Source organism: Musa acuminata, chromosome BXJ1-8 (genome assembly GCF_036884655.1).
Source record: "Musa acuminata AAA Group cultivar baxijiao chromosome BXJ1-8, Cavendish_Baxijiao_AAA, whole genome shotgun sequence".
Classification (NCBI taxonomy): domain Eukaryota; kingdom Viridiplantae; phylum Streptophyta; class Magnoliopsida; order Zingiberales; family Musaceae; genus Musa; species Musa acuminata.
This window is the reverse complement of record NC_088334.1, coordinates 13297410-13430462: the sequence shown is the minus strand read 5'-3', so window position 1 is coordinate 13430462 and position 133053 is coordinate 13297410. Positions and strand designations below refer to the sequence as shown.

The 133053-nt window shown below is 40.1% G+C and overlaps 8 protein-coding genes and 1 long non-coding RNA gene across 17 annotated transcripts; 2 read left to right on the top strand and 7 right to left on the bottom strand.

Moving 5' to 3' along the window:
• Positions 1-11821: 11821 nt before the first annotated feature.
• LOC135587598 (GATA transcription factor 26-like) lies at positions 11822-19341 on the bottom strand. Of its 3 annotated transcripts, XM_065079186.1 has the most exons (9): positions 18694-19341; positions 16234-16599; positions 13827-14135; positions 13718-13742; positions 13530-13602; positions 13318-13421; positions 13042-13228; positions 12803-12923; positions 11822-12511 (listed from the first exon to the last, which is right to left on the bottom strand). In XM_065079186.1, the coding sequence occupies exons 1-9, from the start codon at positions 18731-18733 to the stop codon at positions 12135-12137; spliced, it is 1602 nt and encodes a 533-aa protein (XP_064935258.1). In that variant the 5' UTR covers positions 18734-19341; the 3' UTR covers positions 11822-12134. The 3 variants fall into 3 exon arrangements, with proteins under 3 accessions (XP_064935258.1, XP_064935257.1, XP_064935255.1); XM_065079185.1 differs by having other exon boundaries at positions 13718-14135; positions 16285-16599; XM_065079183.1 differs by having other exon boundaries at positions 13718-14135; positions 18694-19340.
• A 16364-nt stretch (positions 19342-35705) lies between these two features.
• LOC135587597 (nucleoside diphosphate kinase 1-like) lies at positions 35706-37762 on the top strand. Of its 2 annotated transcripts, XM_065079181.1 has the most exons (5): positions 35706-35850; positions 35947-36073; positions 36160-36208; positions 36314-36545; positions 37456-37762. In XM_065079181.1, exons 2-5 carry the CDS (start codon positions 36023-36025, stop codon positions 37568-37570), a joined length of 447 nt encoding a protein of 148 aa, XP_064935253.1. In that variant the 5' UTR covers positions 35706-35850; positions 35947-36022; the 3' UTR covers positions 37571-37762. The 2 variants fall into 2 exon arrangements, with proteins under 2 accessions (XP_064935253.1, XP_064935254.1); XM_065079182.1 differs by lacking the exon at positions 35706-35850 and having other exon boundaries at positions 35879-36073.
• Positions 37763-38560: 798 nt separating this feature from the next.
• On the bottom strand, positions 38561-41239 carry LOC135587595 (large ribosomal subunit protein bL19c-like). Its single transcript, XM_065079180.1, has 4 exons — positions 40852-41239; positions 40642-40728; positions 40427-40560; positions 38561-38902 (listed from the first exon to the last, which is right to left on the bottom strand). The coding sequence occupies exons 1-4, from the start codon at positions 41200-41202 to the stop codon at positions 38794-38796; spliced, it is 681 nt and encodes a 226-aa protein (XP_064935252.1). The 5' UTR covers positions 41203-41239; the 3' UTR covers positions 38561-38793.
• A 2712-nt stretch (positions 41240-43951) lies between these two features.
• On the top strand, positions 43952-53601 carry LOC135583720 (GTP-binding protein YPTM2-like). Its single transcript, XM_065079179.1, has 8 exons — positions 43952-44193; positions 51371-51443; positions 52073-52120; positions 52206-52253; positions 52690-52761; positions 52845-53000; positions 53130-53233; positions 53316-53601. Exons 1-8 carry the CDS (start codon positions 44180-44182, stop codon positions 53410-53412), a joined length of 612 nt encoding a protein of 203 aa, XP_064935251.1. The 5' UTR covers positions 43952-44179; the 3' UTR covers positions 53413-53601.
• Positions 53602-54008: 407 nt separating this feature from the next.
• Positions 54009-56615, bottom strand: LOC108953537 (uncharacterized). 2 transcript variants are annotated; one of them, XR_010475923.1, is made up of 4 exons: positions 56347-56615; positions 55506-56248; positions 55345-55430; positions 54009-54342 (listed from the first exon to the last, which is right to left on the bottom strand). It is a non-coding gene; the product is annotated as an uncharacterized LOC108953537 (long non-coding RNA). The 2 variants fall into 2 exon arrangements; XR_001979323.2 differs by having other exon boundaries at positions 55506-56242.
• Positions 56616-56866: 251 nt separating this feature from the next.
• LOC103994610 (uncharacterized) lies at positions 56867-60560 on the bottom strand. 2 transcript variants are annotated; one of them, XM_009415003.3, is made up of 6 exons: positions 60417-60560; positions 60271-60330; positions 60136-60193; positions 59905-60027; positions 57800-57967; positions 56867-57648 (listed from the first exon to the last, which is right to left on the bottom strand). In XM_009415003.3, the coding sequence occupies exons 1-6, from the start codon at positions 60479-60481 to the stop codon at positions 57550-57552; spliced, it is 573 nt and encodes a 190-aa protein (XP_009413278.2). In that variant the 5' UTR covers positions 60482-60560; the 3' UTR covers positions 56867-57549. The 2 variants fall into 2 exon arrangements, with proteins under 2 accessions (XP_009413278.2, XP_064935250.1); XM_065079178.1 differs by having other exon boundaries at positions 56867-57967.
• Positions 60561-60928: 368 nt separating this feature from the next.
• Positions 60929-61351, bottom strand: LOC135680297 (egg cell-secreted protein 1.4-like). The gene has a single exon (XM_065194180.1). The coding sequence runs from the start codon at positions 61349-61351 to the stop codon at positions 60929-60931; it is 423 nt and encodes a 140-aa protein (XP_065050252.1).
• Positions 61352-61614: 263 nt separating this feature from the next.
• Positions 61615-64935, bottom strand: LOC135587594 (transcription factor WRKY5-like). 4 transcript variants are annotated; one of them, XM_065079176.1, is made up of 7 exons: positions 64806-64935; positions 64444-64657; positions 64193-64270; positions 63879-64040; positions 62954-63286; positions 62700-62813; positions 61615-62552 (listed from the first exon to the last, which is right to left on the bottom strand). In XM_065079176.1, exons 2-7 carry the CDS (start codon positions 64645-64647, stop codon positions 61953-61955), a joined length of 1491 nt encoding a protein of 496 aa, XP_064935248.1. In that variant the 5' UTR covers positions 64648-64657; positions 64806-64935; the 3' UTR covers positions 61615-61952. The 4 variants fall into 4 exon arrangements, with proteins under 4 accessions (XP_064935248.1, XP_064935246.1, XP_064935249.1 ...); XM_065079174.1 differs by lacking the exon at positions 64806-64935 and having other exon boundaries at positions 64444-64799; XM_065079177.1 differs by lacking the exon at positions 64806-64935 and having other exon boundaries at positions 62981-63286; positions 64444-64799.
• A 7131-nt stretch (positions 64936-72066) lies between these two features.
• On the bottom strand, positions 72067-74320 carry LOC135587593 (H/ACA ribonucleoprotein complex subunit 4-like). The gene has a single exon (XM_065079172.1). The coding sequence runs from the start codon at positions 74223-74225 to the stop codon at positions 72360-72362; it is 1866 nt and encodes a 621-aa protein (XP_064935244.1). The 5' UTR covers positions 74226-74320; the 3' UTR covers positions 72067-72359.
• Positions 74321-133053: the final 58733 nt, after the last annotated feature.

Genomic DNA, 133053 nt, shown 5'->3' with positions numbered 1-133053 from the left:
ATATCCAATAAGACAAGGGCTCCGTCGGATATCTCATATCCGAACCTCTACTCATCGCAATGCCTACCATATGTGTGTGACCCTCTAGGCCCAATATCGAGCTGGCCGTGAGTCATACCTGTCAGAACTCCTTCTAACTCAGTGAATTATTATCTCTGTAATAATTCACTTGACTCATCGACTACGGAAGTACTAGGCCTCTACGCCGTAGTCCCCAGACGATACAGGGGAATCCAATCCATTGGACTTGTCTGTCCTCAGTTACCGTGTACCTATACTCCCTCATTCATCTAATATCCCAGAGACCGTATATTGAGCATGGTGCTATCAGACCCATACGGTTTCTACTCGAGTCTCGCTCTAATCGGATTCTCCCGGAGAACTCTTTCTCTCTCAACCCGAATGACCCTGGCCAGGGATTTGTCTGAGCAAGAACACATGGGATATTCCTCTCATGACGCCGAGAGTGGATGATCCTCTATCGACACTCAATAGCCCTCGTAAGGTCGACTACCACTCCCAATGACCAGTTGTACTAGATCTGGGACAGCCAAACCTATAAGTCTGGTATCAAAGAGTGGAGCACTCATACAGGACATCCTTGGTGTCTCAAGTCTAAGTACCAGATACACCACTAGGACTACGGAATCACTGTCTGACAATAAGGCATCATCAACCATCCATCATTCCGTAAGCGGATCAATCAGTGAACTCATTCTCCAATGAGCACCTGTACTGTATCCCTAGTGTCCCTACACGAGCAGCTATGAGACCAGCTGCATCCATCATATGGACGGGTATACAGCACACCAGTCTATCCGGTTATCACGATATCCCTCTCGAGTAACCTATGACCGGGATTATTTAGGATATGTATTTAAAGGTGAATCGATCTCATTATCGTGATCTCATCACGATCCGATTCCCATTGCACAAATCCAAGGACATCACAATATATATATATATATATATATATATATATATATATATATATATATATATATATATATATATATATATACATACATACATTTATGCAATAATTATAAAGTGATATACGCCAAAATATAATAAGCAAAAAGATTCTGTATTAAGTCACACGTGCCATCACTCACGTGATTGGCTTGCCGGGCACCTATGACTAGCAGTCTCTACTTAAAACAGAGTTTATATATGCTACAGATGACTGAATATATATTTATACTCTCATATCTTGATAAATTTGATTCCTTATGGATTTGGAGAATATAGATGCGAAAATTGATGACGAGGATAAGGCCCTGTTACTTTTGTGTTCTCTTCCCCAATCCTTTAGGTATTTCCGTGATACTATGATTTATGAAAAAGAAATAATTTCGTATCAGAAAATTAAATCTGCACTAAAATCTAAGGAGCAGATAGACAGAGATATCACTAGGGAAAGTAGAGGGAATTAGGTTGAGGGTCTAGTTGTCAAGGGTAGAACAGATAAAAGGAAATTTGACAGTAGTAGATCTAAATCTAGATATAGAAATTTGGAGTGTAGATATTGTCATAAAATGAGGCACATTAAGGCTGATTGCTTTAAATTAAAAAATAAATTAAAGTAAAAGGAAAAAATTATTGAAAAAACTACTGAGTCCGCTGAAGCTAGTATAACAGCTGATGAGAATGCTGAAAATATTTTCTTTGCTACTGATGATAGGACGAGGTCTAAAAATGAATAAATTTTAGATTCGGATTGTTCTTATCACATGTGTCCCAATAGAGATTTGTTTTCCACATATGAATCTTGTAATGGTGAAATTATTTTGATAGTCAATAATGTCGCGTGTGATATTGTTGGTAGAGGCACAATCCGAATTAAAATGCATGATGGTATTATGAGAACGCTCACTGATGTTAAACATGTTCCTAATTTAAAAAAGAATTTTATTTCTTTAGGCATCCTAGAGGCTCTTGGGTGTAAATACACAACTGAATGTGGAGTTATGAAAGTTTCTAGAAGTGCCCTTGTTGTTATGAAAGCTTGTATATTTTGTAGGGAACTACTATCATAGGCTTGGTTGCAGTCTCGTCATCATCATCATTGTCTAATTCTAACATCACCAAATTATGACATATGTGTTTGGGTCATATGAGCGAAAAAAAGTTTGAGCATATTGAGCAAAAGGGGTCTTCTTTGTGGACAGAGTACTGGGCCACTGAATTTCTGTGAACACTGCATTTTTGAAAAGCAGAAAAGAGTCAGCTTCAACTCTCCGACAGTTCACAAAACGAAAGGTACTCTTGACTATATTCATTCAGACATTTGGGGTCTAGCTCGTGTTTAGTCTAAGGGTGGTGCTATGTATATGTTGACTTTCATTGACGATTATTCCAGAAAAGTTTAGGTTTATTTACTGAAGCATAAAAATGATATTTTTTCTAACCTTTAAACAATGGAAGGCTTTGATTGAGAAGCAAACAGGTAAACAGATTAAGTGGCTTCGAACATTCGAACAGATAATGGCATGAAATTTTATGAAGGTGACTTTGATGAATTTTGTAAAAAATGAATGAATTGTTCGGCATCGCACTGTTAGGATGAAGCCTTAGCAAAATGGTGTGGCAAACATATGAACAGAATACTCTTGGAGAGAGCAAGGTGTATGATCTCAAATATAGGGTTGATAAAGGACTTTTAGGCAGAGGCGATTAATATGGCCTGTTACGTTGTCAAACGTGCAGCACTTAATTTTAAAACTCCGGAGGAAGTTTGGTCAAGTACTCTTGTTGATTACTCTGATTTAAAAATTTTTAGGTGTCTAGTATACATGTATGTAAATAAAAGAAAATTAGAGCCTCAAGCTAAAAGGTGCATTTTCCTTGGGTATGCTTCTGGGGTGAAAGGATACATATTATGGTGTTCTAATCTCAAAACCTCAAAATTTGTAATCAGTAGAGATGTTACTTTTGATGAATTCTCTATGTTATCTTCCAAAGAGAAACCTACTAGTTATACAAATAATAGTGCGTAGAAGCAGGTAGAGCTTGAGATTGATAGTTCTGATTATTTTCAGTTGAACTCTTCTACTCAAAGAATGCCAGTAGATAGTCCCGAGTCTACTGACGCAGATGATCCAGAGGAAGAGCAATATTCTATAGCCAAGGATAGACCACAGAGAGATATTCGACCACCACAAAGATATGCAAATTTGGTTATATATTCTTTGTCTGTTGTAGAAGAAACAAGTGAAGTCGGTGAGCCTACTACCTACTCAGATGTAGTTTCTTGTAATAATTTCGCTGTTGGGAAATCATAGGGGGGGCGACATCATATGCGCAGCGGAAGAACAAGAAAACAAAAATCCCCGATTCCCAAAAAGATGTTCATCGTCGTGCGAAGATTGGTGCGCAAAATCCGCAAAAACACAAAACTGCGTATAGAGATTGTGTTACCTAGGGAGATCGTATATCCCTGTTTCCTTGCAGATCCTTAGGAGAGGGTGAAGGAGGTCAAGCGTCCTCCTCTCTAGCGGTGATCCACACAGCAGGGTTGCGACGACGCTCCTCAAAACTCCAGGCCTACTCTGAGGTGGAGAGGGAGAGGAGAATAGGAAGGGAAAGCAAAGACTCTAGCCTATGAGGCTGTGAATCCCTCCTATTTATAGAGATCCCGTGTCAAAACCCTAATGGGTCCTTTCCCTAGTGGGTATTGGATCTGCATCCAATAAGACAAGGGCTCCGTCAGATATCTCATATCCGAACCTCTACTCATCGCAATGCCTACCATATGTGTGTGACCCTCTAGGCCCAATATCGAGCTGGCCGTGAGTCATACCTGTCAGAACTCCTTCTAACTAAGTGAATTATTATCTCTGTAATAATTCACTCGACTCATCGACTACGGAAGTACTAGGCCACTACGCCGTAGTCCCCAGACGATACAGGGGAATCCAATCCATTGGACCTGTCTGTCCTCAGTTACCATGTACCTATAGTCCCTCATCCATCTAATATCCCAGAGACCGTATATCGAGCATGGTGCTGTCAGACCCATACGGTTTCTACTCGAGTCTCGCTCTAATCGGATTCTCCCGGAGAACTCTTTCTCTCTCAACCCGAATGACCCTGGCTAGGGATTTGTCTGAGCAAGAACACATGGGATATTCCTCTCATGATACCGAGAGTGGATGATCCTCTATCGACACTCAATAGCCCTCGTAAGGTCGACTACCACTCCCAATGACCAGCTGTACTAGATCTGGGAACAGCCAAACCTATAAGTCTGGTATCAAAGAGTGGAGCACTCATACAGGACATCCTTGGTGTCTCAAGTCTAAGAACCAGATACACCACTAGGACTACGGAATCGTTGTCTGACAATAAGGCATCATCAACCATCCAGCATTCCGTAAGCGGATCAATCAGTGAACTCATTCTCCAATGAGCACCTGTACTGTATCCCTAGTGTCCCTACACGAGCAGTTATGAGACCAGCTGCATCCATCATATGGACGGGTATACAGCACACCAGTCTATCCGGTTATCACGATGTCCCTCTCGAGTAACCTATGACCGGGATTATTTAGGATATGTGTTTAAAGGTGAATCGATCTCATTATCGTGATCTCATCACGATCCGATTCCCATTGCACAAATCCAAGGACATCACAATACATATGCATTTATGCAATAGTTATAAAGTGATATACGCCAAAATATAATAAGCAAAAAGATTCTGTATCAAGTCACACGTGCCATCACTCACGTGATTGGCTTGCTGGGCACTTATGACTAGCATTCGCTAAGTGGTTGATTGTGATGAATGAAGAAATTGAATCTCTCCATCAGAATAGAACTTGGGATCTTGTGAAGCTGCCTTCGGGTAAGAAAATTATTGGATTCAAATGGGTCTTCAAAAGGAATGAAGGTATTCCAGGGGTTAAAGATGCAAGGTACAAAGCACGATTGGTTGCAAAGGGTTATAATCAGGTACATGGTGTTGTTTTTAATGACATTTTCACTTGTTGTTAAATATAGCTCTATTCATGTTTTGCTTGCTTTAGTTGCTATGTATGATTTGGAATTGGAGCAACTTGATGTCAAGACAACTTTCTTACATGGTGAACTTGAAGAACAAATTTACCTGGAGCAACCTCACGGATTTGAAGTTGACGGTAAGGAAGATCATGTTTTCTTGTTAAAGAAATCTTTGTACGGATTGAAGTAGTCTCCAAGACAGTGGACTAAGAGGTTTGATTCTTTTATGTTGGGTCATGGTTACACGAAGAGCATGTATGATAGCTGTGTCTACTTCCGGAAGTTAACTGATGGCTCTTTTATGTATTTATTGCTTTATGTTGCTGACATGCATATTGCAGCTAAGAATTTATTAGAAATTCACACTTTGAAAATGCAGTTGAGTAGTGAATTTGAAATGAAAGATTTGGGAGCAGCTAAGAAAATTCTTGACATGGAGATCAAAAGAGAACAAGGAGTTGAAAAATTATTTCTGACCTAGAAAAATTACATCGAGAAAGTCTTAGAGAGGTTTAGCATGAAAAATGCTAAGCTAATAAGTACTCCTCTTGCTAGCCATTTTCGGTTATCTACTGCTCAGTCACCACAGTCACTTAAAGAGAAAGAATATATGGTGCAAGTTCCATATTCCAGTGCCATCGACAGTATTATGTATGCAATAGTTTGTACTCGTCCAGATATTTCATAAGCAGTCAGTGTGGTTAGCAGATATATGTCTCACCCGGGTAAAACACATTGGCAGGCTGTGAAGTGGATTCTCAGATACTTGCAAGGGACTTCAGATGCTTGTTTGCAGTTTAGGAAAAATCGTGACACTTTGGTTGGTTTCGTCGACTTTGATTATGCGACGGATCTTGATAAACGAAAATCTTTGACAGGCTATGTTTTTTGCGTTGGTGGTTGTGCAATTAGTTAGAAAGCTTTCTTACAACCTGTCGTGGCTTTATCTACTACAGAGGTAGAATATATGACAGTGACAGAGGCGATCAAAGAAGTTTTATGGTTAAGAGGTTTGCTCGGAGAATTATGTCTACATCAAGGTGTTACTACAATTTACTGTGATAGTTAATGTGCTATTCATTTGACTAAAGACCAAATGTATCATGAGAGGACGAAACACATCGATGTGAAGTTTTATTTTATTCGGGATATCATTGCTAAGGGAAAGGTCCTTGTTCAGAAAATTCATACGAAGGACAATCCAACTGATATGCTTACGAAGCCTCTTCCAATTTACAAGTTCAAGCAGTGCTTGGACTTGGTTGGTGTTCATTGTTGGTGATTGCTCGTTGGGGCTTTTGTGAAGAAGGTGGAGCAAGTTTTATTAATTGTCAATGTTGAGACATGTCAAGGTGGAGATTTGTTAGTTTGGTAAGTCCCACATAGTCCCATATTGGGAAAATCAAGCTTGTTATCTCCTATTACAACTATAAATAAGGGTCTGAGCTTTAAAGTCATATGCACCACAAGAAAACCTAATTGTTTGCTTTAGATGTTTCTTATTTAGTAGTTTCAAGTGTTTTATAGCCTAGGAACATCTTCCTAAGGTTGATTTGCTCCTCCTTCATCCGTGAATGTAGGTCAATTGACTGAACCACGTAAATCTGGTGTTCTTGTCTCTTTTATTTTTTCTGTTTTATTATCTTTATTGGGTTATCAAATTATCCTTTGGTAAATTTTTTTAGGCCAGCTCTAACATTATCAATGAGAAAACTATAAGAAGCAAGATCTATTAATGAATTGAGAGAAAGGTTTTGAGAATTACCCTTGTAGTGATCTCTTGAAGAGTTGAGATTGATCTTTAGATTTGCAAAGGATAAGGGTTTTCTTGAGTTTCTAGAGGGATAGTAAGAGGAATAGGGGGTATGGAGAGGTTTAGAGGGGTGTAGAGACAGTTGGGGGTAGTTCTATCATCGGCCCTAAAAGAGATTTTATAGGGGAGAGTTACGGGTAGTGGTACCGCTAGCTGGGTGGTGCTATTGCTTAAGGGCAATGTGCTCTAGCGATGACATCGCCAATCCATCCAGCAGTGCTATTGCTAGTGCACTCCCTTCTATCTTCGAGCTGTAACTTTTTACCATTGACAACCTAGCAGCCATTTTTAGCATTCTACATGTGCTAATCATTCAAGTCAATATCCAAATATATTCAAGCTAATGTTTACTAATCCTAAATTTAGCATTCAAGTCATCACTTTTTTTTATTATTGAAAATACAAGCTTCACAGCACTTTTAAGATGAGCAGGCTAACACTTTTCGATCCATGTGCATTAATGATTCAACCATACAAATTATAAATATAAGAAATTTTATAATACAATTCAGGTCACAAACATCAAGAAATGATATATCATGGTTTATTCGTATAACTCGTTTCCTTGGTTGATGGAGGGCAGAATCATGGGAGAAGAGTTTTGTGAAGAGCTTAAAAAGAAATAAGGTGAAAGAATCAAGATTTGTATTGAAGAATATCTTTAAAAAATAAGAAGATTATTTTATGTAGGGTACATCTCAAGTTGTAAATAGCGACATATCATCTCAACAAATCCAAAGTTATCATCACCCCCTCCTTTTGAAAAACCTAATGGTAGCAATGTAGATAATTTCCTATAAGATTAAGGATAGCTAAGTATGCTCTAGTATTTCATAAAAAAATCATGCATCATTATTTAATACCGAAAGACACTACATAAACCATTTTTAATTGAAGGGTTTATCAAAAACTCAAGTATCAAATATCAAAATGTCAAGATCATGATTAGGATAAAACTTATTTAAATTCAAATCTTTAAATCATCGAAGTCACTTTCAAGAGATTCAAAGTGGCATAAATAGATTCACTGAAAATTTGATAAGATTTTAGGAATATAGACATTTTCAAGAATAATGCATTCTCCTTTTTTTGTGTTTCAATTTATGTGATTTATTTTATACGAGCATGCCTTTATCTTTTATGCAAAATAAAACATGTATTATCGTTTAAAAATTGAAAACAAAAAAAAATCTTCAAGATCAAATGTGTAGCACATAATTTCAAAACATAGGATTTTAAATTATATCGTTAAATCATTATGCATGATTTCAATGAATATAAAGCATCTTTATTTAAAATTATTTTGTTACCGATAGTTCTAATTCTAATGATATTTCCTTTATTATTTTGGCTAAAGAGCTTTATGAAGTATTTTGGATCTTCAGTGATAAGCTTGAGCATCCACTATCAAAATATCATTTTTGCTCCTAGCTTGTGATTGTAAACATATCTACAAGAAATTAGGTTTTCTTTTAGGTACTCATTTAACCTTGGGTTCCTCATAAATAGATCTACCAAACTTATCATTTTGCATTAGGTCATTTAAGGTTCCTTTAGGAACCCAAATTAACTTATGTAAACTATATCTCTTAAATGGATATTTATAAACAATATGTCTGAGTTTGTAACAAAAGTTACATTTGATGCGGGGTGATACATGCAAGGTAAGGTCTTTAACAAAAGTGATTGGATTTTGGTAAGTGCTACTCACAAATCCGATTCTACCTCTTTTATGAACGTGACCCTTAGTGGTAAGGATCATGTTCAAAAACTTGCTACCAATCTTAAACTTTTCTAGAGTTTCTTTGAGTAATAAGTTTTCCTTCTCAAGTGCCTCTAAGTGTTCACATTTAATGTGTAGAGGTAACGAAGGATTATCATGCTTAAGTTTTTCAAATTTATTATGTAAAAGGACATGCTCATTTTTTAAAGAATTATACTTTTTGCTCATTATTCTACATTCATCGAACAAATCATGAAAAATACTTAAAAGCTCATTGAAAGATAAATTTGCATCTAATGAACCACTTACCTCATCTTTGATAGCCATTATTGCGTAGTTGATGATTTCCTTGTTACTTTGTTCTTCGTCTTCGGAATCGCTCGAATCATCCCACATTGCTTTGAGCGTCTTCTTCTTCTTTGGTTGTTTCTTCTTCACTTGGGGATATTCGTTTTTGAAATGTCCCAGCTTCTTGCATTCGTAGTATATAACTTATTCTTTTTTTAGTTTAATTTTATTTTTAGTATCATTTTTAGATTTTTTTATGTTTATAAATTTTTTAAACTTTCTTGTCAATAGTGCTAAATCATTATCATAATTCTCATCACTTGAACTTCCTTTTAAGTAGTCTTAATGAATTCTTAGTATCATATCCTTCCTATTTTTTTGGAAGGTTATTCTCAAGCTCTTCATGAGCATTACAAGTCATCTCATAAGTTATTAACGACCCGATAAGTTCTTCGAGAGGAAAATTATTCAATTCTTTGACCTCTTGAATGATCGTTACTTTAGGGTCCCAACTTTTTAGAATGTATCTCAATATTTTATTAACGAGTTCAAAGTTAGAAAATCTTTTACCAAGTGCCTTTAGACCATTGACGACATCCGAAAATCGGGTGTACATGTCTCCAATGGTCTCACTTGGTTTCATTCGGAACAATTTATAAGTATAGACTAAAAGATTTATTTTGGAATCCTTTACTCTACTAGTGCCTTCGTGAGTGATTTCGAGTGTGTATCAAATATTGAAAGTCGTTTCACAAATAAACACTCGATCGAACTCATTTTTATCTAAACCATAAAATAAGGCATTCATAGCCTTGGCATTTAAAAAGAATGTCTTCTTCTCCAACTCATTCCAATTGTTCATTGGAAGATAAGACTTTTGAAAGTCGTTTTTCATAATATTCCATAATTCGAAATCCATAGAAATTAGAAAAAATCCTCATTCTAGTTTTCCAATAAATGTAATCTGTTCCATTGAATATGAGTGGACGTGTGATTGAGTTACCCTCGTGGTTGCTGGCAAACTCCATCTCTCTTAGGTTTCAAACCAAAATGAGAGTGATCTCACTCTAATACCAATTATTATGATCAAGAACGACACTAAGAGTGAGGAGTGAATTAGTGCAGTAGATAAAATAATAAATTTAAATAATTTTGAAAAACTTCATGCGATGAAACTCTTAGTTCGATGAAAACCATTTTGAAAAGACATTTGACTCGAATAAGTTTGTAAGTGAGTAGAGATGAGGGGATTGGACAGTTTGGAATAAAGTAAAGTAGAATATAGCAAAAATAAAGTACGCACCAAGAAGAGAACATGTCAATTTTATAGTGGTTCGGTCGTCCGACCTATAACCACTACCGACACCTCCTCCAATGAGGTCACTGATTTCCACTATTAATCTTTCTTGAAGGGCAAAGATCAATCATCCCTTTATAGAACTTTCACATATGGCTCACTCTCCTTTTATATACTTTCACACTTAGAAACGATGGAGATGAACTCTCAACCTTTGTAAGCTATTTCACTATTATTTTGGGTCAATTCTTATCACTTCTTTGTGCTTTACCAACTGAGAAGTAAGGGGTATTTATAGTTCTCAATTGGCTTTAAAATTAAAGTCAAAAAGTGTCACGTTCCCGGTTTTTTGGTACTGGCGATACCACCGTCATTATTGGACGGTACCACCGCCCAATCTAGCGGTACTATCGCATGACAAAGTCTCAAGACTGGGCTCTGGCGGTACCACCGCCCAATCTAGCAGTACTACTACATGACAAAGTCTCGAGACTGGGCTTTAGCGGTACCACCGCCTGGCAACATTAACTACTAGTGATATCACCACCCAAACCTCCTGAGAGGCTGAGCCTCAAGCGGTTCCACTGCCCACCCTAGGCAGTGCCACTGCTTGGCAATGCTCTAAGTGGCCAAGTGGGCTTTCTATCCGACCCAACTTAGCCATGTTTTAGGCCCAATTGGCCCCTAACTGAGTTAGTAGGATTACCTCTCAATCCTAACCCTAATTATGTGCTAACTTTGATTTTTAAGGCATACACTGAACAAAGCAAGTCCGGTAAGTCTAGGTTTCTTCCCGTGATCTTCCAGCGGACTTCCGACGATCTCTCGACAATCTTCCAACGGAGTCTCGGCAAGCTCTTGGACTCCATGATAATCTTTTTGGCGAGTTCCAATAAGCTTCTTTGGCAAGCTCCTTTACTTCTCGACCAATTCCGACGACACTTCCGACGAACTCTCGAACTCCCAACAAATTTTCGATCTTGACTCCGACACTTCGTTTTGTTTTATGCCTTGATTGCTATCGTAGCTAATCCTATACACTTTTCTCATCATATAGATTAGATCAAATAATTTACCAATTGATTTCATCATCAAAATCTAAGATTCAACACCTCGACCGATGAGGACTCCACTAGAGAAAAAAGACAAAGTGAATGATTAGGGTTAATAACGTCCGAGTCACTTAAGTCGAAAAAACTTGACCCGCACTAGAAGACCCACTACGATAGAGGCCCAAACCAAATTACACCCAAGACGCATAAGTCGAAAAAACTCGATCCGTGCTAGAAGACCAACTACAGCGAAAGGTCAAGGCGAATGACACCCGAGACACGTGAGTCAACAAAACTCAACCTACGCTAGAGGACCCACTACGACGTTGAATCAAGGCGAATGACACTCGAGGCACTAGTCAAGAAAACTCAACCTGTGCTAGAGGACCCGCTACGATGGAGGATCAGGATGAATGATTCTCAAGGTGCCTGAGTCAAAAAAAAACACTCGACCCATACTAAAAGACGCGCTACTACATAGGCACAAGAGAAAACGTTATCTTGTAAACAACAAAGAACGAAACCACCTGTGTACATACACCAACCAATCTCAACCGCTTCAAGAAACATTGGAAGAGTAGATCGCACAAGCCAACGCTACTGACTTTGTGTGCATCCAACAGCCGCAAAGCACAGTGCATTCCTGAATTTTAATGGCAATACATATAAATTCTGCAACTCCACCCCTTTACTGTTTGTACATGTTCCTCCTTTACTCTCGAGTTATGTTACAACCATCTTGCCAAGCTATACAAGAAAGAAACAAGGCCAAGCCAGCACAAAAGTCAATCAATTGCCAGTTCTCAGCATACTCCAAAACATAGACTTCAGTAATACCCAAAGGGGGAAAGAGCAAGACTGTTACACTCATCATTCAGGCACCGGTCCTTCAGTTATATCCAAAGGGAAGTAAGCAAGTTGGCTACACATTACTCTGTTATCAGTGCCTTTTCAAGACTATTTATTGGCGAAACTCGAAGATGGGAGAACAGAAGCTTCCACTCCACTCATTGTTGGCGAACCAATTTGGCTTGTTTTCTGTTCCCATGGATCGTACAAGAGTTCTGCTTCAGGAAATGATACACCAGAAGGCACATCCAGAAGCACATCACCTTCAGAACTGTCAGCAATGAACTGCATGGAGCTCCTATCGGGAGGGGATGCAAAAATTCTTCTCGGGCTGAAGCATGCACCTTCATGGTCGACAAAGTCCCCCATGTCACCAGCTTCTCTGGTAATTAAACTAGAATTTGGCCGACTAAAACATCTTGAAGGAGGATTTGTGCACCCTGATCTGCACACTCTTTTAGGGCTTCTCATGGTGCTTTTCATCTCTGAAATTGAGAGGACAACCATCAATTATACTGAGAGAGACAAGTTCATTGTTTAGTTCACCATGACCCTTTTTTTATACATATATGCCTCGAACTAGTCTTAGCAAAGAACTGTAATTTGTCCAGCGGTTTGATAAACTAAAGCTTTTTTAAGAGAGTTAATCATGTAAGTGAAAATTTCCAAGTACAAACAGAAGATACTCCAGGTATGAGACTAAAATGCATAAGCAAAATGATGTTCACCATTCCAACATGGTTTTTCTTTTCAGCAAAAACATCAAAGAACCAAACCTGAACAGCTCTGATTTTGCCTGTCATGATGCCTTTTTAGGGATGCTGAAATGGAAAGACCAGGAAGTCTCTGTCTGCTTGATATTCCATTTCCTCCTTTTATCTTCTTAGAGGGTGCATCCTACAGCAATTAAGGTGAAATATCAGTCAGAACAAACCATGTCAGTCTTTAAGACTCAAATATTTGAGTCATACTAAATTCTCAGCAGCTTTGTACTCATATGGATAATTTGTTTTACCTTTACTTTCTGATACTGGTCTAACCACTGAAACTTTGTACAATTTAGTGACACAAGCCTATTTAAAGTCCTACGCTGTTCAGCATCTGCTCCGGACATGGAGAGATCAAAAGTTCCTTCTTGAAGCAGTTGCTGGAAGTAAGATAATGTCTCCAAGAACTGGGGACTGGTAAACATGCTTTTGAGGCTGCCACGTCAATAACAAGATGGTATGAAAACTGAAGAGCAACTTTACCTCACTAAAATAATAAAGCCATAAGCATGAATTCAACAGACCTTTCAGGAGGTTTGACATTGTCTATAGATGGTAGATATTTCATCAACAATTGCTGTTCGTCATGTGTCAGATATTTCATGAAACTCTCAAAGTTAATGATAACCTACAAAGGTAAAATGGTCCAATCAGATCTCAGCAGTGTAGAATGTCACAAGAGACATAACATCCTCTGAGGCACCCCATTAAAAGACATAAAGAACCACATTCTTACATTCAAGTCTGCAGAACTTAGGGAAGAAACTCTATCTTGCAGGATATTTAACTTTTCAGTCGAAATTTTAACCCTGGCAAAGACAGACAAAGCATGAAATTTCAAAATCCAGTTAATTCAAGCCTAAAATGCATTGTTCAGAGATAAGCATATATCATTGTCTTGTTGTTCTGCAAGCAAGAAAGTACCTTTTGGCACTGTCTTGGGCAATTTCTGTTGTAGATTTCATTGTGTCAGTACCAGAATTTAGAAGACTTGTGCCTTTGCTTTCAATATTTACACGAAAGTATGACAAACCTGAATAACCTTCATTCATAATGTATGATTTATCTACTGGAAATGAGCTAGCTTCTGATTCCTCGTCTACTGATTCTGAATTTGGATGTTTAATGAGTACACCTCCATACCCGATCTCAAAAGATCCAAGTGCAGTTCCACTTTCATAAAGTAGATCATCTTCTGAGGATCTGGACAGATTAGAAGCTTGTTCTTCATGCAAAATGGAATATAGGTCCTTTGTGAGCTTTTCTACAGAAAGTTTAGGACGAGTCATAAATATCTTCTTAGATGGTGCTATTGAATCACATACATTTGACTGCACTGAACCTGAAAAACAAACAGAAAAATTACTGAATGACAATGCATGGTGAGTGAGTGCCTAATATAGCATCAACAAGTAAGAGGCTCGCAACGGTGGAAACTGAAAGTTAAATTTGATCCTTTGTTGTTGTCAATCAATTTGAATGTTCCCAAATTCTCATGTGACTAAAGCAATTCAGTGTCCACATATATCTCACCACACATTATATAAAAATGATGGGAGCAATTACAGTAACACAGACAAAACTAGTATAAAAAATCAAGCTTGGAATAAGATGCATACCGTGAACTTATGATAGTCAAAACTTGAACTTTAGCTTCCAAACCAAGTACGTTCACTTCAAGAAGGAATGTGCAAGGAAGCTAGCTATTATAAGAAACTCAGCAAAATTTACAAAAAAAAAACTTTGACAAATTTCACTAGAAGGTTTGAACAGCAATATTACCCAATCATTCACTTCGTCCTAATGTTTCTTTGCCTTATTTCTAGATGGTCTTTTATTGAAGGACAGCCAATGCCACCACAAGGTGTTGGACTTGACCACCTCAGTCATCTTGAATGAAAGTTGACTCACTACATAACATAAAGACGGATGTGATCTAACCATATCAAGAGGTGAAAGAAATAAAGACAAGAAAATGTCAGTCTCAGGCCCTCATCTAAGGAATCAACTTTCGGTTCTACAGGCCTATGGGGAGGTTCAAATCGATACTTACTAGTCCAACCAAGGACCCGTATTGGACCATATAGGTTGGCACCAGTCGATATATATTTTTTATTATTTTTTTCTCAACCAGACTTGATAAATTGGTATAACTGTCACGGTAGAGTAGAATTATACTGGTCCAACTGGTTGCCAAAGTTGGTAGCGGTCTGAGATTTAAATTGTTGACCTCACCAATTAATATACTTGAGATCCCTGCCCACAGTAGATCAACCATGTCTGCTGCGTTATATATTCACCGGTAAACGAAAACTGGGTTAAATCATAGCTGATCCAAAATTTTATCATTTATTAGCTGTAAAATGGCTGAACCACCATATTATGATCACTCAGATCTACAAATGAACAATATTTTCATGTTTATCAGCAAGTTTGCAATTAGTCACTCGAATGTCAAAAGTATACAGGCATAATATCCTCAACACATAATAGCATTAGAAGAAAGATAAAACATTTCAAAAATTCATAACCCAGTGTAGTTGAACTTGGAGCATCCAAGTTCATCTTCGTGTACCACTTGAATATGTGAGTCTATTTCCTTAAAATATCAAATATGCTTAATAACTTAAACCTAGCATTATAAATGCAGAAGGGAGAAGGATGCACTTTATAAATCGACATACTGAATCAGTAACTGACTCCAAAGTTAAAAGCGCCCACTGGTTCTGACCAGTTTATTTTCATTCAATGCTAATTGATTGTTCTAATTTGGTTAAGCAGCTAATCTGCAGCTAATATAAGAGGTGACTCATTTCCAAGGAATTAAATGGACAACTTGATGATCAAAAAAGGACTATCATAATGTAATTAGATCACTTCTTGAGATTTGTAAAGGAAAAAAAAATCAGAGTAGAAATAATTAATATTGTAAAAACACTTTAATTCTCAAGATAAAAAATATTTTCTTAGCCACACAACCATCTGAAAGGGATTTATGATGCCAAAATATGATACAAAGAAAAAAAAAGACAACTCTTTGTCATGGAATGCAATGCATCAGAGATGACATGAATTAGGTGACTGATTAGTCAATACATAAATACATACACACACACACACACACACACACTGTTTTGTCACTATATAGATGGTACATTCAGAACAATAAATGTCATATCAACTAAAACTCATCTACATATAGTTGACACCTCTGATGAACCTCAAGTTTAGCTATAAAAAAGGGTATTATACGTGATTGTAAATAAAATATTAGTAAAAGTGATGTCTAAAATTCTGACTTTGAATATCTCAAGGTCAATAGAACAACATCACTCTTTCCAAAATTCTCTACCAATGTAATCTGACATTCAAATAATAAGGTGTTTCTGAGATCTCCTCAAACAAGTCTAAGGTGTCTGATAAACAAAAACAATAATAACCTGTTAGGTCACTTGCATCATTGGTGCCAAAATGTAAACAGCTGTCTGAACCTGAAATGGCTGACCCAGAGCTGGATCGATTGCTTATATCTCCCTCTACAATCTTGTGGAAGTTCTGGTCACAATACTGCATTTCACATTCACTTTCCAATTTATGATTGCCTTGTTGTATCTTTTGCAACTTCTCATTTTTGGGTTTGACGGGGACACTTTTGATTTTTGGAACTTTTAACTCATCCGAATCAAAAACTTCACGAGCATGCAGTGGTACATAGTTTGTCAATGAACCCTTGGTTCTCCACCTGGAACCACATGCATTGCATAAAACTGGCTTTTCAGGTGGTCCATTCCGCCAGAGAGGGGTACCTATTCAACATTTAGCTTCAGATACCATATGATTGCATAGAAAACACAGGTCTTGTAGTTTATATATGTCAAATAGAATAGTGGCACACAAATGTAATTCCTTAACTGAAACAATTATAGCCTTTTAAATGAGCAAAAGAGAAAACAAGAAAGAAAAATGTAATAAGCTTATGAATGAAAATGTGTAAAATTATTGTGTTACTAAATGAACAAAAACCAAGTCTTTTTCATGTCCACAAAAGGACATAGGAAACTTCAAGAGTAACAAAAGTAGGAACTTTTGAATCATGTTGCATCCTGTCTTTTCAAAAGCCAAACTCTTGTGCAAGCAGCATAATGTACTATATACCTAAGCAGTTTGATCAGAATTAGAACACAATGATACAATAAAACCATAACCAATGTGATAAACCCTTTTTAAATGATGACCTCCTCAGCCTAATCTATAGGTACCATCTAAGCCCATCTCCTTTGGATTGTCTCCAGATTCCCATTTTTTATTGTCTCTTTTTTGGATAATGCTTAAACAATAATTAAGAACAGATATTTTTGTTAACCAATGAGTATCTTTTATAACTTATATGGAATGTCTCTTATAATCCATATTCCATATGGACCAACATGGCACGACTTGATTATCTGACACAAAACCAAGACTTATTAAAGAAGAAGCATAACAAAAACCACATAGATAATACCAATTGACACATCACTATCGACCTGAAATTCTAAAAACAACTCCTGATGATGGGTGCTCTAGAGAAAGGTAAAGATCACAAGAGAATGGAACAATGAATATGATTTGCTACTGGAAATAAGCAAATGCTTGTAAGTCACGAATGAAACTTTTATAAGCGACCAGTGAAAATATAGTATGGCTGGGAGCATCAAAGAATATTCTAACAATGGAATAAGAATTAGTCCAAGTAAAAAAGCTTTGAGGTCAAGAAAACTGGCGTTCCAAGAGGTAAAAACTACATGAGACAAAATCATTGGAGATGAGTGTGGAATGTAAATGTAAACCTAGAAATACACCAGCTCTCCCAAAAGATCCTTGCTAGTTTTTCTCCTTAAAATTACATTCTCTCGAAGTTGAGAATTAATGGAAATATGTAATTCAAATTTCGTTTTAGGATACATCCGAAATTAGAATGTACATGAGGAATGAGTCCTATAAGAAAGCAGCAGGCCCCAATAGCATGATATTGAATCTCCCAATAATAGTCAGCGATTAAACACTTCATTATGAAGAGGAATCTCCCAATAATAGTCAGCTATTAAACACTTCATTGTGAAGCCTACATGATCAACAGAAAAGGAAACCAATTTCAACAGATCAAACATAACACAAACATTCTATCGTTCTAAGTTCAAATTTTCCATGGATTCCCAATCTAGGGACAGGTGGATCTCCAAAGAAAATCACTCCAAACAAGTGGATGTCGATTTCTCTTTTTACTGACTACCGAGACAGGCAGAAGGAAAATCAAGGCCTCTGCAAATTTTTTATTCTTGTTGCGGATCACTGGAATTTCTCTAAAATGTCTCACAGTCACTGCTTCAACTCCTTTAATCCGGGACAAATATTTTGCAAGTGATAGCGAGACAACAGAAACTACAAAGATAAGCAGGTCTTATCTGAGGTTTTCAGATCATAAATATAAAGGCAAAATGAAATAGAATGAAGCACGGACTATAAGTAGATTCTGGTAATGTCACATACGACGAAGTCAATCTTTCCACCACCTAACTAAGCAAAGCACGGACCAAGAAGAACATGCAAACCGAACAAGAGAAGAGAAAAAAACACGCCAATAACCCATCGATTCAGAACGATAACAAGAAGCGTCTGCATCACAGAATGCCTTCAATATTTTTCCAGCCTGGGATCTGAAGGCAAGCAAATTAATGAGAACAATAACCAGAAGATAACAATCACGTAATTAGACTTCTGTCCTGGAACAAATTGTTAATTCTAAGAAATTAAAGCATGAAAAAAGAATAAACCAAAATAACGAAAGAGAGAAGGACGAAAGAAATCAGAGAGGCAAGGCAAAGATCCACAATAGCTCATGAACATGAACAAGTGCTCACTTGTAACTCCACAATGGTGGCAAGGTCCTTGCTTTCCCATTCGTAACCCTTCTTTCCCCTTCCCTTTAGATCCCAATAAAAATCAACACAGGAAAAAGAAAGAGAGGAGGGGGGAAAAAACTGTTCTTTATGTGAGAATTTATGCTAAATTAAAGAGAGTTCCATGGCATCTTCTTGCAGTCCCCAAACCAATATCACTGAGAGTCCTCAAAAGACTCCGGACATAGTAAAACCAAAGTACAACCCCCCCTTTTCAATAGCCACCACCAGCATAAAGTTCCAGAATTCTTCTATTCAGCCCAGAAGACCAAAGAAAGAGGAGATAAAGATAGAGAGACGTGGGGGGGGTGTTTTGGAGGAGGGGAAAGGGAGGAAAGGAGGAGGACAGAGGTGGAGAGTAAATGGAAGGTTGGAGAGGAAAAGGGGAAATTTTACAAGGTGGGATGGGTGTGTAGGTTGGAATCTGTACAATCCAATCGGAAGGAGGAGTCCATTGGGCAACCAAATTAATGGTGAGGGAAAAAGGAGCGGAGGTGAACAGGTGGGGAGGAAGGAGGCCTTCTTTTTCTTGCCTTGCCTTGCTCTTTTATTTGTCCACTGTGACCTCCCCCTCTATCCTCCTCCTCCTCTGCCTTTGGGTTTGGGGTGGTGTGTGTGTGTGTGTTTGTGTGTGTGGGTGCTTATTAAACATGTTTCCATTCCTAAAAATATACCACATATAGTATCTAAAACAAATATTTTTTAGCAGGTACAAACCTGTTGGGCATTGAGATGCTTTAGTGCGTAAAATGTTTTTTCCATCTCTTTTCTCTCTTGATGGCATCTTTTGCTAACAACATGAATGGATGGATGTGGAAAGAGAGAATCCCAAGCCATCTTTAACAGAAGCAATCGATGGACGTGTTTCCGGTCAGCAATTCGATCCGATCGGACCTTTGTATTGAGATTGGGTTCAGACAAATTGGACAGATCTCGGATCGATGCATCACAATAATATATATATATAAAGTTCAAGATTGATTATGCAGGGATCAAAATCTAGAAGGATAAAATGTATACATTTGCGGGAAGGAATCGCTCACATGGTCAAAAGATTAACTGTATCTAATGTCATGATCTTTTAGGTGCATTCAATTTCTTTTTATCAGACTATTATAATAACATATGAGTATTGAATATTAATATTATTTATCATATATATAATTCATTACGGATTCTGACAATACATAGGAGATTGACAAGAGACGATATAAACCGAAACAATGAAACAAAAATTACTATAATAACTATGGGCGATGTCACTCTACATCTATTCGGTGGAGTTAGTATTACATTATATGCATGTTATTTTATTTTTTTTATTATCAAAAATATTATTTTTATTTTATATTTAATATTTAATAAATATAAATTAATTTTTGAAAAATATTAAATTATAAGATTAGACACTGCTCCAATATGATATATTATAAATATTTATAATATATTCTGGACAAATTTATAAGGCAGGCATGTACGTGAGTTATATTAGGAATTCAGTAACAATTTTAGGGTTTTCTCCTGATATTTACTTGGCCATCACTTCAACTTCCACTCACCACTTTTTCTGATGCCAACACTTTTGCTGGTTGGGGTTATCTTATCTTACTTGCCAAATGAGCTCAAGATGGTGACAAGATATGTCTGTTGACTTTAAAGTCATACATTCGTAGATCAATGGATATATACATATACAGGCTTAAGCTTCGTTTTCTTCCTAATTGTACCGCAGGAGCAGCATCACAGGCTCATAACTAATAATACTATTATTCTCCTCTGCGAATTAAGATAGTGTTTAAGCTGATTCAACCCATCACCACTTGTGCTCCTAAAGAAAGATTTTGATTTGACAGCCAGACTTTGCGTTCTATTTATCTGTTTCTCTGTGCCCTATCGTTTGGAATCGGTCAAGTTCTGCTGGTCCAATTTGCTCATCGAATATCTCAAAGCATGAAGACAAGACAATGGGGAGTCCGTTTAAAGGCCAACCTCGAGTAGATGACAATCCTCGTTCTGAACCTGTCTGCCTGCTCGAAAACTTGTTTGGAATGAGTTAGGTTTAGATGAGTAAATGATGTTGAGTAAGGTTCAAGTTGATATGGCAAAAAATGGTAAACCCCGCCCCCGGCGACTTCCCCCGCACGTGGACAGGCGCGGCGCCCCAGGGAAAGCGACAAGGGCAACAGACTGCGTCCGGACGTTAGCCTCACGGAGCCCGCAGCCCCTTCAGTTGACCCAGCACAGTAGGACGAGACGGAAGTGGGTAGCGGTTGAAGCTCGCCCATACCCTGCGATCCCCCGCTCCCATACGCAACGTCTTCAGCGATATCAGACGCCATCAGAGATACGGCCCCGACCGACGGGATGGCGCAGCCGAGAATGCCGAGTTCCCCTATAAACGTCCTCAAGCCCGAAGGGAAAGGTAAGGCTGAATTCCCCCAAGAAAACCAACCGCCACTGCATCTCTCTAACTTGATCGTCGGAGGGGTCGGGTCGAGCGCACCCGACCATTGTGCAGGTATCAAGCCGAGGTCTCCCGATCGGGACGCGCCGGTGATCCCCGCTTGGGAAGAGTCGCCGCATCGCCCCGAGTCCGAGGCCGCACCCGACCATCCCGGTGGAGACGAGTACCGCCCCAGGGAGATCCCCGCCATTCGGACCCCCGAACGAGCCGAGACGACCTCCCGGGTCACGGCTAAGAAAAAGGGTGTTTACACTAAATAGAAAAAAAGGTGTTTACACTAACATAATGGCGCTAGAAGGAGGGCCGGTCCGAATGTCAAGCGATCCGCAGGCTCACTCCGACGAACCCCCAGCCATCCGGTCGCACACGACCGACGCGACGGAGGAACGCCCCCAACAGGAGGGAATTCGGGACGAGCGCCCCGCCGCGACCTCGGAGCGCTATTGGCGATTATTCAACGATCCGGGCCTATCGCCTCCCGTCGCCAATCCCGGTGGCCCGTCACCCGTGCCACCCGAAGCCCTCTACGACCTCACGCACCAGGTTCGGGCCCTTACGGGAGTAATGCAGACCATCATCCCGCTGGTCTCTCCCCCGGCGTCTTCACACTCAACCCTACCCCCACCGCGGCAACGGCCCGCCGGCGCTCAAAACGCCGCACCGCTCCCCGAGTCTCCCATTTCCCCTCCGCGCCGATCGACCCGACCCGGGAGCCGAGAAGCGGAGGAACCAGCGGCGCACCCGACGCCCGTAGCCCCACTTTCAGGCTCAGCGGAGGAACTGTGGGCCCAGCTACGCCTCGTAGGCCGCCGGCTGGACGAGGTGCAGCGCGAGGTTCGCCGGACCGGGGGAGACCCGGGGGCCGAACAACACCAGGGGTCCCCCTTCATCCCCGAGATTCAAGAGCAGGCCATTCCGCCGCATTTTCGGCTCCCGTCACTAGATGCTTATGAAGGTGCCACCGATCCGGCGGACCACGTGGCTGCTTTCCGCGCCCAAATGGCGCTATACGGGACGTCCGATGCCCTGATGTGCAGGGCGTTCCCGACGACCCTGCGGGGCCCAGCCCGAGCGTGGTACAGCAATCTGAAGACCGCGACCATCGCCTCTTTCGACCAGCTGGCCAGGGATTTCGAGCTTAACTTCCTGGCTCATGCCAAGCCGAAACCATCGGTGGCGATGCTCCTCGGGCTCAACCAGAGGGAGGACGAGCCCCTTTCTCACTTTGTGAACCGCTTCACCACACAAATCCGCGGCCTATCTGATGCTCACCCTTCTTTAATGATGCAGGCATTCATGATGGGCCTGCGCCCTACCCGGTTCTTTTGGTCTCTAGTGGAGCGACCCCCTACTTCGGTACCCGAAATGTTGCAGCGTGCGAACCAGTACATCGCTGCCGAGGCGTGGATGGTCGGCAAGCGTGACGAGCGCAAAAGGGTCAAGCCCGAGCAGTCCCAACAGCAACAGCCCGCCACCTCCCGGCGCAGGGCCGGTGGCCTCAACGATGCGGTGCCTGGGTCCCCTCTTCCGGGCCTGAACTCCTCTCGGACCGAGATATTTCTCCATATTAAGGAGAAAGGCCTTCTCAAAGAGCCCTACCCGATGAGGAGTCCGCGCGAGCTCGCGGACCGCTCCAAATACTGCCGTTTCCACCGACAGCCCGGTCACGACACCGAGGAGTGTCGGGAATTAAAAAGGCAAATTGAGGAGCTCATCCGCCGAGGACACCTCGGTTCGTACCTCCAACCAGACAAGGAGCTCTCGCCACGCCCGGAGGGCCCCATCGAGCGACACATAGATGTCATAACCGGCGGGCCGGCGTCCGGAGGGAATTCCGCGGTGGGTGGAAGGGCATACGCCAGGGCCTCCCGGGCTGAGGGCTCCAAACCCGAAAAAGGTCCCGAGGTCACCTTCCCGACCGAGGGATCTGAACTAGCCGAGCATGATGACGCACTGGTGATATCAGCCAGAATCGCCAACGCACAAGTAAGGAGAATCATGGTCGACACTGGAAGCTCGGCCGATATACTTTATTGGGACGCCTTCCAAAAGCTCAGCCTGGTAAAGGAGAACATGAAGCCGGTATGCTCAACACTCACGGGGTTCACCGGCGCCTCGATCTCGTCACTAGGGGTCATCACCCTGCCCCTAACTTTGGGAGCCTTCCCGAAGGCAAAAACGGTGATGACCTCCTTTCTGGTGGTCGACCTCCCCACGGCATACAACGCCATCCTAGGACGGCCGACCCTCAACAAGACCCGAGCCGTCATCTCAACTTACTATCAAACCATCAAGTTCCCGACCCACGATGGGGTCGGGGAAGTGGCAGGGAACTCCTGGGAGTCCAGGCGCTGCTACTTGACCGCTGTGTCGTTAAACAAGAGAGCAAGGATCCAATCCCCGCTGGAAGACCCCCGGGAGGGAAAAAAACCAACCCCCCGCCCCGAGCCGAAGGAATCCACCGTCGACTTGCCGCTGGTCGAAGGAAGGCCCGATCAAGCAGTCAAAATCGGGTCGGAACTCCCCGAAAAAGAACGACAGCAGCTCGTCGGCCTTCTGCGAGTCAACGCCGACATCTTCGCTTGGACGCCAGCCGACCTAACAGGAGTCCACCCGGAAGTCGCATTGCACCACCTGAACGTCTCGTCCGACGCCCGGCCGGTGAAACAGAGGCCCAGGCGGCAGGCCCCGGATCGGCAGCTGGCCATCCGAGAAGAAGTAAACCGGCTTCTGGCGGCCGGTTTCATAGAAGAGGCGAGGTACCCACAGTGGCTTTCCAACGTAGTCCTTGTCAAAAAACCTAATGGAAGCTGGCGAATGTGCGTTGACTACACCAGTCTCAACAATGCTTGCCCAAAAGATTGCTACCCCCTGCCAAAGATCGACCAGCTGGTCGACGCCACGGCCGGCCACGCCCGACTCTCGTTTATGGACGCCTTCTCCGGGTACAACCAGATCAGGATGGCACCCGAAGATCAAAAACATACAGCCTTCCTCACCGAGCAAGGAATATACTTTTACAGAGTTATGCCGTTCGGGTTAAAAAACGCCGGGGCAACCTACCAGAGGACGGTGAACAAGATGTTCGCCCACCAGATCGGACGAAACATGGAGGTATATGTCGACGACATGATCGTAAAGAGCCGAACGGCGGAGGCTCATCCCTCCGACCTGGCGGAGACATTCGACACTCTGCGGAGGTTCGGCCTGCGCCTCAACCCCACCAAGTGCGCCTTCGGTGTGACCTCGGGAAAATTCCTCGGATTCATCGTACACGAAAGAGGGATTGACGCCAACCCGGAAAAGATACAGGCCCTCATCGACATGCGGCCTCCACGGACGATCAGAGACCTGCAGCGCCTCAACGGGAGGCTAGTCGCTTTATCGCGCTTCCTCTCCCGATCAGGAGATCGATGCCACTCTTTTTTCCGGGCCCTGAAGGATCCGAAGAACTTCCAATGGACGGCGGAATGCGAGACGGCCTTCGAGCAGATGAAGCTACACCTGGCCAGCCTCCCTCGACTCGCTTCGGTCTCCCCAGGGGAGAAGCTGAGTCTCTACCTTGCCGTCTCTCGGCACTCGGTCAGCTCGGTTCTAGTCAAAGAAATTTCCGGCGACCAACTACCGGTCTACTACGTCAGCCACATGCTGAGCGGGCCAGAGGAACGCTACCCGCCAATCGAAAAGTTGGCGCTGGCGCTCGTCCTGTCGGCGCGGAAACTCCGCCCCTACTTCCAGGCCCACCCAATAGAGGTAATAACCGATCAGCCGCTTCGGCTTATCCTGTCCAAATTCGATGTTGCAGGGCGTCTCCTCAAATGGGCAGTGGAGCTCGGCGAGCACGACATACAATACATACCTCGGACCGCCATCAAAGCCCAAGCCGTGGCAGACTTCATTGCGGAGCTGACGCCGAATACCGGCGAAGAACTCGAGCCACTGCGCGATACCTGGACCCTCCACGTAGATGGCTCGGCCAACGTGAATGGCGCCGGCGCGGGTCTGGTTCTGACGACACCTGACGGCCGCTCGATCGAGCGCTCCTTCCGCTTCGGGTTCAAAGCCACCAACAACGAGGCAGAATACGAGGCTCTCCTGGCGGGGCTCCAGTTGGCACTGGAAATGCAGGTGACCGACATACGCGTCATCACCGACTCGCAGCTGGTGGCTAGGCAGCTCGATGGCGAGTACGAGGCCCGGGACCCGACTATGGCAAAATACCTAGCGCAGGTAAGAAGCCTGGCCGCCAAGTTTGCCCATTTTGAACTGTCGAATGTTCCCAGGAGCGAGAACCAGCGAGCCGACACCCTGGCTAAACTGGCGTCCGGCCCGTCCCCCTGGGCTCGACCCGAGACCGAAGAACTCCCCCGCCGAGCCATAGAGGTCGTCGCTACCGTCGCTCACGGCGCGCCGGCAACTTGGGTACAGGAGATCTTACGCTTCAAGCAGGACGGGACCCTGCCCGACGATACTACTACAGCTCGGCGCTTGCGTCGAACGCAGGCGTGGTACACCGAGGAAGGAGGACGGCTGTACAAACGGTCTTTCTCGCGCCCCCTGTTGCGCTGCCTAGAGCCGAGCGAAGCCAGGACGGTTCTGTCCGACATGCACGAAGGGGCTTGCGGGGAACACATAGGCGAGCGAGCCCTGGCGCACAAGGTACTCCGACAGGGGTACTACTGGCCGACCATGCGCCAGGACGCAAAAGCTCTCGTGCGGCGATGCAGCTCGTGCCAGGAGCATGCCCGTACCACCCGACGACCGGCGGTCCTGTTCACCCCCGTCGACTGTGCCTGGCCATTCGCGCAATGGGGACTGGACATACTCGGGCCTCTCCCGCCCGCCTCCGGCCAGCGGAAGTACATCATCGTGGGAGTGGACTACTTTACCAGATGGGTCGAAGCCGAGCCCCTAGCGACCATCACGGAGTCGCAAGTGAAAAGGTTCGTATGGAGAAACCTCATAACCCGTTTCGGCCTGCCCCAGTCCATCGTCGCCGACAATGGATCGCAGTTCGCCGGCAGGAAATTCCAAGAGTTTTGCGCCAAGCACAAAATTCAACTGAGGTTCAGCTCGGTGGCTTACCCCCAGGCGAATGGGCTAGCTGAAGTAACCAACCGGGCCATCGTCGACGGACTCAAGAGAAGGGTATCCGCTACCCGATCGGCTTGGATCGACGAGCTCCCGAGCGTCCTGTGGGCGCTTCGCACTACCCCCAAGACCCCGACCGGGGAGTCTCCCTATAGCCTCACGTTCGGGACCGAGGCCGTGTTACCACCCGAGTTAGCCGTCCCGACTCCGCGGACGGCAGACTACAGCGAAGAAGCCTCGGGCGAAGGGCTGCGATCAAACCTGGACCTGCTCGAGGAAAGACGGGCCGACGCACACCAGAAAGCCCTTTCTTACAAAAGAGCCGTAGCGAGGGTCTACAACCGGAACGTGCGACCCCGGTCGATAAAATTAGAGGACTTGGTCCTGCGCAAAGTCGAGGTCAGCCACCCCACCCAAGTAAGGGGGAAACTGGCCCCAAAGTGGGAGGGACCCTATCGGGTCATCGGAGTATCCCGACCGGGGACATTCAGGCTCGCCACAATGGATGGCGACCCCGTGCCCCGGACTTGGAACATACAGAACCTTAGGAAATATTTCGTCTGAAGAAACAGACAACACGCAAACACAGAAGATCGGAGGAAAAGTTCATCTTATTAAAAAAGGAGGGGATACAGAAGCCAAAACCCATGCACAAAACCCTCGCACCCTCGACCCGACGTACAAAAAACGACCCTCACTCCTCACCCGGAGTCTTCGGGCGGTCGTCAAACGGCACGTCCTCCGGCATATCCACCTCCAGGTCCACGGGGTGAGAGGCGAACGGATCCCTTTCCACCTCGGAGCCGGGAGGGCACGAACCGAAGCGACCCAGGGCGATCCTGTATCCATACTCGTAGGATACTCGCCCCATTCTGGTCAGTCCGAGCTCAAAGTTCTCGGACTTCTTGTAAGCTTCGATCGCCTCCTTGTCCTTCGACGGGCGGAGGCGAACCTCCTCAGCCAACGCCTCGGAAGCAGCGCGGGCTTCAGCCTCGGCCTTCTCCGCCCTCTTGGAGAGACCAAGCGCCTCTGACTTCGACTGGCGGAGCTCGGCCCGATCCAAACGAAGGGACTCCTGGAGCTCCTTGACCGAATCGCCCGACCGCTCGAGCTCTGCTCGTAAACGCGCCACTTCTTCCTCAGAACAGGTCGCGTGTTTTTCCGCAGCCGCCACCGCCTCGGGGCCAGACCCAGCGTGAATCTCCTCTAGCTGACGACACAACTCGGAGTTGCGCTCGCTGAGGTCCCAGATTATCTGGCCAGCGTCGCGCACTCAGTCCATCAGCGCCGTCGAATAATGGAGGCCCTGCCACAAGAAAATAAGGGTCAGCGCACAGTCACAGGGATACCCGGAGTTAGCAAAATGCTTACCAACGTCAGGAACCTCCCCGCCTTGCTGAGCATGGTCTCCGAGGGCAGAGTGTACAGGTCCCGAGCCAGGTCAGGGTGGAGCACGCCTCGAAGGAAGGCGGCCGAGGGATCTCCCCCGGCCCATACCCGGTCCCCTCGGGACAGCCCCTTCCATCGGGCGACCAGCGGGTCGGAAGCCTCCCCTGTCGGAAGCTCACCCATCACCGCTGCCCATAGGGGCTCGTCGGCTCCCGCGCGTAGCCCGCACAGATCATCCACCGTGGGCAGGTTTGCCCTTTTCCCGGCCGCCCCCTGGCTAGGCCCTTCAAATCGGGAAGGCCCCTCCTCCCGAGTGGTCCGCTTGGCACCCACAACTATTGGAGGAGCGGTCCCCGCCTTGGTTTTCCCCGGACCCGTCATCCTCGCCTTCTTGGACGGACGTCCCGCAGGGATCTCCAATGGGGCACCCGCCGAACCGGGCACCGGGTCGGCCGGGGAACGCGGGGGGGAAGCAGCGAACTGGCGCGGGGAAGAAGCCGACGAAGAGCGACTACCACGGAGGGACAGGAGCTTCATCCCTGCGAAAAAGACAAGCGAAACCGTCACAAACTGTAGAAACAAATAAAACGTGGAGAACACCCTCTATAAACATACCCCCGAAAGCCGGGCTAAGACCCGCCTCGGCTAGCCACTTCTCGGTCATAGCTCGGATGGCCTGAGAGCCGGGAAGGATTGCCCGAAGCCTCTTCAAATCCCGACACTCCTCGTCGTTCAAATCCGGGACGGTGTTATCTATCACCCTCACCGCCCACCGAACCCCGAAGCCCCAATCCCTCGGCCAGCTGATGTAAAAAAACCGCCCCTTCCACCCTTTATTACTCGAAGGGGCTCCCCCGACGCGAAAGCCAGCCCGGGCCGACACGAAATAGCCCCCCGGCCCCTTGAGAAGGCGGAAACATGAAAGAAAGAGGTTTCGGGTAGGGGTGATGTTAGCATAATAACACTCCCCCAAGAACGCTACCAGGTACCGCCATGAGTTAGGCGTCACCTGGGAAGGCGAAATCCGCCAGAGAGATAGGCAGGAAACAATGAGGGCATGAAGGGGAAGGCGCAACCCAGCCTCTAGGGCATCTTGGGTCAGCGCAAAACCTCGGGGAATCGGGTCGTACGACCGCTGCCCCGGATCAGGGGCAGCCAGGACGAACTCCTCCGGGATGTAATAACGCTCCCGGAGCTTTTCCAGCGACGACCCGCTCACCACCGAGTCGAGGTCGTGCGGCCACATTAGAGCCTCAAGGGCTCGCGCCGCCTCCTCGTCCGGGGAAGACGGAGGCATGCTCTCCCGGACTCTGTCAAGGGACGAAGGCGAAGAGACAGGTGAGAAGGACATTCCTTACCGGCTTTTGGAACGAACAAGAGAGACGACGAGGGAGCGACTGTGGGATGGTAGCGTGGGAGAGGGGAAGGAGCGATGGCAGAAAGAAACAACGAGGTCCAAGACTCAGCAGCAGAAGTCAAGAACGGACAGGATACGCCATTTATGCAAGGAAAAACCCGCCGGAAGAGACGTCCCTTCGTCTCCCCCTAGCGGCCGACAGCTCATCCGCACACCCGCTCGCATTAGGGAAGACCAACGGACACCCCATCATAAATGCGGACCCAAAGCCGCTGCAAGAAACGACGTGGAAAACGGCCACTACGACTTCTCAACGCCTAAAGAGAACGACGATCGTGTCTCACGTTTCCCGAGACCACCCCCTCGGCGCGGCCAGCCCGCCCGAGACGTGCTCCTCGGCCACATGTTTCCCGAGACCACCTCCTCGGCGCGGCCAGCCCGCCCGAGACGTGCTCCTCGGCCGCATGCCCCCGAGACCACCTCCTCGGCGCGGCTAGCCCGCCCGAGACGTGCTCCTCGGTCGCATGTTTCCCGAGACCACCTCCTCGGCGCGGCCAGCCCGCCCGAGACGTGCTCCTCGGCCACATGTTTCCCGAGACCACCTCCTCGGCGCGGCCAGCCCGCCCGAGACGTGCTCCTCGGCCGCATGCCCCCGAGACCACCTCCTCGGCGCGGCTAGCCCGCCCGAGACGTGCTCCTCGGCCACATGTTTCCCGAGACCACCTCCTCGGCGCGGCCAGCCCGCCCGAGACGTGCTCCTCGGCCGCATGTTTCCCGAGACCACCTCCTCGGCGCGGCCAGCCCGCCCGAGACGTGCTCCTCGGCCACATGTTTCCCGAGACCACCTCCTCGGCGCGGCCAGCCCGCCCGAGACGTGCTCCTCGGCCGCATGCCCCCGAGACCACCTCCTCGGCGCGGCTAGCCCGCCCGAGACGTGCTCCTCGGCCACATGTTTCCCGAGACCACCTCCTCGGCACGGCCAGCCCGCCCGAGACGTGCTCCTCGGCCGCATGCCCCCGAGACCACCTCCTCGGCGCGGCTAGCCCGCCCGAGACGTGCTCCTCGGCCACATGTTTCCCGAGACCACCTCCTCGGCGCGGCCAGCCCGCCCGAGACGTGCTCCTCGGCCGCATGTTTCCCGAGACCACCTCCTCGGCGCGGCCAGCCCGCCCGAGACGTGCTCCTCGGCCGCATGCCCCCGAGACCACCTCCTCGGCGCGGCTAGCCCACCCGAGACGTGCTCCTCGGCCACATGTTTCCCGAGACCACCTCCTCGGCGTGGCCAGCCCGCCCGAGACGTGCTCCTCGGCCGCATGTTTCCCGAGACCACCTCCTCGGCGCGGCCAGCCCGCCCGAGACGTGCTCCTCGGCCGCATGTTTCCCGAGACCACCTCCTCGGCGCGGCCAGCCCGCCCGAGACGTGCTCCTCGGCCACATGTTTCCCGAGACCACCTCCTCGGCGCGGCCAGCCCGCCCGAGACGTGCTCCTCGGCCGCATGCCCCCGAGACCACCTCCTCGGCGCGGCTAGCCCGCCCGAGACGTGCTCCTCGGCCGCATGTTTCCCGAGACCACCTCCTCGGCGCGGCCAGCCCGCCCGAGACGTGCTCCTCGGCCACATGTTTCCCGAGACCACCTCCTCGGCGCGGCCAGCCCGCCCGAGACGTGCTCCTCGGCCACATGTTTCCCGAGACCACCTCCTCGGCGCGGCCAGCCCGCCCGAGACGTGCTCCTCGGCCACATGCTTCCCGAGACCACTTACTCGGCGCGGCCAGCCCGCCCGAGACGTGCTCCTCGGCCACATGTTTCCCGAGACCACCTCCTCGGCGCGGCCAACCCGCCCGAGACGTGCTCCTCGGCCGCATGCCCCCGAGACCACCTCCTCGGCGCGGCTAGCCCGCCCGAGACGTGCTCCTCGGCCGCATGTTTCCCGAGACCACCTCCTCGGCGCGGCCAGCCCGCCCGAGACGTGCTCCTCGGCCACATGTTCCCGAGACCACCTCCTCGGCGCGGCCAGCCCGCCCGAGACGTGCTCCTCGGCCGCATGCTCCCCGAGACCACCTCCTCGGCGTGGCCAGCCCGCCCGAGACTTGCCCCTCGACCGCATGTCCCCCGAGACCACCTCCTCGGCGCGGCCAGCCCGCCGGAGACGTGCTCCCCGACCGAAGCACCTACGCAGCGCGGCCTGCTCGCCCCGAACATGAGTCCCAGTCGCGACCCACGAAAAGAACCGTCACTTACCGATCAAAAGCCATGCCTCGAATCCCCACCGTCCGATGCCGAGTCATGGCTTCCTTTGGGGGGGGGGATATGATATGGCAAAAAATGGTAAACCCCGCCCCCGGCGACTTCCCCCGCACGTGGACAGGCGCGGCGCCCCAGGGAAAGCGACAAGGGCAACAGACTGCGTCCGGACGTTAGCCTCACGGAGCCCGCAGCCCCTTCAGTTGACCCAGCACAGTAGGACGAGACGGAAGTGGGTAGCGGTTGAAGCTCGCCCATACCCTGCGATCCCCCGCTCCCATACGCAACGTCTTCAGCGATATCGGACGCCATCAGAGATACGGCCCCGACCGACGGGATGGCGCAGCCGAGAATGCCGGGTTCCCCTATAAACGTCCTCAAGCCCGAAGGGAAAGGTAAGGCTGAATTCCCCCAAGAAAACCAACCGCCACTGCATCTCTCTAACTTGATCGTCGGAGGGGTCGGGTCGAGCGCACCCGACCATTGTGCAGGTATCAAGCCGAGGTCTCCCGATCGGGACGCGCCGGTGATCCCCGCTTGGGAAGAGTCGCCGCATCGCCCCGAGTCCGAGGCCGCACCCGACCATCCCGGTGGAGACGAGTACCGCCCCAGGGAGATCCCCGCCATTCGGACCCCCGAACGAGCCGAGACGACCTCCCGGGTCACGGCTAAGAAAAAGGGTGTTTACACTAAATAGAAAAAAAGGTGTTTACACTAACACAAGTCATTTGAGATTCAGTCGAGATATAAATGAATGGAGTTGGAAGTTACCTCCCCACCTAACAAATCTAAGAAAAGTTAGTTCTTGTGATTATTTATATCGCATGAAATGGGGTGTGGCTTAACTTAATATTAGAATAGGTGGGTTTAGAGTAGTAGGAGAGAAGAAACCCTAATGATTAAAGAACATAATCAACCTACAAATTCTATGAAGCAAACTTCGAAGTTAACATAAGCAATCGTTTGTGTTTGTGTGTGTGTGTGTGTGTTTCTGAACATTAAATATACAGATAGTTTTATCTTATATGATCTACCGATCAGCTTTTGTAAACATACCTGATTCAAAAACACTTAGATGGGAAGAATGTTAGATATGAGACAGCTCCAACCGAATGGGCCCCGATTGACTTTTTAATTATCATCTCAGATTTATAAAAATAAATAAATTATCATCTTATTATTTATAATTTATATACTTTTTAATTTTTAAATTTAAATTTTTATTTTTATATAATTAAATATTTTTAATTAAAATTTATATCTTTTTGATAGAATCACAAGTGATGAAAAAAATCTTTTCCACAGGATAGTAGATCTATTAGGTTATCCTGAGAATAAATATAGGATAAAAATACATAAGTTTTTTTTTTTTTTTAGGGTGGGAATGTTTGAAAATCCATAAAATTAATTTTCAATACTAATAAAATATATATATATATATATATCAATAATTTAATATAAAATAAATAAGATATTAATTTACTATGAAACTCATGTACAAAAAAATAATAATAATTTTTATGTCGTAAATAAAGTCATAAATTAGTTATATGCGATACATCCCAAAAGCGAATAAAGATAACTCATTTCACACTGTCTTAATAACGAATAAAAAAATTGCTTAACCATATAATCTATTAATCCCTGAAGAGAATTGTCTTACTTGTTCTCAATAGATATACATAAACAATTATGATCATTCATTTACTTTCTTCCATTCATGCATGCATGCATTTAAGAAGTAGTATGATAAAATATTATAAAAGATCATGTTTAATATATGACCTATTAGATTATGTCCATCGATAGGTTTAATCTTATAGATCATGTTTAATATATGATAATATTTAAACATGACCTATTAGATCATGTTTAATATATGATAAAAGGTCACCTAACTCTTTTTACAAGTTGTATTTCCAATTTAATCTTAGTCACATACAATATGATAATAATCATATCCATATCATCAACTTAATATAATAAAAAATAAAAAATCATTAATCATTTTCAAATGATACAATTATATAAAACTTTTAAATTCATAAAATTATAAAGATATGAATCATAAAATCTCTTAATAGTCTTTAATAAATCAGAATCCTAATAGAAATAATCTAATTAACTTAACCAAGCTCAATTCAATTATAACATAACGAACCAACCTCAAATCCCTATAGAATCGATTTGGAATCATCTTATATTAGTCTAATTTAGTTTTGACTAATTAAGGAAAAAAAATTAGATTATATCATATAGTACTAGCGCATACAAAATCAAATTAAATTATATACCCATGTGAATTTTGGATGGGTCATATGCATTACATATGTTTATCTCAAATAATAGATTGGGCTAAGGTATAATAGTTTGGATAAAGAGGTATTGAATGACATGTGTAACGCCAATTGCATAAGCGGGCCCAACTTCAAGGGATAAACTAAGCCTCACTCAAAGTTGAGTGCTTGATGTATAGGTTGAATTATGCTTAGTCGTATATATGGGTTAGGTTATATCTAGTCACATTGGTAAGATTGTATTGGCCACTGAGCTGGTCTAACCGATCAACTTATCTCAAGATAGACATAATTTGACTCATCTTATTAAATTAAATATTAATATTTTTTTAAAAAATTTATAATAATTATAAAAATAATAATTAACCTCGATCTTTTTTATAAATTAAATAATTTAAATTACTGATTCTAAATTTAAAACTAATTAAATCATACATATATATATATGTATATATGTATATATATATATATAATTATTTGAAACATAAATGTGTCTAATTAAATAAATTAGAACTATTTATTAATATTAAATTAACTAATCTTTCTAACATCAAAATCCAATAATTACTATTCATTAATCATAAAACTTTAAAATTAAAATATTATTATACACCATACAAATTATAATAATTTTGATATCAAATATTTTAAAATATGAATAAAAGTAGATGATCCTATTTCTCGGGATCCTATTAAGGGAAGCCTCTTTATACGAGATGAGCTCTTCTTGAAAGATAAAAGATAATTTAATATTTATTTTAAATTTAAATTTATTTTATTTTTACATTAATTTATTTCTCATGGTTCATACATAAAAAATAAAATTTAAATTATTTACTTTCTAAAAATTATATCATTTATTAGAAAATAAATCAATAATAATTTAATTAATTGGTTAAGAAATTAATATATTAAGAAAACTAATTTTAATCATTTTCTTAATCATACTATATAAATAATAAAGTTAATAATTTAAATAAAAATAATATATTATTTATGATAATTTAATTTATATTAATAGAAAAAAATCTTCGGTGATTGCAGTAGCGAAGAACTCAAAGTTTTATAGTTTTACGACAAGTTTTAATCAAAGAGGTGAAGTTTTAGAGGTTATATGATTCCCACAGTGTATACGTTTCTCGAGGTAAATCTATATCAAGTTTAGCCGCACAAAAGGCTAAAGGTAAATAGAACTTGGCCTTTTGAACTTGTAAGTCTGGAACCCAATTGTGCCTCCCTCCGAGCAATTCTCGGTAAACATAGAAAGGAGAAAGAAGACGACCGAGGAGCAAGAAATCATGATTCATGCAATTACATCGAGGAGTAACAAATGCAATGCAGAGACTATGAAGTTGGACAAAGTCTTCAGGCTTAGAATTCAGCTATTCTTGATGCCTGCTTTAGAATGTGGCATAACCATGATATAGAACAACTTAAATATTCCAGGGAACTAATGCAGCGTAAAAGAAGTTCTCAAGCTCGATGAGTACAGTGAGATGGGTCGCCTATTTTCTCATCATTTAAGGTGAATAGTGGATGATCAATTTGCGGACAAAGCCTCCTGATTTTTAGCAGAAGTCTGTTGTCGTTGTTGGAGAGGAGTTCATCATCTCTTCCTTCCCTTGCATCCACCATTCCCTCTCTCTTGCTCTTTGATGCTGCTACCTTAGCGTCTCAAACTCACAGGCTTGACCATTACATATCGTCCTTCCTGACAAACCCTAATTCGTCTAATTCTCTACAAAGTACTCCTCATCGTGAAATAATGGTTGTTCCCGTGACACAAAGCAGCTGAGATACCTACCAACTCCATGATTCCTCCTCCAAGCTCTTGATCGGACCACAAACCAAAAACTTCTCTATTTCGTACAGCAATAATATAATAAAAAGAAAATTAAGAAACCCAACCCGACGCACTGACCGTGCTTACGTCATGCGGTTTTCTTTTGGGACCCACTTCGAAGATGTGCGAGACGCAAAGATATCTTTTTTGGGTCGAAAGAAAAAGGTGCCACCAATCTCGACCACGTTGGCTTTGCCGATTTGCAATGGACGCACCAATTTGAAGCCCGACGCGTGACCGCTGAGGTGTACGCATTGCAACGAAAGGCGACGAACATCCCGCGGAATATTCCATTTCTACATTGATATTTTAACGGCGGATTCCATTCCCACGATATTAAACCAACATCGATAATGGTGTGATTCTATTCCGCGGCGTGCGGGTCGTTTCTCTCTCGAGTCATTGGTTGAACCGATGTGCTTCTGGAGTTTTCTTGTAAAGATGCAAATGCTTCATGCCACATCTGTGGGTTGCGTTATTCATTATTTAGTTCGTCCTTTAATCTCCCGTTGCTCGCTCTCTATGCAATAGGTGTTTCTGGCTTAAACGATTAGGGTCCTTGTTTGCGGCGTCGAGGAGCGAGGAAGGAAACCAACGCGGCTCAGAGATGGAGCAGACCTTCATCATGATCAAGCCCGACGGCGTGCAACGAGGCCTTGTACATCTCTCTCTCTCTCTCTCTCTCTTAGTGTAATCCAATCGTAGATCGGTAAGTAATGACTTGTACTTCGGTTCCTACATCAGGTTGGGGAAATCATTAGCCGGTTCGAGAAGAAGGGTTTCTACTTGAAAGGTGAGGACTTTGGCTCTCCTGTGTTATTGGGCGGTACCTTGGAGTAGAAAAGATAGATTATTTTTTTTTTTTTGGGGGTGTGTTTCGGTGCTATGGATCAATCAGGATTGAAGATGATGAACGTGGATCGCTCCTTCGCCCAGACGCACTATGCTGACCTCTCCGCGAAGCCCTTCTTTCCTGGGCTGGTGGAGTACATCATCTCCGGCCCCGTGGTTGCCATGGTGTGGGAGGGGAAGAATGTGGTTGTCACTGGCCGCAAGATCATTGGTGCCACCAACCCGTCGGATTCCTCCCCCGGAACCATCCGTGGGGATTATGCGATTGTGATGGGCAGGTGATCTATCTGTCCTTTTTGTCTTTGTCGTCTGAAGCATAAATAGCTTTAATTGGGTTAATTTCCTTTGTTTATCAAGACCCAGTATCAAAGCCATAAGTCTAATGTTATGAAACAAGGAGAAGATGCCTCAGCTTTAGCAGCATCAAGTGCATTCTAGGATGCTGCCTATTTCTCTCCCTAATAAGTGATCAAATAAGAATTTGCAATCATTCTATTCTTTTGTTGACCATGTATGATTGGCTTCCTCCGGAAGAAATTTCTTAGAGCCAAGTGAAAGGGCAAGATTAACTAGATATGTTAAAAGTGGTGGCTCTGTGTTGTGATTGATGCCTTTGGAGGTCAGAATTCTACAAGTTTAAAGGGGTCAACCCCTCAAGATCATAGAGGATAGAAAGGCAGCCAAGATTTGCAAAATAGGGAAATGATGAGTTCATTAACGTGAAAAGACATATATGAAAGGCATCTATTGAATCCGACAAACGAAATTGTGTAGGCCTTCAATATATATGTTCAAACTTGTATTTTAAATGTGCTTAAGCTCCTTGTGTATGACATGCACGGTAAGATTCCAGTGCTTGTTATTTTCATATCATATCGGTGATGCCGTGTTGGTTGCTACCTGTTTCCTCTTGTGATTTAGAAAGAAAGTTATATAATTAGACTCTCATTCTCGGTTGCTGGATAGAAGTACATTAGTTAAAGGTATATTTTGTAAAAGCAAAAACGTCACTATGCTTTGAGAAGCTGTTTTGATGCTTCTCTTATCATATGTTTCTTCTTTTCCAGAAGAGGATATGTTGCAGTACTTTTTTTATTTGATCTAATGCTGTCAAGAAGCGAATGGCAATAGTTTTCTGACTTGTAAATTTAACATGTAAAAGTCACCTAACATTTTGCTTTTATTCAGGAATGTCATTCACGGGAGTGATTCGATTGAGAGTGCAAGGAAGGAGATCGCTTTGTGGTTTCCTGAAGGCATTGCTCAGTGGCAGAGCAACCTCCACCCTTGGATTTACGAGTAGAGATGATGTATTATTGCTTCTGAGTTTAAGTTTTGACTTTTCCCTAGTTAACCAAGTTGGTGAGTCAACTTGAGATTGTCATAATATGGTTGTGGATTCCCACTTCCAACACTTTTTTTGCTCGTTAGAGCTATTTGCTGTCTGCCTTTTCACTGCTACACATGCCTGGCATAATTATTACTTTGGTGCTCTCGATCGTAGACTGGAATTTTCTTTTCTGCAGCTTTATCACTATATGTTTCTTTGTGTTGGTGAAATTAGTCAGATCTGACCCAATTGCTAGCAGTGTTTTTACATGTCTGTTCTCCTTTGCAATCCGTGTGTTTCTGTACTCGAAGCATAGTTGTACCCCCTGAGATTGCTTGTACTGATCCTCCCCGTGATGAGAGTCTTACATAATGAGAAGATTTTTCTGGGTATTTTTGAGACATGTCAGGCTTTGCCACTTGCTTACGGGACATGTTTGTCATAATAGATCTAACCCAGTTTAAATTCTGCATGCGCACTGATTGTGAAAAGAGACTTATCGTGTTCTCCTTTCACATGACAACTAGTTTTGTTACACACGAATCAACCTTTGTTGCCCTTTTCTTGCTTTTTAGCTGTTCCTTCAAATGCAACACTTTTTAGCTGTTCCCTTGATGCAGCGGTGGTCGAAATTGTCGCCATTCATGGAATTAAAACGCATCACACAAAGATCTATAACAAAACATGTTTCTTGCGATTGAAGATAAAGATCCCAGCCGCACCACCAAGGATAAGAAAAAGAAGCGGCACAATTGTCACACTATGCAAGCAATGATATGTTGTATAAGATGTCATAGAAAAGATGAAGTGGAAAACCAGAGGAGACGTACCTAAAAAAGAAAACAAAAGTAACTTTTTCCAGAAAATCGTCCATGTAATATTGTCATAATTTCTATTGTCAAAAGAGATCAGAAACAGGATTTCACAACCAGCATAATAGTAATGATAAACAAGAGAAACGAATTGGAAATACAAGTGTATCAGTACGTCAGATTCTCCATTCTTTGGTGCTGAACATTAAAAGCCTAGAATGCAGCATCGGAGGACATGACAAAAATCAAGTTCCAAAGGAATTGAAGAAGAACTGGGAAATTTAGGATTCTGTAACCTTTTACAATGGCAGATAGTTACACTGCCTCATCCAAAGGGTATGGGTAATAGTCTGCAGCTGGAACTCAACACGGTGTTATGGCCATTTACTTGAAGGTTGAAAGACGAGGAAGCTTGTCCCTCAAGTAGTACAGCCTTGCCCTTCGTACCTTCCTGTGGTTCACAACTTTGATCTCCTTGATGTTAGGTGAGTACCTGAAACAGAAACAAGGATTAGTCACTGTTTCTTTTGCATTTGTCGCAATGCTGGATATACTACAACTACATAGAACATAGCATAACAAATACAATCAAATGTGCAAGAGGAAAATCAAAGGCTGGCAAAGACCTAGTCAGCAAGTTTCTCAAAAATTTGTTGCAGGATTTATGTTTAAAGCTTCCCAATGATTGTTCTCAATGGATTTGCAGTCACTCATGGACACATGGGGAAGAATGTGACACATTCATCGACTTCACCAAGTCAACAACTATGAAAATAGAACAAAACCGAAAAAGATGATTTAAAACATCATAAAAAGCTATCATCTAGTAGGAAGAAAAAAGGAACTCTTCTGGTCCTCTCGAAGCAAGACTTCCTGTCAGACTGATGGAAAGTTCCTATTGTAATTGTGTGGTTGTCCCATAAAAGGATGAGAAGATCTGAAAAACCAGTCAGATTCTCGTATATCGACAAAAACATAGCTGACCACAACAAGAAACATCAAAGGGATAATAGAGTTGATGCACAAACCAGATTGTCCTAACTGAAAGAACGAAGAACCAAAGAAAAATAAAATTTGAATGTACCATTCTAAGTAATCAAGGTGGCATTCGACAAATAAACATTAGGCAGAAATTTCTAGAATCCCCTCGTGATCAGGTTGAAGAATACAACATAGAGCAGTGTTAACATAGAGCCATTTCAAAAACCGCTTCATTGATGCTATGGATCTACTAGAGAAGTACATCTTCATCAGTCCCAGCAATTTTTTTTTCAGGTATGAACAAACCATAATATTCTTGCATCAGGAGTCTTAACTATGTTCCTTTTTTCCAACGAGTCTTTACCACCACATTCTCAATATAATATCATGAGAGACATGGAATTTGTTGTCTTCCGCAACCCTAAAACTGAAGTTTTCTAATGTATTAGTATCGTTCCATTAAGCGGTCATCCTATTTATCACACATTATGAAAAATGATGAAACCCATTTCCCAAAAAACAGTGTGTCATGTTCCGGGTAAAAGTTGCTATCACTCCACGAGTTAATAGCTACTGCATTTCATGGGGGAACAAGAAACAATATTATAGGTTAGGTTCAGCAGGCTTAAGTAACTTGATCCCATAGAGTCGAGTCATCCAGTGAAACCGACAATCTAAAAATACAGAACACTAGTTTTACCACCAAAGACAGACAGGTTCCTCAGAAACTAAATACAACAGAACATACATAACAACAGACATGCATCTTTGCTCTTCGGTTATGACCTTTGTATCAATCTCGAAAGAAAAATAAAGGAATCTATTAACAGGTTAATTTAAACAATTCTAAGCATTTAATAATCTTTCTAAAGATAGAACCTCGTGGTTACTCTCTGATAACAAGTTTAATTACATTATAGCTTCACTGTCATGAGTAAGAAAATGCATCTTCCCCATTCTTCCAGCAATGGGCGCATACAAAGCTAACATGTTTGGAACCAATGACAAAATGGAATTAAAGGGGGAAACAACTTACACTGGGAAAACAATCTCGACCCCGACGCCAGCTATAATTCTCCTGATACGGATTGTGGTGTGAATACCTGCATTTTGCTTCGAAATAACTATACCCTTATAAATGGACGCCCGACGCCTATTCTCCGGGACTTCCTGTCAATGTTGCCGCATGACTGAAGCCAACAACAAGCTTGAAATGATAGTAGAAGTTAACGTACAAGAGCTAAGCTTTACCAGTTTAATCTCTACGATATCGCCGGTCCTGATGTCCGGCACGGGCCTTTCCTTCTCCGAGGCCTCAATTGCCCTCTTGTTCAGAATCTGCCAACTCAAGACCCATCGGAACACACCAATCAACGAGCTCTTAGCCAAAGCAGAACAGCCATTTGATCGATCACAAAACGAAGAAGAAAATAAGAGAGGGGAAAAAGACTGGAACTTTACCCCCATTACATCCCCGAGCTTAATTATCGGTCTCCTGGGAGGCTTCTCCTCGGCTTCCGCCTCAGAATCCTCGGAGTTCTCCTCCGCCGTCTCGTTTCCCGGGGCTCCCTCTTCCTCTGGGCCAGCCTCAAGATCTCCCACCGCTCCCTCTTCTTCCGAGCTCGCTTTGGGTACAGCCGCCCTGGATTCCTTGCACCGACGAATCGTTGCAGAACCAAACGCCAGCGGAGGAGCCCTAGAGATGGAGGCTAATGGGAGGAATGAAGAGGACAGGCAAACGCGTGGCTTGGGGATGCGAGGAGAGGGTGTGGGAAGAGAGAGCAGAGGGTGGAGGAGCGCGGCGGTGCCCATGGTCGAACTAGCGGATAGATCAAACTGATGTCAGAGGGGTAGCGGGATGAAGCCTTATCAAGAGGTCGGAACTTGTGAGATGAGATGAGGTGACGAAAGCGAGCAAAGTTGCTTATTGGGCTTATTTTGAGCAAAATGGGCCGAGCTATAGGGCCTATTTGTCACGCCAACGCTGCGTAAGGATCGAGGAGTGCCGAATACACCAAAATTTACGCGATGAGGATCACCGCCCATTTCTTCATCATTGATTATGATTCCTTTCGCTACGCAATATGATTTCAAACATACAAGTTGGATCCTTGCAGAAAGGAAGAGACAGCGAGAATAATATGCGGTCTCCATGTTATGTTTAGACTAAAAGAATGAGAATAAGGGTCCAATTATAGACTATCTTTCTTCTATCGCTCTCGAGAAAATATCTAAGCGGAGATTATTAGAAGTAATTAAGAGCTATCTTGTATCTTTATGATAAGTACAAAAGCTCATTTTTAGTACGATCATAGTAGATCATTTTTCATCACTTACGATTACACGTATCGATCGTGGGTTATTAACTTGGGTGTTAGAGGGACAATGTTAAAAATCCTCTTCCGACCTCGTCCAAGTGACACTTTAGGAGTTCAACGTTTTCACCTGGAAAGCACATTAGACAATCGTACGCACAAAGGTCTAGACCATGTCAGGCTGACTCTGATGTCAATAATATTTTTTTGTAACATTTTTAATGCTAAAAGGAAGGCTCGAAGTCATATGAATGCTTACTCACTGATCCTCTCAATGAACGCTCAACGAAGAGGCTTTTGCCCTCAACTCATAATACTTTCACCTAAACGGGATAGTAACCATATTTTTCACATATAGATGCATCCATCTCGATGCAAACACGGATGGAATACTGATGTTTATTTAACAACCCAGGTCTCTTACCCCTAGGAATGGCCCCAAGCCATCTACTTATCTCCGTTGAGGTATTCTTAAACTTCACTCAATAAGTGTAGATGCTAACAAGCATGAGACACGTGATGCCATGAGCTCAATCATAGTCCTCGACTCTACTATTATTAGCACCTATTGAGATTTCCTAACCAACACGATGCCAACATCTCAAGAGCATTTGAGGCATATTGGACTATCAGTCGAGGGAGTACTTCGATCTCAAATGTAAAATTTAATAGACCGCACCACCCTCAATCTACCCAGTCTACTTTTGAGGTTCGATCAGTAGATTCGACAAAGGTCTCCATATGGATCCAATTAAGACAAATGAACTGACATTTGGAGGAGATGTAACGAGAACTCCAATAATCAAAAGGTAAAACACAACTTGACCCCACCTGGGGTCAATCATCTTTCATCTAAATGATCCAAGAGAAATCGATTCCAATAAGATCTCCCGTTCTAGAGGCATTCGACGGTCATGCTAATTTGATGGAGCACATTGCAACTTTCCACGTCCATATGTTGCTACATGGTACCTTAGACGTCATAATATGATACATTTGCCTGAAGCTATTTTCTAATAGTCTGCCTGGGTAGAAGAGGAGATCATTATGACTCTTCCTATAACCTGCTCTTAGTGATAAGCAGCATAAGTGCATGCCTTGACTCCTACAATAAGTTGACTAAGCAAGCTTTTACCACCTGAAGCTGGTCTCTCGACATATCAAGTAGAACGACCATATCCTTTATTATCCAAAATTGGCATATCAATGGCTCCTCCCTCACACCTCCGTATGACGCTAATAGCTGCACTTTGAGACATCTTTGAAAGAATTCCCGAAGCACACATTCGGAAGAGGGGGGGGGGGGGGTGCGGACAAATGATAAAGAGAATATTCTTGATCAATTATCATTTCATCTAATATGCAATCTCTACATGGTTTCCGAATTGAAAATACGCAATAGAGGTGGTCCCCTATCAGTTTATCTACATGAACAAGTGTCGAAGATAGGTAATTGCATATTGTTTACTCTATATTGTTCACATTGAGAAGAAATCAAGTGGAGATTGGTAGAGATGATTAAGGACTATTATCTTATAGAATATTTCATAGAATATTTTACTAAAAATTTATTTTTAACACAATCGTATGAGGTTATTTTTTTATTACTCACGATCACACATAATTATCTCAAGATCCAGTTGAAAAATCTCTTAATTTTTATACAAATTATATATTAAATAATCTTACTAACGAGGATATCAATCATAATTTTTTTCTTTTAAATCAGGACAAGCATGGATCTAATGGGTTCATAGCATGAGCAGAGTGAATTCGTTCTTAATACTATTGTATTATCTTTCATCCGAGGGACGATTCAAAAGGTCAATCACGGCTCTAGTCAACACACGAAGCCGCTCGAGCACGACTCATCTCACACGCTTGATTCGAGCTCTCATGTGAATCATAATGTCCTGAGATTTCAACTAGTAATTATTTTTTGACCATTGTTGATGATGCAAATTTCATGTACACTCAAATTTCTTGAGCATTACGTGTCACATATATATATATATATATATATATATAATAATAATAAAATTATTTTATTTTTTATACTATAAATACGAATATATTCAGTTAAATCACTTACTTGGCCATTAAGAAATAAAGAATCGAGAGGTTTCGTCGAACTAGACTATCCATCATAAGCGACGAATCTGATGAACTGGAAATGATCCCAGCCGCTCATAGCGGTTCCGTGTCGGTATCGTGCACTCCCTCCGCGTCCGCCCCTTGTCTACTCATGTCCCAAACACCTCCCTCTCCTTTTGTTTTTCCGGAAAGCGCTCTCCTCCGTCCTCTCGATCTCTTACTCGGGCGTTCCCATCTTTTTCCTTTGTTCGTTTGGGTTTGAGGAGGGGATCCGTCGCTTCCGTTCACAGATCCTTCCCGTTTCTCAGAGAAATCTACACTCGGAACCCCGCCGAGGAAGACCCTAGCCGCCGGCTTAGCGCCCCTTCAAGGTCTCCGCCATGAATCCGGAGTAGTAAGTTCCCTTTCTTGGTGCTAATTTTTACGTTGATCTTGATAATCGGATTCCTTCGGTTTGGATCGCAATCTTGTTCTCCTATCCTTCATGGAACCGGCACCTAGGGTTTGTGGGTTGATTTTGCGTGGTCCGGTTTCGTGGTTCCTGTTGGATCATTGATTTCTTGGTTGTCTAGTAAGGATTGCGTGATTATGGTTCTTGATCACGGGTCTGGACTTCAAGATCGCCGATGTTCACCGGTGGTATTTGCCAGATCTTTTGCTGTGGTTTGAGATCTTGCTGTTGTGATGGATCTAGATCGTAGTCTAGGGATCCATCCTCGCGTTCTTGACTACGTTTTCTTAGGTTGTATGTAGATTGGTTGCCCATTTGATGATTGTTGCAAGGTAGATCTATGTGAAATGGCTATTTCATGGTAGGCATAACTTAAGGTTATGGGGTTTTCTGGTCCCTTGGATTATACGAAACCTTTGTGTAATATGAACATCAAATTTCATGACAGCAAGAGGAAGTTATCTATATTCCGATAGTAGCTTATTCTTAATGGTTGCCTGTGCTGATTCCCTCCTTAAAGAAGTTCATATTCACAAATACGAGTATCCCTCGGGGTATCATGCACCTGAAATGCATTTCTAACTGTAAATTCTCGTTACTGTTTGCATGTGCGGATTCCATCCATTTGGTTGAAATGGTTCTTTAAATATGATCTGTTGAAGGACCATATAAGAATTATTAAAATAATTTGACAGTTACAAGATGTTACGGATAAACACATCCACCCCCGTGGTTTGATTTGAAGCGTTGGTCTTTTAGGAATGATATGCTGACGGTGGATGGTCACAAAAACTATATAAGAAATATCAAGTAATTTGGACAGTTACATGGTGTTAAATCAAGACACGTTTGTCATAGAATTGTTAGTGGGAACTGGGGGCCTGTTGGTATGGATGGTCACAAAAAACATATAAGAAATATCTAGTAATTTGGACTCCAGTTAAAGCATTTATTGATTCTGTACAAAAGAATAAGTTCTCCCTTGCAAAATCAACTACAGTAGTGCTGATGTAACTTTCCAAGTATGAATCATCCTACATGGAAATGAAAATAGGTGTTACACTAATGAAACCTGCAATAATGAAAGAACCTTTTACAATCAGGATTTGGTGGCTTCGTGTACGTAGCTCTTCAATATAAATACGTAACGACCTACTTTCACGTTACATGGTTGAGTTTCAAGCAAGCATTAAAATGTATATGCTGTGTTTGATGCAAAAGCAACCAAAAGTCAACTATTGTTTAGCAGGTACTTACAAAATTAAATATTCATTCAGCAGTTGTTGAGGTAGCAATGAAAAGATTATAGCTTTGTAATTGAGAAATGGTAGTGTCATGGCATATTATCAAGAAATTTGCATGAAATGGGAGGATAAATTTATAATGTTTCTATCAAATCTAACATCAATCAGATGGTTATAATATTCAAGCTCGATGGATTTCTCCTATGAAATCAAAATCTTACATACAATGATTTCTTGGTTCTTTATTGTTGATTGAAGGAAAAAGAACTAAAGGGGGTTAGGATCTTAGTTCACATTGATTCTAGAAGAGCATTAAAATTGGACGTTGATATGTTATTTCATTAGCATCTAAATGGAAATAATTTTCATAACTGGATTCATGACTAACAAGTAACAAGGAACTGGTTGCCAACCTAATCTCTATCAACATTTGTTGACCCTTATCGTAAATTTTTAGAGGAGGCATGATGTTCCAACACCTGAATCTCCAATAAACAAAAGTTTGAATAAATAATCATTGCATAATCCATGTAATGACATTAGTTTCTTGTCAAAATATAATCGAAAAGCTAGAAAAACTATATTTGAGCTTGTAGATGATCTAAGCCCAATAAATATAATTTATCTAGTTTGTAAAAATCAATTTGTAATTAACTCGTCAAAACACATCATCATTGAAACACTAAGAGTTGTAACGTCCTGTACATAGCAAATGATGGAACTGAATATGTGCAGCACGCATAGGTACCCAACAAAAATTACTTGTTTCATTTATTTAATTATTTTCTTCATGCCTATCGATTAAGAAACCAATAGACACCCTCCCATGATTTGTTTTAGTAGCGTCTTCTTTATTTTGTGAGGATGTTGTGTTTAGGTTAGTTAATTTTTCAATTAGGAAAAAATTTATTTAAAAAAATAAAAATATGAAGAAACTACTTAGATATTTCGTAGTCTCAGACTAGAGAAATTAGAGAAGCACCAAATTTTGTGAACATCAACAAAATACAACTTTGTGTATCAACCAAGGTATGCAGTTTCGAATAATATCGTCCGTATTGGGCGGTACGTACCGATCTGTCAGTTGACCGGTACACGGATCGCCCGTTATCGGATGATATCTATATATATATATATATATATATATATATATATATATATTTTTTTTTTTTTTAAAGGCGACGTCGCGTGGCCTTTTTCGACGACGTCTCCTTTTTCGGCGATGTCACCTTATATATATATCGAGCGGTATACTATATTGTATCGTACCGAGCGAATGTTGAAACGTTGGTGCGGTATGATATTTCAAACCTTGGTCTCAACAATTGTTGATTTTTATGCTAAGGGTAGAAAGAACAAAATGGTGCCTTAAAAACAACATAAAACATGCCGTATAACTGAAAAACCAAGTTGAAACAATACCTAACAATAGTAAACTCATATATATATATATAAAGTTCAACAAAACTCTCTAGACACTTTGTTTCTTAATGGCAAAGCAAGTGGTCTATTTTTGTACTTTTCCTCGTAAATGTCATGCTAAGCAGAATATATGTTTATATTTATGGTATATAAAAATAAAAATAACAAGCTAATTTGATTATTGTACTTTTATAAAAATGATTTGGTAATTGTATATATGTATATATATGATTCCTAAATTATTTTTATAAAAGTAAAATCATAAAATTATTAAAACATTTTTGTAAAAGTAAAATTTCTATAAAACTAAAATAAAGTAAAATTATATATCTAACATGAAATAACAAAAAATTATATATATATATATATATATAATTAGTGTATTGTTCACCTTATTGGTCCAAATTAGTGTATCAATCGATTGGCAGTATGGTATATACAGTATGGTATATACCGCTCTATATCGACGTATCGTGTGTTGGTATGGCGTGGCAAATCAACGACACAAAAGAATGGTCGAAAATAGTTTTAAATTTTTTAATAAATAGAAAAAAGTTAGATTAGGCTTTTTAAGTTGGAAATAAATATAAATTTAGGATAATTTTAGTAAAAATAATCTAAATTAGGAAAAAATAGTGGCACATATATTTCTTGGGCTTTAAGGAGTAGTTTTATGGTACGTTTTGAATTGTATTTTTTCATTGATTTTGAATTATCTATTAAAAATGATTTGAATCATTAAATTATTTGTTAAATAACTTAAACTTTAAGATTCAAATGAATCTAGTAATCGATCGATGGATATGATTGGTTCTATCTCTAAAAAGAATGATGAGATTCCATGGGCAATGGATCTGGGTCCTCAATCTTATATATTTATATATCAATTTGATATGATTGTCGGATCTAATCATGAAATTGATCTCACGATATAGTATAATGATACACCATGTTCCATTGGTACATCAATGTAGTGATAGTCGTAGTCTGATCATTGTGAATCATATGTATCTGAGGGGGCTCCTGAGATAGGTATGATTGTGGTATGTATTAGTGCAGAGCATGGAGAATGTCGGAACTTTTACTTTTTTCATTGATCTGTTGTTCTGTATCATAAGATCGATCATCGTATAGTTGCTCAAAGAAGAATGACCAATTATTACGTTGAGCTCCATGATCTGAATTTTGGCTATGTATAAAATACTATTACTCTGTCTATGCACCACCCTCAAACTGTGTATAAGGGACCATCGACTCCCTTGCATCGTTGTTGTCGTCAGTTGAAGCATTGTTGTCCATGTCGCTGCGATGTCTTCGGACCAAGCGGGTTATTGAATGTGATTCAGAGATTGTCTACGTTCCTTTGATTAAAGAGTTCTTCATCTGACTTAAGTGTTAATCCTTTCTAATTAGCCTCTTAAGTTTGATCCAATCCATAAATCATAGCTTTGTGGAGTTCAAGAGAGTGCAAATGAAAAAATGAGAGAAATATGTGTGAGAAAGTGATTGAGAGAGTAGATGAGTTAGGGAGAGTGAAAGAGGAGAGAATGAGGGGGATGGAGTTTAAAAATCCTTAGATCTGGTTTAAATGATCAAATGGATCGTTTGAATTCAATAAAACCTAGCTATTGATCGGTATCGATCGAAATCTAGATTTTGATCATTCTTATTGATATAGACCTTGTATTGGGCGATACAGAACCCCTTGTTATAGATTGATTGGTACAGGGCGATCCGTGTGTTGATCTCTTGTCGAACCAGTATGTATCACCCATGCTACCCAATACAGTTAGACATGGCGAACTCTGATTTGGTATATATATATATGGTTATATAAAAATAAAAATAACAAGATAATTTTATTAATTTATTTTTATAGAAATGTTTTAGTAATTATATATATACAAAAATATTTTAATAAAAGTAAAATCTTGTTATTTTTATTTTTATATACCATAAATATTAGGATATATTCAAATTGCATGATATTTATGGGCATAATTATAGAAGTAGATCACTTTCTTGGCCATTAGGAAACAAAGAGTCGAGAGGGTTTCGTCAAACTCGCTTGATCTATCCATCACGATTGAATCTAATGAACTAGAAATTATCTCAGTCATTCATTGTGATTCTATGTTGGTGTCGCGCATTGCCTTTGCGTTCACCCCTTATTTATTGACGTCTCTCTCCCACTCTCTCCATTCTCTCGCTCTCTTCCTCTGGCATATTGATATTTTTCCTTTGTTCTTTTGGGTTTCGAAAACCCTCAAAGAGGAGGGGATCCATCGCATTTGATCACATATCGTTCTCATTTCTCCAAGAAATCTACACTCGGAACCTCGTCAGGGATGACCACAGTCATTGGCATAGCGTCCCCTTCAAGGTCTCCACCATGAATCCGAATTAGTAAGTTCCCTTTCTTGGTGCTAATCTTTACGTTGATCTTGATAATCGGATTCTTTCATTTCGGATTGTAATCTTGATCTTTGATTTTTCATGGAACCAGCACCTAGGGTTTGTGGGTTGATTTTGCATGGTTTGGTTTCATGGTTCTTTTTGGATCATGGATTTCTTGGTTGTCTAGTAAGGATTGCGTGATTATGGTTCTTGATCATGGGTCTGGACTTCAAGGTCACTGATGGTCACCGGTGGTATTTGTCAGATCTGTTGCTGTGGTTTGAGATCTTGCTGTTGATCTGGATCTAGATCGTAGTCTAGGGATCCATCCTTGGATTCCTGATTATGTTTTCTTAGGTTATATGTAGATTGGTTCTCCATTTGATGGTTGTTGCAAGGTAGATCTATGTGAAATGGCTATTTTACGGTAGGCAGAATGTAATGTTATGGGGTTTTTTGGTCCCTTGGATTATACGAAAACTAATATGAACATCAAATTTCATGACAGCAAGAGAAGTCATCTATATTTCGATAGTAGCTCCTTGTTAATGGCTGCGGATTCCCTCAAAGAAGTTCATATCACAAATACAAGTATCTCTCGGTGTATCGTGCACCTGAAATGCATATTCTAACTGTAAATTGTCATTACTGGTTGCATGTGCTGATTCCATCCATTTGGTTGAAATGGTTCTTTAAATATGATCTGTTGAAGGACCATATAAGAAGTATTAAAATAATTTGACAGTTACATGATGTTACGGATAAACACACCATTTAATCATGGAACTGTTACTTGTTGCCTTTTTTGGCTCCACCCCTGTGGTTTGATTTGAAGAGTTGGTCTTTTAGGAATGATATGTTGATGGTAGATGATCACAAAAACCATATAAGAAATGTCAAGTAATTTGGACAGTTACATGATGTTAAATTGAGACATGTTTATCATAGAATTGTTACTGGGAACTGTGTGCTTGTTGGTAAACGAAATCGTTGTAAACATGATATGTTTATTGTCGATTGTCAGAAGCCATATAAGAAGTATTAATTGATATAATGGTTAAATGATGTTAAACATAGAACTGTTACTGGTTGTATATGCTGATTCCAACCCCTTGGTTGGTAATTAAAATGGAAACATGATATGTTGAAGATAGATGGTCAGAGACCATGAAAGAATTACATGATAACAGTTACATGATTTTATACGTGGACGGACATAGACCATATAAGAATGCTGAAATTTCTTGATAGTGATGTTGAACATAGAAAATTTATTTAGTTATGCTATAGATAATTCGAGATTGGTCCTTTTTTCAACATAAATATTGGAAGTTGCCAATGGTTACTTGTATCTGATGTCTGATATAGTTGCTTATGATTGTATATTTGTATGACATGTAATCAACATCATGAGATACTTCCTCATTTTTGTTTCCTGTTTCTATGAGCTTACTGTTGTTAGGTGTTGTTTCAACTTGGTTTTTCAGTCATACGCCTTGCTTTTATGTTGTTTAAGGGATCATTTTGTTCTCTGGCATTCTCTATTTAGATAATGATTGATGCATAAAGCTATATTTTGTTGATGTTCACAAATAATGGTGCTTCTCAAATTTCTCTGGTCTGACACTGAGAAATATCTAATTAGTTTTTTCATATATATATTTTTTTAATTAAGTGTTTTCTAGTTGAAAAATCAATTAACTTAAACACGACATTCTCACAAAATAAAGAAAGTGCTACGAAAATCATGGGAGGGTATTCATTGGTTTCTTATTGATGGGCGTGAAGAAACTAATCAAACAAGTGAAGTAAGCAGTTTTTGTTGGGTACCCATGTGTGCTGCACATATTCAATTTCATCATTTGCTCTGTACAGGATGATACAACTCTTGGTGTTTCAATGATGATGTGTTTTGTCACGTTAATTGCAGATCGATTTTTACAGACTAGATAAATTATATTTATTGGGCTTCAATCATCTGGAAGCACAAATGTGGCTTTTTTGGCTTTTCGGTTATCTTTTGGCGAGGAACTAATATCATTACATGTTTTATGCAGTGACTATTTATTCAAACTTTTGCTTATTGGAGATTCGGGTGTTGGAAAATCATGCCTCCTCCTAAGATTTGCGGTAAGGGTCAATAAATGTTGATAGAGATTAGGTTGGCAACCAGTGCCTTGTTGGTCAAGAATGCAGTTACAAGAATTATTTCCATATAGATGCTAATGAAACAGCATATTCAATGACCAATTTTAATGCTCCTCTGGAACCAATGTGACCTAAGATCCTAACCCCTTTTTAGTTCTTTTACCTTTTATCAATAATCAGGAACCAAGGAATCACTAGTTGTATGTGGGATTATGGTTTTGTAGGAGAGAATCATTGAGCTTGAATATTATAGGCATCTGATTCATGTTAGATTGGATAGAAACATTGTAGATTTATCCTCCCATTTCATACAAATTTCTTGATAATATGCGACGACAGTGCCATTTCCCAATTATCTTTTCATTGTTACCTCAACGACTGTTGGCTGTTTATTTAATTTTGCAAGTAGCTGCTAAACAATAGTTAACTTTTGGTTGCTTTTGCATCAAACACAGCATATACATCTTAATGCTTGCTCGAAACTCAGCCATGTAATGTGGAAGTAGGTGGTTATGTTGAAGAGCTATGTACACAAATCCACCAAATCCTGATTATTAAAGGTTCTTTCATTATTGCAGGTTTCATTAGTGTAACACTTTTTTTCCTTGTAGGATGATTCGTACTTGGAAAGTTACATCAGCACTATTGGAGTTGATTTTGTAAGGGAGAGCTTATTCTTTTGAACCGAATCAATAAATGCTTTAACTGGAGCATCTGAACAATGCCATATATTTTTCCTTGCAGAAAATACGCACAGTTGACCATGATGGCAAGACCATTAAGCTTCAAATAGTGAGTTCCTTTACCATGTTGCTTTTTTTGTGCATAGCTGTTACTATGAGATTGTGTATCCAATATGCTATGCCACTTGAACCCAAACATATCATGTGTGACTCATGTCTTTGCTCCACCAACCTGAAGTCTGTCATTAATGGCAAGATGTTTTAGTTGATGTAATTTGTGGAGGTCTGCAATACCAATTCCCAGTTGTTATGTCGTGACAACTTGTAGCAGTGGACTTTCACTTTGATTTGGGTTCTGATGACCATCAACACAGTTCTATATCAATTCCGTAATTATTGATTATTTATTGTGGAGTAGTAACTTCCTTTTCTTCTGATATGAGATATTTGTTGTCACTGCAGTGGGATACCATAATTATTGATTATTTATTGTGGAGTAGTAACTTCCTTTTCTTCTGATATGAGATATTTTGTTGTCATTGCAGTGGGATACTGCAGGGCAAGAACGTTTTAGAACAATTACAAGCAGCTATTACCGTGGTGCTCATGGTATCATCGTAAGTCCAATCATCAAATCTATTTTTGTTTGTTGCGTGTCAAACTATTATGTCAACTAGTCATTCATTCCCTCGACTTGCAGGTGGTCTATGATGTGACAGATCAGGAGAGCTTCAATAATGTAAAGCAGTGGTTGAATGAGATTGATCGATATGCGAGTGACAACGTGAATAAGCTTCTAGTTGGGAACAAGTGTGATCTGACTGCCAATAGAGTTGTATCATTTGAGACAGCTAAGGTAATTGAGGTTATGGCTAGTTTACTGTCATTTTTCTAATAGTCACGCCACATGTGAGGTTATGGCTTGTTTGATGGGGAATATGAACTTACAGATTCCATCTCTGACTAATTACTACGTACTTTGCAGGCCTTTGCTGATGAGATTGGCATACCATTCTTGGAAACCAGTGCAAAAAATGCTACTAACGTGCAGCAGGCATTCATGGCCATGACTGCTGCCATCAAGAACAGGTATGTCGACTCTCTTTTATTCAGGCATTGCCTTTTGTTTTCTTTTTGCATATATACGGACACAGAATTGTCTCTCATGCAGGATGGCCAGCCAGCCGGCCATGAACAGTGCCAGACCTTCCACAGTGCAAATCCGTGGACAACCTGTTGACCAAAAGAGCTCCTGCTGTTCTTCTTGAGTGTTCAGCTAATGGCATTGTATTAAACTAGCTGATATCCAGATTGATGCTGTGTTGTGTCATTTCAAACGCTTCAATACGTGTTCCATTCTTTCCTAGTTCTAATCCTGTACAAATTGGACATTTGGTAATGCTATGTGATATGTGCCAGCTCTACAACAAAAAAAGAAAAATACGAGGTTCCTTCTAGATGGACGATACGATGATGTTGCAGTGACCCCAGGATTTTGTACAGGATGGCCTCGGACATCTGTATTAGCAACTTGTTAAAGTCGCATTCACATACTACCATCATTTATCAAAATATTAAGAATATTATTTTAAAAAGGAATAATATAAATATAAAAAAAAAACCCAATTTTCAAATTGTCACTTAAATCAGACTGTTACATCATACTAAATCCCAATTTTTAATAACACAAAACTGCTTTGTTAAATTGTTACTTAAATCAGAACCCTACGTTTAAATAAATCAAATATACCTCATTTGAGTAAGACAATTAAGATTACACAAATTTACTATAAGAAATTTATTCTTCTAACAATATAAAGGTGTTGTGTTCTATCATATTACAGATTTGCTATGGTTCTCACAGTTCATCAATGTTATAATATTTGCTATCATTTGTTCTCGTAACAATATAAAAGGTGTTGTAACAATCAAATTTAACAAAATTTGACCTACTAAAAAAATTTAATTAAAAATCATAAACTCTCTTCGCCTAAATGCGTGTGTTGTTTTGCCTCTTGCTACCGCTTGTCACCACCCACTGCATACCAAACGTGAGCCCTCTTCACTCGAATGTGAGCCCTTTTTCACCTCATTCTACAGCCAACTGCCCATTGCTTGTCGTGCGCTATCGACAAGTATGCTTCCTCCATCACATTCGTGTCCTCCACACTGCTTCATCTTCTTCCTCTTTGAGTCACCTGCACTTCCAAAATCATTTTTCTGAGATTATTTGAGTAAAAAATATATTAAACTAAAATATAATATATAAATATAAAAAAAGAGATATATTTTAAAAATTAATATTTTTATTTTATTAAAACAATATTCGTATCGCATAAATATATGGTAAATATTTTTTTTATGTATATGATATGTTCGACCATAATATTTCTTTAGCACCATGTAGAAGAAGTGTGGGATTATGCAAAGATAAATTAAAAAATATTTTAAACGAGGATTAATTTCAAATCCCATGACAGAACAAAGGAAGCATCCTTATTTCCTTCGAAGGTTATTGCGGATAATCCTTATCCCATCTATTTCGTCTGATACATATATCCCAATGTATCATTCATAATCAATGTTGATTGAATTCCACTCCTGTATCTTATATACTATGTCCAATATCATGGTCAACTAAACGTTTTTTATTCTTTTATTTATTCCTTCTGATATAACTTTTATATGCCTTTCTATGCTTCTTCTCACCCACTAATTCCAATTGACTGACCTCATCCAACCCATGCATCTATAAATATCCTTTGATGAGTCCAAACCAACATAAGCAATAGTCCCTAAGAAGCAACACATTAATGACAGAAAAAAATGCACAAAGCAGTCCGAAAAATAGAATATCCTCCCCTGGGATACATAATTACTAAATAATTAAATTCATTAGAACATTTCGATTGTCTCACATTCTTGTAAACACAACCTTTATTTTAGTGTAGCCATAATCTAACAGTAAAAATCATTCAGAAATCCAAAAGATGCAATACTCCAAATTGTCTATCAGGAACAATGAAAATCCAATAGTTGACACTTTAAACAACTAACAAGAGGATATCAACCTAAATGCTGCATGCATATGACATGGGCATAAATAACACAAGAAGCAGGACATAGAGGACTATAATGAAGCAGAGCAAGGCACAGATAAACAATAAAATGTGATGTCGATGTCAAGAGCATGAAATTGCCTCACTAGTCTCCGATCCATCCAGTGCATCATTCCAACAGCATCTCCTGCAGCTCTAAACTCCTCCAGATTCGAGCATCAGATGGTCTTAAAGTACATAAATCGTGAGCTAGTTGGAAGCATACTTGAAATAGACAAATTAAATATACATATAAAACTTACTTGCTTTGGCTAGGAGTCTCCCAGTTACCACGGACACAACCATTGCGCTCAGTCACATCTTACAGATCAGGGCAAATCTCAATCCAAAGGGAGCAACAAATCCATCTCGAATTCATAATCTTAGATTATTTACCTACGTCCATTTCAACTGCGATGATTAAACCGTCTCCTGGAAGGCGAGTCACTCTGACCCACCTCTTCAACGCCATGCCATAACCAGCCCGAAGACTTCTTCCGGGTCGACGACGACGGTGATCATTGGGGGTCCATCACGACATCCACGTCCTCTTTCGGTCAGCCATCCCATCTCTTCATGCTGCCCCAAATCGATTTTCAAGCATAGCCGTATCAGCGAAACCAAAGTAAGCGCACCGCATGTGGCCAGATCTATGGTCGCTGTCTTGGCCTCTTGTGATGTTGCCGCGTCCTCGCCCATCTCCAGCCATCACCCTTCACTGACCAATCGATCATTCCAAGAACCATATACAAGAGGCACTCGGATCAACCACGATCCGGCTGCAAAGAGAGAGAGAAAAGAAACCAATGTAGGTTTAGAATCTCCAACGTGCTTCGGCCGGGCAAGCGGGTGTCAGCGCCGGCAAAGCGCTGTCCAATTTCTTCTGATGGGCGGCGAGGAGGGAGACAGGACGTTCACCATCATTGTCGTGAAGGGATGGAAGGGTTTGAAGCTGGCCGTTTCGAATCGAACGACGAAAGGATCGGAAGAGAGCAGATCCCTAATTCTTGGGAGAGGTTTCAGGACCCGGTAACAAGAACTATGTCAACAACTACGTCGATCCCACAAATAGCTGGAAGGAAGGATGAAATTAACATCTCGAACCTGCTTCGGCTGTGGAAGGAGGCTTCGAGTCGAACTTGGCCGGAAGAACGGCAGCGGACATGGTAGCCGCGAGGGCCTTCTTGAAACGAGCGGCCGGCGCCTGGTTTCTTCGAGTCGAATTTGTCACCGTCGTGGTGGAGATAGACGCTCACCATTACGAATCGATCCAAGAAAGGATCGGAAGCGAAGAACAACCCTAGTTCTTGAGCGGGGAGAGAGGGATTAGAGCGGGCGGGAGACGTAGCGAAATGGCGGTCGCGAAAGGATTATCATTTGGCCTATTTAAAGCGCGACACGAAGCGTAGCGTAGGTCACTCAAAACACGTGGCATCCACGTTTAGCCAATTTATAGCGGACACGAAACCTCTTACACCGAATTTGTTAAAGCACGTGGGATCTGTGTGGGTAGCATTTGGCCATGTATAGCGAACACGAAATATCTGGCACCGGGTTTGTTAAAGCACGTGGCATCCACGTGACTAAACGATCCGTAAGGGACTGGGTAAACGACGGCTGAAGATTGCATAATGATTATAATCTTCTATTATATTAATCGGAATACAATACATGTTTATACGGACTCAAGCCCAGAACTTATCAACCATACATATTGATCGGGTAATGCCTGATGCTATTGGGCAAGAAACCACTAATTGAATTTAAACCAACATTTATACAAGTCGGTACGGCACAGCACAGCACAGCACATCCGAGAACCATATACTAGGAAAAGGCAAAGCTAGAGAAGACCAGCTTAAACAAATTCCACCTGGTCTTGCCAAAATCAATATTGCCTCCTTAACTAAAATCCATATCTTCCTTCCACATGAGAAATACTTTATCAAATGCGACCAACTTTGCTGGCGGAAAGAATTAATAAATTGGAGAATTCTAAAACTTCACTAGCCTCGTATATGATGAGAGTTGAAAGACACGAAACTACAGAAATGTACTTAAGCTGTTGATGTACTTACTGTTGTTCGATGACTTGTGCATCACCACAAAAAATCTGCGGCCTCGCGTCTTTTACCTCAGAAAAAGTTAATTCTCCGAAGCTAAATCAGATGAACCAGATCCTTGCAAATGAACAACACTGCGGTTAATGACATCCTAGATCTCTGCCGCATCAGGCTCTTTAACCAAGCTCTACACCAATAAATTGAAGCTTCCTCGTGCAAACAAATTGCAAGATTTCCATAAAACTCAAGTGCGAATTTGCTGAGCCATTTCAAGAGTATCTTCTGCTGAAGTAGCACCACCGAGAATTTCATCAACAGTTTCATTAATTCTGCTTCCTTTGGCCTAGACAATACAAGAAAGCAATAACCATAGTATGTAAAGTGCAATCCACAATAAAAGATAGGAAAAAAGTAAGACGGTGAAAGAGAAGGGAAAACAAGGCATTCAGCATAAGTCTTAAACAAGTCAAGGTATGGGGAAAAAGGACGTTGACCTTTATTCCAATAGCCATTGCTGTCTTCAACTTCACCAGTTCACCCAGTCTCAAAGAACCTCTTTTATTATCCTTCACAAGGATCATAGGAACCTGTGTGGAAGATGCCAAACTTGGGATATGCTTTGTCAACCACCGTGGGTTGCAATCAGCAGCTAATATCACCGCCTATTTACACCACCCCAAAATAAAGGAAACATGAGGCAACATAAAAAATCTTCTCTTCCAGTTAAATTGGATGCTTATAAGCATATTCTACATCAACAGAATTTTCAGAAAGATCAAATAAATAGCAGACCTAGAGGACAAATTAAAAAAAAAAAAAAGTTCTGATGATTAATGCACATATGACAAAATATACACATTGCCAAAGATGATTAGAAAATTGCATTTTTATATAATTCATTAGTTTGTGGAATGGAATACTTTGTAGTAATAGAAGATATAAGACTATAAGGGATGCCCAATTTCCCATTTCAAATAACAATTGAACCGATATGTACTGATATATCACTCCAACGATGGATCTTATCGGCCCATAAGATACAGTATACGTCATAATTTTTAAATTTATTCAACTGATATCAAGAGGTACAGGTTGGTACCACCTATCATACTGACACTACACAAGTCTGACAAGCTATGAAACCAGTAGCAAACCAAGATTTTAAACCATGGTTCATTTAAAGGAAATCAACCCCTGACTACTACAAGTTCAAACTCATGCAGCCAATTCCAATTTTGAATGTGTACAGTTACTAGCATCTGCAGTCGGTCCTGAAAATAAGGACTTAATTTGCTCTATAGTGAATGGAATCCGTTTTGTCCATTAAATAGCTCCTAGATGGTTTTGAACAACTCTATCAATACTAAGATGCCACAACATAGTAGGAAACAATATAATTAGTCTGACTGTTATTCTGGAAGTGATCTCAACTCTTGCCTGTTGATGCATGAGCACAAAACTCAGGTTCGGCAAAAAATTTCTCTTATAGACCAGAATGAGGAATGATATAATAACTACAACAATTCTCTTATAGCCAAAATTCTCTGTGTAAGGCAAATTAGATCTTTTTTCATTGTTTCTAGTGAGTTTTCTTAGGTCCCTATCGTTCCTTGCACTATTGATTTCAGTCATCTCATATAGTCTAACCATAGCATGTATAACTTTCTTCTGAGCATGTCCAAAGAAATGCATACATAGCACAGCCACAAATTGTTCCAAGAGCATGCATTCGTCTCTATAAGCAGATGTATACCAAAGAACATCCAAGTCAGTTAATCTTCATAAACATAGGAATGCTAAAAGGCTTGCCTGCTATCGGTTGGACAAACCCTTATCTGAGCACACATTAATTCAACCAAGCACACTATTTGTTCCAGGGCAATGTAAATTTTTTTCACATTATTTTTTCATGCATTATTCAACACCCAATTAGGAAACAAAACAACTCCATTTCCAGAGTAGTTGGCAAGTAATAGAGAATGAATAAACTTATGCGCCAACAAAATCAAAAAGAGCAAAGAACTAAGTCATCGTACACAAGCTTTACAAAACACAAAAAGAGGGAATGTAGCTTGTATCTGTCATGTTAAGACAACCTTGTGCATTTTGACAGCAATGATGACATTAGGCATTAATTAATCCAAGAGGGCATATTGCCGAAACACTACTGCTTCAAGCGAAAAAGCAATCGAAACTACACATGGATCGTCACTATTCTAATGTCTCTGTTTGGATGCTTAAAAAATTCAACCAGTACAAAAGATTTTCTAGGCTAATTTGCCATTGGACCTGCAAATGTTTTCTTAGGAAAATCCAAATGAACAAGCCTAAATAACACTCATATCAGTCCACAGTGATTAGTCTAGGATATTTCCAATAAGAAGTAATCTGAAGAGAAAATCAACCACGGACACAACATACGTCTCTCAAGAAAAATGTCATCCATTTGGGATTAGACATAGGAAACTCAACCAATTCAAAAACCGTAGTTCCTGCCACAAATCATGAATCACCAGACATGTAGCTTAAGATATACAGTCCTGAATCAAACTCCTTTGGCAGAGGCATAAAAAGAATCACAGCCAGACAAGTAGTTAACCTGGAGTGGTACCAAAGGAGCTTTACTATTCTTTGGCTCTTCGTTAGATTGGCATCCCGTCTCAGCTTCGACCATCCTCTCAAGCACACGCGTTACATCATTGACCCCCACAGCGAATTGTTGCTGCGTATAGCAGATTCAATAGAGATACTACTAAAATTACCCAAATCCATCATAAAGCACGAAGAATTCGAACTCCTCATAACTGACAAGTCGAACAAATAGCAGTACCTTGATCCATATCTTTTCAGGTAGCTCCCCTTTGGATAGTTTAGCCAACTCTATACTCCTAACAAAACCCACATTACTTGTGAGCAGGAAAACCAGAAGAGGAGCCACAAAGTACATATAGTGTGAGGGATATACTTGGCGAGTTGCGACAGAAGATTGTCGAGGCGCTCTCCTTCGAAGCAGTCTGAGCTCGCTCTGCTCACAATAGGAACTCTAAATTGATCGACCAAGATTCTGAAAGAAAAGTAAAGAGGAAACGCGGGAAGTGAGGCGAATCGTACTGATGCTGTGGAGCTCCATTCGAAGCCTTCACCGGCCTAAGCGAACTCCTCCTCTTCTTGGCCATGCTCGTCCCAAGACCGGACGAGATCTAATTGAACCCCGTAAAACCCTAGTTGTTCGATCGAGAAGAAGATGACGAGAAGGGGAACCTTAATAAAGAACATCTCACATGAACGAAGCATCAGACGGTTAAAATCTGTCTGAGAAGAACCGATCCTAGCCGTTCGTTTGATTAGATGATTAGACTAAAACCGATTCTCATATTGCGAAGGCATATCGTCGAAGAACTTATGGCGACATTGACACCATAATAATACTAGAGATCTGATCAAGAAAGCTTCATATATATATATATATATATAAAATGTTTATTCCAACCCATATGCTTATCGTTTCCTTGGCAGCTGTCTTAGAACCAACATCAAACTCCATGAAAACCAAACAACCACAGAGAGCATCGAAGACGGATGCAAGACCACAAAAGCTTGTAGTTGTAGCCTCGGAGTACAGCCTAGTGCACCAAGTGCTCCGGTAGAGGAGCGTAAGCGACCGGCGGTGGCGGCGGAGGAGAGGCACCCGCAGAAGCCTCGGCGTCGCAGTACCCTCGAAGCACATCGCCTTCCTGGGGCGTGAAACCAAGGGCAGCAAGCATGACCTCGGCGGTCCAGCAGTGATGCACGATGACCCGAATGGCTCGGCAGCAGCTCGGTCCCAGGTACGTCTCGCCGTTGAGGAAGAAAAGGATGACTTCTCCGGTGCACGATCTGAGCTCCATCAGCGAGTCCCAGCACACCTTCAGTCCGTCGGACTGCAGCCGTTCTACCAGCTGGAGTTGTTGCGCCACGGTCCGGGCCTCCGTAAAATCAGGGACCACCGCCAACGCCAAGATGGTTAGGAACAGCATGGCGAGGAAGAGCTTGGGGAAGAGAGCCATGGAGAAGAGAAGGAGAAACCAGGGTTGATACGAACAAGGTATACCGTGCATGGGCTCGTATTTATAGTAGCGGAGCGAGCGATGCGTGGCTGCTGCCAACGTTAAGGATGTGTCTTAATGGTGAGGAAGACGAGAAGCCTTCTTTTAAGTTACAGGAATACCATGAGATTCCCATTGAAGTCTGACGAATACTAATTGACGAAGCTTTAAGAAACAGAGAGAGAGAGAGAGAGATATGATATGGCAGCGAACGCACAGGTAACTGAATACTAAATGATGAAGAGTTGTTGCGGATTACTTCATTATTGCTACATTATCTTTTTTATTTGATAATGTTTACTTTGTTAATACAATATACAGTCCCAAAAAGAAAATAAAGAAGAAATCGCTTCCTTGTTCATAGTGATCAGAGCTATAATATGTACAAATATCTTTCAGGCCTTCCCGACTAACTTAAAATGTTGAAACAAAAATCATTCATTCCAATTCAAGCTCTTTGTTTTCTCTTTTTATACGTATATATATCTATTTAGGTATACCTTCTTTGGCTGTATCAGAGTATGCTCGTCCTGGGTCGGATGAAACACCAGCACCAGCACTTTTAGTTGATGGAGAAGGTGGTGCAGGACTTTGGACACTGAGGAGACTCAGGCACGATGGCAGGCCCGATCGAGGCTGCATTGCTGCCGCTAGCGCCGTTGGTAGTCCCTGGAGCTCCCATGACGGACGTGATGGCGGCGGCCAAGGCGGCGGTGAAGTTTGGATCGGTCGTGATCGCCGCAGTGACTGTCTCGACCATCGACTGCTGCTGCGGGCGGAACGGCAGTGACGCCTGCGGCCCGACCATCAACCCTGGAAGCTTCTGCGGGAGGCCGTACATGGAGAGCGGCACCACCGGATGTTGCGGTCGCTGAAGCAGTTGCAGCTGGTTCGCAGTCTGAGTTAGGTCGAGGGTGATGGTGGGGAACGGGGCGGAGGCGGAGAGGGCGGCCATGGTGGAGGCATAGGTTGAGGGGTGCAAGAAGCTGCCAGCCGCAGGGGCCATGAGCGAGTCCTCGCTGGTGGTGGAACCGGAGAGCAGCATGGCCGCCGCCGAGGACGTGGTATTCGCCATCACCGTCGCGGCGGGAGGGAGGGGATGATTGTGGTTGCCCTCGTAGGTGGTCACAAGGATGGTCTTGTCCTCCGCACATCTCTGCACCTATTGCACCAGTGAACCCAGGGAGATGTCATCGGTAGAGGAAGGAAGTATACAACTGAGATGCTTGAATTCAGAAACAAATGATTGATCATGGAGTTGTAGTGAGGTATCGTAATGCAAGTTCTGGATTCATAATTGATTCCCTACCTGCTTCCTAACCGGGCACGCGATGGCCATGGTGCATCGATAGTAGGCCCGCGGACAAGGATTGCCCTTCGCCATCTTCTGGCCATACTTCCTCCATTGACAGCCATCATTGATCTGCAACCCACAGCAACCTTCTTATTAGGTCTGATGTCGTTTTAGCTCTCCATAACCACAGTCCTGACTGGAACTGTGTGTCGAGCAGTATTGGTCGATGCAGAAGTCACACAGAGACAAATCATAACATATTCTATTACCATCGGCGCATCCGATCGAGCACGCACCGAGACTCTTGCTCGCCGGCACGGGGCCTCAGAAGCTGTATCGGTGCTCCTTTCGTGAATCAGCCTAGGGCTCTTGCCTTCCTCCAAGCTCGGCGACATATGCTCCGAGGAGGCATCTACGTGAGGAAGATGTGTTTGCGGAAATGGGACGACGCCTCGATCGCTAGAGTTTTTATTGCGTGACGATGAGTGTTCGCCGTCATCGTCGTCTTGGCGTTGGCCGGTATTCAGCAGGCGAGTAGGAGCAGGTTCCATGAATTGATGGGCCAATAATTCTCCTCGACTTGGCACACCGGGCTTGCCATCCTTTCAAGGACATATCAAACACCTCAATTTTACGAATGGACTAAAGAATACTTGGAATGAAATATTAGATCAAGAACAGATAGCAGCAAAGGCTCGCAAATTATTGAAAAGTGATGTTTGCAGAAATAATTCGTGTATTATTTTAATGATAGTAAAGGCTGGAGGCAGACAGGGGGCTGTGAAAGTCATAATGAAAGGGGGATAAGTCGATCAAATCGACCTGCAGTAAAGAAAGTGAGAACATCGAGAGAAAACGGTGGGTCTTTGCGGTCATCGTAGCTCTGCAGTTGTAATTCCACGCAGAAGTAGATGCCATTCACACGATAAACAAAATTGAAAAGCATGTGAAATGGAATCAGCGATCAGAAATCGGTGAAATTTCATGATCAAACACCTTCAAAGATATTAGTAATTGGTCCATCGTCTGCTGCTTCTTCTTTTGTGTGTGTGTGTGTGTGTTTATATATGGTATCCATTAATCTTGAGAGTTATTTGGATGAGATTCAAAAACCATGGATATAACTGCACTGAATCTATACTAAATTTTTTCCAAAAATGAATCCAAGTGTTCCAAAAGAAACGATCAAAAGACCTGTCCTCGTTGAATCTCGTGGACTTCCCTTTGTTGCATTACTTGAAGAAGCTGGGTGTGCAGGGCGGTGTAACTCTTTGTGAGCTGATCCAGCATGCTTCTCAATCTCCGGTTTTCCTCGTTGACTTGGCTCAACTCTCTTTGAAGGGTCAAGATCTGCACCTTTGGAGTTATTATAAGTCCACACCAAGTACCAACGCAAAAACAAAAACAAAAAGGAACAAAGATCCAAGTGAATCGCTTTAGACTGCAAAAACAAAAGCCCTAAAATGAATCATCTGAGATGTTATCACATCGATCCAAGAAAAAGCTACCTTGTTTTCTGGTTTCTCATTCTCCGCGATGACAGATTGGCCAGCCTGAGCGTTCGACGGCACAAGATTCAATCCAATCTGAAGAGAAGGAAAGAGAAATCGTCATCTCCTATTTGATAGGCATACGATTAGAGATCTTATTTTACCATGAAGCAAGTCCGAGCAATATCAAAGGATTTCTTGGAACTAAAAAGGGTCATGATTCGTCTTAAGTACTACACGTAGATGAGGTGTAAAGAGCGAGGGCTTACGTTGATATCCGTGAGTCCATGAGCCGGCGAGTCTTCCTCCTCCTCCTCCTCCTTCTCCTCCTCCTCTACTCGCTGATGGTCTTTTGGTGAAGCAGGAGAAGCTCCGGCTTCGGCGACGGCCCGTCGGTGATCCTGGGAGAAGAAATCCACCTCTGTGATGGTGCATGTGGGTTCGATGCGATCCTCAAAGCGCAAAAGTTGCATCTCGTGTGGCCTGGCCATTGTCAGGAGCTACGAGGTGGATGAGGAAGACGACGGAGGGAAAGATAAGGGAAGGGAGAGAGAGAAGAGGAGAAACAGCAAAACAAAAGTGGGACAGAAAACAAGACGAGTGAATAAAGGAGAAAGAGAACATATCTAACCTATCCAATTTCAATTGTGTGCCGCTGCAGGTAATGAGCTATCTCATTCTTTGGGGCGTCTGGTCCAAGTGAGGAGAGAGAGAGAGAGAGAGAGAGAGAGAGAGAGAGAGAGAGAGAGAGAGAAGATCCGTTGTGGCGTCAGCGTGAGGGATGTGCCATGGCGGCGGCGGGGGAAACGATAAAAGGAACTCGAAACGGGAAACGAGAAACGGGGTATCCTACGAACGAAACTCACGTTTCCCGGTCCCAACTTGGAGCGCCATTGGATCCGCCGTCGCGGAGAGATGGCGCGAGACGGTGTGCACGGAGGGCCTCACGTCAGGGTCAACGAGGCGGACGGCACGGCTCCCTGCGATTGGCCAATACGAGTGGGACCCGTCAAAACATCCACAATAGTGTACTCGCGATCCCATGACTTGGCAACGTCGTCCCTTGACTCGAAGTCGCCGACCTCTCTCGGATCTGCTTGTCTTGAACCGACGCTTTGAGATTCGCGTCGTCCAACGCACTCCAACAGCTGCCTCGCTTGTGCATTGCCTTTCCTTGTCCTTTACCCACTCCTCTCTCTCTCCCCCCCCCCCCCCCTCTCTCTCTCTCTCTCTCTCTCTCTCTCTTGATATATATATATATATATATATATATATATATATATATATGTATTTGGTTTGGTAGAAGGGCAAAGAAGCCGGAGTCAGCACGCTGATTTCGTCGTTCTTTGTAAGCTTCAAGGCAAGGCGGAAGAAGGAGAAATTGGGTGGAATTGTTAGTTCAAGTTGATGCCAGGTTCTCATAAATCGTTATCCCAAGTCAAATATCGAATTACTTCGCACCGAGCACCACCGTTATTGGACTCTTTCCTCTTTGTTCCTCAGTACCCTATTCATTTACACATTGTTCCACACGACACACTATTTGACGTTGGTGGTCACACGATTTCAGAGAAAGCACTGATGCCGATGTGTGTGTGTATGTGCGCGCATCGTGCAACGAGAGGGGTTGATTTCTCAATGGGGCTCGTCATTTTTTGGTGTTGTACACGTTAGTTTGCGAAAAGAGATGAGTCCGGCAAGTGTGCAGTGACAGGCAACGTAAATCCCACTCCCTGTTGAAGAGAAGGTTTGACACGGGCATGATGTACACGTTGCGAGATTAATGCATGGAGTGGCACGGCTTTATCGTGTAGCGATCAGTCTACAGTCGACGCAACCGATGCATTATTGGTGTGGACCAAAGCGTGGAAACTCCGGTCATCCACGGAAAAAGAAAGACGACGACGTCGACAAGCTTATGCGCTCTTGCTGTGCATGTGGACATGTATTGGGTGGGGGTGTATATAAGCAGTAGACTAAGACCGGTCTCCGTCGTTGTAAATAATTTTACATCCAAATCGAAACATAAAGTGTATTCCCGCAAGATGAGCAGTTGAAGAAAAAGAAAAAGAAAAGCAAAAAAAAAAAAAACACTTATGTTTCAAATGTATATTATATAAAGGAAATCAAATCAGATGAACTCTAACATCCTAAATCTAACCTTCACAAAATTCGTGAAGGCGGATTCAGTGAAGATGATCATATCGGTTGGAATCTGTTTTCAGCTTGTCCCACGTGGGAATCAACCGGGTTCCGATATCCCTCATGGCTTTCTTAAGAAGCGAAGGAGACGCATGGCTTGCAGCAGATGCCCCCATTCCAAGTCACATTATCAAAGCAATGGAGTTCACAAGTCGGCAGGCAGATGAAAAGATCACGGGGCGAGGAGAGCGAGAGAGAGAGAGAGAGAGAGGCTATAGTAAACGATAGCGGCGGCCGAGCTGACACTCAACGACAAAGAGTCTGAAAAGGCTGGCAAGCCCGGACATGGTTTCTCGCGAAGCATTTGGACCTCCCTATCATATCAAATCTTTCACCAACTAATACTAATAATCCTTTATATCCTGCATCACATCTCTCGCTGTGATCTTGAATGCAAGTCACTTTGATAGCTCCGTATAACTTGACGTTCGAATTAAAGATAATGGTGTGAAGGTTACGCACCACCATAAACTTGCATGGACAAACAAAGCATTATCGGTGGTCCCAATCGGATAGCCATGGGGCGAACAATTAGATCGTGAGCAGCATATGGAATAGTAACTTCGGTGACAGACATGTCTGACGACTTTGTCCGTGTAGGTATTATGATGCACACATCATGGTTTCGTACTGATCTCCGACTTTGCGAGACATTCTGGTGGCCAGTCTCTCTCTCTCTCTCTCTCTCTCTTCATTAGAGTCGCGGTTGCACTGTTCCTTCCCACTCTTAGTGCAGAAGAACTGATGATGAGGAACTCATTAAGAAAGAGCACAGCATGTTGTATGCTCTACACGTCATAGTTTCAGTAGCAGCCCCGAGGGAAGAATAGTGACAAAAAGGGGGATAGGGTTTGCTTTTGCCTCCTCTATAATAATAATTATACTAATTATACCACACGTTCGTCTGTACTCGTGCGAAAGGAGCAAGACTGAGTGCAAGTTTCGGAGGACATGGATCGCGATAGTGAAGAAAAAAAGGAAGAGGAGGAGAAGAATGGTCGGTCACGCCCCCACAGAGAGGCAGCAATTTTCTTGGGTGTTTGACGTGGGAGCGACCTCGGAAAAGTAGGCCATCTCTCCCTCCCTCGTCTTCCATCTCGCTTTCCTTTTCTTTTGGGTTGCATGCCTTGCTTTTACCTCTTCCTTTCGACCCACCTCGATCCTTAGCTTTAGCTTGACCACAGAAAAGTGCGGGCAGCAGACTCCAAGGACTTGGTCGAAGCTAACTAATGGTTGCTTACTATCATGGCATCTTCCACATGAAAAGGACATGGAAATCGTGAGTCATAACCATCGTTCTGCTATTTCAGAATAAGAACTTGATGGGGGCCTTCGAAGACTTGAATCCACAATCTATTAGAGCACAGCATCTCATCCACAAGCAAACCTCATGGTACAATAAATCCATCATCTCATGTGTTAAACACATCATATCTATGTAGCACACAAGCCATAACAAATTTAGAGGTTGCCAATGAGCCACATCTACCTGACCCGCTTAAACCAGGTTCGAATAGACAAGTAGGTATCCCAGTCTTAGTTCGGATAAGTACTCAAAATAAATAACACCGATTAAGGCCGTGGGAGATGGGAAGACTTTTGACACCAAAACGTTTTGATATGAGGAAAAGGCTTTGTTAACATCTAGAGAATCAGGGAAAAGACACTAATATTGACCCCTAGCAATGCATGGTGGCTACCTCCACAGGAGATGGCCAAAACTTTTCTGCCTTGACCAAAGAAGAGCTAAAATCTGGAGGATTGTTTTTAGATAGAATCATGTCCAGCCTCGACAAGGTGGTTCTCCGAGGCTGGATGTTTAGGACAAATAGGGCAGTACCAACATAGCAAACACTCTCAGAACAGGTTGTACTTACTTGGAATAATATTATTATCTCTGCACCTGCACCATGAAAATGAAGAAATCCAAGTATTCTTCCATAGCATCATCAGTATTTTGATCATGGTATCTAAAACTTGACCACTGCTAATGTTAACGCAGATAAAGATCCTACAGCACTTTTGATTGTCACAAGAACAAGAAGCAGAAGCAGAAGAAAGAAAATATAACCAGAGGTTATTAGTTTTGGGTCGGAATGATTGTGGAGGAGGGTGATGAAAAGAAGAAGAGAATACAATTTCTTTTCGTTCGGTGAGAGAAATACATAGACGATGGCGTAGCTTTCAGAACCATTTTTGTTCCGACCCAATCCATTTAAGAATTTCCCAAAAATATATAAGACAGGCTACACATTAACATCATTGAACAATGAATGGCACACCTTTTTTTGCCCGAAATTCCTCCTCCATGCAGGCCCAAGAAGACAAAAGGCAATAAGTGAAGATGTAGAGATGAACAGAGGAAGATACAATAATGGAATAGAACAGGAGGAGTCATGACTCATGTACCCAAGTTTTTCTTTTCAAGGGTGGCTAGGCATGCACATTAATGACAAGGAAAGTTGGATGGAGGGCTCCATCCCTCACAGAGGACCACCAAAAGGTTACTTACTAGCCTTTCCAAGCAAGTAAAGCACAAGTGGTGTTTGGATTCAAGGTGGATGGGGACTTGGAGTCCTCCATGATCCACCCCTTCCCTTTGTCCCATTACCCTACACCTTCCATTGTTCATGATCATGACTCTCTTATCTGTACAGAGGAAGGACCACCTTCATTTCAGTGAGCTTCAAGCTAATGAGCTGTCCTCATCCTAGTTACTGCACCACCATTTGTGTTTAGGACCACAAAATTTTGAGGGATGAGTGATGATGCCAAAGGTCGTTGCAATGTTCTGAAATATGTAATAAATTATGGAGTGGAATCATATCAACTCATGTCTGACTGTCCGAAGCCAACAAATGGGCTAGGTTAGGTCATTTGAATGGTAGCTCAAAGTCAGATTAGCATTTGGATCAGTCTCAACCTAACCCCAACTAATGTTAACCCATAAAAACTTCAGTTTGCACGACTTCACTGATCCTAGATTGTTTTCTTTATTTTTATTTTGATGATAAGGGCTTGAGTCACGAAAATAACATCCCTACATGTAAAGATAATGCTGCATGCATGGACTAGATTCGTCCTTTTATTATCATTTGACTAAATTTCGTACAAGACTGTAAGTAAATGGAAGCCCCTTCGTCTACTCAAGCCTTAACTATAGTTTACTGAACTCCAAATAACATGATCTGGCTTCAACCAAAGTTGAGCCAAAGTAGAGTGATTAGGGAGTATAAGTTGTCAGAAACAATTGAAACATAATGGCATGTTAGACAAGGCTAAATGGGAACTCATCTACCATGTGAAACAACTACCTTAGGCATATAGCACAAGACGAATTGAGCCCCAAGACGCACCTGAGTGAAAAGGGCAGTGAGGTTCGCAAATGACTGTCCTGCTTTACTTCAGAGATTACTCATGGCATCATAGGTCATCCAGCAATTTTTCTGCAAGTTGTAGAAAGGTATGTCAGCCAAGTCCCAAGTCCATCTCATGAACCAAAAAATATAAGTTTATGAACCTTGCAGCTGACCAAATAAACCCAACCCAATCACATCGGACCAGGCCACGAGCAGTTTGGTTGGCTCAACAGTAGTGCAAACTGAGCCACCAAAACCTGTTTAAACCAAAAAATTAGTGATTTGTAGTCAATGATCCTATAACTATCAATCTATATACAACCATAACCACATGACTGTAGTCTATATACACCTGTAATCTATATACAAAAAGGAAATATTGTAGCAGGAAAAGGATTTGAAAAGAAGAGAGCTAAACCCTTCCTGAGAGAAATTCTACAGCAGTCAAATTTTCCTTCAATTCTGTTTATGAAATCACAACAAAGAGAACTATAGATAAGAACTAAGACCTTTGTCATCTTGCCTCAGGCAAATAACTGCAGAAAAATCAACCACTGCTGAAGACACCAACGTGGAACAAGTAAAGAAAAACAGTACATTATACTGAGCACTCCAGGAAGAAAAAAGATTCAACACCAAGAGCTGGTTTCTAGCCAAATGTTTCACATGACCATCATAATTTGAAGTGGAAGAGCACCAGGATGTTTTTTTAGGCAGACAATGTTTAGCAGTTCCAACAAGGTAACTACAAAAGAAAAAAAATCATGCGAACATGGTCATGAAATGCACGCTTTATTCGACTTGTTTCATGCACAATGAAGTCAAAACGTCTAGAACTTCATATCAGGTAATTTTCTTACCCTGCTCAGTCCAACTTCAATTTCACCTACTACTTGAGCACCTCTCGACTATGAAGTTTTCAATTACAAATTCAAATCAAGCACTACAGAACTCAAAAAAGGAAAATACATGTCTGTCTCTTATCAACTCTATGTACCCTCAGTAGCTAGCAAAAGGAATCTTTGGCTTGGTATTGTTGTTGGCTATAATTCAAACAGGAAAAAGGGTTAAAAGGTAAAATATATAACAGGTATGAACACAAGGCCTATGAGAAGCCTAAGCAAACAAAACCACTTTGTTTCCATGTCAAATATCTAGACAGTCTAAGCACAAAAGGAAACTTATAAAAGCATAATAGTTAAGATTGCCCGAATGATTAACTCACCAAACTTTAGCAGCAATGTGTGTAAGATTTCTGACAAAAGAATATTCATAAAAGTCTCATTCTGCTTGAAAAAGTAATGGGATTTTCTAGACATGACCATTTGGTAGTAGCAATATATAATGAATACAATACTCAATATTTGCCGTTGATCAAAAAAGGATTCTTCCACATAAATAAATTGCCATGAAAGTTTATCATAGTTTGTCGTCACCAGATGTAAAACTGTGAGGAATATCAATCTGTCTTAAGGTCAATATATCTGACAGCTCAGTTTCCGATCACACAAATAATAGTTATATCTGAGCTATATGACTATCAAGCAGCAACAAAAACTGACCAACTGCAACATCAGCTCTAATGTCAGTCCATGATCCTATTAATTAAAATGAACCTCTCATACAGGCTTTTTGCAAGGTCATGAGAGACTCATTTTAACCATGTCCAAAACCTATCAGAAAATTTAAAACTACAGAATCATGAGTTTCAATACAAAAAAATGTAAATATTATGAATATTCAATATCCAATCTACAACTACTGATCAACTATGCTTGTACACAGCAGTAAATGTTGCAGCGATATCATACAATACATACTGAATGACATGATTATCCTCACCTGTAACAGAAGTCAACCGATGAAATAATATTATATGAGCAGTATCAAGATGACCTTTTCTCAATTGAAAATTTTAGAAACAGATATAAGCCTAACTACTAAAAATATATGAAACCCCTACCTGCTCAAAGTAATTTGAGATACAATATTAACTCAAGGAAATACACAAAAGTCCACACAATAATAATAAAAAAAAAACTTCCCAGCAGAAAATTTAGTGTTCAATAACTGCGTACATCTAAACAATGGCTTGATTAATCAGTGCAGGAATTAAGAAAAAGATTTGGTTAGAAAGGGAGAATCACAATTAACTAAAAGCTAAATTGGTATAGTGTGGAAGTCCAGAATCTATATTAACGCCAATAGAGGTGAGATATTATGTTCACAAATCCAAAGATATGATTAAATACTTTGTTTATCCAACAATAGGAACATTTGATTCACAAAAAATACTAAGATCACAATTAACAATAACAAATTTAATCATCATGCTAGGAAATTAGAACATGAGTTATCAGCAATTAATTAAAAAGTACAAAACAGAGGCTTTAGACATCTTCATGTGATTTGCTCTCTTCAATCGTACAAATTCTTCATAAAGAAAAATGGAAGGCAAATAGATATAAGCCGAAACCCATGGCGCTTAACATGTGCCTTACATCATATAAATCTGATTTGCAAGAATGAGAAACAGATTTGTGTGCATATACCACAATTAAATGACCATAGGCAGTTCAACTGAAACACTTTAGTGGCATCCCCAAATAACATGATCTGCTTCGTCATGCTGATGTTTCCTCTGCTTCGTAGTTCTTTTTCTTTTTCTCTTTCTTTTTCACTTTTTTCTCCACCACTTTGTTTTCTTCACTGTCAATGACCTCTTCACTTTTCTTCTTCTTCTTTTTCTTTTTTTTCTCCATAGATTTCTCTTCATCAGAGGGACCTGCTTTGCCTTCGTCTTTGGTGCCCTTTTCCTTTTTTACCTTCTCTACAATCTTCTCTCCATCAGCTAATTCCTCTGCTTCTCTCTCTTTATCCTTCTTTTTCTTCTTTTTCTTCTTCTCGCTCCTCTCCTCCTCGAGTGCTTCCTCAACCTCGTCCTTCACCTTCTTTGCTTCAGCACCAAGTATAGCATCTTGAAGTCCCTCGATCTTTACCTTCTTAACAGGAGGAACTTCTCCGGCATCCTCCAACTTCCGTTTCCGCCGTTCACCATCGTCATCATTATAAGTGCCATCTTTGTGTTTGTTCTTCTTCTTCTCTTTCACCACTTCAAACACTACCTCTTCCTTCTGCACCACAGACTCTGGTGCTGCAGCAAGGCTGGCAACCATTGAATCTCCACCGGTTGGTAACACCACATTCCTGAGCCATTCAGCTGGTGTCTTCTCATTCGGCTTCCCATGCTTGTCTAGCAGACCTTCTGTGATCATCTTCTTCTTCATTAGTGCTCTTGGCCCCAGACCCCACTTCCTTGGGTAGGTATCCCGATCCATCACCACTCTTTTTATTTTTGCAACCGATCCATGATCACAAGTTGCCATAACTGCTGTAGTCATATCGGCAATCCCCAAAGCGATGGCTTCACCCTTTGTGGTCATCAGCACAACTTCCTCCCCAACCTCAATATCATTCTCAAATCTCAGCAGTCCAGGAATCATCAGCTTTGCTCCATAGCAAATGGCATTGACTGCGGAGTCCTTGACAACGAGTCTCTTGTAGCTGGTGAGCAGCACTTCCAATGGCATCACCACCCGTCTCAAGTAGCTCTCATCCTTGAAATTGTCATACATCCACTGGGCATCCAACACATCGTGCATGGTCACCATGTTATCCTTCTCGCCAAGGATCCCCGAGCGGACCCGCCGCAGTTCCTGCATGTGCCCTCCGACGCCAAGGATCAGACCGAGATGGACGCAGAGGGTACGAACATAGGTTCCGGCTTGGCAGGAAATCCAGAAGACAACCAGGTGCCGGTCGGGGTCGTACTCAAGCAGCTTGCTCTCGTAGATGGTCCGGATGCGGAGCTCACGCTTGACGGCGGAGATAAGCGGGGGCCGCTGGAAGACGGCACCGGTGAGGGTCTCGAGGGCGCGAGCGACCTTGGCGACGTCGGGGACAGCGGAGTGAAGGCGGGCGACGCAGACGTACTCCTTGCCTGCGCCCTGCTGGGACTTGACAAGGCGGGTGGCGCGGTCGACGCAGACGATGAGGTTGCCGGTGACCTTGGGGTCCAGGGTGCCGCTGTGGCCAGTCTTCTCAGCGCGGAGGATGCGTTTGATCCAAGCGACCACCTCATGGGAGGAAGGGTTGGAGGGCTTGTCGAGGTTGAGGACGCCGTAGCGGAGGTACTCCGCGAGCGGCCGCTTCAGAGGGGAGTGCCCGGCGGGGAGCGGCGTGTAGTGGCCGGTGCGGACATTGAGGCGGTCGTAGTTCTTGAGGAGGATCGGCCACGTCGAGGTGTCGACGGCCGGGGTGAAAGATTGGGGTTTGATAAAGTAGTCCTTGTCCTGGTCTCCACCAAAGCAAGCGGCGGGGAGCAAGGGGAGGGAGGTGCGCTCGATGCCGCCATTGGCGGCGGACTTATGGTCGTCCTTGTTTTTCTTCTTCTTCTTGTTATCGTTGGTGGTGGGAGACGGAGATGACATGGCGGCGGGCGAGGGGAGGGGTTTAGGGTTAGCAGAATGAGGCGGGATGGATGGAGTGGAGTGGAGCGGAGCGGCGGGAGGGTCCGACGCGGAGTGCCGGGGGTTTTAGATGGGACCGCTAAGCAAACCATCAGCTTGTCTGGATCTCAAGATCCACGTGTCGAGAGATGGAGCTGCATCACTGGGGATGACTAGATTTTGGTGTCACCAGTTTTCCACCTGCGTCTAACGGGGGGTCAACCGAGTTTTGAAAGGATCCTCTCCAAGCAAGCCTTCTGTTCAGCTCTTCAAATCCCGTAGCACAGTCGTCCAGACTGTGGACCCCACCTAAAAGTCTTTCATATCTAACCCCTAATCGGATCCACGGAACAGTCTCCTGGAGCCGCCAACCTGGTCGGAATCTGTCGCTCGCTTAGCGGATTGTCACAGGCCCGGTAGAACTCTGTTTCGTGGTGCACTGGGAGATCTGGCACGGGTCGATCAGAGCCCATGGAATTAAATTTTAGTTGCCCTTTAGAGCTTCATGGCGATCCAGAACAGGGATTCCTCCCCTTTTTCATCTAACTCGCACTAGATTTTGATGGTCAAAATACAATCTTTTTATTTTTATTTTTATTTTTATCAAGAGTGATAACAAGAACTCACATTTGGTAGGGGTGTTAAATCGTGTCTTTTGCCAAACAATGGCTACTCACGATAAAAGAGTCACTAGGTGGGTTTATGATACACAAATTTATGTATTACTAGATATATAAGATAGATTATGGTGATGCATAAGTTGTTGGGATAAAAAATATTTACTTATTTTTAATAAAGATTAAATATTCAGAGCATTATACAAGTGCATATTCACTTTATTTTTTTAAATATATATATTTAAAATATAAATATGTTTTCAAAAACATCCATAGAGTTTCATGATGTAAAACAAGGATTCCTTCCCTTTCTTTTCTTTTATTTATTTGACATTAAATTCTGAAATCAAAATCCAATCTTTTTTTATCAAAGTAATGAGAAATTATCTGTTAAGGGATGTCAAATCCTATGTTTTACTATATTTTATTATGAACGCATTTGACTGTTGATGATAAAAAAATACATCAATGTAATATACTTTTGTCATTAGGTGTGTTTACGATGATAATAATAATAATAATAATCCTAAATTTAAGTACCGATGGATATATAAAATTATTTTGGTGAAGTAAGAAATCATCGATAAGACAATGACAATCAAAAAGCCTCGTTTTGACAAACTTGATATACACATATAAATAATAATTTATTTGAAATCATATTCATTAGGTTGGATAAAAAAAATTAAGGATAAATCAAATCTTCAAATTATGTTTCGCCATCAATGATGTATTATATGAAGTGGTGCCTCTCGCCATATATGATTAATTTTTTTTAATTTTATACATTTGGAACCAAGATATCATCGAATACCATCAGTTCCAGTGATATGAGTTCCTAAAGGATAGCAAAAGATTCATTGTCAAATAAGAAAATAACTTATGCATAGCCTCATGATAGTCTATCAAGCAAAAAGGATACTTAATGCTTATCAAAGATTTATGCTAATGCTTATTCTCGGTAGAGATGAAAGCACAAGCGTTGGACTTATCAATAATATTCAACAAAAAGAATGATGATAAATTACAAGAACTTACTAGCAAGTATCTAGGCCTCTTCATCGATAATAGGAAACTACCTCCTATTTAATTGAAAGCTTTCGATCCGTGATAGGGGCTATTTGGTTGTAAGTATTCAATCTATGATATATCAACGTGAGATGTTTCAAAGATATCAAAAAAACTACATGACATATTATAAAAAAATACTTACACTAAAATAAGCCTTAGTGTGTGCATCTTTTTGGGAAAGAGACGGTCATTTATTATCGCTCACTCAAATACTTGTATAAATAATCTAAACATAGCAAATTCTAACATATAAAGTAGATGTCATATCTAAAGTAACACAACCTCATAATCAAATTAAAAAAAAAGATACAAAACAAGCTACTTAACAAGTAATCATGGCCTCTGATCATGAATCTTTGCTCATCTATTTAAATATAGGTATAACCGAGTCTATATGATGACTATGCCCGTATGTATGTATGTATGAGAAAGACTTGGAGAGTTCAAAGGCTGAATGGAGGAGCTCAAGATAGGAATAACTAATTAGGGATAATAAACCTAGCTCAAATCCAAGCTGGACTTGAATTCGATACCTCCCTATAGAGATTAATCGATATCTTCCTCTCTATGACTATAAATAAAGGGGTGCAATAGCCCTACGGGCAATAATAATAGAGAGAGAGAAAAAGATATAAGCAATAATCCTAAGGAGAGAAAAATATAAAAAGGTAATAGCTAGAGTGAAGTATAAAAAATTTTGAGCTATTGCTCGAGAAATTCCTTGTAATTGTGGCACTCCTTTTCACGAAGCAATTTAAATCCTTTTCCTCTTTCAATTTGCTCTTGTCTTTTAATATTTCTATCAATTCTCTCACATATGCTCAAACAATGAATCATGATTACTGAATCCTTCCCTAAACCAATAAATAAATATAAAGTTTACACTTTGAAAAATATTATTATATAAGAATACTCAACTTTATGTACCAAAAGAGATAGATTATATGAATTGGATACAAGAGACACATACATCCAAGGTTACAAGTTGACCAAGACATCACAAAACCTATAATATTATGTCTATTAACCCTAGATGCAATAGGATATGGTATGATTCATAAATAAATATGTGCTATGCAACACCTCCAACCGCAAGTTAGGGTTGTCTATATCGTTACCCATTCTATCGATACCATAGGAGAGCATTTTCATGGACTTCTTAAGTGATCTTCCCATAATGAAGAAGGGTCATGAATACCTCTTCGTGATTGCTGATAAGTTTTTCAAAAATAGTAGTACTTATGCCTTTTAAGAATATGATCATCAAGGAATGAGTTTCATGATTATTTTTTTAATATATTTGGATGGACTTTGGGCTTCCTAGTTCAATCATGTTTGATAGAAATGGATGGCTTTTGAGCAACTTTTGGATCACTTTGGGCTATAATAAACACTTGATTGAATAAAAACGTAGTATTTCATTTGCAAACAGATATATAAACTGAAGTAGTAAATCACATAATGGTTTATCTGCTACTAGGATACAACTCTCCACATTTAAAGATATAAGATGGAAGCCTATAATATCTGTAATTCACATTCAATCGAGCAATTCACAACTCTATGACCAAATTACTATTTAAGGCATATTTATATTACTTACCCCAAAACTCTTTTGATTTGTAATTTATGATCAATTAAGCATCACAAACGAAGACAATACAGTACTACGATCTTAAAAAATTCTCGAGTACATCTAACAGGTGCATAAGGAAGTTGGATAATAGCATCAATGAGCTCAGAAGAAACATAAAGCACGATACGATTGACACTACATTAAAAGTCGATTCTAAGGTGACCTCGGTTGGCTACCTTTTTGGAAGGAACAACTAAAAGAAGAAAAAAAAAATTTAAGCCTATCTAATATGGATCATTTAAAGTCTTAAAGTAAATTAGAGACATTGCTTGCTAACTCGTATTACCTTGATATATAAAGATGTACTCTCAATTGTGATGTGAAAAATAAAATAGTGTTTGAACTATTGATGCTAGATGATAAGCCAAGCAAAATGTTCCCTTCGCTAAATAAATTAGTCAATAACTAAGAGAAGACTTGAATGAAGGCACCATAAAAAAAAAAAAAAGAATATTACTATTAAAAGATAAGATATCAAAATAGCTTTTGAAGTATGATGCAAAGGATAAAAATTGAGTTCAATATTATGGCTCACGAAAGAAGTTGCCGAAGCATTGTTTCTTATTTTTAATTATTTATTCAACATGAGCTGAATAGTCAAATTGAGGGAGCTGTGATGTGATCAGGGACGATCAACATAAGTCAAATCCAAGCCACGACTTAAGACCAAGTCTGAGTTCTGATTGAAGTCCTAGCAACATTATACTAAATTTAATCTCTCTTAGTTTACTAGGAGTTAGATTTGAATTGAAAGATTCAATTATAAGTCTAGGAGTCGCTTATATGGAACTAAGAATTGAACTCTAATTGAGAATCTTATTTAATTAAGAGTCTTACCCCATACAACTAAAGATAAATGGGGTGTGACCATCCTAAGAAAGTGGAGAAAAAGACAGGGAGAGATATAGGAAGAGAAACATTAAGAAATTGAGCTTACATAGCCAAAAAGTCCAAGCTTATTGCTTAAAAAGTTTCTTTGTCATTATGTGATAAGGAATTCTTTTTTCAACCAGCAATCTAGATCTTTTTCTCTTAGAGTTATTCTCGTTATCAATTTTTTTCTCCAAATAGATCATAAAGTGTTATTAACTTGACCAAATCCTTATCATCAAGGTAAGATCAAATTTGGGTACCAAATTTGTTTAAGGGAGGAGGAACTTAATTCCCAAATAATTTAAATTCAGAATACATCTTTTTGAGTTGATTTTTTGATAACAATATAACTTTCAAAAAAAGTTTGAATCATAATCAAACTCAATGAATTAGGAAGCACATAAAATTAATTATTTAATTAATAAATTTAATTATTTTTTTATGAGACTCCTAACCCAAGTAGGAATCTCTTCCCTCTTCTATTCAAGAACCTTTTTGAAAACAAATAGAGTCCTCTCCTTGTTCATTAATAAGGAGCTAAGATCCCCTTTGAAGAGGAGGAGCACGAGTCAATCTTTGAGGGAGATAATATCTTCTACATTTCTTGATTTTTAATATTATATTAGATTTCATTTTTTTTTACATTTAAAAGTTATATAATTTGATTTAGATTAACTATGATTTAATAATTATTAGAATTCTTATTTTAGATTAATAACTAATCTTAATTTACTATGACCTTTATCTATTTAATTAAAGGTTCATGAATTATTGAATTCTTTATTTATAAAATGATAAAGTGGGATAAAACTTAAATTAATTTATAAGAGGTTGATGAGTATATTGCTAATCGGTGTCTAAGCATTTTAAGCTAGTGATCCAATCTCAATAAATTTAATAGGCCAGTATTCCTATCAAATTAGGTCATGACAAATATTTAACTTAGTGATATCATAAATTATTTCACTTTTAATTAAGTCAAACTCACATATATGCCCTTTTTCTTTTCTTAATAATATTATATATATATATATATATATATATATATATATATATATTCTAAAACAATAATTTTATTTATGAAAAAATAAAAATAAGCATGTAAAATCCAAGCTTTCAAGATTAATTTAATTAGAATAGATATATAATTAATAAGATTCAAAAACTATCTTTGATGAATTAAGATATTAATAAACTAGTATTTTTTAATTTAAAATCAATAAATACCAAAATAATTAATATGAATAAATTTCATGCCAAAGAAGATACAGAATCTTAATTTAGAACTATAATTTGAAGCCATTAACAAAAGATGGATTTCATATATTTCAATCTAAAAACACCAAATAATAAGTCCAGAATTATGCATGAAGTGGGTCGGACGATAAATGTAGTGGAAGTTGCGTAAGGCTTCACGAACAACAATCAACCAAATCTAAAAAATATATTACTAGGATTTATGCTTCTATTATGAAGTGCATCCTTTCTTTTTCGAAATTGGGAACCTGAATCCCCAAACCAAACCCCCCTCCCTTTTACTATAAGTAATCCAGTGATAAAATGATAGAATGAAAAGTGAGATAAAGTGATAGAATGAAGAGTGAAATTGTAAAGAAGATAAAGTGAAAATGATAGAATGAAAAGTGAGATAAAGTGATAGAATGAAGAATGAAATGGTAAAGGAGATAAAGTGATAGAATGAAAGTGAAATTGTAAAGGTAAAAAGAAAGCACATCTCAAGGTATATAATATCTATTTATACATAGTGAAAGAGAGAATTTTTCTTAACTGAGCAACAAGATTTTCTTATGCAATTGAGGAAATCTCTCATCTGCTATAGAAATCTCTCTGTTATCACCTAACAGTTAACCACCATGCATGCATATAGCGAAATAAGAAGCAATATATCGACAGGCACCTAAAATATATGGACGAAAAACTGATTATTTAAGCATATATAAAGCATAGTATTTATTCATTATCTAAGTATTCTATTAATAATTAACATACCATGAACAATTCACTGTTTTCGTTATCTTCTTTTTGAGCAGATGAAGCATCACCACATTGTTGAGCAGATCCACCGAGTTGTTAAGTGGATGAAGTCCCACTGGACCGAAAGAAATAAGACAACGGCTTTAAGCTCTCGATCTAAAAGAACTTTGGAATGGGCCGCAAGCTACGAGAGCATTAGCAAAGAAAAAGCATAGTTAATTGGTCTCTGACATCAAAATGAAGTCAAAGAGAATAAATATAGTTGATAAACCCAGTAAAAGTAAATCAGAACAGTAACAACTAAGAAGAAAAACATCAAAATTATAACCAAGCCAAGCTGCTGTAATAATTAATTGGCCTCTGACATCAAGTTTAAGATGAGAACAGTAAAAACTAAGAAGAAAAATATTAAATAACAAAGCCAAGCTGCTGGGCATGTACAGTTAGTCCTCATTATGCACTCAAAAAATGTATTTATTATATTTGGTGAAACCTACATCACCTACCTACTACAACTTGAGCCACACAGAATTTTCACATTCCAGAATTTCTCTAATCGAACACCACCTGCAATACTATCTATTCCAGCTTAACAAGACTTTGCACAAGGAAATGAATCAGATGGCATACAATATTCAACACTATGTTGGCAGATAACATGTTGACTTCGACACAAAAGAAAATACGAATAAACTACAAAAATTGGCAGATAACATGTTGCAACTCATGTAAGTACAAAAGAAATTAAACGATTCAACAGGCAGGGAGTGCTCGTGTACGATGTCTAGAGAATGCTGATCATAACAATACATATAGTGAGCCAAAACAAACACAGTGGACACTCGATTACAATGTAGGAAATACAATCACCTGGGATACGAGACAACCAGAATCTTATTATAGGTCCGTCATAGATTCGGAAGTGCAGCCTTTGATGGGGTTGTGTGTGCAAGGTAGCTTGTTTTTTCACAGAATGGTCGTTGACTTACATATATGTTTTGGTCTTATTGCCTAAATCTCTAGGTTTCTTTCTATTTCTTGTGCATAGAGAAATGAATGGATCGAGGCTCTTGGCTTATTGGAAGGGAAATATAATATGTATGATATACCCAATATGGTACGAGCTACGGTTGCTATAAGTCACATAATGTAGTTAAAGACATTCATTCAACTTTGTTGTCATATATTTCTTGTTGATATGAGTGTTACCTATGTTTTCGATTTTTTTTCCTTTTTTTAATGTTTTCCTATGATTAATTATGCTGTAGGGAAAGTTTGTAATCGATCTTTTTTTGTGATTTAATATAAGTTTTATCTTTTTGGATAAGAAAACTTTACAAGGTATGAACGCCTCAAGAATTCTTGATCATAGCTACAAGAACCCAAATGTGTTACAACACGTAAAATCAATTAAACAATGGGTCACATATACTTGCCCATGATTTACGAGTGCAATATTAGATAAAGAAAACCACCTCTGCACACGGCAATCAACCACAGTAACATTTCTTGGGAGGGCTTGCAAGGGAGAGAAAAATGATGGTAGAATAAGCTTGAAACAAAGGACCTACTTATCTAATTTATTGGAATATAAAGATAATGTTGAAAATGTTGATATCATGATAATGATATCTCATTTTGATTGATTATAATTGTATCTTAATGTCGGTACATGATGTACATGATCTAAAGATGGTAAAACCGTATAAATAAGATTAGGACAATAGTCATAAAAATCTAATAGAAACTAAAAGAGGTCCATGGGGATGAAACTCACCTATGAGTCATTGAACGATAAGAAAACTCTACACGACTAAATTTAGTTTTATTCCCCTCTAGTGATTTAGATAAGCAGTCGAGTGAGGTGAGACGAGACCCGAGTACCTCGTGTGTATAGACCAGGCAGTACACTTCAATGAGGTGTTGCTTGAGTGCTTGTCGGAACCCAAGAGTCAAGCGAGTGGCCGATTCAAATACTGCAATCGAACCAGACATTAAGTTTGGTTTTGTTCAACAGTAGTTGGTTCGATTAAACCAACTAACATAGTTACTTTCCTTCAGAAGCGACACTTCACACCCACGTGATCTCAAGTCAACCCTAGTATTGCTTTTGCCTTCGGCCCCCTACACTTGCTGCCATTGCCTCCACCGCAGATGCAATGGACTGAGCCTTCTTCTGTCATCGACAAATGGGTCCGATGGCCTCGCAAGAGCCTGTAACTTTCTTCCATTGTCGCTCCATGTGTAGTTCCTTAACCCATTAAGGGAGAGGATTGCAAGTTAATCTACCACCGACAGACTCCCTTTGGAACTTCTACTACTATCGCTGCTACTATCTATAGCTTCTGCCATTGTTGTTGTTACTGTCTGCAGCTTTTACCACTACCATTGCTGTCGTTTGCAGTGCTACTATAACTATTTTAAACTAATCCTTTGTTGTTGCTACTACTAGCTGCTCACCGCTACCTTTCCATCCCACTTTCGACACTATTGGTGATAATTTTATCCCTTTATTGGTAATAAATAGTTTTTTTCTTCCCCTCTAACTACTATTAATAGTAAATAATACACTATTAACAGTAGATTGTTAACTACCATACAAAGTAATCTTTATTTATTAGATTGATAATATAGATTTTAAATTACTAATCTTTGTTTATTTAAAATTATTATTAGGGTTTCAAGATAAATGACAAGTGTATAAAGCAATTCAGTAGATTCTTCAAAAAATTCAAGAAATGATCCATATAATTATCTAAAAGATTCTAAATATTCTAATACAGTTATTTGCATATATGATAAGACTATTAGAGGTGGTATTTTTCATGCAAAGCAACATCTAGTAGAAAATTTTAAAAATGCATCAGCTTGAAAGAAATGTTCACCTGATGTAAAAGAAGAGTTGTTGGCTTATATAAATAAAAAAATATAAAATAATGAATTTTTTGAGATTTTACTAAAGGATAGTGTTGAACATATAAGAAGAAGAATATTATTTTGAAAGTGTTAATGCAAGTGAGATTAAAATGTGATAGAAAAGAAAAAGAAGCAATGGACCTATATACGTATCAAGGATCACATAAACAACAACGGCAAGGAGGAGTAAAATTAATATAAATAAATATAACTAATATTTATGATAAGGAACCAAGGGGAAGAATAATTTAGCACATTGCTTGCTTCTTCTATCAGGTTGGCCTTCCCCTTAGTATAACTCATTTAGACAGTTTAGTGCGGGATTAAAACCTTCAAGTTATTATGAGATGCGAGTTTTGTTATTAAAAAAATAATAGATTATATAAATGATTTATTAAATAATCATAAAGAATCATAGGTAAAGCATGATTGCTCTATCATGTCAGATATGTTGAATCTCGGATTTTGATGATGAAACCAATTGATAAGTGTTTATGATTTGATTTACGTTTTGAGTGACACAGGATGCTATGATCAGGATGAGATAATTAAAGTAAGAAAAATCATGTTGAGCCGGAGGAAAACAAGTCAGAAGATTGGACATCGGGCTAGAGGATTGGTCGATATATCGATAGAAGGCTTTGGGCCATGGATTCGGACATCGGGCCAAGAAGAGTGGATATTACGCCAAGGATATTGGAGTTGTGGAATCAATTGGCCGATTGGGCAATAGGTCGCAAGAGAGGACAATACGCCGAAGAATCGGACGAAGCGTCAAGGCTCCAATGACATGCCGGACAACATGATTAATACTTAGTATTAATTGTTTATATCGAAGTATGTTTTTACATATGTAAGATTAACTACGATAGCAAGGCATAAAGTAAAATGAAGTCCTAGAGTCAAGGACGCGATTTTGTGGGGAGTTCGAGAGTTCGTTGGAAGTTCGGACGTTCATTAGAAGTTCTGTCGGAACCAGCCGAGAAGTCTTGGAGCTTGCTAGAGAAGCTCGTCGGAACTCGCCAAGAAGATCATCGTGAAGTCCAGGAGCTTGCCGGGAGTCCGCTGGAACATTGCCGAGAGATCGTCGGAAGTTTGCCGGAAGATCGCCAAAAGCTTGCCGAAAGAAACTAGACTTACAGACTTATTTAGCTTAGAATATGTCTTAGGAATCGTAGTTAGTACGTAATTGGGTTTGGATTTGGGCCAACCCAATTAGGGGCTAGTTGGGCCCAATGAGAGGCCCAAACAGTACCCCAAGAGGTGACACCATCATGGCACAGTCTCCGAGACTATGTCAGGCGGTGGTACTGCCCAGACACAACCTCCGAGAGGCTGCAGGCGGTGGGACCGCCTAGTGCAGTGTTAGTGTCAGACTGACATTGGCGGTGGTATCGCCTAGCACAGGCGGTGGTACCACCTGGACCCAGGAAACCCGGGATAAAATGTTTTTAGGCTCAAAGTTTGAATCAACTTGAAGCCTATAAATACCCCTCTCATCCCTGGTTAAAAGACACAAGCATAGAGGTTTAAAAGTGAAGAAACACTATAGAAATCTCTTGAGAAATCCCCCCTCTAGCTTAAACTTAGAATTCTATTTAGAGAGGAGTGTGTGTGCTTGTAAAGGTTGACTCCTAAACCCGTGAAAAGGAGAAGAGGGGTGTAAGAAGGAGGTTGATCTTCGCCTATTAAAGGAAGATCGATAATGGATGCCGGTGGCTTCGACAGAAGAGGAATCGGTGGAGTGGATATAGGTCACGACGACCGAACCACTATAAAATTGGCGTATTCTTCTCTGGTTTGCATTTCTATATTTGAGCAATTTACTTTCCTGCAAACCTCTTAACTTGTTTTACATCTACTATGCATCTTCCATATGCTTTCAAGCTATTTTTACCAAAACGCTTTCAAGTTAACCTCTCTTCGAAACGGTTTTCGTCGAAACTGGTTTTATCACAATGAAGTTTTTAAATCGACGTTATTTTACCGCTACATTAATTCACCCCCCCCTCTTAATACCGACCCTGATTCCTAATAAGATATATGGACTAATAGGAGACATAGGAGCATAATTAATTTTATGGTTAACCCGTCTTTAGGAACCAAGTTTGTGAAGTCAATATGTTCTTTTATGAAATATAGAGAAAAGATATATAATTTACATGATAAATTTGTAGAAAAAAATGATAAATAAAATATCATCCAAGTTATTATCAATAATAGAAGCAACTATGTATTAGCCGGTAATATTTATCTTTTGAGTTTATTAATCTTTTAATTACTTTATCTTCAATTAAATAGAGGATGTATCAAACTCCCAAGTGTTATCAATTTTGTTATCATTTGACTTAGGTAAATTATTTGAAGTAAAAAGACCACTTATATTGGACTCCAAAAGGGTAATATTTATCATTGGATTTCTCTATAATTACATTGGGGCTTTGAATATAATGAGAGAATTCACAAGCAATAAGGAATTAGTGAAATATGATATCACTCAATTTGCTACTTGACATTACAAAACATGTATCTTAAAAAATATAACATAAAAAACATATTTATCTCGGAGAAATAAATAACAAGCAAATGAGAAAAAAAAGTGACAAGCAAGAGGGCAATGATGTTATCTTAATACTGCCCTTTTGGAATATTATAGTTTATATGTTAAATGTAATGAGCCCTTTTGTTTGAGTTCTTCGGTTACTGGATAATGAAAATAAGCTTGCAAATGGATAGAGCAAATGAGACGATTCAAAGGTTTTTTAATGAAAATTAAGAAAAGTATAAGAAAATATTTATAATCATTGACGAAAGATGGAATTGTCAACTTCATCGTCCATTACATACAGTAGGATATTATTTGAACCCAAAATTCTTTTATAAGATCACCTATATTGGTTTTGATGTAGAAGTTCTAAATTGGTTATATTAGTATATTCTAAGATTAGTTCTACGCCTTAAGGTACAAGATAAGATCATACATAAATTATCTTTATATAAGAATATTGATAGTCTGTTTGGAATTCCAATAAAAATTCCACTTGAACTTGTATCAATTTGTTATCAAAATTCTTAGTTTGACATATAATGCTGCAGGTTGTGAGTGAAATTGGAGTATCTTTGAACATGTAAGGATTATAGAATAATTTTATTTTTAATAATCTATTCTATTTTAGATAGATGTATTAGTATATTTTTAAATTATATAACATGATAGATTCACTCAAAGAGAAGAAATCAGTTGGAGCATCAATAATTATATGATCTTGTTTATATAAAGTATAATTAAGTATTGAAGGCTCATCATGATTTGTAAAATAGAATTGATCTAATCTTATTACAAGATATTGATGATTCAAATGAGTAGTTAGTGGGAGAAATATGTGCAAACTTATAAGATTCCAAAGACAAACTTATATTTGAAGATGACAATTTAACATGGGGGGATATAACAAGAGCTTCAAGTGCTAGAGAATTACAAATATATATAAGATATATAATAAAAAATAAATAAATATAAAAGCCTAAAGCTCATTTTCTACCATTGTTGAAAAGGATAAAACATATTTTGAAGAAGAAGAATAAGAGAAAGAGAAGGATGAAGATATGTTTAAGAATGACAATATTGATTATTATGATGAATGAATTTAATGTAAAACTTTATTGTTTTGAGTCTTTTGATATTTTTATTATTAAAAGATAGATAATATAATTTTATACTTTAGATTTTTTAATTTAATATCATATTTTTATTTAAATAATTATATTTATTAATTATATTATATATTTATTATATTTTAGTATTTCAGTGCACCTCGCTTCGCTCAATAAGCACCTAGTACCTCGAGTGTTTTGGGACTTTGACGCCTTTTAACACTTAATGCTTTTTAAATTACTATTATCCTCTAAAGTTATTGATCATCGTAAATGCAAACTAAAGTAATGACGAGTAGGTATATGACACTTTAAGCTTAAAGTACCTAACTTTAATGTGCAAATATAGAAGGTTAAATTTGACCTCGACATCCAAGCCAAAATCCACAGGGCCAAGCTAAAAGTATATAAAATATAAGTCATTGTGAGCATAAAATCTATAATATGCTATATTAAATGTAGAAATAATATTTTATATCAGGATTAAAATTAAATATAATTAGATCTGGTTTTACGATATGTACCTTTTAATGCTATCTGAAAAGAAGATCTCTATATGATCTATAAAGACACCATCTTTAGATCCAAGATTGCTGTCAATCCACAAAAAGAACTAGATCCTTCTCCTCTCTTTCTATCCTTTAATAGGACCACTTAGATTGATGGTTAAAGAGATAGAGTTGAGAGAGAGACTTTAATCCCTTAACTAAATCCTCTATGGGATGCATAATATCTATTGTCCAGTCCCTAGAGGTCATGTCTATTTATAGGGCGAGAGTATATGGTCTAAGATAAGTTATTAGGAGAGTTTCTCCCATCAAGAGCATCCCTTAAGGAATCCTACTTTCAATGAAATTTTTTTCTATTAGCCAATATCTGTCATCAGAATCTAATTAGTTTCATTATATATCTTATCCAAATATAAAGGGCTACAAAATCTAACATTCTTCCACTTAGCCCATTAATTGGTAAGATATAAAAGATATTCAAAATCAAAATAAACAAAACAAAATTTGTTTGAAAATAATTTTACCTAATTGGATTCCAAAATTTTTTGAAAAGCATTTTATACATAGTCATGAATTTTAAAATAAGTTAATAAATCTAATAAACACAATAATACTATATTAAGTCTAACTATCAATACGAGTCAAAGCGATTGTATATTATCAATGTCATACTCCACCATAACATTATTAGTCTTTTCTAATATAGTCTATAATGACCCTTATAATTTATCTTATCAAGATAATCTTGTGATTACATTCAACTATAATATGTATAAATATAAATGTAAATAGGATATCAGAAATAAATAACTTGAATTAAGTAAAAAAAAATCAATAATAGTATCTACCTAAATATGTATCACCATATCTTTTATGACTTGCTCACAAGCTCAATTCTAAGAATATGTTCTTTAAATATTTTATATTGTAAAGCTTTAGTAAATGAATTAGTAATCATCATACTGGTGCTCAGGTTCTCAATTGATACTTGTTGTTTCTGGACTCTTTCTCTAACCACCAAATACTTTATTTCGATATACTTGTAACTACTAGAGTATTTATCATTCTTAGAGAAGAAAACTGATGCAGTATTATCACAAAATATCTTAAGTGGCTTAACAATTGAGTCGACCACACCAAGTCTTGAGATGAAATTTCGCAACCATAAAGCTTGATTTGTGACCTCAAATTATGCCACAAATTCAGCTTCCATTGTTGATGATGCAATAAGTGATTGCTTTGCATTTTTCAAAGAAATTGCCCCACTAATTAATATGAATACAAATCCTGAAGTGGACTTCCTGTTATCGAGGTAATTTGCAAAATCAACATCTGAATATCCTATCACTTCAAGCTGATCTGATCTCTTATATGTGAGCATATAATCTTTCACCCCCTGCAAATATCTCATTACTTTTTTTATAGCTTTCCAATATTCCATTCTTGGGTTGCTTTGGTATCTTCCTAGCATTGCAACTGTAAAACTGGTTTTGGTTGAATTTTTTACCTCTAGTAATGGGTATATCATTGGCTGAGCAAAGCTGCATATTAAATATCTCCAAGATATGATTAATATATCATTTCTGAGACAATCATAATAATCCTTGAGATCCATCCCTAAATATCTCAATGCCAATAACATAGACTGCCTCATTCATATCAACCATCTTAAAGTTCTTATTGAGAAATATCTTAGTTTCATGCAATAAACCAAGATAACTACTAGCAAGTAAAACATCATCCACATATAAGATCAATATAATAAACTTGCTCCCACTTACATTCAGATATATGCACCGATCAACAGTGTTTTTCTTAAATCCGAAAGAAGTAATGGTATTATGAAACTTTATATACCATTATCTAGAGGCTTGTTTAAGGTCATAAATGAATTTATTAAGTTTACAAACCTAACTTTCTTTTCTTTTTTTTATGAATCCTTCAAGTTGTTCTATATAGATTTTCTCATCCAGATCCCCATTCAAAAATGTTATTTTCACATCCATTTGATGTAATTCAAGATCATAATGGGCTACTAATGCTATGACATTTCTCAACGAGTCCTTTCTAGAAACTGGAGAAAAAGTCTCGTTATAGTCGATGCCTTCTTTCTGAGAAAAATATTTGGCAATAAGTCTAGCTTTATATCGTTCGATATTACCCGTTGAGTCATGTTTTGTCTTAAAGACCCATTTACAACCGACTCTTTTATAATTTTTGGGCAATTCAAAGAGTTCCCAAACACCATTCTGGATCATTAATTTTAACTCTTCTTTCATTGCAACATACCATTTTTCAGACTCATTACTTTCTATAGCTTGTGAAAATGATAAAGGGTCTCTTTTTATTCCTATATCATAATCTGATTTTTGTTGATATACTACATAATTATCAGAAATGATATGTTTTCTTTTTATTTAAGATCTTCTCAAAGCTGCCAATTGTGATTGTTCTATAAGATCATAAGCGGCGACATCAACATCATGTAAGAGTTCTTCGATATTATTTTATTGTGCACCCTCGTCAATACTCTCATTGATTTGAGGAACAATAATTTCTCGAATAGGAGATGATATGAAGAATTAACCTAAATCTCCTCAATATCAAAATTAATCATTCAAGATTTTTTACTCCCACTTATTTTATCATTTTCTAGGAATATTGTATTACTAGATTCTACTATTCTCATACTATGATTAGGGCAATAAAATCTATATCCCTTAGATTTTTCTGGATAACCAATAAAATATCCAAAAATAGTTCTTGGATCCAATTTCTTTTCATGTGGATTGAATACTTTTATCTCTGTAGGACACCCCCAAATATGTAAATATCTCAGACTAGGCTTCTTACCAGTCCATAACTCAAATGGAGTTGATGAAACTGACTTACTAAGAACCCTGTTCAGGATATACATAGTTGTCCTAAGAGCTTCACCCCATGTTGATTCAGGTACAGAGGAAGAACTTATCATGCTTCTAACCATATCCATAAAAGTATAATTTCACCTTTCTGTAATATCGTTCTACTATGGCACACCTAGTAATGCATATTGAGAACAAATACCCCTTTGTTCTAGGAATCTAGCAAAATGACCTGTTAGGATCGAGAGCACTAAGAGGGGGGGGTGAATTAGTGCAGCGGAAAACTTTCTGTGATTAAAATCGAAAGCTGCATTCGAACGATAAAAACAACTTCTGTATGAAAGTTGATACTAAGCAAGGTTAAAGTCAAACTATGCAGGCAGTTTGCAGCTATGATGAAAACCAGAATATTGGCGCAAACTGAAATCCGGCGTTCGTACGAAGAAACTGATTTACGTCTAAATGCTGATTCGTAAATCACTTGATTAGATAAGACGCAGTTTAAGCAGGAGTATAAAGGCAGTGTGCAGTTATGGTAAAGCTCAAAATGTAAACGCAATCTGCAATATGATGATCATACGAAAAAGCAGATTTACGTCTAAACGCAGATTTACGTCTGAACCTTGAAACTCGTTCGTAAAATCACAAAGGGCAGTAAGCTATTGAGAAGTTTGCAGTGAAGGTAAAATGCTCAAAAGAAATGCAAACTGAGATTTAGAGTGGTTCGGTCAATCTTGACCTACTCCACTTTTGGCTTCCTCCACCGACGAGGTTACCGACGTCAACTAGAGGCCTTCCTTCAATAGGCAAAGGCCAACCACCCTCTTACAGATTCACTCCTTTTGACGGGCTTAGGAGACAACCCTTACAGAAGTTTTCTCTCCTCTCTTTACAACTCAAACTTTGAAGAACAGAAAGAGGAGAACTAGCAGTTTTGAGCTCTTAGAACCACAGAAAGACAGTAAGATTTCGAGTGTGTGTTCTGTGCTTTCAGTGCTGAATGGGTGGGATATTTATAGGCCCCAACCCAGTTCAAATTTGGAGCTCAAATCTATCAATTCCCGGAATTCCGGGATCAGGCAGTTGCACCTCCTGACTGGGGCGGTTGCACCTCCTGGCAGAGCTCGAAGACTGAGCCTCTGGGCGGTGCCACCTCTGTCAAGGGCGGTTGCACCTCTCTGCCAGAGCTCGAAGACCGAGCTCAGGCGGTTGCACCGCCTGACTGGGGAGGTTGCACCGCCTGGCAAAGCTCGAAACTTGAGCTCTAGCGGTGCTACCTCTTGACAGAAGAGGTTGCACCGCCCAGTCTCGCTCGGAGACTGAGCCCGGGGCGGTGCCACCTCTTGGCTGGGGCGGTTGCACCGCCCAGTCTCACTGGGAGACATAGCCTGGGCGGTGCTACCTCCTGGCTTGGGCGGTTGCACCTCCCACAGCAATCAGGGTCCGAATGGGTTAATCCATTCGGCCCAATTTGATTCTTTCAAGGGCCCAATTGCCCCAAGATTAAGCTAATGGGATCACCTCCCATTTCTAACTTAATCAATGTGCTAACTACGATTATTTCCTAAGACATATTCTGCAGCTTGCTCCGGTGCGTCAATCGCTTCTTCCGGCGAGTTTCCGGCGAACTTCCGTCGATCATCCGATGAATTCTCGGTGATCCTCCTGCGGACTTCCGGCAAACTCCTGGACTTGCGACGATCCACTTGGCAAGTTCCGACGAGCTCCTTTGGCAAGCTTCTGGACTTCTCGGATTTGTTCTCGCAGAACCTCCGACGATTGTCCGAACTTCCGTCGAGCTCTTGAACTCCCAACGTGATCATTGTCATGACTCCGGCGCAACTCCTGCTGCATGTCTTACTTTCATCGTAGTTAATCCTGCACACTTATCTCAACACACAGATTAGACAAACAATTGACAATTGACTTCATCATCAAAATCCGAGATTCAACATGACCAATATTTTGACCAGATTCATCATATCTACCATAAAATTCACCACCCCTATCAAATCTAATAATTTTAACTTTTCTATCTAATTATCTCTCGACATCATTTATGTATACTTCAAGAGTGTCAACGGCTTGAGACTTTTCATGTATTAGATAAACATAGCAATATCTGGACAGGTTATCTATAAATGTGATGAAATACCTTTCTCCACTAAAATAAGGAATATAGAGTAGTCAATAAATAACAGTATGAATAATATCAAGGAATTCTTTACTTCTTGTGGTATTTTTTTTATATATTTAGTTTGCTTTCCCTTAACGTAATCTATACAAACATCAAAATCAGTGAAGTCTAAATGTTCCAAAATATTATCATTAACTAATCTTTCAATTCTTTCCTTGGAGATATGCCTCAATCGTCTATGCCACAATATAGAAGATATTTCATTATTGAAATTACGTTCAATCCAACATTTGATTGTATAGTCGATAATGTCTTTGCAAACTCAAGATTCAAATTAATTTTGTACAAACCATCACACAGAATTTCAGAATCAACTTTTATTGAATCATAAAATATGCTGAGTTTACTAATACCAAAAGAAAGACAATATCCTAACTCATCAATTCTAGATAGAGAAACTAAATTCTAAAAATAGTAGGAATATAATATGTGTCAACAAGATCCATTAGATGACCCATCTCTAAGCATAGACGATAAGTCCCTTTTCATGTTCTTTTGGTTTTCGAATTGAAAGAAACCTCTGCATATTGGTAACATGAGTTGAAGCACCAGAATCAATCTACCAAGTATTAGAAGGAACTTATATAATGTTTGATTCGAAACATATAAAGGTCGAGTTAATACCTTTCTTTTCGAACTAAGTCTTGCGTTTAATATATTCATTCTTCACATGTCCTTTCTTGCCATAAAAGAAACACTTTACAGTAAAAGTTTTCTTTTCATTTATCTGTTTAATATTTTCAGACCTAGTAAATTTCTTTGATGGATGATGCTTCAATTTTCTTTTCTTGTTACCAACTCCTTAGTAGTAGTTATGACATTATATAAACTTTCCTACTTTAATCTCAATTCTTCCTGAACACATATACTAGGTAACTTATTCAACTCTCACTTGTCCTTATTTGTATTATAGTGAATCTTAAATGGGCCAAACTGAGAAGGAAGGAAATTGAGAATGAACTGCACGAGGAAAGACTCATCAACATTCATGCCTAATGCTTTAAGTTTTACAGCTTTATCAGCCATATTGAAGATGTGATCCTGAATTCCTCGAGTGCTATCATACTTAACCATAGTAAGTTCTTTCATTAGTGTGCTAGCCAATGACTTATCAGCAGATTTAAATCTGTCTTCAATAACCTTTAAATATTCATATGCACTAGTTGCAATCGGTAGTCTTTATGTTATTTTTATTCGTCATTCTTATGAACATTAAACTAAGCCTATCAAATCTTTTCCAAGCCTTCATTTCATTAATTTATTCCATAGTACTTTCATCAGTCAAGTCTGCGGGCTTCTCAACAAGCAATGCTAAGTCAAAATCTAATACACCCAATGTAAATTGCACATACTCTAACCATTCTAAATAATTTGATCTTGAGAGTATAGGGACACTAAGAGCATAAGAATATATGGACGGAAGTACCACTACAAAATATAAAATAACATTAATGCTTTGAGTTTTTTAAAAATTTGATGAATTATTGATATAATCTATATTACACCTTTGGGTGAAATATTGACATATCTAGTGTTCACTCAAGATCATCTATGGAGGACTGATACCATCCTTGTGGAATAGTATTGTTACCTTTGGGTATACAACCCTAAACTATAAGGATATCCAAAACAGTATCATCCTATCCCATCACATAATTATTTGAAGCAGACTATCCTTTGAGATTATCTAAATCTCCTAATTATGTGTGCCATTGTGAATATTTTTTCCTTGATGTTATTTAGGACTGATTCCTTAATGTTATTTTATAAGTTATTGGTCTAGGTCACTTTGGTGGCTATAAGACCAATGCAATAATATAAAATATAATTTTAAAATATTTTATAAATGATAAAATTTTTATTATAATTCACATCCCAAAAGTCTATCATCCCATGCCACTTTGGAAGCTACAAGTTAGATAAAACTTAGGGAGATGAGTTACAAATAATATTCATCGAATTTCTTTAATTAAATTTATGCTAAGCAGTTCAATAATAGAATAACAACTATAATAATTATTAAACATTAATCAGTAAAAAAAAACTCATATGATAATTATGATAAAATATAAAAGATAAACATTATTTCATAATTTTAAATATATATATAAATAACCAAATAAATATTCAAGAACAATAATTAGATTTTATTTACCACATGTAAAAGTATAATCAATAATTCATATGAGAAAACTATAAAAGTAAATCATAATTTATAGTTTTTTAATAAAAAATTAAATCCAATCAAATAATCAAAAATATAATCATGATCAAATTCAATTATAATTATAATAAATCATATTTATCAATTTTATAATTGAGGATACAAATTAGAATTCTCAATTTCATAAGGATAAAATTGTAAATATATTGCCATGACATAAATTGAAATTGCGAAATTTATAAAGGGTAGAATTGTAATTTGATAAAATAGCCTCGAGGGCAAAACTATAAATATGTCAAAAAGAAACCAAACTCTGCTTGCATCATTGCCGCCTGCGTGTGCGCGATTGCCACGCCGCGACGTTGCCTCTACCCGTGCGTGGCTGATGCGGGGCTGCCGACGGTAATGCACGGTTGGTCGTGGTTCCTACCCGCGCGCAATCATCACCTAGGCACAGCCTACACACGCATGACCATCGCCGGTGTTAGGATCAAGAGCGACAGTAAGTGGGGGGGGGAGGGGAGGGGTGAATTAGTGTAGTAGAAAATTATTGGTTTTAAAAGTCTTCGTTTCAATTAAACCCATTTTCGATGAAAATCATTTCGTAAAGATATTAAATTGAAAGCGTAAGGGAGCGTAGAGAAGGCAATAAGAAGGTAAAGCAGTTTGCAATAAAGGTAAATTGCTCAAGACGAAATACAAACCAGAATTTAGAATGGTTCGATCGTTGTGACTTACATCCACTTCGGATTCCTCCTCCATCGAGGTCACCGGCGTCCACTAATGGCCTTCCTTCAATATGCAAAGATCAACCACCGTTTATAGTTCTTTCTCTATTTATCGGGTTTAGGAGATAACCCTTAGAAGCCTTAGTCCTCTTTCTTGGATGGTTACAAAGCTAAGAGAGGGACGGGAGGACTCTTCTCACTTTTACAACACTTTAACACCTTAAGAATTCAAAATTATGTTAACACTTTTCATGCCCTTTGATGCAGAAAAGGGTGGGGTATTTATTGGCCCCAATGACTTCAAAATTGGAGCCGAAAAGTGTCTCATCCCGGATTTTCGGGGTATTGGCAGTACCACTGCTTGACACTTGACACTAGGTGGTACGATCGCCTAATAGAGCTCGGAGACCGAGCTCTGGCGGTACCACCGCCTAACAGGGTCGGTACCATCGCTGGCAGCATTAACTGCCAGCGGTACCACCGCCCAAACCACTTGGGAGACTGGGTCACCCAAGCGGTGCCACCACCGGCCCTAGCGGTGCTACCGTTGGTCGTGATTTCAGGTGTTGAATGAGCTGTTCAATCTGACCCAATTCAGCCATGTTAAGGGCCCAATTGGCCCCTAACTAAGTTAGTGGGATTACCTCCCAATCCTAACTCAATTTATGGACTAACTATAATAATTAAGATATTTTGATAAGGCATTCTTGTTTCGGTACGTCAATTGTTCTTTCGGCGGGCTTCCGGCGATCTTCTGGCGAACTTCCGACGATCTCTCGGCAATGTTCCGGTGGACTCCCGACAAGCTCCTGAACTTTACGATGATCTTCTTGGCAAGTTTGATGAGCTCCTTTAGCAAGCTCCTAGACTTCTCGGTTGGTTCCGACAGAACTTCCGACGAACTTTCGGACTTCCGACGAACTCTTGAACTGCCAACGAGATCTCAATCTTGTGTCCGGAACAACACCTACTTTTCGTCTTACTACTATTGTAGTTAATCCTGAATACTTTTCTTAACATATAGATTAGATCAAATAATTTAGCTATTGATTTCACCATCAAAATCCGAGATTCAACAATCTCCCCTTTTTTATGATAACAATCAATTGATGACGGAGTTAACCTTAACTCTCCCTATCTATAAGCCATACTTGAGAAAAGATATTCTTAAATTCAAGGCATTTGAATTCAAACATCAAACCGATAAGTTAAATTCATTAAACTTACCAACATGCACATCATGATTCTTATCATGATTTATCATCCTCAAAATATGATGCAATGTATTTACCAATAAAGATGATATCAAGGCATGACATACATTTTCAAGTTCAAGATAAATCATCATTGATACAAATCTCGAATATGAAATTTAGCATGATGACAAAGATAGCAATTCATCATTCCATGGCAAGATGGCAAGTTGAGCTCATGATATCTTATCATAATGAAAGACATTTTTCAAGCATTCATGAAATATTTTAAGTATCTTCAATGCATATGAAATATATTTTGATATGTTTACAATGATAAGCATATAAGTGTTTATGATAAGCATTTACGATAAGATACATTGCATTATTTATAATGCCAATTTGTCATCAATTTTTCATATTTTGGTATTATTTTTCCCCCTTTGTTATCAACAAAAAGGAGAACAATTCAACAATGCAAGTTTCACACTAATTTACCCAATCGATATTGCATTGTTGCATGGTAACATTAAAAAATTCTTAACATCAAAAGTTATCAACATTAAAGAGATAGATTCCATCAACTTCTCCCCCTTTATCAAAAACTTTGCATGAAGAAGAGGAAGGAAGGTAAGGAGAGAATCCATTAAGAACCAAATTTGTGAAATGATTTGAATCAAAATATCATGTGAAATCAAATCGTCGTTCTTGCAAGTCATCATCACATACAAAATTCATCTTTCAAGGATCAAGATATCTATTAAAATTCATAAAATTAATCTTTCATGAGATGAATAAGGAAGAATTCATGGGAGAGGAGTATCACATGAAAGAGAAATTCACTAATAAAACTTCATAATGAGATGAGCATCACATCAAATCCATTTTTCATTAAAAATTCACAAGAGTGAAATCCGTGAGAGATGCATTTATCAATGAATTCTATTGGTGAAGTGATTGAGTGTATAAATAAAAAAAAATCATTAAGTGATGGAGCAAGGATATGAAGTAAACTTGATATCAAGGAAGATTGATATTCTGGATTTCATGGAAGGCCAAAAAGAAAATGAGAAAGTCTAAAAAAGATATACATAAAAAATCATGCATTCAGACAATTTAACATCCCTAACTCCCTTCTAATAAAATCAAATTATTCTTCATTTAGAGGTTTTCTAAAGATATCGGTTAATTGATGTTTTGTATCAATAAACTCTAAGATTACATCATGATTATTGATATGAACTCGTATAAAGTGATGCCTAATGTCAATATGTTTAGTTCTAGAGTGTTGAGTAAGATTTTTCGTTAAACATATTGCACTCGTGTTATCACATTTTATAAGAATATTCTTAAGGTGAATCTTATAATCTTCTAATGTATTTTTCATCCATACAACTTGTGCACAACATGCACTTGCAGCTATATATTCGGCTTCAGTTGTAGATAGTGCAACCGAGTTTTATTTCTTGGAGGACCAAGAGACAAGTGCATGACCTAAGAATTGACATGTTTCAGATGTACTTTTTCTATCTATTCTATATCCAGCAAAATCCGCATCAGCATAAGTAATTAGTTCAAAGTTCTCATATTTTGGATATCATAATCCTAGATTAGTGGTTCTTTTAAGATATCTAAGAATTCATTTAACTTCTTTAAGATGAGATATCTTAAGATTAGATTGACACCTAGCACAAAGTCCTATGCTAAACATGATGCCCAATCTAGTTGCGGTGAGGTATAGGAAACTACCTATCATACCCCTATAAGCTTTTTGATCAAAGCTTTCTTCACTTTCGTCAATGTCTAACTTAGTAGAGGTACTCATAGAAGTGTTGATAGCCTTTGAACTCTCTATATTAAACCTTTTTAGCAAGTCTAAAGCATATTTTTTTTTACCAAGAAAAATGGCATCATTAAGTTGTTTGATTTGTAATCCTAAAAAGAAGGTTAGTTCACTCATTAAACTCATTTTAAACTCTTGGCTCATACTCTTGGCAAACGATTCGCATAAAGATTCATTTGTAGAACCAAAAATAATATCATTAACATAAATTTGAATAATAAAAAAATTATTTTTAAAATTTTTGATAAACAATGTAGTATCGAACTTGCCTTTAGAGAAATTATTTTCGATAAGAAAGGAGCTAAGTCTCTCATACCAAGTCTTTGGTACTTGTTTCAATCTATAAAGAGCTTTAGTCAATTTAAACATATGATTAGAAGGTTTATCATTCTCAAATCTGGGAGGTTGTTCAATATAAACTTTTTCTAAATAAAGCCATTAAGAAAAGCACTTTTAACATCCATTTGAAATAACTTAAAAATTACTACTAGCATAGGCAAGGAGCATCCTTATGACTTCTAATCATGCCACAAGAGCAAATGTTTCTTCATAATCGATACCTTCTTCTTGGTTGAAACCCTTGGCCACTAATCTAGCCTTATTTCTAACTACGATATCAAATTCATCATGTTTATTTCTAAAGATCCATTTAGTACTAATAACTAAATGGTTATTTGACCTAGGAACAAGCTTTCATACCTAATTTCTTTCAAATTAGTTCAACTCTTCTTGCATTGTGATAACCCAAGAATCATCTTTCAAGGCCTCGTCAATGCATTTAGGTTCAATTTGAGAAAAGAAAAACGATGTTGGCACAAAAATTTTTAAGAGAAGAACGATTTTGAACCCCTTTTGATGTGTCTACTATGATTAGCATCAAACTTAAATTCAAAGTTGCTAGTTAGAGGAGAGGGTTCATTTAAATTCAAAGTATCAAAATCAAGATCATCATCAAACTTATTTTTCTTAAGTTCAGAAACTTCATTAAAGACAACATGTATAGACTCTTCTATAACCAAAGTTCTTTTGTTAAAGATACGAAATGCTTTAGAAATAGAAGAATAGCCAAGAAAAATTCCTTTATCGGATTTTGCTTTAAACTTTCCTAAGGCATATTTTTCGTTCAAGATAAAACATTTACAATCGAAAACTTTAAAATATGAAATATTAGGTTTTTTGTTATTCTATAATTCATAAGGAGTTTTGGAAAGTAATGGTCTTACTAGAACCCTATTCATGACATAGTATGCCGCATTAACGGCTTCGGCCCAAAAATATTTGGGTAGGATATGTTCGTTCAACATGGTTCTTGCCATTTCTTATAGGTTTCTATTTTTTCTTTTTACTACTCCATTTTATTGAGGATTTTTTTGGAGTAGAGAAATTATTATTGTATCCATTAGATTCACAAAAATTTGAAAATCATAGTTTTAAAATTCTCTACTGTGATCACTCTAAATTGATGAAATCATAAAGCCTTTTTCATTTTGAATAAGTTTATAAAACTTAGAAAAGTACATAAAATAATCACTTTTGTGTGCCAAGAAGTATGTCCAAGTGTATCTACTATAATCGTCCACAATTACAAAGACGTATTTGCTACCTCCTAGGCTTGATGTATCAATTGGTCCAAACAAATCCATATAAATCAATTACAATGATTTAGAGGTGCTTATTTGATTCTTTGGTTTGAAACTACCTTTTATTTGCTTTCCTAGTTGATATGCAACACACTCATTATCTTTGATGACTTAATGTTAGGAATACCTATAACAAGTTCTTTAGATGAGATTTGAGAGATTAGTTTCATGCTAGTATGACCTAATCTCCTATTCCAAAGCCAAGCATCATCATTCAAAACCAAAAAACACATTTCATTACAAAGATCATCAATGTTGATAGTGTATACATTATTTTATTTTAGGATAATCATAGATGTGTTTTTGTGTGGTTTTTCAATAATGCAAGCATTGGATTCAAATCTAATGATTTATCTTTTATCATACAATTGACTACTGCTCAAAAGATTATGCTTTAAGCTATCAACTAATAATACATATTCAATCAAAAAGTTGGATTTGTTACCTATGGTTCCTTTGTCAATGATTTTATCCTTGATATTATCTCTGAAGGTGACATACCCTTCGTCTAGGCTAGTGAGCTTAGAGAATTGAGATGGATCTCCGGTCATGTGCCTTGAGCATCTACTATAAAGGTACTATCTCTTGCTCCTAGTTTGTGATGGTAAACATTTCTACAAAAAAGGATGATTTTTAGGTACCCATTTGACCTTGGGTGCCTCAAAAATCGATTGACTTAACTTCTCATTTTGCATGGAGTTCTTTACAGTTTCTTTAGGAACCCAAATCAATTTGTATGGACTATATCTCTTAAGTGGACATTTATAGGCAACATGTCCAAGTTTACAATAAAAGTTGTATTTGGTGTGGGGTGATATATACAAGGTAGGATCTTTAACAAAGGTAGTTGGATTTTGGTGAGAGCTACTCACAAATTTGATTCTACCACTTCTATGAAATTGACCCTTATTAGTAAGGATCATGTTCAAGGACTTGCTACAAACCTCAAACCTTTTTAAGGTTTCTTTAAGTAGTAAGTTTTTCTTTTTAAGCATTTCTAATTCATTACATTTTATGCAAACGTTTTTAAGGTTTCATCAAGTAGTAAGTTTTTCTTTTTAAGCGTTTCTAATTCATTACATTTTATGCAAGGAGCCAAATTATCATGCTCAATTTTTAATCTATCAAAATTATTAACAAGAGAAGCATGCTCCTTTTTTAATGATTTATAACTTTTACTAACTAATTTACATTTATTAAACAAATCATGAAAGGCGCTTAATAATTTATCAAAAGATAAATTTGCATCTAATGAATTGCTTACCTCATCTTCGATAGCCATTAGTGTGTAGTGAGCAACTTGCTCGGTGTTGGTTGGCTCCTCTTCTTCGGATGCACTTGAGTCATCCTATGTTGCTTTAAGAGTCTTCTTCTTCTTTGGTTGTTTCTTCTTTGCTTAGGGACATTTGCTTTTGAAATATCCTGGCTTCTTGCATTCATAGAATATAACTTGTTCTTTCTTGGGTTCAAATTTGTTTTTAGAGTCATTTTTAAATTTATTCCTTTTTATGAATTTTTTAAACTTTCTCATCAAAAGTGCTAGTCATCATTATAATCCTCATCACTTGAATTTTCTTTCAAGTGGTCTTCTTAAGTTTTTAGTGTCATATCCTTCCTGTTCTTTGGAAGGTTGTTCTCAAGCTCTTCATGAGCGTTGCAAGTCATCTCATAGGTCATTAGTGACCCGATAAGTTCTTCGAGAGGAAAATTGTTTAAGTCCTTGGCCTCTTGAATGATCGTTACTTTAGGGTTCTAACTCTTTGGAAGGGATATCTCAAGATTTTATCAACAAGTTCAAAATTAGAAAAACTTTTACTAAGTCCTTTTGGACCATTGACGACATCCATAAATCGGGTGTATATGCCTCCAATGGTCTCACTCGGTTTCATCCGAAACAACTCATAAGTATGGACTAAAAGATTGATTTTCAACTCCTTTACTCTACTAGTGCCTTCGTGAGTAACTTCGAGTGTGTGCCAAATATCAAAAGTCGTTTCACAAATGGACACTCGATTGAACTTGTTTTTATCCAAAGCACAAAACAAGGCAAATATAGCCTTAGCATTTAAAGTGAAAGTCATCTTCTCCAACTCATTCCAATCGTTTATTGGAAAAGAAGACTTTTGAAAACTATTTTCGATAATGTTCCATAGCTCAAAATCCATAGAAATCAGAAAGATCCTCATTCTAGTCTTCCAATATGTGTAATCCGTCCTATTGAACATTAGAGGACATGTGATTAAATGACCCTCTTGGTTACCGGTAAATGCCTGCTCCCTTGGGTTTCAAACCAAATGAGAGTGACCTTGCTCTAATACCAATTGTTAGGATCAAGAGCGGCACTAAGAGGGGGGGGAGTGTGGGGGGGGGGTGTGAATTAGTGTAGTTGAAAAATTATCGGTTTCAAAAGTCTTCGTTTCGATTAAACCCAGTTCCGACTAAAATCGTTTCGTAAAGATATTAACTTGAAAGCATAAGGGAGCGTAGAGAAGGAAATAAGAAGGTAAAGTAGTTTGCAGAAAAGATAAATTGCTCAAGATGAAATGTAAACCAGAATTTAGAGTGGTTCGGTCGTTGTGACCTGCATCCACTTCGGATTTCTCCTCCGTCGAGATCACTAACGTCCACTAATAGCCTTCCTTCAATAGATGAAGACCAACCACCTTTTATAGCTCTTTTTCCTTTAATCGAATTTAGGAGATAATCCTAACAAGCCTCACTCCTCTTTCTTGGATGGTTACAAAACTAAGAGAGGGAGGGGAGAACTCTTCTCACTTTTATAATACTTTAACACCTTAAGAATTCAAGATTTTGTTAACACTTTTTGTGCCGCAAAAAAGGGTGGGATATATTTAGGCCCTAATGATTTCAAAATTGGAGTCAAAATGTGTCTCATCCCGAATTTCTAAGGTATTGGCGGTACCAATACTTGACACTTGACACTAGGCGGTACTACCACCCAGTCTGGGCAGTACGATCGCTTGACAGAGCTTGGAGACTGAGCTCTAGCGATACCACCGCTTGACAGGGATGGTACCACCACTAGCAGCATTAACAGCTAGTGGTATCACCACCCAGACCACTTGGGAGACTGCGTCACCTAGGTGGTGCCACCGCTGGCCGTGATTTCAAGTGCTGAATGAGCTATTCAATCCAGCCCAATTCAGCCCTATTAAGGGCCCGGTTGGCCCCTAACTAAGTTAGTGGGATTACGTCCCAATCCTAACTCAATTTATGGACTAACTACAATAATTAAGACATTTTGACAAGGCATTCTTGTTCCGGTACGTCAATTATTCTTTCGGCGGGCTTCTAGCGATCTTCCGACGAACTTCTGACGATCTCTCAGTAATGTTCTGGCACAGTCCTGGCAAGCTCCTGGACTTTATGATGATCTTCTTGGCAAGTTCTGACGAGCTTCTTTGGCAAGCTCCTGGACTTCTCGGTTGGTTCCAACAGAACTTCCGACAAACGTCCGGACTTCCGATGAACTCTTAAACTCCCAACGAGATCTCGATCTTGACTCCGGCACAACACCTACTTTTTATCTTACTACTATTGTAGTTAATCCTGTACACTTTTCTCAACATATATATTAGATCAAATAATTTAACAATTGATTTCATCATCAAAATCCAAGATTCAACAATCGATGCGCAGCTCCTGCTCACGCATGGCTGTCACCTAGGTGCTGCTTGTGCCCACGCTCGGTTGCCACTTGGGTGCGGCCTACCCGCGTGCGACCATCGCATGTGTGTGGCTGCCTCTTAGACATGGCTCCTGTTCGCATGCGGTCACCGCTTATGCGATTGTCTATTCTCATGCGACCGCCACATAGATGTGAGTTCTGCCCGCATGCGTCCGTCGCATGGACACAGTGCTGCCCGCGTGCGGCTATCGCATGGGTGCGGTGCTGCCCGCATGCAGCCATCGCATGGGCACCATGATGCCCACGTGCATGTGCTGCTTAGATGCAGCTACCACCTGTTGCAACGGTTGCTTCGACCTGCACGCTGCCCGGTGCAGCCTATGCTGACAGCAAATTCACTAGCTGTACGCAGCAAGGTCAACGGTGACCATTGCTGCTTCATGGCCATGGAGATCGTGCTTACAACAAATCTAACATCGCCAGCTAGCAAGCAACAAAACAGAATAGATTGGAATACACATCGATGAAATATGGATCATTCAAGCTGTTGAATCTCAGATTTTGATGATGAAGTCAATTGTAATTTGTTTGATCTAATCTATATGTTGAGAAAAGTGTGCAGGATTAACTATGATGTCAGTAAGACATAAAGTAGGTGTTGTGCCAGAGTCAAGATCGAGATCATGTTGGGAGTTCGAGAGTTCAATGGAAGTCCGGACGTTCTGTCGCGGACAAACTTCTAAACAAGATGTTCGATGTAATGCTTATGTGTGTCCGTGTCTTTTGGCATGTTCATGCCTTGTATAGCAGGTAGAGGGGCGGCCGAAGGCTTAATAGTCCCATGTTAGTTGGGTTGGTGGCCTCTTTAGGCTTGTAAATAAAGGTTGTGTCATGTGGACACGTTCGAGAGCTTTTCGGTCTGTAATGGACCATTTTACCCTTTGTTGTGCCACTGTTCAGAGCTTGTAAAGTCTGTTTGTAACTTGCATTGTCTATGAAGTGTTTTTCGGACATGTTTGCTTGTGGATCCCGATTGAGGCATTCTCTTTAACCCGTTCTCTCTTTTGTTGGTCCTAAGGGACAATGGGAGGCTTCGGAGAGGCTGACCTTTGCGGACGGACACGCAAGGGTGCCGCACGACTTAGGCAAATCCAGCTAAGTCCGTGTCATATGGTATCAGAGCGGGACAAGCACTCATAGAAACACTTGACATGCAAACGTGGGGGACCTAGCGGGGCTGCGTTGAGGGCAGTCAGCAACGCGCGACCATTTGAGGGAAAACGGGCATGGAGATGTAGGGAAAAGAGTCGCTCAGAGGAGCGGGCATCTAACATTGGCATTCAGAGGAATGGCCAACCCTTCGCGCAAGAGGCACCACGAGAACAGGCAAGCTTGGAAGAATTTGGAGCGCACAAAGGTTGGGATGGCTGAGTTTGAGCTACGGCTCAACGTTGACAACTATACTTGATGGTGCTCTAGGCAAGCGAGGCGCTTGGCAAGAATGAGACCATGCAAGGTGGAATGAGTTGCTCAACGACCAAAAGAGTTATGCAAAGCTCACAGAGGTGAGGGGAATTGCTAACTCGAAGAAGTTGGTACTCATGCATGGGCTTGTATGCGGACGACGGAATGTTCGTGGCCATCCCAAGGCGACCGAAACTTGGCGCTATGGAGCATTGAAACTTTCTCTTCGGCATGCGAAGGATACGTCCGGAGGAGGCTGAAGTGTGCAATGAGTTCAGCATGTTGCTAGGCCTTGAGGGGTGCAGCGGTGGCTGTATTGACGAGGAGTCACAATCTAGCAAGTGCGTTTGCAGGAGGTAGAACAATGCACAGTTTGTTCAGCAGATCGGAGTAGTCCAAGGGGATGGTGGTCTCCAAAACAAAGAGAGATGTTGCTCCAACGGGATAGTTATCCAGGAGGGATAAGTCCCGGCTCTCCAGAGGGAGAATCATGTGAGACGGACCTCACATGTTGAGGAGGAGTACCTCAACAAACAACAACTCCACGAAGCTCGATGGACTGAGCAAGCGGCGAGGAGTTGTCGCATGATCTCGCTCGAGAGAATGCATTGGTGGATGCATTGCGAGATCAAGTGGGGGAGCGACCTAAAGCAACTTAAATGAAGGCACACTTGGAGTCGATGTAGAGATCGGACTCAAGGGAGGGCTGACCCGTGGAATGGTGGGCGCGAGGGCCACCATCGACTCAATGCAAAACGAGGAGCGGAGCAACTTGGGTGTAACTTGGCGAAGTACCCAAGCCGCATGAAGGGAGCCAGCAGAGAAGTTGGAACATGGAGCAGAGGCACAGTGCTTTCCTTAGACAGAGGTCAAGGACATGAACTCTTATAGAGGCAAGAGCAGGATCATGTTGTTCCATGGGTCCTTCATTCTGACGGAGTGGACTCATCTTGCATGGTGCCAAAGACGAAGGGAGCTTCTGGGCACATGCACCTTATCTCGGAGGAGCATTTGATGGAGGAACTAAGGCGACTCAATTTGCGGAGGCGAAGTTGGGTTCAGAAGGCCTTAGCACGGGGCAAGAGGATGCAGAGGCGGGTACTCTTGAAGAATATGCCACAGTGTTGCCATTCAAGTTGCCATGAAGGAAGCAGTGCGCAACGGAGATTGTGCTGGTAGGGGCAGAGGCCCAGGATCCAGGCAATGGTGCACAAATTACAGCGAAGTCGGTGGACTTCGAGAGCTACTAGGTGACGGACTGTCCTAGAGCGGTGCTTCATCTAGGTGTGACCCAAGAGTGGGTGGATGAAGGTCGATTGCCAAAGGACCGAACAAAATCGAAGGTGGAGGAGACCCTGCGATGTATTGGCAGAGGCCACACATGGAGGGTTCACAATTCGAGTTTATTCCACAAGGATCAGAATGCAATGGAGATGTCACCAGGAGGCGACATGGTGCAGCGGATCGTGGTGGAACAGTTCGTGGCAATGCGACACACACGACATAGTCCCGGGAGGGACTGGATCATATGGAGGTATGATCGGGAGCTACTGGGAGCTCCACTTCGGTGAACAACATGACGGCAAGAAGGGCTATGGATTCAAGGAGTGAAGGCCATGGTACCGCAGAGGCGGGTCTTCCGGGCGTGCATCGAATTTTGCATCGGATGAAAACCTTGGTCATCAGCATAGGGGGGCTGTGTTCCACCAAGGGAAAAGTTCGAATGCAAGTACTAGTGAGTTCCATGGGAGGAACTTGATCATGCAGAGGTATGATCGAAGCAGCTGGAGATTTGGACTGCTCCAGAGCTCATATTCGCTTAAGGGAGCCCGACAAGTCAGAGGACAAGGTCGAGTAAGCGAACGTTGCTACCAAGGAAGCTAAGGAGAACAGAATCGGTGCAGACCCTTTAATGCGATGGCAGAGGCCATGCATGGGAGTTGCAGTCTGTCTTTCCATCGACCAAACAGTCTGCTTAGAGAACACAGAGGTGTTGAAGCAGGGGGTCGAAAGGGGCGAGGAAGCGACGACGAGTCCAGAGGGACTTAGCTACCCAAAATCAAGCAATCAGTTAGAATGGAGGTGGACTCGGAGGAGTGTCACAAAGGCATATCTATTGATTGTGAAGAAAAGGGATGGAGATGCGAGGCGACGGATAGTAGTGCCATGGGCATGGCAGCGCCATGGTACCGCAGAGGCGGGACTTCCGTGAAGGTCATTGATCCCTTACTCTCATGGAGGGAGAGTGTTTGGTCGTGAAAGGGGCCGAGGAGGTGGAGCATGCAGAGGCAATCTCCAAGTACCGAGACAAGGCTGAAGGGCAGAGGCCAAGAAACTTCGTAAGACCGGTGTCAACAAGTTTCTCATCAAGATAGCCGTAAGTGAAGGACTTCGGGTCATGCAAGAGTGCACGACCAAGGAACGAAGCAAGCAGTACGCGGTGCTGTACCTTTGCTACTCAGTGGAGTAGGCGGCAGGGTTGATGGAGAAGATGGTACAATCTCAGAGGCGACCTCATCTATCAGAGAATTACTCCAAGCTGGGGTGAAAACTTCCTGCATTCCAGAAGTTCAATGGCATTGAGAAGGTGAATCACAGTAGCTAACTCAACGCAAGGAGTGCAAACACTTCAAGTGCTTCAGAAGTGTGAGCAAAGAGTAGGCGAAGGCTAGTAACCAGCTCGATGCATGAAGTACAACCTCGAGGAGGCGGGCAAAGTCAAGTAACCTTTGCCTTCTCAACTCTTAAGAGAATGGGTGAAACCTGTTGAATCTCGTATTTTGATGATGAAACTACTTGATATATGTTTATGATTTAATCTGCGTTTTGAGTGACGCAGGATGCTTTGATCAGGATGAAACAATTAAAGCAGGAAAATCATGTTGTGCCGGAGGAACATGTCAGAAGATTGGACGTCGGGCCGGTGGATCGGTCGACATATCGACAGAAGGCTTCGGGCTGTGGACTCGGGCATCGGGCCAAGAAGAGCGGGTATTGTGCCAAGGATATCGGAGTTGCGGAGTCAACTGGCCGATTGGGCAATAGGCTGCAGGAAAGGATGATGCGCCGAAAAATCGGACGAAGCGTCGAGGGACCAATGACATGCCGGACAACTTGGTTAATTGCTTAGGATTAATTGTCTCGATCGAAGTTTTTGTTTTGAGTGTGCAGGATTAACTACGATGAAAGAAAGACAAGTAGCAGGAGTTGCACCGAAGTCAAGTTCATGATCACGTTGGGAGTTCGAGAGTTCGACGGAAGTTCGGACGATCGTCGGAGGTTCTGCGAGAACAGATCCGAGAAGTCCAGAAGCTTGCCAAGCGAAGCTCATCGGAACTCGCCAAGTGGATCGTCGCAAAGTCCAGGAGTTTGCCGGAAGTCCGCAGGAGCATCACCGAGGGTTCATCGGATGATCGACGGAAGTTCGCCGGAAACTCGCTGGAAGAAGCGATTGACGCACCGAAGCAAAGCTGCAGAAATTGTCTTAGATTTAATCGTAGTTAGCACGTTGATTAAGTTGGAAAATGGGAGGTGATCCCATTGGCTTAATCTTGGGGCAATTGGGCCCCTGAAATATTGAAATTGGGCCGAATGGAGCTAACCATTCGGACCCTGATTGCACCAGGAGGTGCAACCGCCCAGGCCAGGAGGTGGCACCGCCTAGGCTAAGCCTCCCAGCGAGACTGGGCGGTGCAACCTCCCCAGCCGGGAGGTGGCACCGCCTGAGCTCAGTCTTCGAGCTAGACTGGGCGGTGCAACCTCCCTGACAGAGAGGTGGCACCGCCTGAGCTCAGTCTTCGAGCAAGACTGGGCGGTGCAACCTCCCTGGCAGAGAGGTGGCACCGCTTGAGCTCGGTCTTCGAACTCTGCCAGGCGGTGCAACCTCTCCAGTCAAGAGGTGCAACCGCCTGATCCCGAAATTTCGGGATTTGATCGTTTTGAGCTCGAAATTTGAATTGGGTTGGGGCCTATAAATACCCCACCCATTTAGCACTGAAAAGACACAGACCTACACCGAAATCTTGATCTTTTCTGTGATTCTAAGAGCTCAAAAGTGTTATAAAGCCTTTAAGTCTCCTCCTTCTGTTCTTCAAGTTCTTGAGCTGTAAAGTGAGGAGAGAAAGGTCTGTAAAGGTTGTCTCCTGAGCCTGTCAAAAGGAGAGAAACTGTAAAAGAGCAGTTGGCCTTCGCCTATTGAAGGAAGGCCTCTAGTTGACGTCGGTAACCTCATCGGTGGAGGAAGCCAAAAGTGGAGTAGGTCAAGACTGACCGAACCACTCTAAATCTCTGGTTTGCGTTTATTTTGAGCACTTTATCATTACTGCAAACCTCCTACATAGCTACTGCTCTCTGTGCTTTTACGAACGAGTTCTGTGCAGTTTACGTTCACGTCTTAACTCCATTTACAAACTACAAACTGCTCTCTACGCTTTTACGAACGAATTCTGTGCAGTTTACGTTTACGTCTTTTGATTTCATTTACAACTGCAAACTGTCTTCTGCGCTTTTACGAACAAGGTTCTGTGCAGTTTACGTTTACGTCTTGATTTCATTTAGACGCAAACTACGTTTAGACGTAAACTGCGCTTAGACACAAATTGCGTTTAGACATAAACTGCGTTTAGACGTAAACTGCGCTTAGACGCAAACTGTGTTTAGACGCAAACTGCGCTTAGACGCAAACTGTGTTTAGACGCAAACTGCGCTTAGACACAATCTGCGCTTAGACGCAAACTGCACTTAGATACAAACTGTGAATCAGCTTTTGCATCATAATAGTTTCTATCGAACGAACGCAGCTTTCGTTTTTAATCGCTGTAAAATTTCCGCTGCACTAATTCACCCCCCCCCCCCTCTTAGTGCTCTCGATCCTAACAATTGGTATCAGAGCGGGGTATTTCTCATTTCGGATTTACACCCGAGAGAAATGGCTCTTCAAGAGGGCTTGTCGGTTTTTCGTCCACCGTTCTTTAACGGATTGGACTACACTTATTGGAAAACTCGAATGAGAGTTTTCTTGATTTCTCTAAATCTGGATTTATGGAATATTGTTGAAAATGGTTTTCAACTTCCCTCCAAACCGATGAACGAATGGTCGGATTTGGAGAAGAAGTATTTTTCTTTAAACGCAAAGGCTATGAATGCCTTATTTTGCGCTTTGGACAAAAATGAGTTCAATCGGGTTTCTTTGTGCGAAATGGCTTTCGATATTTAGCGCACTCTTGAAATCACGCACGAAGGAACTAGTAGAGTCAAAGACTCGAAAGTTAATATTTTACTGCATGATTTCAAGCTTTTCAAATGAAGCCAAGCGAAACCATTGGTGACATGTACACCCGTTTTACGGATGTCGTCAATGGTTTAAGAGCTCTTGGCAAATGTTTTTTTAATTCTGAACTTGTGAACAAGATTTTGCGTTCTCTTTCTAAGAAGTGGGATTCAAAAGTAACTGCAATACAAGAAGCTAAAAACCTAAACAACTTACCACTTGAAGAACTAATTGGTTCGTTAATGACATATGAAATGGTGCACAATGCACATGATGAACATGTTGAATACAATCACCTTCCAAAGAACAGGAAGGATTTGGAACTCTGGACAAATGAATGCCACTTGAGCGATGACTCAAGTGATGAGGACAATGATGAACAAAACAACCTTCCAAAGAACAGGAAGGATTTGGGACATAGAACATTTGAAGACCACTCAAGCATAAGCTCAAGTGATAGTGAACTTAAACTAAAAATGAAACGAAAATTAAAAAGCAAAAAGAATGGAACTACTTGCTTTAAACGCAAGAAGAAGAACAAAAATTGGGATGAATCGAGCTCCTCCGAAGACGAAGAAAAAATCAACAAAAGCGAGGCGGCAAACTACGCCTTAACAGCCTACAACGTTGAGGTAATGCCTTTGGTTTATTTTGAAATTACTTGATGCTTTCATGATGTAGTTTTCTTTTTTAGTTTAGAATTAATTTTCTTGAAAATTACATGTTAAAAAAAAAAATTACAAAATTATGATCATGCTAGTAATTTCGAAAATGATAATATTGCATATTTTATGATAAACAAACAAAATTATTTTGATTGAAAATATGAAATCATGGTTAAGAAGTAATAATGTGTATCATGTTTGATTAACATTGTTGAATGAAATCATGTTTGATTTAAAGTAATGCATAATAATATTAAATGGTTATGATACAATGATTAACAATTTTATGCATGAGATTTTAAGTTATTCATGATCATGAGGTTGTTTGATCTTCATGATTTAAATTCAAAATCTATAGCAAAAATCATGTCTGAATATATGAAAGTGTTAATTTCATTTTCGGATTCACTTAACAAGTGGTATCCTAACAATCGGATTTACTCATACACTTATGAAAAATAATTTTCTAAAATAGATTTGATGAAATGATTCCTGCTTATAAATTCCATCTTGAAATATGAATGATAGTATTTTTGCTTGCAAAGATTTGTTTCACATACATATCTCCTATGATTCATGTGCAGAAAAAGAATTTATAAATCATAATACAATGAGATTTCTTATGCAAAAATAAAGTGCTTTTGTGATTCATTGCTAAAGAGAATAATTATTAAAATCATGATCTTGATAATTATAACATGAAGCTCATTATAAATCAAGATCGTTCATTATGCTTATCAAAAAGGAGTTCTTCAAATGAAATGCAACTTGTATTTTGATTTCTTAGAATTCAATGAAGTGTCATATTAATATCTTAAAACTTGGAATATTTTAAAATGTGATCTTGGTAATAATGTTTCAAGTTGCTCTTTGTACTATATCTTTTCAAATGAATCATGAGCCTTGATATCAAATATTTCATAATATAGAAATAACAAGATTTCTTTGCCTTTTGTCTTGAACTTTCATGCTTATCTTAATTTGGCATATAAAGACTAAGGCATGATTAGATGAAAAAGAATCTCTTAAAAAATGCTTTTCCCATCTAATCGAGATTAATGATTTCATTATATTTTGTGAATCTCGAAATTAATTTTAATGACTTGATTATGAATTTCAAGTTAATGATTTGATTTGAATAAGTTTTATCTAAATCATAATCTTGATCTTGCAAAATTGAAGTCACAAATAATATCCTGTGGTATTCATGAATTGATACTCACAATATGAAAGCATTGATATTCATGACTTGAATTGTATTGAAACATTGTATGCTTAAATTAATCATTCTCCTATGTTTCAAAAATTCCTTAAATGCCTTATGTGATGATTGAAAACTAACTTGCTTTATGATGAATCACGAATCATAACTTGATCTATGATGCCTTGAAATGATTGAAATATTTAACACTTTTATGCTCTACCCCCTACTTTCTTCTTGTTTTCAATGATAAAATGGGGAGAAGTTTTGATCATGCATGATAGGATATAATTTGACAAAATTGATACCATCATGATATGAAACATTTATGATGTGCAATTATGCATGCAATACTTGTGCTTTCTAATTATGATGTGATGTGTTGCATATGATGTAAATCATGATTTAAAATGCTATGAGTGCTAAGTTACACACTTTGAGAAGAAATTGCTATATTGAAACATTAATGTAATTATGAATGGTGATATGAAATTATGCATGTAATACTTCAACCTATGATAACGATGCATGCAATGATAAAATATTCATGATGAAAAATTGTCTTGACATTCATAACTTGATTATTCATCCTTTGTCATGATTTTGAAATCATTGTAAAAGGAAAAAGAACTACAAAACTGTATTCTTCCTTTCTTTTTGACAATGACAAAGGGGGAGATAGCTAGTTTGCACAAGTCAAGAAGATGCAAAAACTTGATTGTTAACTTGCTTATTTCAAGAAGCAAAAATTGTCTTCTTGAAAATCACTATCTTGAATATCTCAAGAAGCAAGACTTGCAACCTGCACATTACAATAGGAAGCAATAATCATGAGCCTACACAAGAAAGTTATCTTGCATTTGCTTTCGAAGTTTTTGCTAGCTTGTATATTGCGAAACTTGTATATCGTAAAAATTGCTAGCTTGTAGTCTAAAGAGAAGCGAAAAGTTGCTATCTCAAAAGAAGCATATGTGCTATCTTGCTTATCTCAAGAGGCAAAAATGCTAACTTGCACATCTAGCAAAACTTGACAAATTTGCATATGTCAAGAAGCAAGAGTTGCTTTCTTGAACATCTCAAAACTGCTAGCTTGCATGTTCTAAAAGTGCTATCTTGTATGCTGTAAAACTTGCATATCTAAAACTTGATAGCCTGAATATTCTAAGCATGATGTAACATTTGCTAAATTTTTTGGCTTCAAAACTGCATGATGATAAAACTTGATAATATGTTTTTCATGCAATAAGTTGAACTTATATTACAAACACTTGATTGTGGTACTTCTCCTTTTTGTTGATGACAAAGGGGGAGAAGTATGTTGATGACATGACATGTGATGCATAAGTTTATGCATATGTTCATGTTGACGTGTTGCAAGTATTCATGATGAATATTGCAATGACTTGAATTCAGTTTGAATTCAAGGTTCTATCAATATGGCATATTGATAGGGGGAGTTTGTTTAAACTCCGGGAGTTAGGTTTAACTCCGTCATCAAGTGGTTGTCATCATCAAAAAGGGGGAGATTGTTGAATCTCGTATTTTGATGATGAAACTACTTGATATATGTTTATGATTTAATCTGCGTTTTGAGTGACGCAGGATGCTTTGATCAGGATGAGACAATTAAAGCAGGAAAATCATGTTGAGCCGGAGGAACATGTCAGAAGATTGGACGTCGGGCCGGTGGATCGGTCGACGTATCAACAGAAGGCTTCGGGCTGTGGACTCGGGCATCGGGCCAAGAAGAGCGGGTATTGTGCCAAGGATATCGGAGTTGCGGAGTCAACTGGCCGATTGGACAATAGGCTACAGGAAAGGACGATGCGCCGAAAAATCGGACGAAGCGTCGAGGGACCAATGACATGCCGGACAACTTGGTTAATTGCTTAGGATTAATTGTCTCGATCGAAGTTTTTGTTTTGAGTATGCAGGATTAACTACGATGAAAGAAAGACAAGCAGCAGGAGTTGCGCCGAAGTCAAGTTCATGATCACGTTGGGAGTTCGAGAGTTCGACGGAAGTTCGGACGGTCATCGGAGGTTCTGCGAGAACAGATCCGAGAAGTCTAGAAGCTTGCCAAGCGAAGCTCATCGGAACTTGCCAAGTGGATCGTCGCAAAGTCCAGGAGTTTGCCGGAAGTCTGCAGGAGCATCACCGAGGGTTCATCGGATGATCGACGGAAGTTCGCCGGAAACTCGCTGGAAGAAGCGATTGACGCACCGAAGCAAAGCTGCAGAAATTGTCTTAGATTTAATCGTAGTTAGCACGTTGATTAAGTTGGAAAATGGGAGGTGATCCCATTGGCTTAATCTTGGGGCAATTGGGCCCCTGAAATATTGAAATTGGGCCGAATGGAGCTAACCATTCGGACCCTGATTGCACCAGGAGGTGCAACCGCCCAGGCCAGGAGGTGGCACCGCCTGGGCTAAGCCTCCCAGCGAGACTGGGCGGTGCAACCTCCCCAGCCGGGAGGTGGCACCGCCTGAGCTCAGTCTTCGAGCTAGACTGGGCGGTGCAACCTCCCTGATAGAGAGGTGGCACCGCCTGAGCTCAGTCTTCGAGCAAGACTGGGCGGTGCAACCTCCCTGGCAGAGAGGTGGCACCGCTTGAGCTCGGTCTTCGAGCTCTGCCAGGCGGTGCAACCTCTCCAGTCAAGAGGTGCAATCACCTGATCCCGGAATTTCGGGATTTGATCGTTTTGAGCTCGAAATTTGAATTGGGTTGGGGCCTATAAATACCCCACCCATTCAGCACTGAAAAGACACAGACCTACACCGAAATCTTGATCTTTTCTGTGATTCTAAGAGCTCAAAAGTGTTGTAAAGCCTTTAAGTCTCCTCCTTCTGTTCTTCAAGTTCTTGAGCTGTAAAGTGAGGAGAGAAAGGTCTGTAAAGGTTGTCTCCTGAGCTTGTCAAAAGGAGAGAAACTGTAAAAGGGCAGTTGGCCTTCGCCTATTGAAGGAAGGCCTCTAGTTGACGTCGGTAACCTCATCGGTGGAGGAAGCCAAAAGTGGAGTAGGTCAAGACTGACCGAACCACTCTAAATCTCTGGTTTGCGTTTATTTTGAGCACTTTATCATTACTGCAAACCTCCTACATAGCTATTGCTCTCTGCGCTTTTACGAACGAGTTCTATGCAGTTTACGTTCACGTCTTAACTCCATTTACAAACTGCAAACTGCTCTCTGCGCTTTTACGAACGAATTCTGTGCAGTTTACGTTTACGTCTTTTGATTTCATTTACAACTGCAAACTGTCTTCTGCGCTTTTACGAACAAGGTTCTGTGCAGTTTACGTTTACGTCTTGATTTCATTTAGACGCAAACTACGTTTAGACGTAAACTGTGCTTAGACGCAAACTGCGTTTAGACGCAAACTGCGTTTAGACATAAACTGCGTTTAGACGTAAACTGCGCTTAGACGCAAACTGTGTTTAGACGCAAACTGCGCTTAGACGCAAACTGTGTTTAGACGCAAACTGCGCTTAGACGCAATCTACGCTTAGACGCAAACTGCACTTAGATACAAACTGTGAATCAGCTTTTGCATCATAATAGTTTCTATCGAACGAACGCAGCTTTCGGTTTTAATCGCTGTAAAATTTCCGCTGCACTAATTCACCCCCCCCCCCCTCTCTTAGTGCTCTCGATCCTAACAAAACCGAGTACCCCAATTCTCTTATCTATCCAGCAGAGGACCTCTGCACAAGTTCAAAGACCCTTCGAAGAGAATGGAAGACAAAAGTTGTCAAATCCTCACCAATGGTGATCAGTGCTACTGAGAGTAGATTGTCCGCTTCATTTCCCAACGAAATGCCAATCGAAAGCGGAAGTGATGCGAACCTACTTGGATGTGACAACTAACTGAAAGAACAGTCAATGAGCAGATGTTGTGGAGGAAGGACCCAAAACTTCAGAAGTTTGCGAGGCGATGCTCGTTAAAGCTCCAACAAGCATCCACCCAGTTCAAGCAGCATGTGGAAATTTTGAGAGACTGGCGCAGTAAGGATGGTCTTTTCCTTCATTTTGGTGGATCCGCAGGAATCAACGAGGATCAACACAACTCAGCCAACCCCACACCAGAGTCAGAGTCATTGGCGAGTTGAAGCAGCATGGCGGATCAAAGGTTCGACTACTCAAAAACAACAGTGGAGAGCAGCTGGGAGCCAGGAGGCGCATTGCAGCTGGAGCAGATGATTGAAGACTCAGCAAAGGCGAGGAGTTGCAGTGTCGACAAAGGCTTCGACGAGGACGTCGAAGGGATAAATGGGGGAGAATGTCACGAACAAACTTCTAAACAAGATGTTCGATGTAATGCTTATGTGTGTCCGTATCTTTTGGCATGTTCATGCCTTGTATAGCAGGTAGAGGGGCGGCTGAAGGCTTAATAGTCCCATGTTAGTTGGGTTGGTGGCCTCTTTAGGCTTGTAAATAAAGGTTGTGTCATGTTGACACATTCGAGAGCTTTTCGGTCTGTAATGGACCATTTTACCCTTTGTTGTGCCACTGTTCAGAGCTTGTAAAGTCTGTTTGTAACTTGCATTGTCTATGAAGTGTTTTTCGGACATGTTTGCTTGTGGATCCCGATTGAGGCGTTCTCTTTAACCCGTTCTCTCTTTTGTTGGTCCTAAGGGATAATGGAAGGCTTCGGGGAGGCTGACCTTTGCGGACGGACGCGCAAGGGTGCCGCACGACTTAGGCAAATCCAGCTAAGTCCGTGTCAGTTCGTCGGAAGTTCTGTGGGAACCAACTGAGAAGTCAAGGAGCTTGCCATAGAAGCTCGTCAGAACTCACCAAGAAGATCGTCGCAAAGTCCAGGAGCTTGCTGGGAGTCTACTAGAACATTGCCGAGAGTTCATCGGATGTTCATCAGAAGTACGTCGGAAGCTCGCCAGAAGAGCAATTGACGCACCGGAACATAAAGTGCAGTAATTATATCTTAATTATCATAGTTAAAGTATAAATTAAGTTAGGATTGAGAGGTAATCCCACTAACTTAATTAGGGGCCAACTGAGCCCTAAGTTGGGCTAGTTTAGGTTGGATTCAAGGCCCAACCAAGACCCTAAATTTTTGGCCGGCCGTGGAATCGCTTGGGAGACTCGGTCTTCCAGGAATTCTGGGCGATGGTACCGCCCCTATTAGGCAGTGGTACCACCCAAACTGAGCGGTAGTACCGCCCAATGTCAGGTGTCAAGCGATAGTACCGCTCAGTAATGGCAGTGGTACCGCTAGTACCCCGAAAATCCGGGATGAGACACTTCTTGGCTCCATTTTTGAAAGTCATTGGGGGTCTATAAATACCCCACCCTTTTCTGCATGAAAGGGCAATGAAAACTTGATATATTTTTGAGTCTTTGAAGTGTTAAAGAGTTGTAAAAGTACTAGAGTTCTCCTTCTCCCTTTCTAAGTGTTGAGATCATTCAAGAGAGGAGTGAAACTTGTAAGGGTTGTCTCCTAAACCCAACAAAAGGAGAAAAGTTAAAAGGTGGTTGGCCTTCGCCTATTGAAGGAAGGCCTTTAGTGAACGCCGGTGACCTCGTCGGAGGAGGAAGCCAAAAGTAGATGTAGGTCATGTTGACCGAACCACTCTAAAACTTGGTTTGCATTTACTTAACGTAACTTTCTTTTATAGCAAACTACCTCTCCTCCTTACTATGCTTTAACTACGTCTACATACGCTTTCATGTAAACATCTTTCGAGTTTGGCTTTAATCGTATGAAGACTTTATGAAACTAATACTTTTCATTTGTGTAATTTACATTGCTGCAAATCACCTTAGTCTTCTCTTGCACTTTCACGAAAGGTTTCGAGTTTAAATTCCTTCTAAAACGGATTGAATTGAAGCCATTCTTGTTGGAATCGGTTTCAATCGAAATAAGTTTTTTGAAATAGCGGAAGTTTTCTGCTGCATTAATTCACCCCCCCTCTTAGTGCCACTCTTGATCCTAACAATTAGTATTAGAGTAAGGTTCACTCTCGTTTAGTTTAAAACCCAAGAGAGATGACATTTGCCGGCAACCAAGAGGGTCATTCAATTACATATCCGCCCATGTTCAATGGGACAGATTACACATATTGGAAGACTAGAATGAGGATCTTCCTAATTTCAATGGATTTTGAGCTTTGGAACATTATCGAAAACGATTTTCAAAAGTCTTCTCTTCCAACGAACGATTGGAATGACTTGGAGAAGAATACTTTCACTTTAAATGTCAAGGCTATGAATACCTTGTTTTGTGCATTAGATAAAAATGAGTTTAATCGAGTGTCGATTTGTGAAACGACTTTTGATATTTGGCACACACTCGAAGTGACTCATGAAGGCACTAGTAGAGTGAATGAGTAAAAAATTAATCTTTTAATTCATTCTTATGAGTTATTTCGAATGAAACCGAGTGAGACCATTGGAGACATGTACACCTGATTTACGAATGTCATCAATGGTCTAAAAGGACTTAGTAAAGGTTTCTTGGATTTTGAACTCGTTAATAAAGTTTTAAGATCCCTTCCAAAGAGTTAGGGCCCTAAAGTCACGATCATTCAAGAGGCCAAAGATTTAAATAATTTTTTCCTTAAAGAACTAATTGGGTCACTAATGACCTATAAAATAATATGCAAAGCTCATGAAGAGCTTGATGACACCCTTCCAAAGAACAGGAAGGATATAGCACTAAGAACATAAGAAGACCACTTGAAAGAAAACTCGTAAGTGATGAGGACTTTGATGATGACTTGGCACTTTTAATAAAAAAAATTAAAAAAATCATTAAAATGAACAAATTTAAAAATGACACTAAAAATAAATTTGAACCTAAGAAAGATCAAGTAATATGTTATGAATGCAAGAAGCTATGACACTACAAAAGTGAATGTCCCCAAGCCAAGAAAAGGACACCAAAGAAGAAGGCTCTCAAAGCAACATGGGATGACTCAAGTGCATCTGAAGAAGAGAAGCCAACCAACACCGAGCAAGTTTCTCACTATGCACTAATAGCCATTGGAGATGAGGTAATAAGTTCATTAGACGCATATTTATCATTTGATGAACTATTAAATGTTTTTCATGATTTATTTGATGAATGCAAAATAATTAGTAAAAAAATATAAATTGTTAAAAAAGGAGCATGATTCTCTTATTAGTGATTTCAATAAATTAAAAATTAAGTATAATGATAGTTTAGCTCCATATACGAAATGCCATGATTTAGAAATACTTCAAAAGGAAAACTTGCTACTCAAAGATACCTTGAAGAAATTTGAGGTTGGTAGCAAGTCCTTAAACATGATCCTTGCCAACAAGGGTCACATTCATAGAAAAGGTAGAATTGGATTTGTGAGTAGCTCTCACCATAATCCAACCATCTTTGTTAAAGACCTTACCTTGCATGTTTCACCCCAAAAGAAATGCAACTTTTGTTGCAAATTTGGGTATGTAGCTTTTCATTGTCCATTCAAGAAAAATAGTCCATATAAATTGATTTGAATTCCTAAAAGAACCTCAAATGACTCAGTACAACATGATAAACAATTAAGATCGATTTTTTAGGCACCCAAGATCAAATGGGTACCTAAAAATCATCTTCTTTTGTAGAAACGTATATCATCACAAGCCAGGAGCAAGAGATGGTATCTTGTTTTTGGGTGTTCAAGGTTTATGACCAGAGATCCAAAATAACTCATAAAGCTCTCTAACCAAAATAACAAAAAAGGGGATCATTAGAATTAAAACTATCAATCACAAAATGATACTTATAAGTTCATGATGCAATCTTGTGTGATAAACACTTAACAATGATCTCTCAAATTTTGAAACTTGTGAACTCTTATGCATGAATTCCCCTTCTCACATCTTTCGGATTTCTAAATTTATCGGATTCATTCCTTAATTTTTTTTTTTTCAGATCGAAGTCTATCTAATAAGATCATGAATATGTGTTCGGACCTTTTTTGGATCACTTACATGAATCATAATCATATAGTGTGCACAATGAGTCATATGTATTTTTCCATACGAGTTTTATGATGCTAGCGTATAAATTTTATATGATGAATCATGAACTTATTGTAAACATATGAGTTCTATATAATGTTTAGGTATGGCATGCATTTTATGTGACCAATCATGAATGTATGAATCTTCTTCTCTTATGATGTGAATTTTACATGACGATGAAAATAAGGTTGTGTGCTTGGCAAACAAAAACTTCCTTCAAATTGAAATCACCCCACACAACCTTGTGAGTAGTGCTCACTGCCTGCGGGCGGTAGCACCGCCCAACTAGCGATAGTACCACCAGTTGTCTCGGGTGATAGGAGGTAGCACCGCTAGTTGTTTCGGGTTGCAGGTGGTAGCACCGCCCAGCTAGCGGTGCCACCACCCGCAACCTCTGCCCTATAAAAGGCACTTAGGGTTGGCGGTAGAACCAACCCCAAGCCCTCCTACATTTCTTCTAACACCTCTAAACACCTCTCCACCTCTCATTCTCCTTGATCCTCCTTTAGAAACTTAAGAAAACCCTCATCTTCTTCAAATTCAAGGATCAATCTCAACCTTTCAAGAAGATTACTTCAAAGGTAATTCTCAAACCTCTTCACTTAATTTATAAATAGATCTTGCCATCTTATGTGTAGTTCTTGGTATTATTTATGTGTTTAGATTCATGGCTTCTAGAAGATCCTCTAGGGACAAAGGGAAGAGGAGATTAGAAGAAAATTATGACTCCTTACTTTTCAATTCTAATCAACATGCCCTAAAATTTGCATCCATAGAATTTAGACATATTCATAAGGGAAAATATGTTGATTTAGATGAACTAAGTGATTTGGAACCTATTCAATAGAATCTAGACATGTTTATAAGGGAAAATATGTTGATTTAGATGAACTAAGTGATTTGGAAACTATTCAATAGTTTGCAAATCTAGACATTCTCTAAAATTTTCAAATAAGTGAACCTATCTACCTAGACTAGTCAGATTATTTTACAATAATTTACATGTAGATGAAGAAGAAAGGGTATCTACCTATCTATTAGGACATCATATATCCATTACGGGTAGATCAATATATGAAATCATAGGAATCCCGGTAAAAGAAAGAGGTTGTTATTTTAGAGGATAATGGGATGATGAAATAGTTGGGACCACCTATGTTGATGCCTTAGGAATAATTTTTGGCAATCCTAACTTAATGATACTTTCAAAAAGCTGTGAACATTTACTACCTTTAAGCACCAAAATACTTCATCACATCTTGATTAGTATCATTCTCCTAAAGCAATATCATCATGATGAAGCAAGTCAAATGGAACTAGGTATCATGTATTGGATCATGAAAGGATATAACAATTGTTTTGGTTACCTAATCCAACAAAACATGATTGAAATATCAAAAAAGGACATGATTCTTCTATATGGTGGCTTAATCACAAGAATACTCCATGCATACGATATTGCCATTCCACCCGATGAAGAAGTTATAAAACTAGATAGATTTAGTATCATAAATAAAAATCTACTTCGATGGATGAGATGTCAATTCAGAAATGGTATGTGGATTAGACTGCCTAGAAGGACCGATCCCCTCTAACCTGAACCAGAACTGGAAACACTAATATTTAGGGGTAATCAATCTCCTCCAACTAGTCCCTTTGAGGAATCACCTCCAATAGAGCAAGCACCTCCTTCATCTATCGAAGACATAGGGATTCGGATGGATCATTTTGAACAATGACAAGATCGACTTGAACAGCGCCAAGATCAAATCTTAACTAAGCTACAGCAGATTCACCGATAGTTTGATACCTTATTTAGATATTTTAACTTTCTACCACCTGAATAAGTTGTGTATATATTTGGGAAAAGTGGACACAATTCCTCCTTGTTATGTTGTAATACTATGTTGTTTACCTTAATGTTGTAAACTTAAAATGCTATTCACTTTGATGATCGGAATGCTGTGCTTTTATGCTACTTACTTTGATAGTAAAATTCTGCGCTAACTACCTTGATGGTTAAATTCTAAGCTTACTTTAATGAATATATCACTCTAAGAATTAGACTTAATATATCTTTTGAATGGATAAAGTCCATGATATATTGGTATCTATGACTTGATGTATTATTTGATGAACATTTGCAGAGTTAGGAATATTAATTTGTCCAAATGCATGAACTTGTTAAATTTTATTTTTAGACTTTCTTAATTCTTTGATCACTCACTTAAATTATGTGCTGATAATTTTATGATGTGAATTTTACATGATGATATGGTTGTATGCTTCAATAATATGTTTACTTTGATATTGAAAATTTTGTGTTTTGATGCTAAAAGTCTCTATGATGATGAGCATGCTATCATACAATGATGCAATATCATGTTTACCTTGATGATTATGATTTCTATTGAATATTTAGTAGTTTAAATCATACATCGGATTCTTAATCTTTGAGTACTACAAAGCACTAATGATATTACCTCATGCAAGTAGTGATGAAAAGCTATGACAAAACATTTTATGGATGTATGAAGTATTTGTATGTTTGATTCATGGAAGTCATTGAAAATGCATCTCTCGGATTTATCTCTTATGAATTTTTATTGAGAAATGGATTTGAAGGCTTATTCACAGAATTTCTTTTATCTTTCGTATGATGACTCTTTCACATGAATTCTTTCTTAATGAAGGAAGAATTTTTATGATTTTTTATAAGATGAACACTTGCAAGAATGAGGATTTGATTTCACATGAATATTTTTATCCTTGTGAAAATTGAAGCATGATTTAATGAAACTCTTTTATCATTTTTAACTTCATTCAAAGTTAGTTCTCAATGGATTTTCCTCCTTACTCTCCTTCTTCATGCAAAGTTTTGATAAAAAATAAAAAGGGAGAAGTTGATGGAAGCCATCTCTTTAAATATTTATAATTTTTAATGTGAGAACTTTTGAATGATACCATGTCAGGAATGCTTGAAATATAATTGGTATGAATTTTTACAAATTGAAATGTGGCATGAATTTTTACAACACTTGCATTGTTGAAATTATTCTCCTTTTTGTTGATGACAAAGGGGGAGAAATAATACCAAAATATGATAAATTGATGATAAATGTATGCAATTTTTGTTGAATCTCGAATTTTGATGATGAAATCAATTGATAGGTTAATTGATCTAATCCATATTATTGAAGTTAAGTGTGCAGGATTAACTACGATGGCCTAAATACATAAAGCAAGGATACCGGAGTCAAGTTCAATGGACGTTTGAGAGTCCGAAAATTCGTCGGAGATGTTGTCGGAACCAACCAAGAAAGATCCGAGACTTGTCGGAACTTTCGGAAGTCTACCGAAGAGATCGTCAGAGGTTCGCAGAGATCACCGAGAAGGCTCGGCTACTCGTTGAATTCGTCACAAGATCGGGAGCCTGCTGGGAGTCCACAGGAAGAAACCCAAGGGCGTATCGGAAGTCCACCGGAAGATCGTAAGAAAGCTCACCGAAACAAAACTCGACGTTGGCCAGTTAAAAACTTCTTAGGATTACGTTTTTAGGTATGTAGTTCACATGTAATTAGGGTTAGGATTAAGGGACAATCCTATATCTTGGTTAGGGGCCAACTAGGCCCAAAAGTGACCTGGTTTGGGACAGACTTGAAGCCCAACTAGAAATCTACAAAGACGGCCAGTGGAACCGCCAGACTGGGCGGTGGCACCGCCCAGAGCCCGAAGTGTCAGGCGGTGGCACCACCAGACTAGGCGGTGGCACCGCCCAGCACCCGAGAGGTCCGACGGTGGCACCGTCGAACTGGACGGTGGCACCGCTAGTACACTGTCTATTATACACAGACAGGTGGTGGCACCGCCAGTCTCGGAAACCCAAGAGAATTCAAAATTTGGAGCCCAAATTTGAATCCTCTTGGGGCCTATAAATACCCCTTAATTCTCAACAAAGAATACAACTTTTGCAAAGCAATAGTTTGATATAAGAGCCTTAGCAAAGTCTTAGCAAGTCTTGTTTTCAAATTGATTGAGTGTTCACCTCCTTTTTTCTTGTTGAAAAAATTGCAAGAGTGTGAACCACTTGTAAAAGTTGTAAGAGGGGTATTAGTCCTTCCCCTTCAAAGTGATTTGCTAGTGGAAGTTAGGAGCCTCATTGAAGAAGGCTTCGCAAGTGGATGTAGGTCATTCGACCGAACCACTTTAAATTGGCGTATTCATTGAATCTGAGTACTTACCTTTCTGCAATCGTTTTTGGTTTCTTACTTTACTCAAGTTACAATCAAAGCGAAATCTCCTTGCATTTTACGGAATCATTTTCGAACTTACAAGTTTTAATCCGTTGCACTAATTCACCCCCCCCCCCTCTTAGTGCCGCTCCGATCCTAACAATTTTATATTTGAAATGTTTGCATGTTAACTTTTCTTCATTATAATAAGATATCTAGAGTTTAACTTGCAATTTTACAAATTGATATCTTGCCATAGAATGATGAATTGCTATCTTAGTCATCTTTCATATTTGAAATATCAGACTTGAAAATGGATGTCATGCCTTTACATCATTTTGAAAATGTTAGATCATGATAGGAATCATGATGCGTGTATTGATAAGTTTAAATGAACTTAATTTATCAATGTCTCTTGAATTCAAAGGCCATGAATTCAAGAATGTCTTTTCTCAAGTATGACATATAGATAGAGGGAGTTAAGATTAACTCCGTCATCAATTGATTATCATCATAAAAAAGGGGGAGATTATTGAATCTCGGAATTTTATGATGAAGCCAATTGTAATTTGTTTGATCTAATATATATATTAAGAAAAGTGTGAAGGATTAACTACGATGGCAGTAAAACATAAAGCAGGTGTTGTGCCGGAGTCAAGATCGAGATCAGATAGGGAGTTCGAGAGTTTGACGGAAGTCCGGACGTTCGTCGGAAGTTCTACCGAAACCAACCGAGAAGTCCAGGAGCTTGCCATAAAAGCTCGTCGAAACTCGCCAAGAAGATCATCGCAAAGTCTAAGAGCTTGCTGGTAGTCTGCCGGAGCATTGCCAAGAGTTCGTCGGATGTTCGCCGGAAGTATGTTAGAAGCTCGTAGGAATTATGTGCAGTAATTATCATAGTTAGAGCATAAATTAAGTTAGAATTGGGAGGTAATCCCACTAACTTAATTAGGGGTCAACTGGGCCCTAAGTTGGGTTGCTTTCGGCCGAATTCAAGGCCCAACCAGGACCCTAAATTCCTAGCCGACAGTGGCATCACCTGGGAGACTCGGTCTCCTAAGAATTATGGGCAGTGGTTCTGCCCCTGTCAGGCGGTGGTATCGCCCAGACTAAGCGGTAGTACTGCCTAGTGTCAGGTGTCAAGCGATAGTACCGCCCAGTAATGGTGGTGGTACCGCTAGTACCCTAGAAATCTAGGATAAGACACTTCTTGGCTCCATTTTTTAAAGCCATTGGGGTATATAAATACCCCACCCTTTTCTACATAAAAGAGCATTGAAAACTTGATATATTCTTGAGTTTTTGAAGTGTTAAAGAGTTATAAAAGTACTAGAGTTCTTCTCCTCCCTTTCTAAGTGTTGAAATTATTTAAAAGAGGAGTGAAACTTATAAGGGTTGTCTCCTAAACCCGATAAAAGGAGAAAAGCTATAAAAGGTGGTTAGCCTTCGCCTATTGAAGGAAGGTCTCTAGTGGATGCTGGTGACCTTGTCGGAGGAGGAAGCTGAAAGTGGATGTAGGTCACGTTGACCGAACCACTCTAAAATTCAGTTTGCATTTACTTTGAGCAACTTTCTTTTATAGCAAACTGACTCTCCTCCTTACTGTGCTTTAACTACGTCTATATACGCTTTCACGTAAACATCTTCCGAGTTTGACTTTAATCATACGAAGACTTTACGAAACCGACACTTTTTATTTGTGTAATTTACATTGCTATAAATCACATTAGTCTTTTCTTGCACTTTCACGAAAGGTTTCGAGTTTAAATTCCTTCCGAAATGGATTGAATTGAAACCATTCTCGTTGGAATCGGTTTCAATCGAAATAAGTTTTTTGAAATAGCGAAAGTTTTCCGCTGCACTAATTCACCCCCCCCCCCTATTAGTGCCACTCTTGATCCTAATATAAGCATCGTAAACAAAAATAATTGATCTAATATATTTGATCTCAAGAACCTAGGCTCTGATACAAATTGTTAGCATAAAATCTATAATATGCTATATTAAATACGAAAATAATCTTTTATGCTAGGATTGAAATCAAATATAATTAGATCTAGTTTTACGATGCATATCTTTTATTGTCATCTGAAAAAGAGATCTCTATGTGATATGCAAATACACCGTCTTTAGATCCAAGATCTTTGTCAATCTACAAAAAGAACTAGATCCTTTTCTTCTTTTCTTGTTCTTTCATAAGATCACTTAGATTAAAGGCTAGAGAGATGAGAGTTGAGAGAGAGACTGTAATCCCTCAACTAAATCCTCTATGAGATGCGTAATATCTATTGTCCAATCCTTAGAGGTCATGTCTATTTATAGGTGAGAGCAAATGATCTAAGCTAAATTATTAGGAGAGTTCCTCCCATTAAGGGTATCCCCTAAGGAATCATACTTTTAAATGGACTTCTTTTCTATTTGTTAGAGAGAGAGTGTGTGTGCAAAGATCATCTTATTTGTTAGAGAGAGAGAGTGTGTGCAAAGAAGTTAAACTAAAATAGAATGTTAAAAGATATTCGAATCGATCATATTGTCATGTATATTGGTTCTATAAATCACATAATCTTTAAAATCTGGTATTATAAAAGATCATTTATATTATAAGACATAAAAGTTGCTCATAATTCTGTAAGAATTTTCTTGTCTATGGAGAAAAATGATAATTTGTTGGATTATATAGAAGATAAAAATTGAATATATGATCAAGAAAAAAAATATATTTCTCCTTGTGATCTTTACTATGATATATTATACTTTTTGTCATATTCAATTTTTATAAATTTATTATGTGAGAATGATAGGGATCCCCGTGGATCATTATCCATTATATCGGAATGAAAGAACTAGAAAAATTGAATGAAAAGAATATCTCCTTTCTTCTCTCCTTTTTCAAATGATAATATGTTGGATTATATAGAAGATAAAAATTGAAAGTATAGCTCAACAGTTGATTTAACATAAAAAATACTGAATTCACATATATCTCCTTTTTCACTTCTCCAGTCAAAAAAATCCGGAATTGACATCAAGTTGATATAACAATCATCCAAACAATTGGAATCAATTTTGTGTTTAAGCAAACTTTGAGTTCCACTAACACGATACTTTCTACATAGTTTTTCCCACTCAATCAAAAGAGTTGGGCAATCGGAAATCTTCAGCCTTTTATTCCTCGCCTCGTATCTGGATGATTCAACTTTATGCTAATTCAAATTGACTACCCATTGTGTTTGGTGATTTATGCCAGACAAATTGGCACCCAAGCATAGACCAGTGGATATTGCACCACATCCAAAATACAGGTCAAGCAAGATAATCACATTCTTTTACTAGAAGATGTCTCAAGATCTAACGATATAATTGATAATGATCTATGAGCAATCCTATCATCCTCACATGGTAAATTTGCAAAAGTTGAACATGTCACAGTGTATGACATTTCATAGTAAAGATCAAAAGGAGAAATATCTTTTTCCTTGACCTTCAAATCGATATTTGGAACTACATGTCTAATTTTTATATTCTATATAATCTAACAAATTATCATTTTTCTCCTCTTATAAGAAAGCTCTTCTAGGACTATGGATAAATTTTGTGTCATTATAATATGTATGATCCTTCATGATATTGAAAATTATATCATGCATAGGACCAATATATTGATTTGGATTTCAAAGAGGAAAGGAGGAAGTAGGTGTTCTTTTCATTTAATTCTTCTAGCTCTTTTTTACTAGAAGATGAAGTCTCAAGATCTGACAATATGATGAATGGGCAACCCTACCATTCTCACATGGTAAATTTGTAATACTTGAAATGCCAAAGAGTATTTATTACATGTCATAGTAAGATCACAAGGATGAATGCATTTTTCCTTGATCTTCAATTCAATATTTAGAAACACATTCGATTTTTATCTTTGATGTAATCCAATAAATTGTGATTTTTCTCCTCGAACAAAAAAAACTCTTCTAGAATCATGAACAACTATTATGTTAGGACAATATGCATGATCCTTCGTAATATATAGGATAAATATGTTGGATTGGACTTAAAGAGGAGAGGAAGGAGTTATTCTTTTCATTCAATTCTTCTAGTTCTTTTTTATTAGAAGATGAAAGTCTTGGGATCTAAAAATATAGTAGATGGGCAGCCCTATTATTCTCACATGATAAATTTGTAAATCTTAAAATGGCAAAGAGTATGACATATCAGTATGACATATCGGAAAGAATAGAAGATAAAAATAATTATTGAAGAAGTTTTATTGAAGTAACTTTAGCTTTAATACATTAACATATTCAGAGGCTTCGTGAGTAGGGCAAGAGCAGAGATAGAAGAGAAAGTTGATAGGAGAAAGGATAGAGGATTTTCCTCAACAGAATAGATAGAAGATAAGATTTCCCCAACTATATGAGGAAATCTCTCTATTCTGTTAAGGAAAATCCTCTATTCTGTTCAAAGAAATCGTTTCTCCTAATTTATATAAATAGGAGACGAAACATGTTAATGTATTGAAGTATTTTCATTTCTTCAATAAAGTTTCTTCAATAATTGTTCTTATTTTCTATTCTTTTCTTCATGGTATCACAGCAGTGAGAAAAGCAAAGTTTTGCTCTTGCCTTTGGCCAGCGACCAACTATCACGGACAAACTTCTAAATAAGATGTTTGATGTAATGCTTATGTATGTTCGTGTCTTTTAGTATATTCATACTTTGACTAGCATGTAGAGGGACAACCGAAGGCTTAATAGTCTCATTTTAGTTCGGTCTATAGTGGATCATTTTACCCTTTGTTGTGCAACTGTTCAGAGCTTGTAAAGTCTATTTGTAATTTGTATTGTCTATGAAGTGTTTTCGGAGATATTTGCTTATAGATCCCGAGTGAGGCGTTCTCTCTAACCCGTTCTCTCTTTTGTTGGTCCTAAGGGACAATGTGAGGCTTTGGGGAGGCTGACCTTTGCGGACGGACATGCAAGGGTGTCGCACGACTTAGGCAAAACCAGCTAAGTCCGTGACAGATGGTATCAGAGCGGGACAAGCTCTCATAGAAACACTTAGCATACAAATGTGGAAGACCTAGCAGGGCTGCGTTGAGGGCAGTCCGCATACACGTGACCGTTTAGGGGAAAACGAGCATGGAGATGTAGAGAAAAGAGTCGCTCGGAGGAGCGGGCATCTGAGATTGGCATTCAGAGGAATGGCCAACCCTTCGCGCAAGAGGCACCACGAGAACAAGCAAGCTTGGAAGAATGTGGAGCGCACAAAGGGTAGGATGGCTGAGTTTGAGCTATGGCTCAACGTTGACAACTATACTTGATGGTGCTCAAGGCAAGCGAGGCGCTTGGTAAAGGATGAGACCATGTAAGGTGGAATGAGTTGCTTAACGACCGAAAGAGTTATGCAAAGCTCACAGAGGTGAGGGGAATTGCTAACTCAAAGAATTTGGTACTCATGCATGGGCTTGTATGCGGACGATGGAATGTTCACGGCCATCCCAAGGCGACCGAAGCTCGGCGCCATGGAGTATTGAAACTTTCTCTTCGGCATGTGAAGGATACGTCCGTAGGTGGCTGAAGTGTGCAACAAGTTCAGCATGTTGCTAGGCCTTGAGTGGTGCAGTGGGGGTTGTATTGACATGGAGTCGCAATCTAGCAAGTGCGTTTGCAGGAGGCAGAACAATGCACAGTTTGTTCAGTAGATCGGAGTAGTCCAAGGGGATGGTGGTCTCCGAAATGAAGAGAGATGTTGCTCCAATGGGATAGTTATCCAGGAGGGATAAGTCCCGGCTCTCTAGAGGGAGAATCATGTGGGACGGACCTCATATGTTGAGGAGGAGTACCTCAACAAACAATAACTCGATGAAGCTCAATAGACTGAGCAAGCAGCGAGGAGTCGTCGCATGATCTCGCTCGAAAGAATGCATTGGTAGATGCATTGCGAGATCAAGTGGGGGAGCGACCCAAAGCAACACAAATGAAGGCACACTTGGAGTCGGTATGGAGATCGGACTCAAGGGAGGGTTGACCCATGGAATGGTGGGCGCAAAGGCCACTATCAACTCAATGCAAAAACGAGGAGCGGAGCAACTTGGGTGTAACTTGGCAAAGTACCCAAGCCGCATGAAGGGAGTCAGCATAGAAGATGGAACATGGAGCGGAGGCACAGTGCTTTCCTTGGACAGAGGTCAAGGACATAAACTCTTGCAGAGGCAAGAGCAGGATCATATTGTTTCATGAGTCATTCATTCTGATGGAGCGGACTCATCTTGCATGGTGCCAAAGATGAAGGGAGCTTCTGGGCACATGCACCTTATCTCGGAGGAGCATTTGATAGAGGAACTAAGGCGACTTAATTTGTAGAGGTAAAGTTGGGTTCAGAAGGCCTTAGCACGGGGCAAGAGGACACAGAGGTGGGTACTCTTGAAGAATATGTCACAATGTTGCCATTCAAGTTGCTATGAAGGAAGCGGTGCATAACGAAGATTGTACTAGTAGGGGCAAAGGCCCAGGATCCAGATAATGGTGCACTAATTGCAGCAAAGTCAGGGGACTTTGGGGAGCTATTAGGCGACGGACTGTCCTAGAGCGGTGCTTCATCTAGATGTGACCCAAGAGTGGGTGGATGAAGGTCGATTGCCAAAGGAGCGAACAAAATTGAAGGTGGAAGAGACCCTGCGATGTATTGGCAGAGACTACACATGGAGGGATCACAATTCGAGTTCATCCCACAAGGATCAGAATGCAATGGAGATGTCACCAGGAGGCGACATGGTGCAGCGGATCGTGGTGGAACAGTTCGTGGCAAATGCGATACATACGACATAGTCCCGTGAGGGACTAGATCATACGGAGATATGATCGGAAACTACTGGAAGCTCCACTTCGGTGAACAACACGACGGTAAGAAGGGCTATGGATTTAAGGAGTGAAGGCCATGGTACCGCAGAGGCGGGTCTTCCGTGCGTGCATCGAATTTTACATCGGATGAAAGCCTTGGTATCAGTATATGAGGGCTGTGTTCCACCAATGGAAAAAGTTCGAATGCAAGTACCAGTAATTCCCATGGGAGGGACTTGATCATGTAGAGATATGATCGAAGCAGCTAGAGAGTTGGACTACTCCAAAGCCCATATTCGCTTAAGGGAGCCCGACAAGTCAAAGGACAAGGTCGAGTAAGTGAACGTTGCTACCAAGGAAGCTAAGGAGAACAGAATCAGTGCAAACCCTACAACGTGATGGCAGAGACCATGCATGGGAGTTGTAGTCTGTCTTTCCATCGACCAAAGGGAGCTGCTTGGAGAACATAGAGGTGTTGAAGCAGGGGGTCGAAAGGGGTGAGGAAGCGACGACGAGTCCAGAGGGACTTAGCTACCCAAAAATCAAGCATCAGTTAGAATGGAGGTGGACTCAGAGGAGTACCACGGAGACATATCTACTGATCGTGAAGAAAAGGGATGCAGATGTGAGGCGACGGATAGTAGGGCCATGGGCATGGCAGCGTCATGGTACCATAGAGGCGAGACTTCCGTGAAAGTCATTGATCTCTTGCTCTCATGGAGGGAGAGCGCTTGGTCGTAAAAGGGGCCAAGGAGGCGGAGTATGCAGAGGCAAATCTCCAAGTACCAAGACAAGGCTGAAGGGCAGAGGCCAAGGAACTTTGTAAGACCGGTATCAACGAGCTTCTCATCAAAATAGCCGAAAGTAAAGGACTTCTGGTCATGCAAGAATGCACGACCAAGGAACGAAGCAGGCAGTACACAGTGTTGTACCTTTGCTACTCAGGGGAGTAAGCGACAGGGTTGATGGAGAAGACGGTACAATCCCAGAGATGACCAAATCTATTAGAAAATTACTCCAAGTTGGGGTGAAAACTTCTTGCATTCCAAAAGTTCGATGGCATTGAGAAGGTAAATCACAGTAGCTAACTCAACACAAGGAGTGCAAATACTTCAAGTGCTTCAAAAGTGTGAGCAAAGAGCAAGCGAAGGCCAGTAACTAGCTTGATGCATGGATTATAACCTTGAGGAGGCGGGCGAAGTCAAGTAACCTTTACCTTCTCAATCCTTAAGAGAATGGGCGAAACTGAGTACCCCAATTCTCTTATCTATCCAGCAGAGGAGCTCTACATAAGTTCAAAGACTCTTCGAAGATAATTGAAGACAATAGTTATCAAATCCTCACCAACAGTGATCAGTGCTACTAAGAGTAGATTGTCCGCTTCATTTCCTAACGAAATGCCAATCGAAAGCGGAAGTGATGCGAACCTACTTGGAAGTGACAACTAAGTGAAAGAAGAGTCAATGGGCAAATTTTGTGGAGGAAGTGTTGGGAAATCATGGGGGCGACATCACATGCGCAGCGGAAGAACAAGAAAACAAAATCCCCGATTCCCAAAAAGATGTTCGTCGTCGTGCGAAGATTGGTGCGCAAAAATC

Excerpts from the sequence above, each read along its gene's own strand:
- LOC135587598 (XM_065079183.1), bottom strand. The coding sequence starts at position 18,733 with ATGGGAAAGCAAGGACCTTGCCACCATTGTGGAGTTACAA. Across the intron at positions 16,600-18,693 it reads CCACCATTGTGGAGTTACAA|GTACCCCTCTCTGGCGGAAT; the intron begins GTGAGCACTTGT and ends AATGTTGAATAG. Across the intron at positions 12,924-13,041 it reads ACCAGTATCAGAAAGTAAAG|GATGCACCCTCTAAGAAGAT; the intron begins GTAAAACAAATT and ends TAATTGCTGTAG.
- LOC135587597 (XM_065079181.1), top strand. The coding sequence starts at position 36,023 with ATGGAGCAGACCTTCATCATGATCAAGCCCGACGGCGTGCAACGAGGC. Across the intron at positions 36,074-36,159 it reads ACGGCGTGCAACGAGGCCTT|GTTGGGGAAATCATTAGCCG; the intron begins GTACATCTCTCT and ends TTCCTACATCAG. Across the intron at positions 36,546-37,455 it reads TATGCGATTGTGATGGGCAG|GAATGTCATTCACGGGAGTG; the intron begins GTGATCTATCTG and ends GCTTTTATTCAG.
- LOC135587595 (XM_065079180.1), bottom strand. The coding sequence starts at position 41,202 with ATGGGCACCGCCGCGCTCCTCCACCCTCTGCTCTCTCTTCCCACACCC. Across the intron at positions 40,561-40,641 it reads ATATCGTAGAGATTAAACTG|GAAGTCCCGGAGAATAGGCG; the intron begins GTAAAGCTTAGC and ends CAACATTGACAG. Across the intron at positions 38,903-40,426 it reads GTCGAGATTGTTTTCCCAGT|GTACTCACCTAACATCAAGG; the intron begins GTAAGTTGTTTC and ends TTTCTGTTTCAG.
- LOC135583720 (XM_065079179.1), top strand. Across the intron at positions 52,121-52,205 it reads GCACTATTGGAGTTGATTTT|AAAATACGCACAGTTGACCA; the intron begins GTAAGGGAGAGC and ends TTTTCCTTGCAG. Across the intron at positions 52,254-52,689 it reads AGACCATTAAGCTTCAAATA|TGGGATACTGCAGGGCAAGA; the intron begins GTGAGTTCCTTT and ends TTGTCATTGCAG.
- LOC103994610 (XM_065079178.1), bottom strand. The coding sequence starts at position 60,481 with ATGGCCAAGAAGAGGAGGAGTTCGCTTAGGCCGGTGAAGGCTTCGAAT. Across the intron at positions 60,194-60,270 it reads CTTCTGTCGCAACTCGCCAA|GAGTATAGAGTTGGCTAAAC; the intron begins GTATATCCCTCA and ends GGGTTTTGTTAG. Across the intron at positions 57,968-59,904 it reads CTCCTTTGGTACCACTCCAG|GCGGTGATATTAGCTGCTGA; the intron begins GTTAACTACTTG and ends TGGTGTAAATAG.
- LOC135680297 (XM_065194180.1), bottom strand. The coding sequence starts at position 61,351 with ATGGCTCTCTTCCCCAAGCTCTTCCTCGCCATGCTGTTCCTAACCATC.
- LOC135587594 (XM_065079174.1), bottom strand. The coding sequence starts at position 64,665 with ATGGCCAGGCCACACGAGATGCAACTTTTGCGCTTTGAGGATCGCATC. Across the intron at positions 64,271-64,443 it reads ATGGACTCACGGATATCAAC|ATTGGATTGAATCTTGTGCC; the intron begins GTAAGCCCTCGC and ends CCTTCTCTTCAG. Across the intron at positions 62,814-62,953 it reads CTCGATCGGATGCGCCGATG|ATCAATGATGGCTGTCAATG; the intron begins GTAATAGAATAT and ends TGTGGGTTGCAG.
- LOC135587593 (XM_065079172.1), bottom strand. The coding sequence starts at position 74,225 with ATGTCATCTCCGTCTCCCACCACCAACGATAACAAGAAGAAGAAGAAA.